The sequence below is a fragment of the Muntiacus reevesi genome, chromosome 5, assembly GCF_963930625.1.
Source record: "Muntiacus reevesi chromosome 5, mMunRee1.1, whole genome shotgun sequence".
Taxonomy (NCBI): Eukaryota; Metazoa; Chordata; class Mammalia; order Artiodactyla; family Cervidae; genus Muntiacus; species Muntiacus reevesi.
The window spans coordinates 76,036,082-76,157,702 of record NC_089253.1 but is presented as its reverse complement, the minus strand read 5'-3'; the positions used below and the strand labels follow the sequence as shown (position 1 = coordinate 76,157,702).

The window sequence follows — 121,621 nt, the reverse complement described above, 5'->3', positions numbered from 1 at the left end:
CCCATCTGAGTAACAGAAAGCCAAGCATAGGAGACCATGCTTCTTTCTCTTCAGTTTATCAGATAGTTAGCGGTGATAAAACCTGTGTCAGCATGCTCTTCCTTTCTGTGGAGTGTTTTCTTACATATACTATATTGCTTCCTACCACTACTGTGTATTTGAGCATGGTGCTTATTAAATATTTACATTTAAGTTCCCTGAAAGCCGGGATGGTATCTTATGACACTTTTAACCTACAGAAAGAATGGGAAGTGAGGGCTAGAAGGTAGTCACAGGCAAGAGAACACCTCAGAATGAGCTGTTGTCGCAGCCCCAGACTTACACAGGTGTTCTGGGTCAGACAAAGAACAGACATCATTCCAGAGGAAAGAAGAAAAACACATTTTCTCTGAGTTGAGTTACATTGAAGTGACGGTAGCGGCAGGTACAGCTTATGAACTGTGGTGTGTCGTGGTACATGGCTTTCTGCAGTAAATTTGAGGGCCATACAAACCCAAGTTAGGGTGTCAGATTTCAGAAACGGCCAAACCAGCTTCATAACAGAGTCTTTATCTTTTGTTTGGTGTCCTTAACTTTTGATGAAAATCCTTAGCAAAATCAACCTGAGGCCCCTCTCCTGGTTAGCTGGCCACTCAGTAATGCTCTTAGACTCCCTAGATCCTGAATATTCTGTATTCTTCACCATTTTTTATCAACACAGAGAAGGGCAATTACTTGCCCCCACCCCTCCCCCACCACAGTATCTGATTAAACAAGAGTATTTTTAGGTTGGAGTGATTGCTTAATGGGTTTTCTATAATCAACTGATTTCTTTCTTAAAGAGAGATTCTGATTCCATACTTTTCTGCTAAAAGAGGGAACTTGCCATGTTATGTTTCAGTATTCATTTTTATTTTCTTTCTTCACTTTACAAAAATTCAGGTTAGCAGCTAAAATGTGTGTAGTTAGTTTCAAATGTAAATCATACATACAGAAGCACAGAGTGCCTAGTGAGCCAAGGTACAGCCCTGGGCCTCTGCTGGGAGCTGCCCGCCCTCCTGCCTTTGCCTGGAAATGCCCTTGGACGGCAGCGGCTGCCGGAAACAGCATTTGGCTCACGTTTCAGTCCACGCTGTTCGGCACAGCGTGGCGCATCCCCGTGGTTTAAATGTTCTGAGCAGAAGCGCCACCCATTACTCCAGTGTGTTAACCAACAGGTTTTGCATTGGCAGTTCTCTCTTGCTGCCCTTTTTTGGAAGCTGAGAATAGCTCCTTGAACAACGCAGAGCACGCCTGTGAAGCTGCTATAGTGATGTGATGACTAGAGCTTCACACGGGTGAACCCCAAACCATTGTGCTTTTAGGGTCCCCTGAGTTAAGTCAGTGGCAGCTTGGCCCCTGACAAATGCAGAGTGTGTTCAGTGTTCACGCTGAAAGCCCTTTGACCTGCTGCAGACACCTTGTGTCTTCTCTCCGTGAGGATCTGAATATCAGGGGTAGGTTTATCTCTGACCTGTTGGGCTGGTTTTAATTACTCTCCTTGACACCCAACTACTTTAAGGATTTCATATTTCCAAAGTAGCATCACTTCCTCTTCAATTCCCCAAATACTGGGAGTTGTTTTTTAAAGGAATGATGTTTGAGGTTTTTCATACTGTGGCTCCCTGAGGGCTTATAGCTGGTTTTGTGGGGTCCAGAGCAGTGATGACCAGCATCCCGCCACCCCCCTCACTTCTGCCCCGTAAACTTTGCTTGAAAGATCGTCAGGCAGCTCCTATATGCATTTCTCTGGCTTTAGAGAGGAAGGCCAGGCCAGGATCTAGGTTATAAGCAGGTATATTTTTGGAGACTTATTTTGGAAAATAAAAAGATAATGGCCTACAAACGTTTTCCTCAGGTAAGAGGTTGCCGAGTGGTGGACAGTGCTGGTGATGGGGACACCTGGGCGTTAGCCCTATTCCACCATTGTGCCTTTCTGGGCAGGGGGTCTCACCTTGCAGCAATGGGCTCGTGCCCATAAGTCAACTGGTTTTACCACATGTCCCTTCACCCAGAAGTGGCCTCATTGAAGGTGGAATGGCTCCTAAAGTTGAGCCAGTGTGCCAAACAGGGTGAGGCTGCACCACAGGGCCTGTGAGATCTTGTTCCCCGATGAGATCAAACCCTCGCCCCCTGCATTAGAAGTGTAGTCTTAACCATTGGACTGCCAAGGAAGTTCCCCAGAATATGCTTTAGATCAGATACCAGCCCGTGGTCCTGAAGTAAGGGCGGGAGTGGGCATAGCTCCTGACTCTTGCCACGTGTGACTTCCCCTGGAGCTCTGCTGGTTTGGAAGTCCAAGGCCTGAGGGAGACATGCTTCCCTAGGGGCCACAACAATGGTTCCACACAGTTGGAAGATAAGGCTCTAAAAACCACCATCCCACAAGCAGAGAAAGGGGTTACTCTGCTGGCTGGTGTGACTGATTACCCAGTGGGAGATTGGGACACTGGACCTTGGAGGTGGAAGGACAGTCTGCAGCCCAGGGGCTTCTCAGCATCACCTTGTCCATGATGTAGTTGGGGGGCAGGGGGAGCTGCGGTCGGTGGAAGTCCATGACAGCCTGTGACAGTGGTGGGGCTGTTGGGGACCTGACCCTCAGGAACGACGCTTTGGGCACTAAACCAGTTCAAAAACATCAGCTAAGGTTCAGACTGAGGGCAGAATAAATAGGAAAGAAGAAGCTGTAGGTAACAACTGTGGTTTTATGACCCGAGTATAAACAACTGAAATAACCAGGTAGGGGGCTGTAGACAACTGGCCTAAGTGGCCTGAGCCTAGGATTTGAGATGATGGGTTAGAATGGCTATAAATGTAAAATTGTTTATAAAGTGTCTATAAATGTCAATATGGGGCTTCCCTGGTAGTTCAGCTGGTAAAGAATACACTTGCAATGCAGGAGACCCCAATTCAATTCCTGTGTCAAGAAGGTCCCCTGGAAAAGGGATAGGCTACCCACTTCTTGGGTAGTATTCTTGGGCTTCCCTGTGGCTCAGATGGTAAAAAATCCACCTGCAATGTGGGAGACCTGGGTTGGGAAGATTCCCTGGAGGAGGGCATGGCAACCCACTCTAGTATTCTTGCCTGGAGAATCCCCAGGGACAGAGGAGCCTGGTGGGCTACAGTCCACGGGGTCACAGAGAGTCAGACACGACTGAGCGACTAAGCACAGCACAGCCAGATGTCAGTATAGGTTACATATTTACCCCCAAGCTCCCCACCCCATACATAATTCAGTAGATCCTGAACTCGGATGCTGTTGCCTGAGAACTGGTGGTGGGTTCGGCTTGGGGGTCACAAGGTTCAGGGCCCAAAGGAGAGAACCCCTGACTTCCCAGGGTCATCTGAGTCCTTTCAATCAGGGCTTTTTCTCTTGACTGCAGAAAGATGAATCAGGGCTTTGCTGGTGGCTCAGTGGTAAAGAATCCACCCACCAATGCAGGAGACATGGGTTCAGTCCCTGGTCTGCGAAGATTCTACACGCCACAGGACAACTAAACCCATGAGCCACAGCTACTGAAGCTTGCACACCAAGAGCCCATGCTCCGCAACAAGAGAAGCCACCGCTATGAAAAGCCAGTGCACTGCAACTAGAGAGTAGCCCCTGCTCGCCCCTGCACAGGAGAACACCTGTGCACAGCAGCCAAGACCCAATGCAGCAATCAATAAATAAATTTTAAAAAGAGAATGTAAAAAAAAAAAAAAAAGGAAAAATATAGCCATTTTGAATGCCTGAAATCTGTTGGTACCAACCTCTGAATTGCTCTGAGAATGTGTGTGCTAATTCCTATAAAGTACTTGGCGTGGTTCCTGACCTTGATATGCCCTCAGTAAACCTCAGCCATTATCACTGAAATCCTAACAGATACCTTTGCCCAGGGTGTAAGTTGAAACAGGAAGCTCTAGTTTAAAAAAAAAAAAGAGAAACTGGGGCTTCCCTAGTGGTCCAGTGGTTAAAACCACCCTTCCACTATAGGGAGGCATGGGTTTGATTCCAGGTGGGGAAGTTTCTCATGTCATGAGGTACAACCAAAAAAAGAAGGAGAAACCAAGGAACAAGAGTAAGGAATAAATCCCATGCTTGTTGGGAGCCATTGGACAGTCAGGAGGAAGTGAAAGAAACGTGAAAGTGCTAGTCGCAAAGTCGCGTCTACCTCTTTGTGATCCCATGGGCTGTAACTCTCCAGGCTTCTCTGTCTATCGGATTCCCCAGGAAAGAAAGTGGAGTGGATTGCCATTCCCTTCTCCAGGGGATCTTCCCCACCCAGGCATCAGGAAGAAAAGCCCAAGGTCATAAGGGTGACCTTACGCCCACATTTTCAGTCTCCTGTGCAACCTCAGTGACGTTGGCCTCCCCTCAATGTGCCTTCGTTCTCCGTCGCTCCCTGTCACCCCCTTAACTAAAGGGACAGACGCGCCTACTAAAGGGACAGTGCTCCCCCCAGGCCCAGCCCTGCTTCCAGCCAGGCCTACTGGGGCTCAGAATAGCCCAGCTGCTGTCTCAGCAGATGGCCAGTCTAATTTTAGCCATGTGGTGCTCACCCAGAGACCAGGCTGGGCTGTTTAGATTTGAATAAGCCAGTGTGCGACTTTGGTTTGGAGCCAATAACAGAGCTTTGAGTTGTTGTGATCCGTGTCTGCTCGTGCTTTACAGGCATTCCAGAAATATAATTTTTGAAGTATTTGTTTCTCTAAACCAACAAGAGCCCAAACTGTAAAAAACCAGCAGGCAGTCAAGCCTGCGGTGTGGTGGGAACCAGCCAGGAGACTGAGTGAGGATGGAGGGACATGAGAAGCAGACGATGGCGCGGGCTCCTGCCATGTACCCCCAGCGACAGGCAGGTGGCCGGGCCTCAGTATCCGGGGCACACCTACCCCTCAATGTTGTCTTTGTCAAAACACAAGCAGAAAGCCTAAACTTCCCAGTTCATCTCCCGAACCACTTCTGGTTGATGGGCTGTATTTTGATGCTGTGGAAGGACTGTGATCAGGAAGAAATTAACCACAGATGTAAACAAGAATGGGCTTCCCAGGTGGCGCTAGTAAAGAACCCGCTTGCCAGTGCAGGAGACGTAAGAGACTTGGATTTGATCCCTGGATAAGGAAGGTCCTCTGCAGGAGGGCATGGCAACCCACTCCAATATTCTTGCCAGGAAAATCTAATGGACAGAGGAGTCTGGCGGGCTATAGTCCATGGCAGCACAAAGAGTCAGATGTGACAAGCAACTTAGCACGCACACACATACAGTCCCTGAAGGCAAGGTAGTGTGAAGTAGCAGATATGGAAACTGAGTCTTAGAGAGGTGAGACTGTCCAAGTTCCCACCACAGATTGGAATTGAGCAGGTTGAGAACCTGTGTTTTCCAGCATGATGTTTCTTACACATCATTTCCCATATATGAAGACTGCTTTGCCTACAAATTCTCTCAGAAAGTTAAGACAGCCACCTGATGTGAAGAGCCAACTTACATCAAGACCCTGATGAAAAGAAAGACCCTGATGCTGGGAAAGATGGAAGGCAGGAGGAGAAGGGGACAACAGAGGGTGAGATGATTAGATGGCATCACCGACTCAATGGACAGGAGTTTGAGCAAGTTCTGGGAGGTGGTGATGGACAGGGAAGCCTCATGTGCTGCAGTCCAGGGGGTCACAAAGAGTCGGGATATGACTGAGCGACTGAACAACAATAATAGTACCCTGAAAAGTGCAGTAGTGCAGGGCAACAGGTGGCATATAGGGAGTGGCATCCAGTGAACAGGCAAAAAGAGTTACTGACTGGAGGAGGGAGAGGAGATGGGAGCCAGTAGAGGAGAAGGATCATCAGCAATAGAAGACGGAGGGCAAGCTGCAATTTCACCCATGCCTGATGTTGATGGAACACTTGTTCACGTCCTTGAAATTTCAAAACTTGAAGGTTTGTGTGCAGGGGACTTACTGTATTTTTCACCCACCACACTTTTAAAATTGTTCAGTGAAGGAAATTTTCTGCTGACACTGGGAAAAAAAAACTCTGCAGGGAGGTCCTTGACTTCCCTTCTGTAACGGCAGACGGTCTTTTACACCCCATGGTGACTCTAAGATTCAACCATTTCAACTCAGCCCAATCCAAGATGACAATCAAATCTCCAGACCTGGTTTTAATGTTATCATTTCTCCCTCCTTTGGCTCCACTGGGCCGGCTTCAGGCTGGAGGCTGAGACGGAAAAGGGACACAATGGTTCTCTGTCAGGCCTTCCTCTTCCTGTCTGAGTTTCTGGCCCGTTTTAGGGTCCAGGAGAGGAGAAGGAAGGGAAGCAAAGGCTGGAGGCTGGGACAGGTTCCCCCTGCACAGGCACCTGGCTGATCTGTTTCTTGCAGGTTTGTAACACTGACTTTCTTAGCGTGCTTTTGTCAGCTCTCAGGGAGTGCCTCCTGGGCTCCTCGAGCCTGCAATGCAGGAGACAAAGGAGACACAGGTTCGATTCCTGGGTTGGGAAGATCCCCTGGAGAAGGAAACGAGAACCAGCTCCAGTATTCTTGCCTTGAAATAATCTGCCTGGGAGACAGATTCTAGTCCAGCATACCCCAGGCTGAGGGCTTCCAGACAAGCCTTCCAAGAAAGTCACCCACTTCCCCTTCCAGGGGGAGAAAGATGGGCTCTCAGCATAGCTTCTTATAAGATGCTCCCCCACTACATGCTGACTTCCTTTATATCCCTGACCCAATTGAGGGTTCTAAGATTCTTATAACTCTTTTCAGACTGTTTCCTGTTCATGTCAATTGTATTTCGGAGTCTCCATTAGAATTGCAGTCCTAATACCCTCTTGCACACTATTTACAACCCTGTAGGTAGACATTATTATCCTTACTCTCCTGATGGGAAATAGGCACAGTGAGGCTAAGTGACTTGTCCAAGGTCCTATAGCTAATGGACGACTGTTCTCAACATGCCTTTTTTTGCCTGTCATGCCATTCCTGTGTGCTTAGTCGTATCCAACTCTTTGCGGCCCTTTGGACTGTAGTCAGCCAGGCTTCTCTGTCCATGGAGTTTTCAAAGCAAGACTACTGGAGCTGGTTCCCATTTCCTTCTCCAGGGGATCTTCCCAACCCAGGAAATGAACCTGCGTCTCCTTTGTCTCCTGCATTGCAGGCAGATTATTTACTCACTGAGCCATCGTGGAAGCCCTGACAGCTACACAAATCCTGCTGAATGGATAGACCACATGACAGTCCCCTTCTCCTAACCCAAGGCCAGCAACTGATGATCAATATGTTCAATAATCTGTACAAGGAAATAAAAAAATGATTGCTCCCCCATGGAATGCTTTGGGGATGATGGAAAGGTTATATATCTTGTTTGTGAGGTCAAAGTCATTGACTTACACACTTTAAACAGGTGCACTATTAAGTTATACCTCTCTGAAGTTGATTTTGAAATACCAATCAATTAAATAATAATAATATCCTCTGATCCCTCAGTGATGAGGGACTAGAGCTGAGATGTCATTATGCAGACTTGGAGCTAGGGACCAACCTGGACTCTGCATGAAGAGCTAGTGGAAGTCATCAAGGGGAAGGGAGGTGCCCAGCAGAGTTCCAGAGAAGTCCCTCGGCTCCCACCTCAAAGGGAAGAGAAGACTTTAGCTCCTGACTTTCTACTTTCCTCTTCCTTCTGTTTCCTTCCTTTGGACTCCCAAGTCCTCTGCAGCTTTATCATTAAGGTTTCCCCTTTTCCTGAGCCAGACTAAGGGGACGGCTACTCTCCACCCCAGTGTGTGCAGCAAAGGGACCCCAGCGCAGGTTCTTGGGCCCAAAGTCCCTGTCTGAGTTCCCAACTGCCACGTTTCTGCTGGGGTGGCCCTCTCCTTCTGGGGACTGCATACTCATCCAGGTACCCTGACACCTGATGAGCTCACCTCACATCCCCACAGAGTGCCTACAGGGCCTCTCTGGGAAAAGGGCCGATGAACAGGGAAATGTATGAGGGCTGTCTGAGGCCAGACCCAGTCTGCTGTCTGCTGGTGTGGCTCCTGCTTGGAGGAGTGAGGCAGGGAGAAGCCATAGAAACTAACCAAGCGGGTTAGTCAAAGGGAGCATCTGAGCCCACTCTCTGCGTGAGGGGGACAAGAAGGACAGAGCCGCTGATGCCCGAAATGAAGAAAGCACTGGTTTGCCCAAATGAAGGAGGTTGGTGTGACTGTTCTGAACCCTTGTAGCTTGAACGGGAAGGGGCCTGGTGTGATGAGCCCACAGCCAAGGCCCAGGGCAGGAGAGCATGATCTCCAGATGCACTGTCTGGGCTTCAGTCCTGGCTTTACCAGTTGTGAGACCTTGGACAGGTTACTAAACCTCTCTTTGCCTCATATTCCTCATCTGTAGGTGAGGATCACAGCACACCTACTCATGGAGTTATTCTGAAGGCTTGGGACAATTTTTGTTTCTTTAGTTTCCATGAGTTAGAATGTGAAGTACTTAGATCAGTGCCTGATCAGTGTGATTTTGTGACCACAGCAGCAAGGACCACATGGCTTCAGAAAGTCGCTTGACAGTCAATACCAAGCTCTTCTTACCCACACCTAGCCCAAACACCCCTCCTCTTCTCAGCCACCTCTGTCAATTTTAAACACTTCAACTTGCTTAAAGACATGAAAGTCTTGCTGAAAGATCTTAAAACACACTTGTTTTTACATTTCACTTGCTTATCCCACTATCTACGTATATTCATCTCATTAAAGTTGAAATTAGATTTAAAATTTAGTTAGTTAACAAATTAAATTTTTTAAGTTATATTTTAAATATTTAAAAGTTATATTCATGAAGCAATTCAATAAGAAAAATTAAAAATATACCAGCATAGAAAAAACAAAAAAGATTGAGAAGAAACCCCAAAAATGTAAAAGTAGCAGTCTCTATGTGGTAGCCTTATAGGTACTTTTTATGTTCACGTTTTGCACATTTTCCCACAATAAGCCTTAACAATCAGAAAATAAAAATAATCAGCTTCCCCAGTGGTGCAGCAGTAAAGAATCTGCCTGCAATACAGGAGATCCAAGAGACATGGATTCAATTCCTGGGTCAGGAAGTTACCCTGGAGAAGGGTATGGCAACCCACCCCAGTATTCTTGCTTGGAGAATCCCATGGGCAGAGAAGCCTGGAAGACTACAGTCCATGGGGTTGCAGAGAGTTGGACATGACTGAAGCAACAAAGTATGCATGCATGCAATAAAAACAAATCTTTTTTAATATAGTTGGAAAGTCAATTTTCCTGTCACACTCTCATTATTTCTGCTCTTTACTACAGATAAGCACTGGTCTTTTTGTTTTTTAATTAATTCATTAATTTGGCTATTCCAGGTCTTACTTGGTGGCACTTTCATGGTACCCTGCAGAATCTTTTAGCTGTGGTATGTGGAATCTAGTTCCCTAACCAGGAATCAGACCCAGATACACTGCACAGAGTCTTAACCATTGGACCACCAGGGAAGTCCCCTTGAAGTCTTTTCTAAGATTTCCCCTTGAGAGATCCTGGGTGCCCTTAGCTGGAAACAGAAGGCACTGTGGCAGAGGGTCACAGGCATTAATGTTTGACTCTCTGGAGCCCCCCTCCAAAGCCACCTCTTCAGGCACCTTAGTTGGGGCTGTTTATCTCCAAGATGCTCCTGCCTTCAATTCCAGAACACAGGCCTGCAAGACTGCTACTGGCCTTGGTTTCTGAGAAAACTTTTTCCAGGCTTCACCTCTGGGTGGGTTATAACCACCCACTGGTAGAATCAAAGGGGCACTCATTTTTCTGCACTTCAAGGGACTGACCATCTTTTCTGACTGGGAAGTTGGGTTTTACCGAGGAAAAGGTCCACTTTGGTCAAGGTGGACTCCAAAGGGAGGGTGAGTTCTGCCGGCTGGTTAAGGATAAGGGAGTGAGGAACTATGGAGCGGAGGTAAAACAGTGGTAAAATTCTGGAACCTCAGGAACTTCTCCACATGGGTCTTGACTGTTAGCAGTCGCCTGCTCCCTAGTGATTAGCAGGAAAACTCTTGAAATGGAAACGGGTCAATGTGCTTGCCTTTGACAGCAGAAAGAAAGAGGGAAGCAGGGTGTTCTGGGCAGCCCTCCTCAGCAATCCAAAGAGTAGAAGGGTGAAGGGCGGGTCAAGGCCTCCTGCAGAGGGGAGAAAATTTCTGGGAGGATGGTCCTGATACAGGGGACTCTGGGCTGAGCATCGGGAAGTCCAGGGTGGAGCCCCCAACAAAATTCACCTTCACATTATAAATCCCACATCCTAAGTGAAGCTCAGGAAGCCTGATTTAAAACCCACGTAGAGACTTCCCTGGTAGTCCAGTAAGACTCTGCACTTCCACTGCAGGTGGACGCTGGTTCCATCTGTGGTTGGGGAGTTAAGATTCCATGTGCAGTGAGGCCCAGCCAAAAGAATAAAATAAAATAAAACCCAGATAAATATTAATAGTAACTTGTTGAATTTTTAGAGGTCAAAGATACTTCTTCATAGTATGTCATCTTTTAAGTTTGTCTATGATGTCTTCATTGTTTACTTATTCATTTAACCAACACTTAGCTATAGTATGTCTTATTTGCCTGGTTCTGTTCTAAGTCCTTCAGAAAAAGATCAATACATTGAAACTACTGTATTTTATCTTAAAACTAGAAAGTAATTAATTTAAAAATGTCACTCCGTATTTTTTTTGTAATTTTTAAGAGGAAAAAAAATAAATATTTTTTTGCCTGGCTTTTACACAAAATTCAAGGCCATAGGTGTTTTCAACTAGATTGACGGTGTCTCTTTGTAGTTGGCATTTCTCTATTTTAGGCATGAAACTGAGCCAACTTATCTATCAATCATCCTACAGATTTCAGGAAGTATATGAAACAGCGAGGACCTCCCCTTTAGGATGCTATGTGTCCAGTTCACCTTCCAGGCCCTGCTGTGCTTCGTAATGGATGGTGCCCCACCATTCAGTTGGGGAGCAGAGGTTGAGCCCCCATGACAGGGACACACAGAGGTTTAACTTCCTATGGACAAGAGATTAACAGGTATTATCTGATGCCTGAGGAGTGGGCTCCTTGTCCATTTTCCACGGCGCCTTCATGCCACAAACGATGTCCACTTCTATCCCAAGAAGCCTGTGAAGGGACACCCCCTCCCACAGAGGCTGTTTTGCAAGCTCCTCCCATTAAAAATCAGATCTCTGAGGAAATCACAGGGCCTGACCTGAGTCTGACTGTTCTTGTCACAGGCCCTGTTTGTTCCAAAGATGATCAAAGAAGCAGCAAGAAGCAAAGCTGGCAGCATTTCCAGGCCAGGAAAAACACCTGGACGCTGTTTTGAAAAGCCTTTGCTCCATTGATAATTTGCCCCAAGGTGCTCAGCTGAGATATTTCAAGGGCAGATTAACCAAGTGTATTAGAGCTTCTCCCCTTTCATCTATCAAAGCACTGGATTGAGAAAGTCATTTTATATCCAGAAAACTATATGCTTCTCTGTTCTGAAAGCAGAAAATAGTTACCAAAAAGTTATTTTGTAGAAAATCTTTTAAAAATCTAAGTAGAAAAAAAAATAATAAATAATAAAAATCTAAGTAGAAAAACATATCCTGTTCTAGTCCAAGGAACACTCTTGGAACCACTATCTTGGGTTGCTTTATTTAATGGAAAGCAAATAAATTTATGGGCTGACATTAAATAAGTCATCAGGAAATCAGTGAATGGATCTGAATGCATCACTTAACCTGCTGTTCTTCATTTTCTCTGATAGACAATGAGAGCTACCTTTACTTGCAAAATTAATAGTCCTAGTCCTAGTTGGTTTTTGTTTGTTTTTTAGTTTTTGGCCCAGTCTAGTAGCGTGTGGGATCTTAGTCCCCGGACCAGGGATCGAACTGGCACCTCCTGCAATGGAGGCAGAGTCCTAACCACTAAACCCTCAAGGAAGTTCTAGTCCTACTTGTTTTATCTCATGGTGAGGGAGGTCTTGAAATCCCAGCCAATCTTTCTCTTAAAATGTAGTCTCAACTCTCCAATCTGCAAATGATAGTGGCTCAGTACTTCTGTTTTGCTTTAGAATGAAATTGAGTGATGTTACATTTAGAATGAAATAGAATGTAAGACAGTAAATTAGAAGGACTTTGGATTAAAAACCCAGAAGGAGGTAAGAAAAAGCATAATGTAAAAACAGGAGCTTGAACTATAACAGGGGGTAGAATACTGACGGGTTTTTTTTTTCTTGTTTTTTTGTTTTGTCAGTTTTTACCTGTCCTTGCCGATTTCCTGATCATAAGTTGTTAGATTTTTCCTGTTGGAGCTCAAGGGAACCTGAGGGGTCCTTTAACTAAGGGATTCCATGAAGGGAATCTGTGAGCCCTCAAATTTGACAGGTTAAAATGTTGTTGTATGAGGGTGTATTGATTCTAAGATATGCCCACAAATTCTTTGATAATTCTCCCCTCCAACAGTGTGAGTTGATTCCTCTCCCCTTCCTCGTGGGCTTGCTCAGTGACGTGCTTCCAGAAACTCAGTCATAAAGGCGCTGCGTACAGGCCCTCCTTGTCGTCTCTCTCAGTTCACTTGGCGAAAGCCAGCCACCACATTGTGAGGACACCGGCAGCCCTCACCAGCCACATGAGTGAGCCACCTCAGAATGGCGTCCGCCCAACCCAGTCCGGCCTGTGGACCAGGGTTTCTCAGCTTCAGCACTCTTGACATTTGGGGCTGGTTCATTTTTTGTGTGTGTTGAGCTCTCTAGTGCACCTTGGGAGGTTTAGCAACATCTCTGACCTCCACTCCCTAGGTGCTGATAGCACACACAACACACTCTTGGTGATAATCACACATGTCTTCAGACATTGTCAAATGTCCCCTGAGGGGCAAAGTCACTCTCAGCTGACAGCCACGGCATTAGATGACTGCAGCCCTGGTCGACCTCTCAACTTTAACCTCGTGAACCAGAATCTCCCAGCTAAACTGCTTCTGAATCCCTGACCCACAAAAACTGTGAGATAATAAGCCACTAAGTTCTCAGGGATGATTTATTATGCAGCCATAAGTAATCAGTTCAGTGAGCATGTGAATTTTCAGAGGAAAACAAACGTCCTTCCCTTTCTTCAGGTTCCTGGGGGCACCTGACCCTAAAAAGTTTAAGAACCCTGGGTCTAGTCCAGCCTCCTAACCTATGTAAAAATCCTTTCTACGACATCCTTGAGTGTAGGTCACACATATACTACTTGAAAACTTCCAGTATTCCTACTTCACTCAGTTCATTTTTTTTTTTTAACAGTGACTTGTACTGAGCCAAAATCTACTACCTGAGCTCCTGCCTGTGTGGCTGGTGACCTGTGTATTTTCATTTGTCCTTCCCAGCTCCTCAATCCCTATCAATTTAGCTTTCCTCTGCCCTGTCTTCTTCATTTTTTTAAAGATCCCTGTTAACTAGTAAAATGTTTCTTGCTGCTCTGAAAATATCAGCTCCAAAAGATAATGAATATTCTGTGTAGCATTTGTGGAATAAGAATGCCAGGCAAGGGGCTTCTCTGGGGGCTCAGTGGTAAAGAATCCACCTACCAATCTTGATCGCTGCTTTGGGAAGACCCCATGTGCTGAGGAACAAATAAGCCCAGGCACCACAACTATTGAGCCTGGACTCTAGAGCCCAGGAGCCACAACTACCAAGCCCACGTGCCAGAACTACTGAAGCCCGCACACCCTAGAGCCCGTGCTCTGCAACAAGAGAAGCAACTGCAAGGAGAAACCCATGTACCACAACAAAGAGTAGCCCCGAGTCATCGCAACTAGAGAAAGCCGGCTTCCAGCAATGAAGACCCAATACAACCAAAAATAATAAACAAATGAAGAAAGAAGTAAGAATTCTCAATATATAAAGGACTCACTACATAAAGGCCACCAGACGCAGAGAGCCAACTCATTGGAAAAGACCCTGAGACTGGGAAAAATTGAAAGCAGGAGGAGAAGGGGGTGACAGAGGATGGGGTGGTTGGATGGTATCACCAACTCAACAGACACGAGTTTGAGCAAACTCCAGGAGATAGTGAAGGACAGGGAAGCCCGGCATGCTTCTGTTCATGGAGTCACAAAGAGTTGGACACAACTTAGTGACTGAACAACAACAATATAAAGGACTTTAAAAAGATATTCCTCACTGGAGGGAAAGCTCAGGAGTGGGAAGTGTGTGTGTGTGTGTGTGCTTGCATGTGTGTTTGCCCCAAGGGAATAGCAATATGTAAGGAACAAATGAAACAGAACAGGAAGGCAGAGGAAGATAGGGGAATAAGAAGTCAAGAGCTAAATATAGACAAAAACCCATATATATCGTTCAAGAGGAGATTATGTTTAGAAGAGGAATTAGAATGATACAAGAAGAAATTAAGAGGAGGTGCTGAATAACTTCAGGAATTTTAAAATGCTGATAATTAGTGGAGATGTAATATAGTTTTTGAACACAGAGACCCAGGGAAAAGACGAGAATTAAAGGAATAAGATAGTAGGAAAAAGGACCAGTCCTAGGACCAGGTGAGAGGAAGCAAATGCAAAATTACCTATTAGATACCCACTCTGTGTTTGCTCATGCAGGTGACACAATAAATCCATGAGCGGTTGCAGCCAAAGTACAAGATTTTCTCTCAAAAAAGCAAGGGAGAGCATTCTATCCTGCACATAAGATGCATACAATAAATATTGCTTGAATCAATTAGGAGCAATATTTGATCAAGAAGCAAATTGTCAGGTTAGGGTTATTGTGTCTTTGGAGTATAGGGAAAGGAAAATTAGCAGAGTGGCTAGAGTGATTCTGGAAGGGACCATGGAATATATGAACTGGGTCTTGAAGTTTATAGGTAATTTATTTGGGCATGGAAAAATGTGTAGATACTTATTGATATTGTGGTGGGTCATTAAATTCTCAGTCATAGATGCCTGGCAGTTGCTGTAGTCTAAATAAGTCCTATTATTATGATCCAGAAATAAGCATATTATCAATGCAGTAGAATTGAATGTGTGACTAATTGTTTTTAGCTTAAAAAGTAAGAAGGATTTCATTCAAACAGAAAAATGTATGAAAAAACTTGAGTGACTAATATAATCTTTGTGCCACTCTTTTCAATGTTAGCAGTTCTTACATTTTTTAATTAATAAACAGACACCACAAAGAAGCTTAACTGAAAGACAGTCTTTGTTAAACTTGGTGCTTGTGTCACTAAGAAATTGAAGCTGTCATAGTCACTCTGCAGTGAGGAGTGTAAGCTGCCTGACTGCTTCTTGCTAGCCATGTGATGATGAAAAGTTTTTTAAACTCTAGGAACATCAGTAAAATAAAGATAATAGTGTGCTTCTCTCAATAGATTGTGAGAATGAACTGAGGAAAATGTGGGTAGTGATGATTGATGACTGGTACATACTAAGTATTCTTAAATAAGAGCTACTAGTCATTACAGAGGACTTCCCTGATGGCTCAGACTGTAAGGAATCTGCCTTTGGTGCAGGAGACCTGGGTTTAATCCCTGGGTCAGGAAGATCCCCTGGAGAAGGGAATGGCTACCCTTATTATATAAAATTTTTATAAAATAAAAAATTATTATATAAATGCACAATAACAATTATCACAGGCATGAAAAACAGTCTAAGGCCTAAAATTAAGTGGGCCAGAAAAAAGATAAAAGTAATGACCAATAATTATGAAATAATCACCAAATAACCAAAGTTACCTACTATTGACATTTTGGTATATTTCCTTCCAGTCTTTTCTCTATGTAAACTGTTTTGGTTGTAACCATACTACATGTACAATTTTGCATCCTACTTTTCTTTAAAATTTACCACCTTCAAATCAATGATATATTTCTAAGTCTGTCCATGTACAGTGTTCTGAGCTCTTTGTTATGTATAATGTTTTTGAATTTGCAGAAAAGCTGTTTTTGAATTTGCAGAAAAACCTTCATTATTGGGGTCTCTGAAGTGTCAGTCTGCCTTGGGCAGTGATGCTCTTCACCCTCTTCTGTGATTCTTGAGGGCGGTGGGCACCGTCTGATTCACCTTTGTTCTCTCATGTCTAAGCAGTAAGTAGCTGACATCAGGGCAGGACTGAAGATACTCTGGCTGAATGAATGAATGAGTAAATGAGTTAACAGGGATGTAGGTTGCTTGAAGTTTATTTAAAGACTAAGGAGATCATTTTAAGGTCAACCAGCTTTATTTTGATTTGAATACTCTCTCATGCACATGTGGCAAAACAGGATCATGTCTAGATTATGACTCTTATTTTTTGCACAACCTTAGGTCTTTCCCCAAAAATGCACATTTGAGGTGCAATGCAGAAGTACACTAAAGATCCAAAAGGCTCAATGAACCTTAAGCAGGAAAAAACTCAAATAGACAACATGCCAAAGGACATTTTAATCAAATTGCTGAAAACAAGCGATAGAGATCTTAAAAGTAGAGAAGACCAAAGATATGTTACATATAGAGGACCGAACAGTTTTCATCAGAAACAATGCAAGCACTCGCCCCCAAAATGCCATCTTTAAAATGCTGAAAGAAAAAAAGTTACCAGTCTAATGAAATAAAGATATTTTCAGATAAGCAAAGGCTGAGAGGGTAATTTCCCTCAGAATTGCATTATTAAGAAATGCTTTTAAAACAGTTCCTCAGGTTGAAGGAAAATGATGTCAAATAGAAAATTCAGAGCAGCCCAAAGAAATTAAGAGTGGCTGAAATGATAAGTACATAGATAAATACCAAATAGTTTCAAAAAATCTTTAAAAGACAATTGATCACTTAAAGAAAAATAAAAATATATTTTGAGCTTTATAACATATATAAAAATAAAATATATTAAGACAATAGGCATAAAGTTTGTGAGGGGAAAGTGGAGGTATACTATTAAAAGTTATTGTATGTAAAATAGGATAACAGTATTTAAAAATATGTAGTTAAGTTTTACAGTATAAACTCTAGCATGAACACTAAAAAAAGAAATATTAGGGAGGTATAGCTAATAAGTCAACCAGTTCAGTTCAGTCACTCAGTTGTGTCTGACTCTGCAACCCCATGAACCACAGCATGCCAGGCCTCCCTGTCCATCACCAATCCCGGCGTCCACCCAAACCCATGTCTATCGAGTCGATGATGCAATCCAACCATCTCATCCTCTGTCGTTCCCTTCTCCTCCTGTCGTCAATCTTTCCCAGCATCAGGATCTTTTCCAATGAGTCAGCTCTTCTCATCAGGTGGCCAAAGTATTGGAGTTTCAGTTTCAGCATCAGTCCTTCCAATGAACACCTAGGACTGGTCTCCTTTAGGACGGACAGGTTGGATCTCCTTGCAGTCCAAGGGACTCTCAAGAGTCTTCTCCAACACCGCAGTTCAAAAGCATCAATTCTAGAATAAATGAATGGAAAAAATGCAAACACCAATCATAAGCAATCTAAACTAGTATCAGGCAAAGTAAATTCCAGAATAAGGAGTACTACCAGAGATTTTAAACATTTCTTCATGATGACAAAAAGGACAATCCATCAAGAAGATAAGAATCCTAAGTATGTGTATACTTAGTAAATGAAATTTGAAATAGAGGAAATAAAAAATGTAATGAGAAATAAATCCACAATGGCAGTTTCAAATTTCAACAATTCTCTCTGGGCAATCGATAGGTTAAGTAGGGAGAAAATCAATAGGTGCAGATTTGAACATTATCAATCAACTCGACCTAACTGTTATTTATAGAACATGCCACCTAATGATTGCAAAATACACATTCTTCTCAAGTGCAAATGTAACATTCACCAACATAGTCTATATTCTGGGCATAAAACAAGTCTCACATTTAAAAGGACTGAAACAGTGTAGGGTATGTTCTTTGACCACAAAAGAATCAGAGTGACAACAACAATAAATTTTAAAAAATGACAGTGTCTTCACCTTCCAGGGTAAATCTCATCCAATTAGATGTTCATGTGGGCTTTTCTCTCTCAGCTCAGTTCAAGAAAACTCACTAGTTTGAGGTATTTTCAAAGTTGAGACCACCAGGTAGAACTAACCATTCTATTTCTTTTGCCTGCTCTGTATTCGGTATGAATGTCTGTATATAAGTATGAATATATGCCATGCAATAAATACAGAGATTATGTCGATATTTTATGTACAGACACACATATGTAATTCTTATTTTGTAGTCAGTCTCATCTAATCCTTTCACTTTTGATAAAGGATCGACTCTAAAATCAAATTTTAAAAATACAATAAACTATAATGGAATATAATTTGCAAAAATACTGAGTCAGGATGCTGTACACCTAAAACTAACACAAAAGGAACTTGCCTGGTGGTCCAGTGGCTAAGGCTCCAAGCTCCCAATGCAGGCACCTTGGGTTCGATCCCTGGTCGGGGAACTCAATCCCACATGCTGCGACTAAAGATGCCACATACTGCAACTAAAAAAAAGATACTGCGTGCTGCAACTAAGATTCGAATAAAAAACAAACAAAGGAAAACTAACACAATATTGTAAATCAATGACACTTCTGTTAAAAAAAAAAAAAAAAGGCAAGAAATGGAAAGAGCCCTGGGAGCACTGCTAGGGCTCAACCTCTCTCCTCTCTCTGCACCTTGAGTCCACCACTTTCTTTTCTGTGGACTGGCTTTTTCTAGCCACAGGGCAGAAAACACAGACAAAGAAAAGGACACATTTGTGCCTTACCGTGTAACCATTTGGCAAGTGACTAAGTCCACTCTTTCAGACCCCATTCCCTACAATCCCTACAGAAGAGAATCACTGATTCAGTTTCCTATTCTTGAACCGATCACCGGTGGCAAAGTAAGAGAAAGCAAATCTCAGTTAGGAGTTACATTTGAGCCAATCAGCTGTGACCTGCAAGTCCTGGTGGAGACACATTTCAAGTCCCACTGTGTTTACTTGGTTCTTGCTGTCTGACTCCGCCCTGGGACCTTCTGCTGCAGCCAGAGCAAGGATATTTAGGACAGGATAGACATGTACTAACAGTGCCTGAAACAAATATTGACAATTCTGATGAGCAATGATTTCCATTTCTGGCAGTGATGTATATTCTTATCCATGAAAATGACTGCAAAATTAGACCTAGAATCAAAATAAATTGTGACTTGGATGAAAAGATTGCGAAAAGACTATTGCATCAAGGCTTAAGTGTCATCTTATTCAACACAGAAAATCAACTCCTGATACAGCAGAGATCAGATGCTAAAATTTCCTTTCCATTTTGTTTTACCAGCACTTGCAGTTATCCATTAAGTCATAAAGGATAACTTGAAGAAAATAATGCAGTTGAAATATGAAGGGCATGGGAAAAAAAAACTACGAAGGGCAGCACAGAGGCCTTTAAAAACTGACTTAGGGATTTCCATGGCACAGGTTTCCCCAGAAGATACTAACTTTTAAAATTTTATTTATTTTTTACTGCATCTGGTCTTAGTTGCAGCAGCAGGATCTTTTTCATTGCAGAATGTGGGTTTCTCTAGTTTGTGGCGCGTGGTCTTAGTAGTTGAAGCCTGTGGGCTTAGTTGCCCTGAGGCATGTGGGATCTTAGTTCCCAGACCAGGGGTCGAACCTGAGTCCCCTGCATCAGAACGCAGACTCTTAATGACTGGACCACTAGAGAAGTCCTTTTTTAAAATTTTATTGGAATATAGTTGATTTACAATGCTGGGCTAGTTTCTATTGTGCAGCAGAGTGACTCAGTTATACATATACATACATCCACTCTTTTTTAGATTCTTTTCCTGTATAGGCCACTATAAAGTACTGAGACGAGTTCCATGTACTATAGGTTCTTATTAGTTATCTGTTTACATATATTAGTGCGTATATGTCAAACCCAATCATCCAATTTATCCCTCCCCCACATCCTCTGGTAACCAGAAGTTTATTTTCTACATCTGTAACTGTATTTCTGTTTTATAAATAAGTTCACTTGTGTTTTTCTTTTTAGATTCTACATATAAGCAATATCCTATGGTATCTGTCTTTCTCTGTCTGACTTACTTCACTCAGTATGACAATCTTTAGGTCCATCCATGTTGATGCAAATGACATGATGTCATTTTTTAATGACTGAATAATATTCCACTGTGTATATGTACCACATCTTCTTTATCCATTCCTCTGTTGCTTGACATTTAGGTTGTTTCTACATCTTGTCTATTGTAAATCGTGCTGCAGTGAATATTGGTGTGCATTATTCTTTTGGATAGTGTTTTTCTCTGGATACACGCCCAGGAGTGGATTGCTGAGTCATATGGTAACTCTATTTTTAGTTTTTTAAGGAACCTCCGTAGCGAATACACCAGTTTACATTTCTACCAACAGTGTGGGAGGGTTCCCTTTTCTCCATACCCTCTCTAGCATTTACTGTGTTGATTTTCTTTGACAATGGCCATTCTGATCGGTGTGAGATGACCGCTCATTGTAGTTTTGATTTGCATTTCTGTAATAATTAGTGATGTTGAGCATCTGTTCATGTGCTTTTTGACCATTCATGTGTTTTCTTTGGTGATTTAAACATTTGAATATTTTGATACTCAAATTGATATTCAATTTGAACATTGGAATATCTATTTAGATCTTCCATCCATTTTTTAAATTGGATTGTTTGTTTTTTCGATATTGAGCTGCATGATCCATTGGTATGTTTTGGAGATTAACCCATTGTTGTTGTCGGTTGCTTCATTTGCAAATATGTTCTCCCATTCTGAGGGTTGAAAGACAATAATTTTTTAATGAGAATTCACTGCAATCTGATGACATTTGGGGTGAAATTAGGTGCATTTTGCTTGTGAGGAAGAACATATTAATAGCTTTGGATTCCAATGCCTGTGAGATTAAGAGCTATTGTTATGTGTCCAAGGGAGAACTAGAAGATTTCTGAGAAAAGTAGCCAATGGTGTAATCAAGATAACGTCAGGGTTTATTTATTTATTTATTTATTTAATGTCAGGGCTTAAAATGATCTCAGATTTTTCTTTTCACATGTTGAGGTAACTTTATTTGAATCAGTTCATTGAACTTTAGAAAACATGAACATGAAAGTTCATGAATGATTTTACAAGTACTGAAAAACTGGTTCATATTAACTGACGATGACCTCAGGCCTATGACTATCAAACTCAGATGTGTGTTCAGAAGTCCTTGAAACGTCTAGGTATCCGCTTTTCCTCAGTGTATTGTCACTTGAATAAACAGGCTCCTTTGAGGAATGACTAGGAATCATTAACCACATGGATCAAGGGTGCTTCCTCCTAGAGACTTGGCCAGCTCTTCCATCAGTGGGTCCCAGATCTATATGTAATTTGGCTCAGGGTTGGGAAATGAGCAAGGCATCAAGACTTTTTATTAGGGTGACTGCCCTCCTGTTCCTACTCTTCCAACCTTGTCTTGACTGTAGATATTAGGTAGTTGCTTTGTTGGCTACCCATCTATTTTGCCCCTAGAGACACCATATCTTATTAACTATTTCCACTTCCACATGTTTCTATGGGTCAACTCCCTTGGCTGTCCCTTTAACCATGCCATTTTTTGTGATAGAAGCATCCCCCACCCACACTGCTTTCCCATGATTAAACACTGCCATCTGGCCTCTGTTATTTAAAAAAAAATTCTTTTATATTTGGTTTTGGCTACATCAGGTCTTAGTTGTAGGCTCAGTAGTTGATCTGAGAGATGTGGGATCTTAGTTCTTCAACCACAGATCGAACCGATGTCCCTTACACTACAAAGCAGATTCTTAACCCCTGGACTACCAGGGAAGTCCCTAGCTGCTGTTATTTTCAATAGGCCCCACATCATTCCCAGCACTCTTAAGGAGCCCAGCCTGAGACTGCCTCTCCTGTGGTCACCCCTGGCCTGCAGAGGAGAGCCACTGCTGAATTTCTCCACACTAGCACATTCTGAATGACATGTCCTCTGGGCTTTCCCAAATAGCACACTTCTCTGCTGATTCTTCTGGCTTGTGTGAAGTATCCATTGCAGCAACGCACTTCTCTGAGTCCATTTATTCCTTCCTCTACAGTCTGCCAGGGCAACTCAGGAATTTCTACTTCATTCAGTGTAGACTGTTGCTTTCTCAAGGCTTCTTTGTGATATTGTAGTAACCCTTGAGACTTTTGTCAGGACATTAAATCCTACATCCCAAGAGAAGATCCCCAAGTCAATGAATCCTTCCTCATCCATTTTATATTTATTTTAAATAAAATAAATATTTTATTTATTTAAAAAGTTTATTTTAAATATTTTAATATTTTTATCTTTATTTTATTTTTTAAAATATATATTATATATATATAACCTTCAAAATCCAAGTTAGGGACTTCCCTAGTGGCCCCCCTGGACTAAGACTCCATGCTCCCAATGCAGAGGACCCAGGTTCAATCCCTGGTCAGGGAACTAGATCCCACATGCCGCAGCTAATGACCACACATGCCACCACTGGAAGATCCTGCATGCCACAATTAAGACCCAGTGCAGCCAAATGAGTCAATAATTTTTTAAAAGTCTAATTCAAAATCTCCTTGTTTCTACCAGTATGTGCTGGGTAATTCTGGAAACTCCATCTGGTATAATCTCTCTCCTTGTTTTTCAGTCTTAAGCTGGGATTTAACCTTGGTTATCAGTCTAGCAACCAAGAGAGGGTGATTGGGATGGGGGAACCCTGTTGTTTTGTCAGAGAGAAGATGCTTCAGTGTCTTCCTGAGTGGGAAGAGAACTAGTTCTAAAAGGAGGGCTGGATTCCTCTACACTCCCGAGGGTTCAGGAGAGTCTGCAGATCCAAATCCTCAGGGACATCCCCCTACAAGTCTCCATCCCAACTGTTAGTCACTCAGTTGTGTCCAACTCTCTTGCAATCCCATGGACTATAGCATGGCTCCTCTGTCCATGAAATTATCCAGGCAAGAATACAGAAGTGGTTAGCCATTCTCTTCTCCAGGGGATCTTCCAGACCCATGGATCGAACACTGGTCTCCCACATTGCAGGCACATTCTTTACCATCTGAGCTGCCAGAAGAAGCCCTGTCAAAGGACTCCAGGTTTTCTCACCTAGGACTCTAACTTAGACATGACATAACCTGCCCTGGCTGAACATTTAAATGTCTCTGGAGCTCAGTGACTCTAGCTATCAAATTCTACTCTTACTCTTTTGCTGTGTTTTCTCTTCATGGAAGCGATAAAGACCTCTTAATAAACTAGCCAAGAACCCTCTGGCTCTCCACTTAGCTTTTAGGTTGGATAACTTTTTTTCATTATTCCTGTGCAAGACATCAGTACAACTTAGTAATAACCAGCCAATCCACTGTCCTTGTAAGCACCATTTTTCCCTTTTCTGTCAATGCCTGAATCATTGCATCAGTGAAGGTGTGTTCCCCTCCCCTGGGATATTTTTCTAGGACAACACAAGTGAAATCTTCAGTTACCAATGTGCCAAGAATTAGGTCCCACATTCCAGCTGGGTTGGGATATTCCCTGCCAGCCAGGTGATGAGTTATCCAGTTCAAAGTCCACTGTAACACCTGCTTTTCCAGACTATTTCCTAATACACACAGTTCCAGTTCGGGTGCTCTGAGAAGCAGATGTCAGGAGGGAATCAGATATGCAGAAGATTTATTTGGGGAAACAGTTTTGAAAGATAAAGCAGAGAGGGAGCAAGAGGCTGTGGGGCTTCAGAGCAGACTGCAGGTCTGACACCTGTAAAAGGACATGAAATGAAGGAAAGAGCTTCTCATAGGAGGAGGCTCCAATTGTAGTGCAGCTCCAGGACCATCTTGGGCAGGCCAGTTGGGAGACTGTTAACTATGCTTTAATCACTTTCAATGTTTGATTGCTGGAAGGACTCACAGGACTCCAACAGTTTACATTCAAATTTTTTTTGTTTATGTGTTTTTAGACTTTATTTTTAAAGAGCAATTTTAGTAGCAAAATTGAACAGAAGGTACAGAGGTTTCTTATACACCCCCTGTCCCCCACACATGCACAGCCTCCCCATTTACACATCTCCCACCAGAGTGGTACATTTGTTACAACTCATGAAGCTACATGAACATACCATTATCTCTCAAAGTCCACAGTTTACAATAGTGTTCACTCTTGGCACAGGACAATTTTTCTATTTGTTTGTTTTTATTTTTTATTTTTTTTACTATTTGGCCATGCCCTGTAGCATGTGGGATCCTTGTTCCCTGACTAGGGATTGAACCCATGCCCCTTGCATTGAAGTGCAGAGTCTTAACCACTGGGCCACCAGTGGTTAAGGAATTCCCAGTCCCTGTTTGCTTTTTAACAAGCAAAGGATACAGTATGGCAACAGAAAAATTATGCAATGAAGGGGCTGGAGATCTCAGATACAGGCTTCTTTGTTCACCCACTGCTGGATCCCACAGGATGCATTTGTCTCCAGGTCTCAGACCACCGTTTGCTTGTGTACCAAGGAGTCCAAAATTGACTCATGGTGGAGATCACTTAGAGTGAGTTGACAGTGTAGGCATATTCTAGCTCCATGACCAGCTCGAATCATCGAAATCCCCAAGACTCCACCAAAGAAACAACTGTTAATCAATGCTGACAAGCTGGTATATCTTGCACCCCAAATACAGACCAGCAGTCACAAAGCATTATTTATTATGTTCCATAGTGTTGCAAGGGTCACCGTCATGTTGCAGGCAGCTAGATGAGTATGCAGCCAATCCAGACCATGCCATGCAGGAGCCCCAGAGCCAAGATTGCCCAATACAGGAGGCCCATATTGAGGACAAATGGCTCTGGCAGCTCTGCCATGCTCAGTTACTGGCTAGGAGCAGCAGCCCGAGGAGAACCTGGCATCAGCAGAAATGCTGAGCCGACCTTAGGGTGCAGCAGGGGGGTCTGTCAACCAACTACATTCCTCACAGCTGGAGATCTATGAGGCATCTACCACCATAGCTAACAAAATTCACTTCAGGAAAAGTTTTTCAAGCTCCCTCTGACTCTTGTGTGACCCATGTTTATTTCTCTAGTTTTTCCTTTTGACATATCTTTTAAAAATTAATTAATTAATTAATTAATTTGACTGTGCCAGGTTTTAGTTGTGGCATGTGGGATCTAGTTCCCCTAGCTAGCAAGGGTCAAACTCAGGCCCCCTGCATTGGGAATGAGGAGTCTTAGCCACTGGACTACCAAGGAAGTGCTCTCTTGCCATATCTTAAACTCTCCAGCCATCCTGAATTACTTAAATATCCTGGAATAAACGTCATTTACTTTCTCACCTCTGGGCCTCTGCTCATGACCCTCTGCCATTAATACTATTACTTTCTTCTTCCACTTCCTTCCCCTAACTTCTACTCATTCTTCAGGTCTCAGTTCAGGCATCATTTCCTTATGAAAACTTTCTAGCTCCCTGCCCATCTATGCTTCTATAGCATCCTGTCCTCAACCTCATGGTAGCACTCATCACACTACTGTAATAGGTGGAAGAATCTGTGTCTTCCACTAGTTCACACAATCTGTAAGGGTAGGCACTATGTCACATTGAATGTTACCTAATGCATGTCACACTAGGTGCTTAATAGATATTTGCTGATCAACTACTGGATAATTTCATCCTTTTGAACTGCTTAGAATCTGAGGGTTTAGAAATGAAAACAAAATCAATGATTATTCAACTCTTCATGTTTTCTTACATCCCATAGACATATACATGTCCTGAAGGGACAATCTTTTGGGGTTAGAATCCGTAAATCCACTTCATGAAGCCATCTTTCCGGCTTGGGCAGCACTGATGATATGGCACTCCTTATTGGCTAGTCTAGTCTCATGTGCCCCCTCATTGATGTTCCCCAACTCATTTAGAAAATTCTAGACAATGGTTGGGTATGTTCATTTCTATGGGGAGTACGTTTTTCTACTTTCCCTCCCAAGGGATAATCTAGTACAACCTTTTCCATAGTTTGTTATGAAAGATACTTGGTGAAAGAGGTTGCTCTTATTCCTTCAAGGAAGGAATCACTATCACTTATCACTTCAAGGAAGTGATGTTTTTCCTTAGGCTTGACTCCACTGTGTAATTTGAAAAACAAAGAGATCTTCACTTAAAAAACAAAAAACAAAAAAAACTGGGATATGCTACTAAAGTTTGCTAAGCATAATGTCTTTAGAAACAGTTTCTCAGAAATACAACTCCCAACATTTAGTTTCTTCTTGGCACAGTTAGTGAAACAGGACATAGGAAAGAGTGGCAGGAGATGGTATTTCTGTGCTGGGATATGGGCCAGGTGTTTTACATAAGGGATCTCATTTAATTCACAGTACAGCCTTAGGAAATAGGTTTAATGATCCCCTCCTCTGTTGTTGTTTTTAAACTAAATGATACTTTTACCTGGGTCTCAGGAAAAATTGGTATTGGATGACCCTCCTAAGGGTCATTCTAAAGAAATAGGATCTGTCAAGAATTCAATTTGCATCTTCCTGTAGTCACTTGGGTTGAACAGGAAAAGCAGCTTCTCTTTCCAGCATAGTTTGCAGAATAGGAAGTAGAATGTTTGGCATAAAAGACAGAGTGGACAGGAAAGCATTTTGATATGGGTCTTTTGTTTGCATCTATCATTTAAAATTGCCCAGCAGAGTGCAGTTGACTTTGCATCTTCATTGAGTGACTTAGAAAAGGATTCTACAAAAAGTGACTGTGAGGATTTGCCTGGTGGCTCAGATGGTAAAGCGTCTGCCTGAAATGCAGGAGACCTGGGTTCAATCCCTGAGTCAGGAAGATCCCCTGGAGAAGGATCCCACTCCAATACTCTTGCCTAGAAAATTCCACGGATGGAGGAGCCTGGTGGGCTACAGTTCATGGGGTCGCAAAGAGTCGGACACGACTGAGGGACTTCACTTTCTTTCTTTTCAGTGGTAAAGAATCTGCCTGCCAGTGCAGGGGATGCAGGTTTGATCCCTGGTCCAGAAAGATCCCACAGGCCTCGGAGCAACTAAGCCCAAACGTCACAACTACTGAGACAGGGCTCTAGAGTCCGTGAACCACAACTACTGAAGCCTGTGCTCTGCAACAAGAGGAGCCACCGCAATGACACCTGGGCACCAACAAGAGGAGCCTGGGTGCCACAGTGAAGAGTAACCCCAGCTGGTCACAACTAGAGAAAGCCTGCGTGCAGCAACGAAGACCCAGCACAGCCAGAAAGTGATAAATAAATAAACCTTATTTTTTTTAAGTGACGACCAAAGATTTTAGATTGAGACAAACCCCAAAGAGTCTGAAAATAAGATTTATGTAACAACTTTATTGAGAGATAATTCACATACCATGAAATTTATCTGTTTAAAACTTACAATTCAGTGGGTTGTAGTACATGCACAGAGGTGTGCAGCCATCACTGCAGTAAGTCAATTTTAGAACATTTACTTCATTCCAAAAAGAAGCGCTGCATCCTTGAGTAGTTATTCCCAATTCTCCCACCTCCAGTCCCTCCTCTGTCTCCTCAACTCCACCCTTGAACTGTGCTCTGCTTAGTCGCTCAGTTGTGTCTGGCTCTGCAACCCCGTGGACTGCAACTCTGTGGACTGCAGCCCGTCAGGCTTCGCTGTCCAAGGGGTTTCTCCAGGCAAGAATACTGGAGAGGGTTGCCATGCCCTCCTCCAGCGGATCTTCCCAACCCAGGGACTGAACCCAGGTCTCCCACATTTGCCAACTCCAGCCTTAGGTAACCATTAATCTACTTTCTCTCACTGTGGATTTGCCTATTCTGGACATTTCATATGAATGGAATCATACAATATGTGGTCTTTTGTGACTGGCTTTTTTCACTTAGCATGTTTTCAAGGTTCACCTACATTGTAGCATGCATTAGTACATTTCTTTCTATGGCTAGGTAGTATCCCATTATTAATATTACTATTATATACCACTTTTTTAAACAACCGGTTTTATCATGAAAGTAACAAAAATCTTACTGTAGAGAAATGATAAATACAGATATAAAGAGAATAAAAATCACCCATAATCCTACCACTAAGAGACAGCTACCATTGTATATCTTTTGTTTTAGATTTTAGTCTCTGCATTTGTATTTATAAATGAGATCACATTGTGTGTACTATTTGTACAATGTGTATTTTTAATAGTGGTAAAATATACATAATATAAAACTTAACCATATTAACTATTTTTAAGTGTACAGTTCAGTAGCATTAAGTACATTCATACACTGCACAAACATTACCACCATCCATCTCAGAACTTTATCTTTCCAAATTGAAGCTCCATAACCATTAAACAGTAACTCCCCATTTCCCCCTCTCCCAGTCCCTGGCAACCACCATTCTGCTTTCTGTTTCTATGAATCTGATTAACTCATGTAAAAGGAATCATACAATACTTTTTTGTGTGTGTGGCTGGCTTATTTTACTTAGCATGATATCTTCAAAGTTCACCTATATTGTGCATATGTTAGAATTTCCTTCCTTTTTGAGGCTGAGGAACAATATAATATCCCATTCTATGCATTTAACGTATTTTGTTTATCCATTCAATATTGATGGACACCTTGGTTACTTCCACCTCTTTACTATTGTGAATAATGCTTCTATGAACATAGGTCTACAAGTATTTCAAGACCTTGCTTTCAACACTCAGAAGTAGAATTACTAGAGGAACCACCATACTATTTTCCACAGTGGCTACACCAGTTTACATTCCTGGCATCAGTACACAAAGATTTCAATTCTTCCAGGACTTTGTCAACACTTGCTATTATCTGTCTTGTTGAGCATAGCCTCCCCAGTGAATGTGAAGTGGTATCTCATTGGTTTTTTTTTTTTTTTTTTTTGGTTGCACCAGGGTCTTAGTTGTGGCATGTGGGATCTAGTTCCCTGACCAGGGATTGAACCTGGGCTCCCTGCATTGGGAGCCTAGAGTCTTAGCCACTGGACCAACAGGGAAGTCCCTCATTGTAGTTTTGATTTATATTTCCCTGACTAATGATATTGAGCATCTTTTCAAGTGCTTATCGGCTTATATCTTCTTTGAATCCTTTGCCCATCTTTGAGTTGTGTTATCCTTTCATTATCAAGTTGTAAGATTTCTTTATATATTTTGAAGACAAGTTCCTTATTAGGCATGTGATTTACAAATATTTCTCCCATTCTGAGGGCTTTTTTTTTTTTTTTGCTTTCTTGATAGTGTCCTTTGAAGTACCTGTGCATGAGTGCCAAGTCACTTCAGTCGTGTCCGACTCTTTGTGACCCTATGGACTATAACCCGCCAGGCTCCTCTGTCCATGGATTCTCCAGGTAGGAATAGTGGAGTGGGTTGCTACGTGCTCCTCCAGGGGATCTTCCCAACCCAGTGATAGAACTCACTTCTCTTATGTCTCCTGTGTTGGCAGATTGGTTCTTTACCACAGTGGGGGAAGGAAAGTGTGGGATGAATTCAGTGAAACATATACATATGAAACATGAAACATATACATTACCATATTGTAAAACAGATAGCTAGTGGGAAGTTGCTGTGTAACACAAGGAGCTCAAACCAGTGTTCTGTGACAACCTAGAGGGGTGGGATGGAGTAGGGGGTGGAAGGGAGGTTCAAGAGGGCGGGGACATATGTATACTTATAGCTGATTCATATTGCCGTATGGCAGAAACCAACATCATAATCATCCTCCAATTAAAAATAAATTTTTAAATGTTTTAAATAAACAAGAAACAAACAATGACTCTTATATAAACATGTCATTTTAAATTGGAATACACAATTGGAGGAAATTTAACAACATCATGACGTATGTATTATCTTCACATCATAGAGGGAGAAACTGAAGCTCTGAGAGTGGGCTAGATTTCTAATTCTATTACCCAGTCAATGTTGTCCTTGAACAAGTCACCAGATTGTTGGAAGGATCAAGTAAGCAATGACTATAAACATCCTCATATTAATATCCAGTAAAGAATCTCATTGAAAATAATAAATAGTTCAGTTTCTTGTTTGTAGTCACAAAGCTAATAAGCAGTAGATCTGAGGCTGGGATACAGTTTCAGACTTCGGAGTGTGAGAAGACTCATTTAGGGTTCTTGTTTAAAATGCAGATTATCAGTGGAAATGGAGTACGTCAAGGCTGTATACTGTCACCCTGCTTATTTAACTTATATGCAGAGTACATCATGAGAAACACTGGGTTGGATGAAGCATAAGCTGGAATCAAGATTGCCAGGAGAAATATCAATAACCTCAGATATGCAGATGACACCACCCTTATGGCAGAAAGTGAAGAACTAAAGAGCCTCTTGATGAAAGTGAAAGAGGAGAGTGAAAAAGTTGGCTTAAAGCTCAACATTCAGAAAATTAAGATCATGACATCCAGCCCCATCACTTCATGGCAAATAGATGGGGAAACAGTGGAAATAGTGGCAGACTTTACTTTCTTGGGCTCCAAAATCACTGCAGATGGTGACTGCAGCCATGAAATTAAAAAATGCTTGCTCCTTGGACGAAAAGTGATGACCAACCTAGACAGCATATTAAAAAGCAGACATTACTTTGCCAACAAAAGTCCGTCTAGTCAAGGCTATGGTTTTTCCAGTAGTCATGTATAGATGTGAGAGCTGGACTGTAAAGAAAGCTGAGTGCCTAAGAATTGATGTTTTTGAACTGTGGTGTTGGAGAAGACTCTTGAGAGTCCCTTGGACTGCAAGGAGATCCAACCAGTCCATCCTAAAAGAGATCAGTCCCGGGTGTTCATTGGAGGGACTGATATTGAAGCTGAAACTCCAATACTTTGGTCACTTGATGTGAAGAGCTGACTCATTTGATGTTGGGAAAGAGAGAAGGCAGGAGGAAAAGCAGACAGAAGGTGAGATGGTTTGATGGCATCACCGACTCAATGGACATGAGTTTGGGTAAACTCTGGGAGTTGGTGATGGACAGGGAGGCCTGGTGTGCTGTGGTTCATGGGGCAACTGAACCGAACTGAACTGTTGTGTATATGTGTATGTGTGAAAACTGCCTTACAACCTCATTTGCCATAAGTTGTTTTTCATCTTTGTAGAAGATAGATCAGAATGTGATTAAAAGGCACAGAAGGGGTTAAGTTACCGATGAAAGGATTACTTGTAAAATTTAGTCACCCCTTTCCTTTTGCACCCTGCTTCACCTCCTCCTATCTCAGCAAGCGGCAGCACCCAGTTACCCAAGGCACAAAGTTGGCATCCAGTGATACTCTCTAAAGTAAGTAAAGTGGTGATGGCAATAGCTAACATTTGAGCCAAAATGTGTTCAGTAAGTATTATGAGGTCTTTATATTCATCAAGTCATTTATCCTCAAAACAACCCTGCTATTATGAGAAACTGAGGCACAGAGAATTAAGAAACAAACTTGCCTGAGATTATACAACTAGCAGCCAGAATCCCAGGCCTTGGGGCTCCTGAGTCCACCCTCTGAAGCTCTAGGGTGGTTGGTACTGATTATCTGCTCTCCTTTGCCTGCCTGCCCCAGCAAGCTTCCTCCTGACTGGTTTCCAGAACTCTCAAGTTGTCACACTGTTTCCCACATTTTTATTCTACAACACAAATGGAAACATGCCAGTTCTACACTTTAAAACCCCACCTATCCGTTGCTCCATTGCTCGCTCCAGTGCTCTTAGCAAGTTCAGCTCCTTAGCCCAGGCTGGCCTGTGTTCTGTGGTCTTCATCTCTACCACCTATCTCCGTCTACCACCTTTTAACTTTTTAGTTCCTGGAATTCACCCATGTTGTATTCACATTCCTTAACTATCTCCCTCCCCAGCCCCTCCCCCATATATCCCTGGAAAGAAAGGACTGGCGCTCAATAACATTGTTAGATGAATTGTTGAAAAGCAAGAGTGGTTTATTACTGCACAGTTAAAAAGTCTGAAATTGTGAAATCCTTCCCTGGGCTTCTTTCAAAATTGGATGAATTCTCATTCAGTGTTCTCATAACATTTCCATCAGGATACTTCATCATCTTGAAGTGTCACTGTCGAGTTTTGTCTGTATCCTCTCCAAGCCTCCACTTCCTGGTTCTGGAATTCTCTCCCAGCTCACTACATGATCTAGTGTAAATGGATCAAAGAGCTGAGCAAAACAGTTCTTCGGCTGCCGACCCAAGAGACTAACTTCACGACCTCTCAAGGTCTCACCTCCAAGCTCCACGCAATTGGAAGGAGTGGCCCTGGCTAGCGAGGGGCTATGGGCACCGCGAGTCCAAGGCAGACAAGCTGTGGGGCTGAGGCGGTCCGAGCCCTCCTCCCCTCCAGCTCTCTGGAGAAGGGAGGAGATGGGAACGCGAGAGAAACGTGGGCTTGGGGAGCCGTGAAAATTTTACTTCGAGTTAAACCCCCTAGGGGAAGACGGCCAAGAACCTGGGGCCTCTCCCCGTGCCAGGCCCACAGGTGATGCCTCCCTTCCCCGCTCCTTAACCGGCCCGGGCCTCCTCCCCACCTTCCCTCCTTTTCCCCACACGGAATAAACAGCCTGCAGTTCGCAGCTGCAGCGAGAGACGCGAAACGCGCGCCGGGAGCGAGCCCCGAAGGAGGAGGGCCGCGCGGGCCGAGAGCGGGCCCGGGCGGGACACAGCAGCTCGCGCCGCTCCCCCCGCGCTCCGGCGCCGGGCCCGGGCAGGGGCGGCGCGAGACGGGCCTGTCAGCGCGGCCTCCCTCCCCTCCCTCCGGCCCGGCCGGGGGCGGGGGTGGAGGGGCGAGACGCGGCCCCACTAGGCTGTATACCCTCCCCAGGCCGGAGCGGGCGGAGCCGGGCCCGCCTCAGCCGGCCGCGGCGGGAGGAACGCCGCGCTGCGCCGCGGGCAGCGAGCTCCGCATTCGAACCTCCCTCGCAAAGACAGTCTCCGCCCCACAATGCACCGCGGCGGGCAGCCTTTGAAAAAGCGGCGCGGCTCGTTCAAGATGGCGGAGCTCGACCAGTTGCCTGATGAGAGTGAGTAGCACCTCAAAGCACCCCCACTCTTCCCGCCTGCCGCTTGCCCCCGCGTTGCATCGGCCGGGACGGGCGGCCGTGCCCTCTGCCGAGCAAGTGGGCTGACTGCCAGCCCCGCCGTGGCCCCCTAGTCCTTCCACCTCGGTGTTGCCGCCGCGTCGCCGCCTTTGTTATGGTGTCTGTGTGTTGGTTTCTGGGGTGTGTGAGCGCCAGGGCCGGAAACCGAAAGCCCAGGGGTCCAGCCCGTGCGAGGCGGAGGCAGTGGCAGCTCCCCTGGCCCTGCTTGGGCCCCGGGCCGCGGTGGGGGAAGCGCGGCCCCCGGTCGCGGGGGCTGTCCTCGCCGCCTGCACCGTTCGCCTGGCGCGGAGAGACGCCTGACGGGGTTATGTAACTCGTTGTCCGGGGCCGAGAAGGTCTTGGGCTGGGGAGGGGGTGGTCACAGCCCTTCTTCTTGCCCGGCTCTCTGATCCTGTCCTGACACAGTTTCTGCCGCTGCGGGCACTTGTGATCATCACTGCCCTTCCTTCCCTCCTCCGGTGTGTCCACCCCTAGAAGCGTTTCCGTGTCAAAGGGCTGGCCCCTTCCCCTGGGACCACAGGTGGCTGTGGACCTTTCCTGAGGTAATACAGACGGGGTCCACAAGTGTTCAGGGAGCCCCCATCCGACAGACTTTCTTCTGTGCGTGTGTGTCTTAGGAATCCTGGGGGGACCTTTATGCAGGGATGTGACCATCACACCAGGCACATACAGCACTCTCCCGGACCCCCACCCTGTGCATTGCCTCCCTTAGCCGTGTTTATTCATCTGATATTCACTTGTGTTTAGTAAGTAAAAGCACTAATTTGTAGTTTAAGCACAATAGAACTTAATTTTGTGGTTTACAAGATTGTATGAAGTATACAGGATAAAGGCAGATATTTTAGTTAATCACAAAAGAGACCTGATTCACACTCACTATTCAGTTTATGTATCCATATTATTTATGAGAGTTTTAGTATAAAGAAAACAAAAGTGATTTAACCATCACTGTTAAAATCTGTCTGTGCAAGACCCTTAAAATGAGAGCTGAAAACAGCCAATTCTGTTTTCCTTGTTGGTCATATAATCTTAATGTGTTACAAAGTTGAAAGTTCAAGTTGCCAAACCGGCAAAAAGTTGTATTAAGAGAGTTTGTGTTTCAGATTTGCTCTAGACCAGTGCTGAATTCCAATGGAACTTTCTCAGTGATGGAGATTGTTCTGTTTTGCAACATCCAGGAGGGTAGCCACTGGCCATATTGGCTCTTGGAACTCTTCAGAAATGGCTACAGTGACTTTTAAATTTCATTTGATTTTTGTTAATTTAAGTCTGAATAATCACGTATGGCTGTTGACTACTGGACAAGGCACAACCATAGGCCACCAATGAATATTATTATTTCTTGTATGGAGGATATCTTTGTGATTTAGGATGCTCCTAAATAAAGGTGGGCCTCCACAATGCACTCATCATCTGGAAATCTTTGCTCTCTGTGATAATCTTTTATCACCTCTTGGAAGTCCCAGCCACTTGATAACTGTCATTTAGAATGACACACTAGGGTTCAAATTCCAGCTGCACTCTCAGACTATACAAGGTAGTCATGTATATTACTTTGTGATGTCTCTGGTACACTAGGGTGTGTGTGGCGTGCACCTTAACTTGTCCAGTATATGTCTTGTTTAGCTTGATCAGAGCTTGTTGAAAGCAGGGATTGCTTTATGTGGTTTGTCACACAGTGCCACAAGTCAGGTATATATGTATATATGCTTAATTTACATGGGGTTGAATGTAGGGTAAGAGGTTAATGGTTATTAATGGTCATTAATGGTTAATGAGTGGAGCAGAAGTGATTTCATTTTGATACTAGAAGTAGCAATATGTTTCTTTGCCAGATTTGGTCAAGGGGGCTAGTTGTAAGTTATCCAATAGTCTGTATAACATTATCAATGAAAAAGCTACTGTTTATTTAGTCTTAATTATGTATCAGGTGCTGTGCAAAGCATATTGGATACATTTGCTCATTTCATCCTCATTCCAGTTGAGGTAAGTACTCTTAATGAGGTAGTTGAGGCTATCTTCAGCCCAGAACTTTCCAGTGAGCCTCTGTGTTTAACAGTTCCTGCTCATTTCACACATCATCTTAGAGGCCCCTCAGACTTCATGGGTTCAAGATCTACCTCATCATCCTACCCCAGTACAGAGATACTTTCAGTGGTTCTGGTTAAATGAATGGCTCCACTGCAATCAGCTAAAACCTAGACTGAAGTTACCTTCCTTACTCCTCATATTTAAGCTTTTACTAAATCTTGTAACTTTTACCTTTTAAATATCTCTCAGTTTTACCTACTTTTTTTACTTTCATCCTCATCCAAGTTGTCACCATCTTTCTGCATTATTCACTTCAGTCTCCCATTAATCCTCCACCCCAACCCCCTCCCTCAGCCTACACACAGCCAGAGAGATCCTTTCGAAATGTATGTATGTCATCCTATTGCTGAAAACTCTACTGACTACAAGACCCTTTGTGGTCTGGCCATTCCCCATCTCTCTAGCACTATTTTGTACCACTCTCCCTCTCATCCTATCCCTTTGAGCTAAACTGGACCTTTTTCAATCCATATAATCACTTGGCTTTCTTTTTTGTAGGGCCTTTGCACATGCTATTCTGTCTACCTGGAAGGCTCTTCCTTCCCCTCACTTCCAGTTAACTTCTACTTTATCCTTTAGATCCCATTTAGGCTTCTGTCCTCCCTGATAAATAATTAAATGTTTTCATACCACTGTGTAATTTCTTAGTGGCAGCTGTCACAATTGTAACTTTACATTTGCTACCTTTGGTTAGAAGCCCTACCAGAGAAGGTGCCATTTCTGTTTTTCTTCATGTTTGCAGTTTCATGCTTGACAGCTGGTTTCTTTCTCTGCTCTTTTTTCATACCACCCTTCTCCTGCCAATGAGTCCCCAAGCTTAATATTGCCCCCTACCCTTCCTTCGTATTCCAAGTGATCTACCTCAGGGCTTTTTTACTTGCTGTTTCTACCACCCTGACTTGTTGCTTTCACCTCCTGTTCGCTCATGACTAGTGTTTTTCATGAGTTACCTTCTCAGAGAAGCCTTCCCTAACTACCATATATAAAGTTAGCTACTCGCCACACTGCGATCCCCTACTTATTTCCTTTACAGCCAGCTACCACCATTGTTGTCCTCATTTTATGTTCTTGTTTAATGTATGCCTCCTTCTGCTACACTGTAAGCTTCCCTGAGAACAGAGGCTTTGCCTGTCTTTTCCTTCAGTTAACCCTAGTCCCTAGGGCAGATATTCAGTGAATATATGTTGAATGAATGAACATACCCAGGAAAAGCAGGATTCTAACTTAAGTGAATTCACCTGCCTGTAAAATATTATAACCTAATTCTTTTTTTTTGATCAAAATAATACTATCAATAAACATGGTCTGAAAATTAGTTTTGTGCTATGTACATTTTTCTGTAAGCAGTTTTACATATACCAACTCATTTAATCTCCCATTTTACGAAAGAAGAGTAAGTAGCACAGAGAGGTTAAGTAACTTGCTTTAGATAACACAAAGTAGCAGAGCCAAGATTCAAACACAGGTAGTCTTCATCTGTGTTCTTAACCTCTATGCTCTACTATCTCTCAAGAAAGAAAGAAGGTTAAAGGTAGTAGGTCAGAATCTGCAAGATGCACTCTCTGCCTTCATGGAGCAAAAATGATATCCTTACAGCTCACATCTCTTCTTTCAGATCTCTGCTCAAATATTACCTTTCAGAGAAGCTAATCATGAGCACCTTTTATAGAAATAGTCTTCCCTCCACCAGCTCCCACCCATGTTGCTTTATTTTTTTCCCCAGTGGTGCTTATCTTCCCTTGATATGTGTATATGTGTTTATTTCCCCTTGGTAGGATGTAAATTCCCAGGGGAGCATCAGGAGCAGGGACTTCCTCTGTTTTGCATGCTGTCAGTGTCCCCAGTGCCTACAGCAGGGGCCAGGATGCAGTCATACTCTCTGAATGAGTGAATGGTTACTGCTTTTTCTCAGATGAACCTTGTTTTTCTTGGTAACTTTGTGAATATGTGTTGCTTCCCAGTTGTGTTGTGTTGTTTGATCCTTCTTAGCAAGACATCATGGCCTCTCTCCCCCACCTTACCCCTTACAGCTTTACTGCCTTTGGTCGTTAAACTTGTTTGCCACGCAGAAGCTGGTTAAGGTGCCCTGTTAGCCATTCTCCACATCTAGGCAAGAGAATAGGGGCAAAGCAAGAGTGGCTTTGATATTGGTGGGTTGTCTGTTCTACAAGCCTCTCGTACTGCCTCGACAAGAAGTCAGTTGAGGTTTGGATACCTGAGATACATAAAAATGTTTCATAGGCAGAACCATGATACTTTATCTGTTACTTCACATTTAAAGTCTGCTGTCCATTTGTATGAGTTATAAATAAATCATTGCTGCTTCTGTCTAATTTTTGTACTGAGTTCATGTTTTTCTATCTTCTACTTTATCCCCTGAGATCATAATTTATTTATTTATTTATTTTTGTGTTTTGTGTAATGTCATAATGGACCGGCTCCTTTTAGATGTTAACAGACATTTATAACAAATCACTTAGAAATCTGCCTTTTCTCAATATAAGTAAATGGCTAACCTTTCAAATAACATCACTACTGCCTGGTCTTACATTATATATTTTTTAAGCATAAATGGATGTCACAGTAATTGAGGTGAAAAATAGTTGGTTCTAAAATAAAATAAATTTTAAAATGAGGAATGATAAGAAATAATAATTTGACTATAGTAAAAGAAAAGGTGTTCTAAACAGTTTTTTATTTTTATTTTTTTTTAAACAGTTTTTTAAATTTAAAAAGGGTGATTTTGCTCAGTAATAATTCTGTGAATAATTTCTATTTTGGACCACAGAAAGGTTTTTTCCCTCCCTGTTATTTCTTTTATTGAGATATAATTAACATGTAACATTGTATTAGTTTTAGGTATGAGTATAATGATTTGATATTTGTATGTATTGTAAAACAATTGCCACAGTAAGTTTAGTTAACACCCATCACCACACAGATAACAATTTTTTTCTTGTGATGAAGACTTTTAAGATCTACTCTTTTAGCAATTTTCAGAAATATAATACAGTATTGTTAACTTTAGTTACCATGCTGTATATTACATTCCCAGGACTTACTTATCTTATAACTGGAAGTTTGTATCTTTTGACCCCCTTCACCTATTTTGCCTATCCTCCACCCCTGCCTCTGACAACCACCAATTTGTTCTCTGTATCTCTCAGTTTGGTAGGGTTTTTTTTTGTTGTTGTTGTTGTTTATTTATTTATTAAAAAAAATTTTTTTTCCATTTATTTTTATTAGTTGGAGGCTAATTACTTTACAATATTGTAGTGGTTTTTGCTATACATTGACATGAATCAGCCATGGATTTACATGTGTTCCCCATCCTGATCCCCCCTCCCTGTTGTTGTTTAAATTAAAAAATTTTTATTACTATTTTTTGGCCATCTGGGTGGATTATGGGATCTTAGTTCCCTGACCAGGGATTGAACCCCAGCCCTCAGCAGTCAAAGTACAGAGTTCTAACCACTGGACCGCCAGAGAAGTCCCTTTTTTATTTTTTCTAGATGTCCCATATAAGTGAGAGAGATCATACTTTATTATTTTTCAAATGACTTTATCTTCTTTGCAGTATACATATCCAACTCTGAGATTTTCAATTTAGTGCTCTCCCTCTCTCATAAAAGCTTCTTTGCCTATCAGTTCTCTTACAACTCCTCACCCAAATATCCTATATCCTTTATTTACACTAGAACCTGTAGTCCAGTGTTTCTCAATATGGGCTTGAGAGTTACCTAGAACAGAATTCCCTGGAGGCCTTTATTAATCCTTCAGTTCTACATGTAGGAGGAGCTTCCTACATGTTCGGGTTATTCTGCTATACACTGTTTTAAATAGTGAATCCCTCCAGCTTTGTGCTAGTCCTTCTTGGCTTCTTTGAATGCCCGAGTCAGACTTGTATCTTTTAAGTGTACATACTTGCATTCTAGACTTCCATTCTAGACTGCTATGACAGTCCCTGGATCATTTCCATTTTCTCTTTGCTAAAACTCTATTACACTTTTGATCTTTGTCTCAATAAATGTCAGTTCCCTTTCTCTTTTCCTTCTCCGGAACCAGCACACTTTTGGTTGAGGATCCAAAATTGCTTCTGTCCCTACTCTTCCTCTTTACTCTCTTTCTATGTTTTTCTGTCTTACAAAGTTCACCAGTTCTCATAGTTTCAAACAAAACTCCCAAATGTCTCCAGTTCTTCCATATGTTGTCTGAGTTCTGGTCAATAGCTTGAACTATTAGTTATTTATAATTGCACATTCAACTATGACTTCAACATTGCTAAAACTAAGTGGATCACCAAGTTCGTTTTCTCTCACTCTGATTATAAAGTAATACTGATTTGTTTTCATTGCAGGCTCTTCAGCAAAAGCACTTGTCAGTTTAAAAGGTAAGAATCAGAGCTTGATTCTTTAGATATGGCATAAACTAGGAATTCAATTCATTAAATTAATTTGGTTATAGTATTTGTCTTTTCTTTCTAAGCTATGATTCACTATAGCTTTTAAATACTGGTTTTCACTGATGATAATTTTAAATCATATGGGAATTTGGCCCTTGGTTTTCTCCCTCTAGAATTATTGATTAAAGTACTTTGTAACTAATCATTCTGAATAGTTTTTACTGGATTTAAATAATGTATTAACAACTGGGCTAAGCTGTATTTTGAGGGCTTCCCAGGTGGCTCAGTGGTTGTTTATTTTTAAAGAATTTTGTGAGCTAAGTAATAATGTAAGTCTCTTGAAATAAAACAGTGATAGTGTTATTTTGAGAAAAAATTAGACTTGTTCCTTGGTCTTGCTATTTCTTTGTATGAGTAGATTAGACCAGTCCTTTTAATATAGTTTTGAAATTTTATCTCTTGAGCAAGATTCTACTGGTCAGTACATTTGGAACCAATCTAAATCTTTTCATAGGCTCATTAGTACTTTTAGTTTTTAAAGCTACTGTGTTGTACGTTGGATGCGTGATGTACCAGATCAAGTCCATCTGGCTTGAGAACACTTATCTTCCAGGATTACCCTCATTTGTCTAGAAGGATCAACCCCATCTGATCTCTTTTGTACTTATTACAATATATGTCAGAAAAACAACTCCACTATTTTTTTCTTCAAATATTAAAGCCATGTCTCTTTTTAAATATATATAAGGAATATAAAATTTTTATAGGAAAATTAGAAAATGCTATCAGATAATTAAAAGGAAATAGAAACAACTATCCTGTGTATATTCATCTCAATTTTCTCTCTCTCCAAATAAACATATTTTGAAAATTAAACTCACCTTCTTTAATTTCACAATTTTCATGTTTAATATGTTTAATCAGTTGATAAGATTTTTTTCTGGTTGACTACAACTCTGAAGACGTTTCACAGAATTAAGGGAAAAAAATACCACATATGTAGTTTTTGGATATTAAGGGTTTTACACATTGAAGCAGAAGATGTTTAGAAATATGCTGTAAGTTCAAAGTTAAAACTTTTCTCATTTTTCCTTGCCTGCTTTCAGTCAGACTCTACTGAGACAGTTCTTGGCAAATTAGAATAGGAATTATTGAAAACCAAAATGAAATAAGCCACACATGTTTTAATATGAAAATGTAATAGTTTTAAGTAGAATTGGCTTGTCAAATTATTTAGAAAGTTTGACGAGAAAATACAGAAGAGATTTTTTCATTTGTAACAAATTATTATGGGCAGTATATTTTTTCTGTATTGGTAAATATTTCAGATATATTGCTATTATTAAAAGGCCATATTTATAGTATAAAGCCTTTGAACTAAACTTAAATAATCATAAGTAATAATTATTTATTACAGAGGGAAGCTTATCTAACACATGGAATGAAAAGTACAGTTCTTTACAAAAAACACCTGTTTGGAAAGGCAGGAATACAGGCTCTGCTGTGGAAATGGTAAGGAATTAGTTTTTCTTACTCTTTAGAATATGATAGCTAAATTGTCTGTATTATTATCATTTACACATTCTTATAGCACTATAAAACTTTTTCTAAGGCTTTTCCCCATTTCCAACCACTTGTGTCTTTAAGTGTCATTGAACAGTATTTGGTCATATCTAGATAAATAATCTGTGATATCTCTTCATCATTAAGCATTTATAAGTAATTGTTGCTTTAAATAGGCAAACCAAAAAAACTCCTCAACAACCCAAAAATCTTACTTTTAATAGATTTTTAATGATTTAGTAGATTTTTTTAAAATAAAAAAATTGTGTGTGATTCTGGACCCTACAAAAAGATTTCTAGATAAGTGGTGAGATATTGAAATCTTGTGGAGGTCAAGGGTAAATGCATTTAAGTTGGGAAGTAGAGATGAGCACATGATTGGGATAACTAACAATTTTGGGGGCCTTTCCTCCTTCCCTAGCCCCAGGGAATTTTAGGGGTCAGTCAGAGCTGGGTCAGACAGTAGCTGTCTCAGTAGCCTGGGCAGTTGGCCGTACTCTTATCAGTCCTGTTGTCATCATTTTCTTCTTCCTCTCTGCCCAGGGTCAGGGGAGGAAAGCAGGGTAGAGGGGACTTCCTATTAGGGCTATGCGTTCTTAAGGCTCTCAGTGGGTTTAATTTCAAGGGTCCATACCTTAGTGTCATTTCAGTTGGATGCGTCCCATATCTTGAATGTTGAGAGAAGGATTTGTAAAGGGTGTGGGTGTTATGGGGATATTATTTCTGGTGTTCTCTCTTAATAAAGGCTCTGAACCTAGGGTGGACTGTAAGTTTTTTCATATTACAGATTCTTATGTGTGTAATGTATTTTGGATACTTAAAAGTTTTTAGTTCGTATGTACTTGTCAAGCGTCTGTTATTATCTCGTATTTTTATTAAATGGAAATTTGTCAACAATTTTTCATAGCAGATCTAATATAATATTATATACCTTTAGATTTACTCTCTAAAGTGAGTAAATGTACTCTCAAAGTCTAGTTGATTTGTCCCAATCCAGTCCTACACAGCAGATACATCCAGTGAAACACCAGTTGGTTGGTATTAATCCAAGCACCAACATAATGAGAACTGGAATTTCTGGAACTTAATTTTCAAGACTACCAGCATACTATATGAAGACTTGGGTTCTAGGTTTTTTTTTTGTTTGTTTGTTTGTTTTTTATTTAATTTTGGCTGCATTGTGTCTTAGTTGCAGAGCACGGGCTCAGTTATTGCAGCCTGCAGCCTTAGTTGCCCGTTGGCATGTGGGATCTTGGTTCCCTGACCAGGGATTGAACCTGTGTCCCCTGCATTGCAAGGCAGATTGTTAACCACTGGACCACCAAGGAAGTTCTCTTGGGTTCTAGTTTTAATTATCAGCTGGGTGTTTCATTTTTAAACAAATTGCATAAATATGTATATTTCTACTTTATAAAATCTAAGATTATTTGTATGCTTTGTGTTTTCCGTTCTTCATTCTTCAGTACTGATGATAATTCAACTAGCAGTATTTTCCAAGTGTAGAATTGTGCTTTGGAACAAAAATTAGATATGTTTGGTCTTTTCATTAAATAAAAAATTTCTATCATAGCCTTTCAGAAATTCAAAACGAAGTCGGCTCTTTTCTGATGAAGATGACAGACAAATAAATACAAGGTCACCTAAAAGAAACCAGAGGGTAGCAATGGTTCCACAGGTATGTGTGTGCTAAAATTTTGTTTCATTGAAAGGAAATGAGCAATCACTCAGCATAATAAAGTTTGTATTTATCATTCTATCACATTTTGAGTGACAAGTTCTTTTCTTTAAATCATTACTTCAGCTCAGCTCTGTTTCAGTTACCTGAAAGGGGGCATTATTTTATTGATGAACTTTAAACCAGAGTAGAAAGCCAATCCTCAGTCTTACAAATGCACACTCTTTTTTTTTGAGGGGCAGGGGGCTCTACCCCACCACTTGCAGGATCTTAGTTCCCTGACCGAGGATCTAACCTGTGCCCCCTGCAGTGGAAGTGCAGAATCCTAAGCACTGGACCGCCAGGGAAGTCCCGTCCGTGTACACTCCTTTTAAGCATGGAGATAGTGGACATTAAACAAATGAATTTGGCAAATTGGGATCAACTTGGCATTTTGCATAGAATTCAGAGGGGAAAAATCATTTTACTTTATCACTAAGGGAAGTATGTTGAAGACTTTCTTTATCCAGAAGAGGAAAATGTATAGTGAAAAATCGTATTTCCTTTTTCATTTTTGACATCTTTTTTTTTTTAAAGTGATAGTAGACATATAAGAGTTAAAGGAATGAATGAAAATTAGAAAAGGAAATATTAACTTTAAAAATAATTTTCTTCTGTGAAACTTAAAATTTTTGATAAAGTTATTCCCTACTTTCATTTTTTTTCAAAAGTGTTTTAAGATTTTCTAGTAGGATATATTATAGTAAAGATAATTTTCTTAACCAAAGATATGGCATCAAATAAATTAGAAGTATTACCAGCAATACGCCCTACCAAAAAAGATCCAAAGAGTTTTTACATACCTTTATGGTCATTTCAAATAGTAAAATATATTGTTCTCTATAAAATGAACAAAAATTATGAATTTTTTTTTTAACATCAAGGACAAGTGTGCATAAGCATCTAAATTTCAACTTAAAAATTTAAACAATTGAAGCTAATACACAACATGCATAGCCTGGCTCAGTAGATGTTGGTACAGGTTGAATGAACTTTTCAGGAGCTATCATTTTGGGGAAAAAAGATAATATTTCTTTATCATCTAGAGAATTCCATATAAACAGCAGGGGCAATAATCAGTGGCCTTGAGAATAAAATAGTGTAGTTCAACTTCTTTTCCACCCTGCTGTATAGTACTTATTAGTATTATTATGGACATTGCTGTGGTTTTTAACCTTTGTAATACATCAAAATTCCTGCTGCTTTTTACCTTGTTAAGAGTTATTTTTATTTTTTATCAAAACTATGCACTATGTATAGTTTTGAAATAAAAGGCTTATAACAACAACAAAAAAAAATAGTCAACAACTTTTTTTGTGTTGACTTTGATTTTTATTTATTTAAAAAATTTTTGGCCACACCATGTGGCATGTGGGATCTTAGCTCTCTGACCAGGGATTAAATCCATGCACTTGCATTGGAAGCTCAGCATCTTAGCTTACTGTGATCTTGGGTGGCCTCGGCCTGCAGAAGCTTGAAGTGAGGCTTTGGTTTTCTAGCCAGAGATTGAAGCTGGGTAGCACTGGTGAGAGCACTGAATACTGACTACTAGACCAGTGGTTAGTGACAAGGGCCTTGGCCATTCAGCTTTGCAGAAAAAATTCCAACAAAGATGGAAAATAGTGAAGCAAGTAAAGTATTTATTAGAAGGATTTAAAAAGTACAGTGGATAGACACAGGGGAAGACTCAGAGAGAGAATCATCCCCTCACAGCAGTTTGAATCACTTACCTGGGGCTTTTCTTCCTGTCTTCTTCTGGCCAGTCATTTTGATTTGCCTGGTTCAGAGTCCATATCTGGTATATTATAGGATTCTCCCCAGTGTGCATATGTATCTCTCAGCCAAGATGGATTCTACCAAAGAGACATATGGGTAGAGTATCAGTTAGCACCACTCTGCTTTTGACCTCCAAGGAGCCTTTCTGCACATATGTGGTCAGGGAGATCTCCTGACTTCGAGAATGAGAAATATGTGGTCTGGGCAGGGTCCAGTCTCCTCTCTTAATTGTTCTGCTATTCTTGTCTTGGAGTTTCTGTCCACAGGGGATGAATCTCCTATCGCTTTACCCTGGGTGGGAGCCTGATCTACCTCCTGCCTCAACTGGACTGCCAGGAAAGTCCCCTGTGTTGACCTTGGAAGAGCTGTATTATTAGGATAATTTGGATATTTTAATTCTACTTAGATTTTTTTTAATTTCCAAACATATGGACTTAAAAAAATTTTTTTTTTAATCACTCTTCAGCTATTTATTAGGAAAAATTTCAAACATACAGAGAACTCTGGTCTTTGTGACTATGAAACCATCCTCCCCCAAGTCTATCCAAAGCCCTCCTCCCCAGGCACATTTCATTCCTTCTGGGACTGTTTTACAAAGACCTTTCAACTTCTGAGCAATATAGAACGAATATAACATAGGACAGATATGATATGAGACTTATTCAAATATGTGAAAAAATTTTATATCCTCTGAGTTTTCTCTTTTCTAGTCTTACATGTCTAGTTCTTTCAGTCTTCATTTATATGATATGTCTTATTTTCTTACCCTCCTAATCACAGCCTCTAATCTGTTGTATTCTTTTTGTTTAAAGAGCACCACTCAGAGCTGAAAGATTACTAAAATCCAGTTTTTACTGAGTCCTTAGTATGTTCCAGATCCTGTTCTAAGCACTTCTTATGTAATACTTTGATTTAATCTTCAAATTCCCCATGAGTTAGGTTACTTATTTCACATTTTTCAGATGAGAAAGCAGACACAGAGAAGTTATCTTGTTCAAGATCATAAAGCTGGGAAGTGAAAGCTGATACTGAATGGCAGACAGCCTGTCTTCAGAGCCTTTCTTTTTTTGTTGTAGCTTTATTGAGATGTAATTAAGAAAGCAGACAATTCAGTATGCTTTAAATATATGCATAGACGTGTGCAACAGTTACCACAGCCAATTTAAGACATTTTGATCATCTCAAAAAAAGAAAAAGTAGTAGTAGTCACTCCATTTTCCATTTATTGAATAAACCCTTAGAAGTGTAATTGCTGCAAGGGTCTTTACACTTAAACTTTGGAAGACACTACCTAATAGTCTATTTATAAAAGTTGTAATAACTTGTATTTCCACTAACAAATTGACTGTATTTCTTCATACTCAACAGAGGGATCTTCAATACAGTTTTATGTCCAATGAGCCACCAATACCCTGTTTTAAAATCTGGGTCAATAACTCAATAGAAATAAGAATAGCACTCTTTCTGATAGTAATATTTTATAATAATTTGGTTATTATTTATGCTAAATGACTCATATAATTTTTTTTTTTGTACATTAAAAAAAGTCAACTTTCTAAGTACCACGTGGTATCCTGAATTGGATTCTGCGCCAGAAAAAGGACATTAACGGAAAAAGTGAAAAAATCCAAATAAAGTTTGTGGTTTAGTTAATAGTATACCAGTGTTAATTTCTTAGTTTTGACAAACCATGGTTATATAAGATGTTAACATTAGGAAAAGCTGGATGAAGGGCATATGGGAACTCTGTACTGTCTTTGCAACTTTTCTATAAATCTACAGTCTTTCCAAAATAAACTTTTATATTTAGAAATAGTTAATTTTAACCTTCATCTACCCTTCAGATCTGCTTCCCTCTTCCATTGGTAACCAACCACTTTTAGGCCTCTTTAATACTTCTAAACCTTTCTATATGTATTCATAGAAAATATATAGTGTTGTTTTGTGTATGTAGTTTAAAAATTACATTTGTAGTAGTATTTTCATGATATTGTATCAGTCATCATTCTGTAATTTATTTTTTCACTCAAAAGTCTGTTTTTTTGTTTTTGTTTTGTCTTGTGGCTTATGGAGATCTTAGTTCCCTGACCAGGGATTGAAGGTAGGCCCCCTGCAGTGGAATCAAAAGTTTGTTTTTGAGATCTGGCCATGCTGACTGATTTAGTTAGACAGGCTTCGATGTTTCATTTCTTTTTGCTGTTTTGTAGTATTCAACCTTATACCATAATTTATTTATAAATTCTCTATTTATGGGCATTCAAGTGGTTTCTGAGTTTTCACTGTTATACACAATGCTGTGGTGAACATCCCAAGCATGTTTGTATAAATTTGCAAGTGTTTTCTAGGACAGATGCCTAAAATGTGGAATTGCTGATCACAGGATATGCACATTTAAAGTTTTTAAAGTAGTGCCAGATTATTCTCCAAAGAAATTGTACTGGCTTATACTTTCAGCCAATAATATATTACAGTACCTATTTTGTCTAACGCTCGTCAATCCAGTGTATAACCAAACAGCTAGATTTTTGCTAATCTCATAACAGCATCTCATTTGTTTTTAGTTAGTATGTCATCTATGAGTGATGGTGAGATACTTTTCATATACATTTATAAACTTTCTTTCCTTTGTTCTAAACTTTCTCCTATTTTTTTATTTTTATTTTTAATTTTATTTATTTTTTTCTGTGTTGGGTCTTTGTTGCTGCACATTGGCTTTCTCTTGTTGCAGCAAGTAGGGCCTACTCCTTGTTGTAGTATGTGGGCTTCTCATTGCAGTGGCTTCTGTTGTTGCAGAATACAGGCTCTAGAGTGTGGACTCAGTAGTTGTAGCTCATGGGCTTAGTTGCTCCACGACATTTGGAATCTTCCTGGACCAGGGATCAAACCTGTGTCTCCTACATTGGCAGGTGGATTCTTACCGCTATAACACCAAGGAAGTCTTTCTCCCATTTTTAAAAATTAAATTGTTGGTCATTTCTGATTAATTTGTAAGAACTTTGTATATATTAAGTATATTAGTCCTTTGGCTATTTATATTATAATTTTTTTCAGAGTTTGTATAGTAGTTTGTCTTTTGCTTTATTTCTGTGTTTTTTCACCATACAGGACTGAAAAAGATTCTATAGGTCAAATATACCTGTTTCCTTTTAATGAGTTTTTGATTGTATAATCAGAAAAACCTTCCCTAGTCTAAAATGTATAGTTTTAGAGTTCTCTATTTCTTATTTCATTTTTTTAAAAACATGTTTAAATCTTCAACTTTCTGAAATTTATTTTGGAGTAAGGAATGAGGTAAGACTGCAACCAGATTTTTTTCCCAGAGGACTGTTTAGTTGTCCTGGTAACATTTACTGAATAATCCATCTTTTTTACATTGGTTTATAATGCTACTGCATGACAAGCTAAATTCTGTATATATTTGGGTTTATTTCTAGACTTCCTGTCTCTTAATATCTAGTATATCTCTATGTGCTAGTATCAAATTGTTTTAATGTGACTTTATATTATGTTTTGGAGAAGGAAATGGCAACCCACTCCAGTATTCTTGCCTGGAGAATCCCGTGGACAGGGAAGCCTGGTGGGCTGCTGTCCATGGGGTCGCACAGAGTTGGATACGACTGAAGCAACTTAGCATATATTATATTTTAGCCTCTGACATAACCTTACTTATTCTTTTTGAAGATTTTCCTGAGTATTCTTTCACATTTATTTTTCCATATGAACTTTAGAATCAACTTGACTAGGAAAAAGTCTGTTGGGATTTTCATTGATATTGCAGTAATATTATAAATTAATTTGGGGAATATGACATGTAACATTGGGATTACCCTTCCAAGAACTGGTTGTAGTTCCACTTATTCAAGCCTTCTTGCCCCTTTTTTTGTTGTCGTTTAGTTGCTAGGTTATGTTCGACTCCATGTACTGCAGCATACCAGGCTTCCCTGTCCTTTGCTATCTCCCAGAGTTTGCTCAAACTCATGTCCGTTGAATCAGTGATGCCATCCAACCATCTCATCCGCTGTTGCCCCTTTCACCTTTTCCTGCCTTCAGTCTTTCCCAGCATCAGGGTCTTTTCCAAGGAGTCAGTTCTTCATATCAGGTGGCCAAAGTATTGGAGTTTTCAGCTTTTAGCATCAGTTCTTCCAATGAATATTCAGTACTGATTTTCTTTCAGATTGACTGGTTTGATCTCCTTGCAGTCCAAGGGATTCTCAAGCGTCTTCTCCAACACCACAATTCAAAAGCATCAATTCTTCGGCACTCAGCTTTCTTTATGGTCCAACTTTCACATCCATACATGACTCCTGCAAAAACCATAGTTTTGACTAGACGGACCTTTGTTGGCACAGTAACATCTCTGCTTTTTAATACACTGTCTAGGTTGGTCATAGTTTTTCTTCCAAGGAGCAAGCGTCTTTTAATTTCATGGCTGCAGTCACCATCCACAGTGATTTTGGAGCTTTAGAAAATAAAATCTGCCACTGTTTCCATTTTTTCCCCATCTGTTTGCCATGAAGTGATGGAACTGGATGCCATGATCTTAGTTTTTTGAATGTTTGGTTTTTAAACCAGCTTTTTCTACTCTCCTCATCTTCATCAAGAGGCTCTTTAGTTTCTCTTCACCTTCTGCCATTAGGTTGGTGTCATCTGCTTATATGAGGTTGTTGATATTTCTCCAGGCAGTCTTGATTCCAGACTTTAAGTTTCTTTTCCATGCCAATCTTGCACATTTCTTAAGTGTACTCCTAGGTGTTTAATGCTTTGTTCTCACCATTGTTGCTGTAATAAACAATATGCTTCTTGTTTTATTGTCTAATCTGTTTTCATTTATATAGAGAGACGATAATATCTTTTAAAAATAGAGAATTTTGGATAACAGCTTTGTTTTCTCCCGCTTTATTAAATTTTTATTCTTAATAAGTTCTTAAAGTTGATTTTTTTGAGTTTTCTGGGGAAGTCATGTCACCTGCAAATTTACAGTTTTATTCCTTTTCTACAATTGGCTAATTCTACCATCAAAACAATGTCAAAATAGTATAATCAACATCTTTATCATATTCCTCACTTTAATGAGAAATGTTCAGAATTTTAATGTCTAATATGGCCCTGACTTTTGGATTGGATTGGGGAGAAATGTGTTAATTTATTTATTTTTGACTGTGCTAGATCTTCCTTGATGCATGGGCTTTTCTTTCGTTGTGGAGAGCAGGGGCTGCTCTCGTTGCCGTGCACAAGCTTCTCATTGCAGTAACTTTTGTTGTGGAGCACAGGCTCCAGAGCACACGAGCATCAGTAATTGTGGCCTGTGAGCTCAGTAGTTGCGATTCGTGGGCTCTGGAGCACAGGCTCAGTGGTTGTGGCACGTGGGTTTATTTGCTCTGTGGCATGGATCTTCCCAGATCAGGGATCGAACTCATGTCTCCTGAATTGAAGGTGGATTCTTTACCACTGAGCCACCAGGGAAGCCCGAGAAATGTGTTTTGAAGGTTAAGAAAGTATTCATCTATTTTTATTTTCTTGGTCAATTTAACTAAAGGCTTGTTAATTTTGTTGATTTTTTTCTTCAATTTTTTATTTTATTGATTTTTCTTCTATTGGTTTTCTGTGTTTTATTTCTATTATTTTTGCTCTGATTTTTATTATTTTCTTCCTCTAGTTGCTTTGAGTTTTCTTTGTTCTTTTTTTTCTCATTTCTTAAGGTGGAAGGATAAATCATATTTGAAACTTTTCTTTTTTTTCTAATACAAGCATTTACCCAATGAATTAAATTTTTCTTTCAAGTACTGCTTTAGCTATATCACTTAGCTTTTGGGATATTGTGTTTTTTTAGTCATTTTGTCTATTTTTATTCCATTAAGAGTTTTTTTTAGTAGGTATTGGATTTTATCAAGTGTTTTAGCATCAGTGGACGTGATCATATGATTTTCATTATTTCATTTATTAATAATAGCACATTATACTAATAGTTTTCTAATACTGGCTCTTTCTTGTATTCTTGACAGGAATTTCACGTGGTTGTGTGGTATTTTTTTGATGTTCTGATGATGTTTTTAAGCTTTTTTAAAAATGAAATATAATTAATATATTACCTTTAGGTATACAATGTAATGATTTCACTATTTGTATATATTGTGAAATGATCATCACAGTAAGTCTAGTTAACATCCATCCCCATAGTTAAAATTTTTTTTTTCTTGTGATGAGAACTTTAAAAATTTATTGTTTTAGCAACTTTCAGATATATAGTATGATATAGTCCCCATGCTGTACATTACATACCCATAACTTACTTATTTTATAAGTGAAAGTTTGTATCCTTTGACCATTTTTTATCTATTTCATCTGTTCCCCTATCCTGCCTCTGGCAACCACCGGTCTGTTCTCTGTATCTGTTTTTTGTTGAGTTTGAGTTTTTTGAGGGGAGAGGAGTGATTTTTTTTTTTTTAAGTTACACATATAAGTAAAAGTATATGGTGTTTATCTTTCTCTGACTTATTTCACTTAGCATGGTGTCCTCAAGCCCTATCCATGTTGTCACAAATGGCAAAATTTTCCTTCTTTTTAACGACTGAATAATATTCCATTTGCATACATACCACATTTTCTTTACTTGTTCATTTGTCAGTGTATGCAGCAGTTGCTTCCATGTCTTGGCTATTGTAAATAATTCTACAGTGTACTAGGGAGTGCATGTATCTTTTGGAGATAGTGAGTTCATTTCCTTTGGATAAACACCCAGAATTAGAATTGCTGGATTATACGGTACATCTATTTTTAATTTTTTGAGCAACCTCCGTACTGTTTTGCCTTCTCGCCACACCAATTTACATTTCCACCAGCAGTTTACAAGGGTTCTCTTTTTTCCACGTGCTCTCCAACACTTGTTATTTCTTTAATTTTGGAAATGGTCATTCTTCCAGATGTCAAGTAATATCTTACTGTGGCATTTCCTTGATAGTGATGTGGAGCACCTTTTCACGTACCCGTTTGCCATTTGTGTGTCATCTTTGGAAAAATGTCTGTTCAACTCCTCTGCCCATTTTTAAATCAGGTTGTCTTTTTGTCTGGACTTGTATGAGTTCCTTCTATTTTTTGGGTATTAACCTCTTGTCAGACATATGATTTGGAAATATTTTCTCCCATTCTGTAGCCTGCCTTTTCATTTTGTTGATTGTTTCTTTTGTAGTGCAGGAGCTTTTTAGTTTGGTGTAGTCCCACTTGTTGATTGTTGCTTCTGTTGTCTTTGCTTTTGGTGTCATCTCCAAAAAAAATTATCACCAAGACCAATGTCAAGGAGATTTTCCCCCATATTTTCTTCTAGGAATTTTATAGTGTCAGGTCTTACATTTACATATAAGGCTTTAATCTGTTTGAGTTTATTTTTGTGATGTAAGACAGGTAGCCAGTTTTATTCTTTGGCTTGTGAAAACCATTTCCAACACCATTTACCAAAGAGACTACTTTTCCCCAATTGAGTATTCTTGGTTTCCTTGTCAAATATCAATTGACTATATTTGCGTGCATTTATTTCTGGGCTCAGTTCTGTTCCATTGGCCTAACCTATCTGTTTTTATGCTAGTTCTATCACATTTTGATTACTATAGATTTGTAATATAGTATATAATCTATATTATTAGATTAGGGAGTGTGATGCCTCTGGCTTTGTCCTTTTTTCTCAAGATTACTTTGGCTACTCAGGGGTTTTTTTGTGGTTTCATAACAGTTTTTGGATTGCTTGTTCTGTTTCTGTGAAAAATGCCATTGAAATTTTACTAGAGATTGCATTGAATCTGTAGATTGCTTTGGGTATTATGCACATTTTAACAATATTCTCCCATGAATACAAAACATCTTTCCCAGCATTTTTAAAATTCATATAAATTAGTGGTATTTTCTGCATGTTCTTTCTCTTAATCTCACAATTGTATCAGAATCCTTACTGGTCTTTTCTAGCCCAAGAACTGCAGAAATAGTTTTTGTAAGTACCTTTTTTCTACATACCTAAATTGAAATTGTGCTGTAGTGTAAGCATGGTGGGAGCAAATATTTCACCCTCCTTGTCAAAATTTGTTATGAAACTGGAGACTTTAACTTTGTAAGATAATCAAAATGTGTATTTGTTAAATAATGGCAAATTTATTTTGTATATTGTTGAATCTTTTTGAGTACTTAACCATAATCTTTACCTTTTTACAAATGTAGTCAGTGTTATGGATGTTCACTTTTACTTAATGGGACTGTAATTAATCTCTTTTTTTATTGTATAGAAATTTACAGCAACAATGTCAACACCAGATAAGAAGGCCTCACAGAAGATTGGTTTTCGATTACGTAATTTACTCAAGCTTCCCAAAGCACATAAATGGTGCATATATGAGTGGTTCTACTCAAATATAGATAAGTATGTATCACGGCTCATATCATGAATATCATTTGAATCAGAAGTTTAAGGTTTTCACATGTTAAAAGCCTCAACATTTTCTAGAGGTCTATTTTGATTCTGTTTTTTTCCTGAATTTCTTTTCCTATTCCTCATTCTAGTTTGATCTATTTCCTTTTTTCATGCTTTTCTTGCTTCCTCTCTTTTGGAGAAGTTGTTATAAGTTTTTGTGAAAAATCAAATGAAAATATAATTTCTATATTATAATTTGCAAAGACTAGGCAGTGGAGATACCCTGAAACCAAAGCACCATTATTTGCAGTGAATGGGACTTGTTTTATAAATCTTAAGATTTTAAATGCTAGTGTGGTAGTGGAGAAACAGTTATGAATGGTAAAAGTGATTAAGGAAGATTTTTAAGAGTCTCTCTATTTAGGGGATGATATTCATGCACTTTTTAGTTATATGTAAGTGTTTAAGTAGAACACAGTGAGAGATTTCAGTGAAATTCAATTATTTACCAACAGAATTCGTTGAGGAAAGATTCTGATTTCTCATCCACTGCAGTCTAATCGGATCTAGCCCATGCTTGTCAGCGGTGCTTGCTTTGCTGGCTGCTTACCTTTATTTCCTCTCTCTGTTGTTACCAGTTGCCTACTCTGAACCTTGTTAATCTCATGAACACTTCATATTTAAGCCCAAGACATTCATGTGTCATGACTAAGTTCCTTGCTTCCCAAACTCATCAATATAATTGTCTTATTTTTGTCCACAAATTTTTTCATTATCTTAATTAAGAGAGCTCTCAGGGTGTCCTAGTATAATCTGTGTTCTGCCTTTCCTCAGAACTAATTTGACTCTTTATAGAGTCCCTTCCTTTCCTAAAACTAATTTAATATCAAAGAGAACTCCTTGGTGATGGTATTTATTATCTTTGGGACAAAGATACTTTGTAGCTTATATTCTTTATCCTCACCAGATACAGTGATAGTGCTAAAATAACTTCCCAAAGGTTAGACTCCTATAGGAGATTTAATGAAAATCAGTGTCTCCTGGAATCTCAAGCACAGACAGTACCTCTGGAATAACTTTTACACATTATTTGTTTTATAAATGTAAATTATTTAGTTTAATTTTAACACTTGGAATTTGTGCCCATTTTGTATATATTTTGGGTAGAAGTGAAAGTTTGATGTCTTGGGATTGATTGATGTTCAAAATTGGAATGCAAGTTTTGAATTTTATATCTCAAGCTGTATATTAACTCAAAATACCATTTCTCTTTTACAGACCGCTTTTTGAAGGTGACAATGACTTCTGTGTGTGTCTAAAGGAATCTTTTCCTAATTTGAAAACGAGAAAATTAACAAGAGTGGAATGGGGGAAAATCAGGAGACTTATGGGGAAACCACGGAGGTAAAAATAATGTTTTGTTTAAAAGACTAATACCAAAACATGACTTTCCAGAATAATTAGTTATATGTTAAATATATTCTATTGACCAGCATTAATATAGGTGCTTTTTATACTTAGGCAACTTGTAATTAAATACACAATTTCATTTTTCTTCAGATCATAGGCTTTGAACGTAATTTTTTTATATTATCTATGCCTCACTAAGAGAAACCCAAGTTAGATGGTAGGCGCTGAGAGAGGGCATCAGAGGGCAGACAGACTGAAATCACAATCACAGAAAACTTAGCCTAGCTAATCTGATCACATGGACCACAGTCTTGTCTAACTAAATGAAACTAAGCCATGCTGTGTGGGGCCACCCAAGATGGTCAGGTCGTGGTGGAGAGGTCTGACAGAATGTGGTCCACTGGAGAAGGGAATGGGAAACCACTTCAGTATTCTTGCCTTGAGAACCCCATGTTCTGAACAGTATGAAAAGGCAAAAAGATAGGACACTAAAAGATGAACTTCCCAGGTCGGTAGGTGCCCAGTATGCTACTGGAGATCAGTGGAGAAATAACTCCAGAAAAAATGAAGGGATGAAGCCAAAGAAAAACCAACACCCAGTTGTGGATGTGACTGGTGATAGAAGCAAGGTCCGGTGCTGTAAAGAGCAGTATTGCACAGGAACCTGGAATATTCGATCCATGAATCAAGGCAAATTGGAAGTGGTCAGACAGGAGATGGCAAGAGTGAACGTTGACATTCTAGGAATGCAAACTAAAACAGACTGGAATAGGGGAATTTAACTCAGATGACCATTATATCTACTACTGTGGGCAGGAATCCCTTAGAAGAAAGGGAGTAGTCATCATGGTCAACAAAAGAGTGAAATGCAGTACTTGGATGCAGTCTCAAAAACGACAGAATGATCTCTCTTCGTTTCCAAGGCAAACCATTCAATATCACGGTAATCCAAATATATGTCCCGACCAATAACACTGAAAAAGCTGAGGTTGAATGGTTCTATGAAGACCTACAAGACCTTTTAGAACTAACACCCAAAAAAGATGTCCTTTTCATTATAGGGGACTGGAATGCAAAAGTAGGAAGTCAAGAAACACCTGGAGTAACAGGCAGATTTGGCCTTGGAGTACAGAATGAAGCAGGGCAAAGGCTAATAGAGTTTTGCCAAGAGAATGCACTGGTCATAGCAAACACCCTCTTCCAACAACACAAGAGAAGACTCTACACATGGACATCACCAGATGGCCAACATGGAAATCAGATTGTTTATATTCTTTGCAGCCAAAGATGGAGAAGCTCTATACAGTCAGCAAAAACAAGACCAGGAGCTGACTGTGGCTCAGATCATGAACTCCTTATTGCAAAATTCAGACTTATATTGAAGAAAGTGGGGAAAACCACTAGACCATTCAGGTATGACCTAAATCAAATCCCTTTGATTATACAGTGGAAGTGACAAATAGATTTAAGGGACTAGATCTGATAGACAGAGTGCCTGATGAACTTTGGACGGAGGTTCATGACACTGTACAGGAGACAAGGATCAAGACCATCCCCAAGAAAAAGAAATGCAAAACAGCAAAATGGCTGTCTGAGAAGGCCTTACAAATAGCTGTGAAAAGAAGAGAAGTGAAAAGCAAAGGAGAAAGGGAAAGATATACCCATTTGAATATAGAGTTCCAAAGAATAGCAAGGAGAGATAAGAAAGGCTTCCTCAGTGATCAGTGCAAAGAAAGAGAGGAAAACAATAGAATGGGAAAGACTAGAGATCTTTTCAAGAAAATTAGAGATACCAAGGGAACATTTCATGCAAAGATAGGCTCAATAAGGACAGAAATGGTATGGATCTAACAGAAGCAGAAGATATTAAGAAGAGGTGGCAAGAATATACAGAAGAACTGTACAAAAAAGATCTTCGTGACCCAGATAATCATGATGATGTGATTACTCACCTAGAGCCAGACATCCTGGAATGTGAAGTCAAGTGGGCCTTAGGAAGCATCACTACAAACACAGCTAGTGGAGGTGATGGAATTCCAGTTGAGCTATTTCAAATCCTAAAAGATGATGCTATGAAAGTGCTGCACTCAATATGCCAGCAAATTTGGAAAACTCAGCAGTGGTCACAGAACTGGAAAAAGTCAGTTTTATTCCAGTCCCAAAGAAGGACAATGCCAAAGAATGCTCAAACTACCGCACAGTTGCGGTAGCAACTCATACGCTAGCAAAGTACTGCTCAAAATTCTCCAAGCCAGGCTTCAACAGTACATGAACTGTGAACTTCCAGATGTTCAAGCTGGTTTTAGAAAAGGCAGAGGAACCAGAGATCAAATTGCCAGCATTTGCTGGATCATCAAAAAAGCAAGTGAGTTCCAGAAAAGCATCTATTTCTGCTTTATTGATTGTGCCAAAGCCTTTGACTGTGTGGATCACAATAATCTGTGGAAAATTCTGAAAGAGATGGGAATACCAGACCATCTGACCTGCCTCTTGAGAAACCTGTATGCAGGTGAAGAACTAACAGTTAGAACTGGACATGGAACAACAGACTGGTTCCAGATAGGAAAAGGAGTACGTCAAGGCTGTATATTGTCACCCTGCTTATTTAACTTATATGCAGAGTACATCATGAGAAACACTGGTCTGGAAGAAGCACAGTCTGGACTCAAGATTGCTGGGAGAAATATCAATAACCTCAGATACACAGGTGATACCACCCTTATGGCAGAAAGTGAAGAAGAACTAAAGAGCCCCTTGATGAAAGTGAAAGAGGAGAGTGAAAAGGTTGGCTTAAAGCTCAACATTCAGAAAACTAAGATCATGGCATCTGGTCCCATCACTTCATGGCAAATAGATGGGGAAACAGTGGAAGCAGTGGCCGACTTTATTTTTCTGGGCTTCAAAGTCACTGCAGATGGTGATTGCAGCCATGAAATTAAAAGACGCTTACTCCTTGGAAGGAAAGTTATGACCAACCTAGACAGCATATTAAAAAGCAGAGACATTGCTTTGCCAACAAAGGTCCCTCTAGTCAAAGCTATGGTTTTTCCAGTAGTCATGTATGGATGTGAGGGTTGGGCTATAAAGAAAGCTGAGCACTGAAGAATTGATGCTTTTGAACTGTGGTGTTGGAGAAGACTCTTGAGAGTCCCTTGGACTGCAAGGAGATCCAACCAGTCCATCCTAAAGGAGATCAGTCCTGGGTGTTCATTGGAAGGACTGATGCTGAAGCTGAAACTCCAATACTTTGGCCACCTCATGAAAAGAGCTGACTCATTTGAAAAGACCCTGATGCTGGGAAAGATTGAGGGCAGGAGGAGAAGGGGACGACAGAGGATGAGATGGCTGGATGGCATCACAGACTCAATGGACATGAGTTTGGGTAATCTCCGTGAGTTGGTGAGGGATAGAGAGGCCAGCATGCTATGGTTCATGGGGTCGCAAAGAGTTGGACATGACTGAGTGACTGAACTGAAACTGATGCCCCACTATGTTCCAGAAAATATTTAAGGATGCCCTCACAAGCATTTAATGAAGCTGTGAGATTATACATACATTATTATTACCTTTTTAAAAACTCTTATCACTTCAAGATAATAAGTGATCCACTTGTTATCCTTTCCACAAATGCATGTTTTACTTTATGTAAAAATGAATCAAGTGAATATATCCAATATGTTACTTCTTGAGAATTACTTTTCAAATTACCTTTCATGTGAAACTACCTTTCCTTTTTCTAGTATTATCATGCTTTCTTAATATATCAGAAAATCTTACATAACTTTTGAGTGAAATTTTGTAATATACTATATATCATTAGTTCTCATGTTTGATCTGTCAGCCTAGTAAAAGCATGTTTAAGAGTTTTTCATTTTAAATGGTAGGAAAATTTAGGGGAGACTTAAAATATAAAGTGACTTGAACAAATAGACCTGGAATTTAGTTTACATGATTTCTATAGATAATAATGAAATTCAAGGAGAACTTTTCATTGAACTGGTTTATTTTTATTTTATCCCTTGTATTAAAAGGTGTCACTGCTCCTGTTGTTTTAAGTATTCCCCTCATTTATAAGAACAAATTAAAATGTGATGTGTATTGCGTTTCACACAGGTAATTTATGGTCTTTGGTAATTACTTTAGGCCATTTGAGGGCTTTTTACTGTAACTTTACATGTTTGAGTAAATTGAGCCACACTGTTTCTAATTATTGTCAGAGGGAAGTATTACTCACTATTTTATTGTTTAGTTATAATTCTGCAGTTTGATTGTCATTATTTCTCTTGTTAGTTTATCCTCTATTAATAGGGTTACCATAACATTGTTGAATCTTAGAGTTCTTTACTTCATCAAGATAGATTAACAGTTTAAATGAAGTCTTTATTATCAGCAAAAGTTTGTAGTTTTTCTTTTTTTGAGGAAGCTGATGTACACTACAAATTATTGATATAATACACTTTTTCAAATATCCTTAAAAAAAAGAATCCAAGAAAGAGCTTAGCAGAAAATGTGCAGAATATTCAGCATTCTAAATCAGTCCAGTGAAAATATCAGTAGGCCTTTTAAAAAAAAAAAAACTAGACCAACTCATTCTAAATTTCACATAAAGAGAAGAAATCAAGCAGGAAGAGCCAGGAAAATTCTGAAGAAACAAAGTAACGAGGGGAGATTATGTAGTATCATACATATGTTGTAGTATGTATTACCAGATATTAGCACTGATATAACATGATCATAATCAAAATGATGTACTCAAAATGATGTCATAGTGTACTTGAATAAAAAGATGAATTAAAAAGGAGAGAAAGTCCATGAAATTAACACAGCACTGTAAATCAGCTATACTCCAGTAAGGTTAGAATATCTTTATTGAATCAAAGATGTCCACAGAATTTTAATACATAATAACACTGACTGCATCTCAGGCATAGAGGGGAGAAGGAGATTATTGTTCAGTGGATATTGAGACCACTCTGAAGCAATCTAAGAAAACACAAGTTGATTTTATACCTCAGACCTTACACCAGAAAAGAGTTGAAAGGATCAAAGATTCAGATTTTTAAAATGAAACAGTAAAACTACTAGAGGAACCTGTAGGAGAGTTTTGCTTAATCTTGAATTGGGGAAGATCTTTTTAATAGTCCCCAGAGCTAGGAATCATAAAAGAAAATATTGATAAATTTGATTTTGTTTAAAAAAAAAAAAAGCATTTTGCATTGCTCACCCCCAAAAAAACCCATAAAGTCAAAAGACAATGACAGAAATATTTATAATTCTTACCACAAAGGATCAATTTCTAAATACTTGAAGAACTACAAATCGGTTCAGTTCAGTCGCTCAGTCGTGTCTGACTCTGCCACCCCTGGACTGCAGCACACCAGGCCTCTCTGTCCATCACCAACTCCCGGAGTTTACTCAAACTCATGTCGATTGAATCGGTGATGCCATCCAACCATCTCATCCTCTGTCGTCCCCTTCTCCTCCCGCCCTCAATCTTTACGAATCAGTAAAAAATATCAAATAACCTGTAATAAAAATGTCTGTTTATACAAACAGTACCTAAGAAAGGAGAAAGAAGTAGCTCTTCTAAACAGGTGAAAGAGTTCAATTTTACTTATAATGAGAAATACAAAATCAAAGTATGCCAAGATACTGTTTTTTAGCTATCAGAACAATAGAGTTCCTAAAGTTTGAGTATACTGGGTTGGCAATGGCGTGGTGAAAAAGCCACTGTTGGTGGTGAGAGAATAAATTTATGTAACCTCTGTGGAGGGCAGTTTGGTAATACCTGTCAAATTTACGAATTCCCATACTCTTTGACCTAGTACTTCTATGAGTACTTATACATGAATAAAATGACATGTACAGTGCTATTTGTAGAAGCAAAAGATTTTAAAAAGCCAAAGTGTTCATAAATAGAGGAATGATTAATTAAAGTAGGATACCTCAACATCGGAGAACACTGAAATCATTTAATTTAAAATCAGAGAAAGTTTCTTATGTACTGCTAAGATACTTTAAGAAAGCAGAATATACAACAGAGCATATTGTAGCTATTTGAGAAAAATAGGAAGGAAGCATAAGCATTTCTTGCATGTATATTTCTAAAGTATAATATCAGTAAAGGGCATGTACAAAATTTATTGTCATCATCTGGAAGACACTAGGAAACCAAGGGATAAGAATATTAGAGTTTTCTTTTTTAATCTCATTTAGTTATTTTGGGCTATGCTGGATCTTCATCGCTACACAAGCCTTCTCTGGTTGCAGTGAGTGAGGGCTCTTCCTTGCAGTTTGTAGGCTTCTCGGTTGCAGTGGCTTCTCTTGCTGAGGGCACGGGCTCTGGAGTGCAGGCTCACTAGCTGCAGCGCATGGGCCTAGATTCTCTGTGGCACGTGGTGTCTTCCCGGACCAGAGATCAAACCAGTGTCCCCTGCATTGCAAAGTAGACACTTGACCACTTGACCACAAGGGAAGCCCTAGAGTTTGCAGTGCCTTTTGAACCTTTTAAATTAGAAGCCTATGAATGTATTTACTATACAAAAATGCTATTTGAATAAAATTCGATTGCCAAAAGTGTGTATTATATCCAGAATGTATGAAGAACTCTGAAAATTCAGTTATAAAACTCAAACAGGGGAATTCCCTGGTGGTCCGCTGGTTAGGGATCCACGTTTTTCACTGCAGAAGGGCACATGTTTGATCCCTGGTTGGGGAACTAAGATTCTGTATGCCGCGTGGCGCAGCTCAAAAATAAAAAGAATCAAACATCCCATTTAACAAATTGGTAAAAAAAAATTTGAATAGATAATTCATCAGTGATATAGAGGTATCATATAAACCAATGAGAGGATATTAAACATAATTAATCTTTAGGAAAATGCAAATTAAAACCAGTGTTAAAAACTTACACGACTAAGCATGCCAAGTGTTGGTGAATCTGTGGGAAAACTTTAACTCTTATATACTGCTGATGGGAGTATAAAATGGTATAACCAGTTTGAAAAAACTGGCAGTTTCTGCCCCCTCCCTCTTTTTATGACTTATTTTTTTAAGAGCAGTTTTAGATTTGCAACAAAATTGAGAGGAAGATACAGAGATTTTCCATTTATTGCCCCTCCCCGCACATACGTAGCCTCTCATTGTTAGTATCCTCTATCAGAGTGGTACATTTGTGACAGTTGATGAACCTGCACCAACACATGATAATCATCCAAAGTCCATAGTTTACATTAGAGTTCACTCTTGGTGGTGTGCATTCTATGGGTTTTGACAAATGGTGACATAGCCACCATTATAATATCAGTATTTCACAGAGTATTTTCACTGCCCTAAAAATCCTCCAAGTTCTACCAGTTCATCAATTGCTGGTAACCATGGATCTTTTCATTGTCTTCATACCCTTACATTTTCTGGAATGTCATATATTGGGATCACACAAAGTGTAACCTTTTCGGATTGGCTTCATTTACTTGGTAGGATGCATTTCAGGTTCCTCCATGTCTTTTCATGGTTTTAGAGCTCATTCTTCTTTTCTTTTTTTTTTTTAAATTTTAATTTTGTCTTGGAGTATAACCAACTAACAATGTTGTGATAGTTTCAGATGAACAGCGAGGGGACCCAGCCATGTATATACATATATCCATTCTCCCCCAAATTCTCCTCCCATCCAGGCTGATTGATATCTTCATATGTTCATTATCTTGACTGTAGTGATAGTTTTATGGATATATATTCTATGGCATGAAAGCTATGTTTAAATACCTTTGGTTCATCCTGGAATTTGAAAATAGAAATAAGATGGGCCCTAAAAATAAGAGTACATTTAATATTCATATTTAAAGACAGAAGATGTGATTAAAAGTTTACACAGTGGCAAGTCTCATCTTAATTCCTATATTGATATGCTCACTAGGTCACAGGGAAAATTATCATGTTCTTTTGAATAGAATATTGAAATTTTGTTCTTAAGAGAGGACCTGGGATCCAGATGCAGTTTTGTCAGAGGATGGTGAACAATAGATCCTTCCGCTTTGTAGGAAGAAGCAATCTGCTTATGTATCTTTCAATCTTGCAAGGTCCTGTTTTTAAAACAACATAAAGGTAATTTACTGTGAGGAGAAAATTATTTTTAAGAACCCGTTTTTAAATACAGCACTCAATGAAAGAAATAAAGGGATTAGTGATATGGATGGTGTGACTTGAAGTTTTTATATAGGACAGTTATCACTTTATATGATTTTTATAATTTATTCTAGATGTTCTTCTGCATTTTTTGAGGAAGAAAGATCAGCATTAAAACAGAAACGGCAGAAAATAAGGCTCTTACAACAAAGGAAAGTTGCAGATGTTTCACAATTCAAAGATCTCCCAGATGAGATTCCTTTGCCCTTGGTTATTGGAACCAAAGTTACTGGTAGGTAAAGATAAGCTTATTACTATTTTGACTTGTGGTTTTTCACCAAGATAACTTTTAGTAGACAAATGGACTTTACATTTAGAAAGCTTAAACTATATTTCTGTAGCAATATTCTGTAGAGGTTACTGATGGTCGTCTGTGAAGTCTGTTTTTTAAAGTAGGTGGATAAAAGTGTATATCTTCAAAACAGTGTCTTCCACAAGTAAACTGCCACAAAGATGAAACTTAAAGTTAAGTGTAATGTTTAAATTTTTAAAATTTTGTTTTTGCTTCTATATTATATTGATTTTCTTTTCTGACCAGTCTTAACCTGGTTAATTCACAAACACTGTTGTTCTTGTGATCTTTGGGTTTAGAAATACTCCATTTCTAATGACTAAATGACTAAACTACCTACTGAATAGTTTGCTCAAAATTTTGTAAAGATGTAAATTCTGTCAATTTGTAGGTAGTGATTCTATATGACCACTTCAGTTACAACATTGAGGGAAAGTGCCACTAAAATCTCAAATTTAGGTTAATTCTTAATAATTTAGTAATCTAAAATTACAACTTTTGTAATACAAGCAGCAGCAAGATGTTCAGTGAGTAGATAGAGTTAAAGTTTGAAAAATCATTGGATTAATCAGAGAGTATTTTCTGGAGGAAAGGGATCCTTGTTACATGTTTATATCATTTTTTCCTGGTTATAAGAGTGGTATCTTTTTTCATTATATGGTAGAAATGGGTAGTGAAGAGGAAAAGTAGACAACAGGGAAAAGGCTGTATCATGCATGTGAAATGCAATTGGAAAAGAGAAGAATGCATGTAGTCATAACCCACCATGTACAGAAGTTATAGGCGATATATATGATCTCTCCCTTAACAAAATTAGTCTGGGAGTGAGGATGGAGATAGAGTGAGGAAGAGATAGCTTTCCTGAAAGCATGTGTCAGTTCTAAAAATCCCATATGAATAAGTACATATACAAAGTCTGCAATGTAACTGCTCATCAGAGAAGTGCTGACATGAACAGAGTGACTCATAGATCCAGTTAGGAAATCTGTAAAAGTTAATTGCTCCAGAATTTTAAGGACTGGTGGTATTATTTAATAAGAACTGAAAGTTTTACAGAGGATCAATAAGTAGGTATTTTTTTACAATGCAGAATAGGCAGACTAGATGTATCAAGATATGCAAGAAGTTTGTAGGAATCAACTACTAGAGCTTTTGAAACTTTCTGTTTGGTCTAGAGGATGTGTCAGCATATGATAAAAAATTACTAAACCTATGAAGAAATAGAAAAACAGGTTCTATAGTTAAGACCAAAAGCAAACAAGAGAATTAGATGCTAGGGTGACTCAGATATTGGAATTAGTTTCAAAATATATGTTATAAAACGTGTTCAAGAACTTAAATGTAAATGTGGTCATAATTAATGGAAATATCACAGTAGATAAATGGTAATTATATAAAACAAATAGAACATTAAAAGTATAAATGGTCTTAAAAGCATATTGAAAACAACAAAAAGAGTCAATGAACTTCAGAATAAATCAGTATAAATGATTCATTGTGAAAACATGGAGGAAAAAAGTGGAAAAAACATTCATAGAGCCTCAGAGACCTGTGGGACAATATTAAGCAAATAATAAACATATAACTAGTGTTCTTTAAAAAAGAGAGGCACAGTGGCATGTAAAAAGACAAAAGATTTGATTTTTTTTCTTCCAGTTTTATTGAGATATAACTGACATAGAGTACTATAGCGTCCCAGGTGGCACAGTTGGTAAAGAATCCGCCTGCCAGTGCAGGAGACACAAGAGATGTGGGCTCGATCCCTGGGTCAGGACGATCCCCTGGAGGAGGAAATGGCAACCTACTCTAGTATTCTTGCCTGGAAAATTCCATGGACAGAGAAACCTGGTGGCCTACAGTCCATGGGGTCTCAAAGAGTTGGACACAACTGAGCATGTGTACATGCACACATGTGTACACACGCACAGACAAACACACACGAGTCAAGTGTAGGTCATAAAGATTTAACTTACACCCACAACATTTCCTGGCCTCAGAGAAGTGACCTTTTGTAAGAACTCCTGTGCTTCCCAGCAGCTCACTTCCCTCTGGTCACCAGAGCTGTATTCTCTAGGGGTGCCCCCTATGTGGGCTGCCTGGATCCTTCTGTTGTGGTGGACTATTTATGGGCAGTCTGGTAGGTGTGGCTGACCCTCCTTCTGGTTGGTTGCTAGGCTTTGCCTTGTGGAGGGCTTCTGTCTGTGGGTTAGGTCATCAGGTGGCTGGTTGCGGAAAGGGGTGGGGAGTCCTGGGACTGATGCTGGCCCACTGGTGGGTGGAGCTGGGTTTGGGGTAGGTGGTTGCAGATCTAGATCTGGGGTCCCAGATCTAGTGCTGGTGGGTGGGCCAGTTCCTGGCATGGCTGTCTGGGCGTGGGGGTGTGGTCTGGATATCCCAAAGTTTGTGTCAACAGAACTGGATCTTGGGGCTACTGGTTGAGGGGTCCAGAGCGTCTAGTAGCAGCTATCAGCCTGCTGTTGGCAGACCAGAGCCTCTGGTATTCCCTGGGCTAGTGCCCCACCACTGGTGGATGGGGGCATTTCCACCAGGCGCAGCTAGCTGAGGGGCTAAAGGTGTCCCAGAGCTGGTATTAGCCTGCTGGTGGCTAGCACCAGGACTCAGTGTGTCTTGGGGCTGGTGCTGCCCTGCTGGTGTGTGGGCTGCACCCTGAAATAGCAGGCCCTCGGGCTGTGGTGGTCCTGGGGCTGGTGTCCACCAAGTGGAGGATGAGACAGGGCATCAGATCCCCTAGCTGGTGCCCACCCCTTGATAGGTGGAGCCGGGTCCTGGATTCTCCATCTGCAGGACAGGGATACTGGAGCTGGTGTCCTCCTACTGATGGGTGAGGCTCGGTCCTGGGGCTAGTGCCAGCTCACTGGTGGGCGGAGCCAGTCCCAAAGTCCCTGGCTACAGGGCCCTAGGGGTGCGTTGGTGTCAGTGGTCGGTCCTGGGCCCTCTGGTGGAGAAGGCCAGGTCCTGAAGCGGCTATGGGCTCAGAGACTCCCTGCTGGCCAGCTGGTGGGCGGAGCTGTGTTCCCGCCCAGCTAGCTGCTTGGCCTGAGGTGTCCCAGCACTGGTGTGGACAGGCTGGTGGGCGGGGCCTTAGAGGGAGGATTGCAAAATGGCGCTTGCCAGCACCAGTGTCATGGTTGAACAAGCTTCCAGAAATGCCTGCCACAAGTGTCTTTTCCCCCTGGATGAGCTCCACTTGGCTCCTGCCTCGCAGGGAGGCTCTCCGAGATCAGCAGGTGGGTCTAACCAAGGCTCCTCTTGGATTACTGCTCTTGCACTGCGTCCCAGAACGTCTGAGGTTTTGTGTGCACCTTTTAAGAATGGAGTTTATTTCCCACAGCCCTCTGGCTCTCCTGAATGTACGCCCTGCTGGCCTTCAAGGGCAGACGTTGTGGGGTTTGTTTTCCCGGTGCAGGGCTTCCAGTTTGGAGAGCCACAACTGGAAGTTTGTGGAGTTCAGATCCCTTGCTCCTTGGGAAGAACTTCTACAGTTGTGATTACCCTCCCCTGTGTGGGTCACCCTTGTGGAGGTATAGTTCTTGGCTGTACTGCACCCCTGTCCCTCCTTCTTGTCTGGTTATGGTTCCTTTATGTCTTTAGTTGTAGAAGATCTTTGCTTGTCTTCTGCTCTTTCTCATCAATATTTTCTCTGTAATAGTTATAATTCTGGTGTGCCACTGGAAAGAGGTGAGCTGTAGATTTTCCTACTCCGCCATTTTGGCCACTTTACTCAAATTTAATTAAAAAAAAAAAAAAGTACAGGTCTTTAATACTCTGGGCTTTCCGGGTCACTCAGTGGTAAAGAATCCGCCTGCCAGTACAGGAGATGCAAGAGGTCAATCCCTAGGTTGGGAAGATTGCCTGGAAAAGGGAATGGCAACCCGATCCAGTATTTTTGGCTGAAAAAATACTGTAGCCCATCAGTCTCTCCCGTACATGGGATCACACAGTCGGGCATGACTGAGTGACACACACATACCACACCTTAGTACTCTAAACCCCAAGTCATACAACCCACATGTATATACAACCCCATAATTGGGGCAAATCTTGAAAGCAATCTTAGGAAAACAATATATATGAGGAACAGTGATACAGATAGCTGCTGACTTCTCATGGGAAAAGAACCCTAGATGTTACGTCAAATGAAAATTTCAGGTTGAGGGGAAATGATACTAAATGGAACCTTGACTATACAGTAAGAACACCAGAAATGGTAAATGTATGCATAAAATGTAAGTGTTGTGTTTCAAGTTTCTTAAATTTGTTGTGAGGGCATGCAGTATTAATTATTAGTAGAGTGTAATAAGTGAAGAGTGGATATTGTAAGCCTTAGAATATTAAGCTTCAAAAACCTTAGTGTACATCAGATTAGCTGGAGAGCTTTATAAAGGACAGATTGCTGGCCCCTGCCCTAGAGTTTCTGATTCAGAGAGTCAGGGGTAGAGCCTGAGAATTTGCATTTTAAGAAGTTTCCAAGTGTCAGGTGTTGACACTGCTGGAGTGGGCTGTACTTTGAGAATTGGTAAAGGAATTTCTTTTTTTTTTTTAATTTAATTTTTATTGAGGTAACTTTGGTTTATAACATAAGTTTCATGTGTATATTTTTTCTTCTTACAGTGTAGCATGCTCACCACAAAAAAATGTAATTCTTATCTCTCACCAAATAGGTGACCCCGTTTATCTGTTTTACCCCCACCCCCCCCATCCCACTCCTTCCCCGCTGGTAACGACTACTCTGTTTTATGGCTGAATGGTATTCCATTTATGGTAGTCACTATTCTTTTTCTTTTTTTTTTTTTTTACAGTGGAGCTGTATTTAGTATGTATGTGTGTCTGTGTGTGTAGCATATCTTTTTCCATTCATTCATTGATAGTCACTTAGGTTATTTCCATATCTTGGCTGTTCTAAGTAAAACTGTGATGAGCATAGAGGTGCATATATCTTTTTGAATTAGTATTTTTGTATTCTTTGGATAAATACACAAGTGGGATAGATATCGATAGATCATGTGATAGTTCTAATCTTAATTTGGAGGGGACTGTTTCTTCATAATGACTGCAGCTGTTTACATTCTCACCAACAGTGTATGAGGGTTTCCTTTTCTCCACTTCCTTGCCAACCCTGTTATTTCTTGCCTTTTTGATAATAGTCATTCTAACATATGCGAGGTGATATCTTGTTGTGGTTTTTTTTTTTAATTGAAGTACAGTTAATAAACAATTTTGTGAATACAGTTCCCTGTGCTATACAGTAAGTCCTTGTTGCTTGTCTATTTTATGTATAGTGGTTTGTTAATTCCGTACCCCTAATTTACACCTCCCTCTCACCTCCCTCTCCCCTTTGGTAGCTATAAGTTTTTTATGTTTGTGAATCTGTTTCTGTTTGGTATATAAATTCATTTGTATTATTTTTTAGATTCCATATACAAGTGATGTCATATAATTTGTCTGACTTACTTCACTTACTTTTATTCTCTAGTCCATCCATGTTGTTGGAAATGTTTCATTCTTTTTTATGGTTGAGTAATATCCCATTGTGTGTGTGTGTGTGTGTATGATATATATATATATACATATATATATATATATATATGTTCATATCTTCTTAAACCAGTCATCTATTGCTGGGCATTTGAGTTGCTTCTGTCTTGGCTATTGCAAATAATACTGCTATTTGCAATGCTGATAAACACTGGGGTGCGTGTATCTTTTCAGATTAGAGTTTTTCTCATTCCTGGATAAATACCCAGGAGTAGGATTGATGGATCATATGATAACTCTATTTTTTGTTTTTTAAGGAACTTACAGACTGTTTTCCATAGTGGCTACACCAATTTACATTCCCACCAATAGTGTATGAGGGTTCCCTTTTCTCCACACCCCCTCCAATATTTTTTTTTCCCAATATTTTTTATTTGTAGACTTTTTAATGATGACCATTCTGACTAGTGTGATGTGGTGCTTCATTCCAGTTTTGATTTGTACTTCTTTAATAATTAACAATTTTGAGCATCTTTTCATGTGCCTTTTGGCCATCTGGGTGTCTTTGTTGGAGAAATGTCTATTTAGATCTTCTGCCCACTTCATGATTAGGTTGTTTGGTGGCTTTCTGTGGTTTTTTTTAATTGCATCATGGTTTTGATTTGCATTTCCCTAACAATTAGTGATGAATATCTTTTCATGTGCCTGTGGCCATCTATATGTCTTCCTTGGAAAAATGTCTATTCAGCTCTTCTGCCCATTTTTTAATTGGGTTGTTTGTCTTTTTGTTGTTGAGTTCTTTATATATTTGAGATATTAGCCAATTAATGTATATATGAGTTGCAGATATTTTCTCCCATTTGGTATGTTGTCTTTTCATTTTGTTGATGGTTTCCTTTGCTGTGCAGAAACTTTTTAGCTTGATATGATCCCATGTATTCAATTTTGCTTTTGTTTCCCTTGCCTGAGGAGACATATCCAGAAAGATATTGCTGAGATCAATGTCAAAGAGCATGCTACATGTGTTTTCTTCTAGGAGTTTTATTGTTTGAGGTCTCTCATTCAAGTCTTTAATCCATTTTGAGTTGATTTTTCTGTATGATGTGACATAGAGGTTTAGTTTCATCTTTTGCATCTGGCTGTCCAAGTTGAAGGAATTACTTTTTAAAGTGTTGAGAGATATACCTAAAAAGCCAATAAAGAAATTAAATTAACATACTAACAAATTCTCAGTTAAGTGAAAAGATGACAGGAAAGAAAGGACAGAGAAGTAGAAAATAAATAGCAAGATGGTAAACTTAAATCTCACCCTTTTAAAATTATATTAAATCTCAATGAACTGAATACTATACTTAAAAAGTAGAGATTATCAAACTGAATTTATTATTTTTTTTAAAAAAGTCACACTCAACTACAGTTGACCATGAACAGCATCGATCTGACATGTTTGAATTGTGCAAATCCATTTATTTGTGGATTTTTTTTTTCAATAAACATTGACAGTTTTGGGGGAGATTTGACAGTGTGAAAAAACTTGCAGATGAATTGCTTAACCTCGAAATATTGAAAAAAATTTTAAAACTTAATATGTCATGAATGCAGAAGATATATATGGACATAGTCTATTTTATCATTTGCTTACCACAAAATACAGCAGTAAAATTTATCAAAATTTACTCCCATAAACATAATCTATACATTTACCGTTGAGAGAAATGGAAGCAAACATAAAGATGCTGTATTAAACTGTAACTTCTCAAAATTAACTGTAGTGCACACTGCACTACTGTAAAAATTCCATAACAACCTTCTCTTGCTATTGCAGTGAGCCCAGGTGTTGAAAGTATCTGCTTAAAATGCTGTGTGATAGTAATCATCTCCATGTGATCAGTTTGTCGGCAGCAAAATACATGTGATTGCCTTAAAAAGTGATTTCTTACAGTTTTCAGATATTTTTCCATTATGTTTAGTGCAACATCATAGACTATGAATAATTTCATAGGGCCCATAAAAGTGCCACAGTGATACTCGAGTTGCTCCCAAGAAGCAGAGAAAGGTTTTGACACTACAAGAAAAAGTTGAATTGCTTGATACGTATTGTAGATTGAGGTCTTCAGCTGTCATTGCCCACTATTTCAAGAAAAATGAATCCACATAAGGACCAGTGTTTTTTAAAAAAAAAAAAAAAAGGAAGTTTGTGAAGCTATAGCTTCAGCTATGCCAGCAGGCATGAATACCGTGCATTTTTTGAAATATCTTTTTATCTCATAATGAAAATGTAGCTCTTATGTGAGTGCAGGATCGATATAAGGAAGACAGACCTATGGACTCTGATAAGACAACAAAGCAAAAGGGATTGCAGGATCTAAAGCTGAAGAATTCAGTGCCAGCAAAAGATGGTTTGATAATTTTAAAAAGAGGTTTGGTTTAATAAATACCAAGATGATAGGAGAAGCAGCTTCTGCCAACCAAGAGGCAACAGACAGGTTCCAAATGCCCTTAAGGAAATCATGGAAGAGAAAGGATATCTGCATGAACAAGTTTTTAATGTCAACAAGTGTCCTATTCTGGGTTTAAAAAAAAATGCCTTATTAGTAAGGAAGACAAGCAAGCACTGGGATTTAAAGCAGAAAGAGATAGGCTAACAGCTGCAGATACAGTTGGGTTTATGATCAAGACTGCCCTTTTATATCGGAGAAGGCAATGGTACCCCACTCTAGTACTCTTGCCTGGAAAATCCCATGGACAGAGGAGCCTGGTGGGCTGCAGTCCATGGGGTCGCGAAGAGTCGGCCATGACTGAGCGACTTCACTTTCACTTTTCACTTTCACACATTGGAGAAGGAAATGGCAACCCACTCCAGTGTTCTTGCCTGGAGAATCCCAGGGATGGGGGAGCCTGTTGGGCTGCTGTCTATGGGGCCACACAGAGTCCAACACGACTGAAGCGACTTAGCAGCAGTAGCAGCAGCAGCCCTTGTGTATAAAACTGCTAACCTCGGAGCCTTGAAGGGGAAAAATAAACATGAGCTGCCAGTCTTTTGGTTGTACAGCAAGGAGTCCTGGATGACAAAACCCCTTTTTCTGGATTGGTTCCATTGATGCTTTGTCCCTGAAGTCAGGAGGTACCTTGCCAGTAAGGAACTGCCTTTTAAAGTTCTTTTGATATTGAACAATGCCCCTGGCTACCCAGAACCCCATGAGTTCAGCCCTGAAGGCACTGAACACAGATACAACATCTGTAATTCAGCCTCTAGCCTTAAGGACCTTTAAGGCTTGTTACACATGGTACTCTATGGAAAGGATTGTCAACGCTGTGGAAGAGAATGCAAATAGAGAAAACTTGGCGAAAATCTGGAAGGATTATATCATTGAAGATGTCATTGCTGTTATAGAAAAAGTCCAATAGAGCCAGTCAAGGAAATCATGACAGAGATTGTAGCTGTATGGGGTGAGGGGGGGGGGGAAGGTTGGGGGTGAAGGGGTTTGAGATGCAGATATTTTCAAGAACTAATAGATACCACACCAGAGGAATTAATAGCACAACTTGATGGAGATGATTGCTTCCGAATTAGTGCCACAAAAATAAGGCAGAAGACATAGAAGATGCAGAGCCAAGAAATAGATCACCATCAGACAATCATGCGTCATCAGGGAAATGCACACTGAACAGTGAAATACCATTATAGACCTACTAGAGTGGCCAAAATCAAGAACTTGACAGCCCCAAACATTAGTGAGAATGTGGAGCAACAGGTGAGAGTCCAAGACGGTACAGCCACTTTGGAAACCTGTTTGGCAGTTTTTTACAAAGTTAAATATATTCTTACCACATAATCCAGCAGTCACACTTCTTGTTGTTTACCCAAATGAGTTCAAAACTTATTTTTGCACAATAAAGTGCACATGGATGTTTACAGCAGCTTTATTTGTAATTGTCAAAATTGGAAGAACCACTGTGTCCTTCATGAGATGAATAAACTGGTACATCCACACATGGAATATTATTTGAAACTGAAGTGAAGTGAGCAGGAATTCCCTGGCAGTCCAGTGGTTAAGACTGCGCTTCCACTGCAGGGGGTGCAGGTTTGATCCCTGATTGGTAACTAAGATCCCACATGCTGCACAGCCAAAAAAGAATAGATAAAATAGCAATAAAAATTAAAAAATAATTATACAAATAAATGACTGATCAACTAGATATCTATATGGAAATGAGCCTTGACCTTTCCTCATGCTGTACAAAAAGCTTAATTTAAAATGGACCAAAGGACTAAATGTAAAAGCTATAACTATAAAACTTCAGTAAGTAGACACAGGAAAATATCTTGTGATCTGTAAGTAGGCAGAAATTTCTTGGATCTGACAAAAAAGTAATTATCAAAAAAATAAAGGTGATTTTTACATTAGGCTTAAATTTAAAACTTCTGCCCACTAAAAGCCAACACCAAGAAAACAAATAGGCAAGCCATATACTAGGAAAAAATATTTCCAAATCTTATATCTGAAAAGGGACTACATCTAGAAAACATAAATAACTCATTTAGTGATAAATATAAATAATTCAGTTAAAAAATTAGACGTGTAGAGGCTTCCCAGAGGAAGATATATGAATGGTCAATAAGCACATGAAACAGCACTCAGCATCAATTAATCGCCATGGAAGTGCAAATTAAAAGCATAATGAAATACCACTACACACACCAGAATGGCTAAAATTGAAACTCCTGATAACATCAAATGTTGACAAAGATGTGGATCTACCGTAATTCATTGTTGATAGGATGGTGTACCACTTTGGAGAAAAGCATGACAATTTTTTAAATTAATTTATTTTAATTGGAGGCTAATTACTTTATAATATTGTAGTGGTTTTTGTCATACATTGAAATGAATCAGCCATGGGTGTACATGTGTTCCCCATCCTGAACCCCATTCCCACCTCCCTCCCCATCCCATCCCTCTGGGTCATCCCAGTGCACCAGCCCTGAACACCCTGTCTCATGCATCAAACTTGGACTGGTGATCTATTTCACACATGGTAATATACATGTTTCACTGCTATTCTCTCAAATCATCCCACCCTCGTCTTCTTCCACAGAGTCCAAAAGTTCTTTACATCTGTGTCTCTTTTGCTGTCTCACATATAGGGTCATCGTTACTCTTTCTAAATTCCATGTATATCATTAATACACTGTATGGTGTTTTTCTTTCTGACTTACTTCACTCTGTATAATAGGCTCCAATTTCATCCACCTCATTAGAACTGATTCAAATGCGTTCAATAGCTGAGTAATATTCTATTGTGTATATGTACCACAGTTTTCTTATCCATTCGTCTACCGATGGACATCTAGGTAAAAGCATGACAATTTTTAATAAAATTAGATTTATGCCTGCCCTATGACCTACCAGTTCTGCTGCACAGTATTTAAGTAAGAGAAATGAAAAGTGCTATTCGCAGAAGGCTATGTACAAGAATATTCATAGCATCTTTGTTCCAATTTTATAGCCAAAACCCGATTCACGCCAACAGTAGGCAAATGGATAAACATAACATGGAATTGTCTCGCAGTGAAATATAAATTGACAATAAAAAGAAACTACTGACGTTTAGATTAACTTCGGACAGTATGCTAAGTGAAAGAAGCTGAAAACTAAAAAATGTGTATTATATGGTTCAATTTATATGAAGTTGTAGAACAGACAAAATTAGTTTATGGTAGAAAAGTATTGTCAGAAAAGTGGTCGCTTCTGAAGAAAGGATTGCCTGGGAATGGGCATCTTTCTGGGATAAGAGTATTTCATGACATCATAAGGATGGATGGTTTCATTTGTCAAAACTTATAGAATTATATGCTTACGTTTTCATTTTACCTAGAGAGAAATGTTACCTGGAGAGAAAAAGTATATAATCAAGCAAAATTTCACACTCCTTATTGGGAAGAAAATTCTTAGTAAAGAAGAAGTAGTAGACAGATTTTTCCTCAAAAACAGCAACAAAAGGAATTTTTAAAGTAACTGATTTGAGATTGTGCAGTAAGTGAAAAAGCAACCGGTAAAAAGTGACTGTATATGATTCTTAGATACACAGTTAAGAACACAAGAATTTTGACAAACACCAAAATGATGGAAAATTTGAATAGTGGAGAAGTTTTGGGGAAATGTCTAGACATCGTACTTTAGCCACATTGTATTAATTTAAGAAGTTCATCAGTTGTCCTTTGCTCTGAGTTGTTCTAGAACTCTATGTAGTCAGAGAAGTCAGGGTTTAAGAAGAGATTTTTTAAATGATTGACTTGTTGAGAAATTTAAAGAATTGGAACTGTCCTAAAAGTAATGTAGGTTATCTAAGTCTCTTTTTGTTGCATTGTGTATTTGAGCCTATAAACAGTCAGAGGAGTAGAGTGGCCGTGTAATTATCGCCCACATGAGCGTCTTCCGAGAGTAGGGGAGGAGGTGCTGTTAATAACTGAGGTAGGGTAACAAGTGTAAGTGGACACTGTCTAGTATGATTTATGGATTAGTAGGATTTACTCTGCCTGATGTTTTTGAAATTTCTTAATTGTAAAGTATTCTCAAAACCTTAGGGTAGAGGAAGTGCTGATAACAACAGCAATATTTTTCTCGTACTTTCCTGACCAGGAGTGCTTTTCACCCCTACGTTACCATGTGTAATATACTAACTTACATTGCTGCTTTTGCTTCTGTTGTTTTAGATTTGCTTTGTCGGCACCAGTAATCTAGCACAGAAATGGCTGTTAATGAGAGGGCTGCCTTAGAGATGAGGATGTTTAAATATTTTAAAAATCTTTGAACCAGTTAAGTAAAACTGGTTAGAATTTAGTCATCCCTCGAACTGATAGATACTCCTATAATAATAGGGGAACTTGATTTAAAATATAGGTCTGTGGTAGAGGGACATAATGACATCCACATAAAAAATTATGGAAATGTCTTCTTTTTGTTGGTTTATAAAAGCAATACATTCTCAAAGCAAACAAAACAAAAATACCACAGAAGTGTAGAAAGAGAGTTTTCTCTAAGGTTTATAAATCTCCTTCTAAAGTTTGGTGTATCTAAGTATACAGTATATATCAGAACATAAGATGGTCCTCCGTCCAGAATATATTTGAGTTCTTACACTATTCATGTTATAAGTATTCTCTCGGTTTATTTTATATAACGAAGTCTGCTTGATGAAGACTCAGTAATTTCTAATTTCTTTTTGTTTTGGCTGGAGAAAGTACTCTGTATAGTTTTACTTCTTTTAACGTTGTTGAGACTTGTTTCGTGGCCTGTCATTTGGTCTGCCTTGCAGAATGTCCCATGTGTATTTCAAAGGACTGTGTATTTTGCTGTTGGGTTGATCATTCCATATATGTTAGGTCGAATTGATTGATAGTGTTATTCATATCTTCCATATTCTTACTGATTTTCTGTTTTATCGTTATATTAGTTACTGAGTGAATATTAAAATCTCTAACTATAACTTTATTTTATCAGATTTTGCTTCAGGTATTTTGGTGCTTTGTTAAGGTGCATATTTATTTATATTTGTCGTATTTTCCTGATACATTGACTCTATTGTCACTATGAAATGTTCCTCTTTGTTTCTGGTGTTATCACTTACCTTTGCTGTTGTTCAGTGGCTGAGTCACGTCTGACTCTTTGTGTGTGTGTGTGTCCGACTCTTTTGCAACTCCGTGGACTGTAGCCCGCTCAGCTCTTCTGTCCCTGGGATTTTTAAGGCAAGAATAATGGAGTGGGTTGCTATTTTCTTCTCCAGGGGATCTTCCCGACCCAGGAATCAAACCCACATCTCCAGCATTGCAAGCAGATTCTTTACCACTGAGCCACGAGGGAAGCTCATGCCTTATCTTCATTTTTTATTATATAGCCATTCCAGTATTCTGTTGTTACTGTGGTAAATGTTTTTCCATTCTTTCACTTTTAACCTGTTTGTATCTGTGAATCTGAAGTGTGTCTCACACATACCCCAGTGTTCATCGCAGCACTGTTTAAAACACAATAGCTAGGACATGGAAGCAACCTAAATGTCCATCGGCAGACGAATGGATAAGAAAGTTGTGGTTCATATACACAATGGAATATTCCTCAGCTGTTAAAAAGAATGCATTTGAGTCAGTTCTAATGAGGTGGATGAAACTGGAGCCTATTATATAGAGTGAATTAAGTCAGAAAGAAAAACAGCAGTACAGTATATTAGTGCATATATATATATGGAATTTAGAAAGATGGTAAGGACAACTCTACGTGAGACAGCAAAAGAGACACAGGTATAAAGAACAGACTTTTGGATTCTGTGGGAGAAGGCGAGGGTGGGATGATTTGAGAGAATAGCACTGAAACATGTATATTACCATATGTGAAACACACGACCAGTCCAGCTCGATGCATGAAACAGGGCTCTCAAAGCTGGTGCACTGGGACAACCCAGAGGGATGGGATGGGGGATGGAGGTGGGAGGGGGTGTTCAGGGCAGGGGGGGACACATGTATACCCGTGACTGATTCATGTCATTGTATGGCAAAAGCCATCACAATATTGTAAAGTAATTAGCCTCCAATTAAAATTGATTAATTAAAAATTTTAAAAACAATAAAATAAAGTGTGTCTCAGACACATGTAGAAGCATATAGACAGCATATAGTTGAGTCTTGCTCTCTTTAAGCCAGTCTGTAAACCTCTGCCTTTTTAAAAATTTGAGAAATTTTTATCTAATTGTATTTTTTATTGAGGTATAATTGACATCTACCACTAGTTTCAGGTGTACAATATAATGATTCAGTATTTGTGTATATTATGAAATGATCACAATAATTCTAGCTAATAATGATTACCATACCTAGTTTCAAAAAAGTTACAACTTTTAAAAGATTTACTTTTTTAACAACTTTCAGGTTTATAATTCAGTATTAATTATAGTCACCATGTTTTACATTTTGTACATGGCTTTTTGTATGTTTACAATTTTAAAAAATTTTATGGAAATGTAGTTGATTTACAGTGTGTTGGTTTCAGGTGTATAGCAGAATGATTCAGTTATATATGTGTGCTTGTATGGATGTGTCCTTTTGTGTATATATATATTCTTTTTTAGATTCTTTTCCATTATAACTTATTACCAAATATTGAGTATAGTTCTCCCTGCTATACAGTAGGTCCTTGTTGGTTATCTATTTTATATAGACTTAACTTATTTTATACTCCTTCCCTGTGGTGGCTCAGACAGTAAAGAATCTGCTTGCAATGCAGGAGACCTGAGTTCGACCCCTGAGTGGGGGAAAATCCCCTGGAGAGGGGAATAGCAACCCACTCCAGTATTCTTGCCTGGGAAATCCAGTTATTTTATAATTGAAAGTTTGTAACTATTGACCCCCTTCACCCTCTGCTTTTTAATCAGTGATTAGTCTGTTCACAGTTAATGTAGTAGTTGATATGGTTGAATTTATGCTAAAAAACCTCTTGATGAAAGTGAAAGAGGAGAGTGAAAAAGTTGGCTTAAAGCTCAACATTCAGAAAACTAAGATCATGGCATCTGGTCCCATCACTTCATGGCAAATAGATGGGGAAACAGTGGAAGCAGTGTCAGACTTTATTTTTGGGGGCTCCAAAATCATTGCAGATGGTGATTGCAGCCATGAAATTAAAAGACGCTTACTCCTTGGAAGGAAAGTTATGACCAACCTAGACAGCATATTAAAAAGCAGAGACATTACATTGCCAACAAAGGTCCATCTAGTCAAGGCTGTGGTTTCTCCATTGGTCATGTATGGATGTGAGAGTTGGACTGTGAAGAAAGCTGAGAACTGAAAAATTGATGCTTTTGAACTGTGATGTTGGAGAAGACTCTTGAGAGTCCTTGGACTGCAAGGAGATCCAACCAGTCCATCCTAAAGGAGATCAGTCCTGAGTGTTTATTGGAAGGACTGATGCTGAAGCTGAAACGCCAATACTTTGGCCACCTCATGAAAAGAGCTGACTCATTTGAAAAGACCCTGATGCTGGGAAAGACTGAGGGCAGGAGGAGAAGGGGACGACAGAGGATGAGATGGCTGGATGGCATCTCTGACTCGATGGTCATGAGTTTGAGTAAACTCCAGGAGTTGGTGATGGACAGGGAGGCCTGGCGTGCTGCGATTCATGGGGTCACAAAGAGTCGGACACGACTGAGCGACTGAACTGATCTGATGCCTATCATGCTGTTTGTTACAGTGTGTCTCCTGTCCTTCATGCTCCTTTGTGCCTCCTTTACTGCCTTCCTTTGTGTTAAGTACTGTTTGGTATACAAATTTTACTTAGCATAGTTATATAGTTAGGATTTGTGTATTAGTGTACAAATTTAGACAATTTTAATTTCTCTGTTGTTATTTTTAGATGGGGTGTGTGTGTGTGTGTGTGTGTGTGTGTGTGTGTGTGTGTGTGTGTGTGTTGCTCTGGGAAATACAATATGAAGGTTTTTTTTTCCAGTATGAAGTTTGAACATATCACAATCTAATTAATACTGAATTAATTCTGATAAAATATAGCAAATTTACTCCACTATAGCTCCATTTTCTCCCACTTCCTTATTATTGTCATCATCAAATGTGTTAGATTTATATCTGTGATCATCTGAGAATACAGTATTGCAATTATTTCTTTAAATAATCTTACTTTTTAAAAATGAAATGATGGAAATAGAAAAAGTGTTGTATTTTGTATACACTGTTTTTTATATGCACCCACAAATTTACCATTTCTGGCATTTTTCTTTTTTTGCTGTGGATTTTAGCTACAGTCTGGTATTATTTCCTTTTATCACAAAGGATGTGTTTTAGTATTTATTCCTAAACAAAACAACAGATTCTGTTTTGTTTATCTGAAAATGTTTCCATTTCTCCTGCATTTGTGAAAAATAAGCTTCACAGGATATAGAATTCTTGACTGACAGTTTTTTCTTGTTAGCACCCTATTGCCTTCTGACTTTCATCGTTTCTGATGAGAAGTGAGAAATGTATCTGCTCATTGTGCTGCTATTCTCCTACATGTGATGACTCATTTTTCTCTTGAAGCTTTCAGTATTCTTTCTTTGTCCTTGGATTTTGAAAATTTCACTGTGTTGTGTCTAGATTTGATGCTCTTTATATTTATCCTATTTGAGGTTTATTGAGTTTCATTGATTAGTAGGATTTAATTTTAAAATTAAATATGGGAGATTTTTGGCCACAGTTTCTTCCAGTTTCTTTTTCTGTTACTTTCTCTCCTTCCCTTTCCATCTCTCATTACAAATATGCTGGTACACTTGATATCTTTCTCCAGCTCTCTGAGGCTGTCTTCATTTACTTCAGTCTTTTGTTCTCTGTGTTCTTCTGATTGGATAATCTCTATCTTGATCTCTCTTTAATAGAGTAGAATCCAAGCTTATTACAATATATTATCTAAAATGTTCCCTGATGCTTTTCTTCATATCGTCTTTTTAACTCTAGAGTTTCTGTTTGGTTCTTTTGTACAGTTTCTGTGAGATTCCTATTAAGTCATTGTCTTTAATTCTCTGAACATATTTTTAAAACCTACTTTTGAAGACTCTGCTAATATATCATCTCTTTCAGTTTCTACCTACTATACTTTTATTCTGGGTAAGAATCACACTTTTTTACTTTATTACATGTCTGGTAATTTTTGGTTGAAAACTAGATATTTTAGATAATGTATTATAGCAAGTCTGTTTTCTATTTGTGTGTGTGTGTGTGTGTGTGTGTGTGTGTGTGTGTGTGTGTGTGTGTGAATTGTTGTATTTCCTTTAGTAACTTGCCCTGGGAGCTCAGACAGTAAAGAATCTGCCTGCAATCCAGGATATCCTGGGTTCAATCCCTGAGTCGGGAAGATCCCCTGGAGAAGGGATGGCAACCCATTCCAGTATTGTTACCTGGAGAATTCCATGGACACACATGGAGTCACAGAGTCAGACATGACTGAGCAACTGACACTTTGTGCAACCACTAATATCTTTGCGCAGTTTTTGTTTGCCCTTTTATTTATTTTTAATAAATAAAGTCATGCAGACTTGGTGGTCAGCAAGTGACTTAGGCAGAGGTTTTACTCAAACCTCTTAATCCAGAAAGGCCTCAGACTAGTCTGTGTGTAGCTGGGTAACACATACAAAGCTGATGTCAGTTTCCAGGTCATCCTTTAGTTTTTGCTCTTTACCAGACTCTCTTGGGTCTTTCCCACCAAATCACATAGTTTTCCACTTAGGCAAAAATTTATGGAGAGTTTATTTCAGTCTTTTTATGGCTTTCTAGTTTACAGGAGCTCCCTCTTAAATTCCTGCCTCTTCTGCCACTCACCTCAGACAGGACTGCATCTTAGGCTTCCAGAGTTGTAGGGTTTTCTTATTCTTTCCTCATTGAGTTCACCACTCTTAGCTAACACAGTCACAGGTTTTTACTCACTGGTCCACAACCAGTCTGCCCCTCTGGCAACAAACAGCACTGTTTCCATGACCAACCACACAGTAGAAAAACTCTCCACCAGTCAAGCTATTGGTGATGGTGGAATGTGAATAGCCTCTTGCAAAAAGGCCACTGAGTTCACCTATCCTTACCTGAAGTTCTAGCAATTTTCTAACAGTGCTCATTTCTTAATTGTTTTCTACATTTAGTCTATTTCCAATACCTTGAAATAGTAGTCTTTGACAGTCTTGTACAGGTTTATACAAGTCTTTTTGCAGAGAAGAATCATCAACCTCTTCATATTGCCATAACTAGAAATTCTAATTCTCTGTTTATTCAACTTTATTGCTCCTATCTTCTATATTCCTGTTTAATTTTCCCTTAATTGGTCAGTCAAAGACTAAAAATGATATTTTAGTCTTCTGCACTTGAGTTTTTAATCAGTTGATCCTTTTAAATAGCTTTGCATTGAACATTTGTGTTCTATTAAAATGATATCATTTTTATGTGTATAAAAATAGACATGAACAGACATGTCCATGAAATAGACATGGACAGAGGAGCCTGGCAGGCTACAGTTCAAGAGTTGGATACAACTAAGCGACTAAGCACAGCACACTGCAAAATGTGTCATTTTGCCTAGTTTAATGTCTTAAATGTTCTTATTTTTTCATTCATCCTTGTTGTTTCCTTGGATTTTCTTCATATTACTTCAAACTGTGAATTTAAGTAATAGTGGCACAAGAATTCATCTATGTGAGGGATCCCCAAGACCACACCCAGGTTTGGTTTGGTGATTCACTAGAAAGACTCAAGTGTGTGTACAAGTGTGCCCAATCGCTCAGTTGTACCTGACTCTTTGCAACCCCATGGACTGTAGCCCACCAGGCTCCTTTGTCCATGGGATTTTCCAGGCAAGAATACTGAGTTGGGTTGCCCTTTCTTCCTCCAGGGCATCTTCGTAACCCAGATATCAAACCTGCGTCTCCCACATCTCCTGTATTGGCAGGTGAATTCTTTACCACCGAGCCACCAGGGAAGCCCCAGAAAAACTCAAGAGTACTTGGCAAATAGTTGTGTTCGTGGCCATGGCTTATCACAGAAAAGGATACGAAGCAAAATAAGCAGAGGGAAAAGTCAGTTCAGTTCAGTGGCTCAGTTGTGTCTGACTCTTTGCAACCCCATGGACTGTAGCACTCCAGGCCTCCCTGTCCATCACCAACTCCTGGAGTTTACTCAAACTCATGTCCATTGAGTTGGTGATGCCATCTAACCATCTCATCCTCTGTCGTCCCCTTCTCCTCCTGCCCTCAATCTTTCCCAGCATTAGAGTCTTTTCAAATGAGTCAGTTCTTTGCATCAGATGGCCAAAGTATTGGTGTTTCAGCTTCAACATCTACCTTCCAGTGAATATTCAGAACTGATATCCTTTAGGGTGGACTGGTTGGATCTCCTTGCAGTCCAAGGGACTCTCAAGAGTCTTCTCCAACACCATAGCTCAAAAGCATCAATTCTTCGGTGCTCAGCTTTCTTTATAGTCCAACTCTCACATTCATACATGACCACTGGAAAAACCATAGCTTTGACTAGACAGACCTTTGTTGGCAAAGAAATGTCTCTGCTTTTTAATATGCTGTCTAGATTGGTTGTAACTTTTCTTCCAAAGAGCAAGTGTCCTTTACTTTCATGGCTGCAATCACCATCTGCAGTGATTTTGGAGCCCAAAAATATAAAGTCTGTCACTGTTTCCACTGTTTCCCCATCTATTTGCCATGAAGTGATGGGACCGGATGTCATGATCTAGGTTTTCTGAATGTTGAGGTTTAAGCCAACTTTTTCACTCTCCTCTTTCACTTTCATCAAGAGGCTCTTTAGTTCTTCACTTTCTGCCATAAGGGTGGTGTCATCTGCATATCTGAGGTTATTGATACTTCTCCCAGCAATCTTGATTCCAGCTTGTGCTTCATCCAGCCCAACATTTCTCATGATGTACTCTGCATATAAGTTAAATAAGCAGGGTGACAATATGCAGCCTTGACGTACTCCTTTCCCTATTTGGAACCAATCTGTTGTTCTGTGTCCAGTTCTAACTATTGCTTCCTGACCTGCATACAGATTTCTCAAGAGGCAGGTCAGGTAGTCTGGTATTCCCATCTCTTTAAGAATTTTCCAAAGTTTGTGGTGGTTCATATAGTCAAAGGCGTTGGCATAGTCAATAAAGCAGAAGTAGATGTTTTTCTGGCGCTCTCTTGCTTTTTCAGTGAATCAAGGGAAAAGTACAAGGGGCCAAAGTCCAGAGGAAAACAGGTGTAAGCTTCTAAGAGTCCCCTCCCTGTGGTGTCACACAAGACTTGGAGTATTCCTTCAGCAGCAAGTTGTAACCACACTTAAGAAATGTTCTCTACCAGGGAAACTCATTACTCAGTGCCCAAGTTTTCTATAGGGGACTGGTTACGTAGGCACCTTTTGCCTGGCATGTGCAAGAATTGGAAATCTGGTAACCACATTGTTTGCACAAACAGTCTGGGCACACTCTCAAAGTTCAGGCTCCCAGAAGCCAACCTTGTAGGTGACCCTTTCTAAGGATAGCAGTTTGAAGCCTAGTAAATCTTTTCTGCATAGCATCCTTGTCTTTTTTTCATTTGAATTATTCCTAGTGCTTCATTTATGAGTATAATGACCAAGTTTCTTTTGTTGACTTTTTTAAAAAGTATTTTCCCCCTAGTTTGGTAGATATATGGTTTCATTCACTTACCAAATTAAGGATCACCATTTATAGTTTTGTTGTTTGTGTCAAAAGTTTTTAAATTATTCTTCTAAACCTAAATACCTTTTTTGGAAACTTTAATAGACAGCAGTACTGTACTTTCTCCACTTTGAAGTACATGCTTGAAGCAGTTCTGTATGTGGTAGTTTTTTGTATCCTAAATACCATAATGCCTTTTTGTTTCTTTTTTCAGCACGATTACGTGGTGTTCATGATGGTCTCTTCACTGGACAAATAGATGCTGTGGATACTCTTAATGCTACTTATAGAGTAACATTTGATAGGGCAGGGCTTGGAACTCATACTATCCCTGACTATGAAGTTCTTGTGAGTATTTATTTCACAGTACATATTTGGTTTATGCGTATAAAATATGTCTTATAGAGTGTTCTTAGTGGTTGTGTGTATGATAGAATCAAATTTCAAGTCACAAAGGAATAGATGTTTAGGGGGTTCCCAGCCCTGCCTCCTGGACTCCTGGAGCAGAACTCTAATTTTCTTCTACATTTTCCAGAGTCTAGCATCCCTCTGCCTTCCCCACATCAAATTATAGTGTGACACAACTGATCACTCTTGACTAAATAGCTATACAACACTTGCACCTGGGGAATAGCTACACAACACTTGGGTTTCAGCTGTTTTTATAAAACAACTGAAACAAGTTGTTTCAGTTTACAAAAACAAGTTGTTTTGTAAAACAACTTTGAAGGTTGAAGTAACATCTTGTAATTTGAAATATAAATTTTTTATATGTTCCTATTTTATCCTCAGAATATAGGAGTTGGATGTTAATAACCTCTACTTTTCATAAGGTGAAACTGAGACATAAGTACATTAGGTAATTTATTCAAGGCTTTCAAGATGGATTCTTGCCAGGTTGAGTCTTGAATCCAGATCTTTTGAACCTCTGATATAGTGCATTAAACTTTGAACCATTATTTCATGATCATGCTTAATTTAGCAATGTAATGAAAATTATATACTTTCCTAACTAGTTAAAATATAAAGAATAAATATAACTCTCTGATAGTTTTTTTAATGAGTAATAAACTTTTTGAAAAAAAAATTGTTTGCCTCTAAGTATTATGGAAACTTAACTCTTTGCATTAATCCCCCTGCCTCTTCCTTCCTTTGTTATAAACTTGCTTTTCAAGGATTGTGAACTTACAATTAAAAATCAAAATTTCTTTATCTCCTTAGTATAAAAATAGAAGACTCTTTTTCTGCTCCATACTTTTAAAAAAGCTGTGACTCTGCTTATTGTAAGAATTTCCTTATCAAACGTACTTTAGAGAGGAGTAGGAGAGAAAGATAATTTGGACTAAATATAGAGCAAGGTATATCAATCTTATTTTTTCATTAAAGGATGAAATTTTTAAACCTCCCATTTTAAAAAGGAAAAATTACTCTTCTGTTGCATTAATGTAATTTCCTTTATGAATCACCAAAACATTTCTCCCTGGCCAGCCTTTAATTACAGTGGGTAATACTCAGATAGTCTTTAACACAGAGACAGCCAAGGGTGGCCATAGATCACTTTCCTTTCTTTCATAGATCACTTTCTTCTGTTTTGTGGATTCAGTATCTTAGTAGCCAAGTAGTATTCATATTCTGATTTAAGTTTTAGCTGTTTGATCTTTGTAGTTAATATATTTTATGATAAATCATAATAAACTAGTGTGCATTTAATGCTAAAATAGAATTTTTGTAAAACTAAAATGATAGTAAAGTTCTTCAAGTTTTGGGGCCTGGTCTCTTTTCCCAAAGAGTAATGAGCCTCATGAGACAATGCCAATTGCTGCCTTTGGACAAAAACAGCGGCCTTCTCGATTTTTTATGACTCCACCACGGTTACATTATACTCCTCCTCTCCAATCACCGATTACAGTAAGTAATGTTTTTTAAATATCACCAGTAATTTAAATGATCATTATGAATGTAAACTATGTTCTTACGAAACATACATTGATTGTAGTAACTTTAGGTGGTGCCCACATTATTTTGAGTTGTCAGATATTAAATAAAAAGCTAATAAAGTAAATAAAATAGTTACTTCAGCTTGGAAATATTTTCCTTTTTATAGGATTTTTAATACAATATTAATTATAATAGAATTTGTTCTTTATTTAAAAATTTTATGAGAGTTCCTACTGTGTAGCACAAAGAACTGTATTCAGTATCCTATGATAAACCATAATGAAATAGAATATTTTAAAAATGTAACATGTGTAGGAATGAATCACTTTGCTGTATAATAGAAGTTAGGACAGTATTATAAATCAACTATACTTCAATAAAATAAAGTTTTAAAAAATTTAAATACTTCATTTTGAAAGGTCAGTGGTTAAATGTTTCCCTTTTATTCCCACAGGATAATGATCCCTTATTAGGACAGTCACCTTGGAGAAGTAAAATTTCTGGCTCTGACACTGAAACGTTAGGTGGTTTTCCAGTAGAATTCCTTATCCAAGTGGTAAGAATTGCTCTGAATATTTTGCTCATTTGTTAAAAAAAAATTCAATATCTTTTGTGTTATTAAATTTGAAAATTTTTCTAGGACCAAATATTTTTACACTTTTTAAATCATTGTGTTTTAAGAACTCTGTTATTTCCAACAAAGCTTGAAAATAAGTTATAACAGCCAAAAAAGACTTAGAGGTCTATTTTTGTTGGGCTTTTCTTGGATTGGGTTCTTATTATTTTACTATGTTAAGGACTCTAGTATAAGTGTTCTAGCATACACTCTATGAAATGAATATTCTAGCTGTTAATAAATTGTATAAATATGAAGGTTTTTATTTAGTAACCTCAGTAATCCTGCCATTATCAGTCACCTCAAAACTTAAGGTATGTTGGCCAACTCTGGTTAGCAGGAACTTTAGTTTTTTTTCTGAGACTACAAATAGCTATTCATTTGCTAAGTACTTAATGATGAGACACAAAGAAATCTAAAGCTAAAGTGAAAATAGCACTTATTATATAGAACAGTTTTCTTGAATAACCTGACTCTTAATATAATGAGCTGTTTGTTTTGAAAATTAGGTTGAATAAATTATTTAGTTTGAATCATAGTCTAATGATGTTTGATTTGTTTCTTTTCCTTTCCTTTTCTTTTTTGAAAATAAATCTGTTTGGCTTGGGATAGATAAAGTCTATATAAATAAAAATGTTTATAACATAAACCATTAAAATATTCAGTGTTACCTTTACAATTAATGTTATTTGAGGAAATGGCTTATCATTTGTATGTATATGTATAGCATTTCTTATTCCTTAGTTATATGTTGTTAATTATCCTTGGAATACAGAATTACACCTTTTGACTTTCAAAGGTAGATATTTTTATATGAAAATTTTTAAATATGAAAAGAGCCAAGGCTTATCATTTCACAACTAGGACACTTGTTTTTTAAAGACATTCTTTCTTTTATTAAATAGCAGAAGTAAAAGCAAAGCTGATAGGTCATATTTGGGCAAGGGGTAGAGGGAGATGGGGAAGGAGGGTGAAGAGGAAGAGGAGTGGAGAGCAAGAGATCCACCAGCAGAGGGAGTCAGAAGCCAAATACTAATACACTACTACTAAAGGATTGATGTTTTTATTGCTGCTTAAATGTTTTGATTGCAGTGCTTAATTTTAACTTCAAAATCTATGTGTCATGCCTAGTTGAAACACTGCTTTCATTATTTTAAGCTTTCTAGCAGGTAAAAATAAAAGCCCTTTTATGTACTGGTCGTTTGTAATATCTAAAGTTTTATGAAACTCAGGTTTGCTCTTGTTGAGGTGTAAGGTACGTTTTTGTCTTTTTCTGTTACTAATTTTTTCTTATGACAAAATAAACATCATTTTTTGCTAGTTTTATAATTCATAGTTCACAATGAATTTTTTTTCTCGGAGTTAGGGATTTTGAGGAATCTAAAAAGACTGACCCTTTCTAAGAGAGGACTAAGTTTTGAAAAGAATGAGAAGGAAACAGCATGATTTTCTATCAAAAACTAACAAGAAACAGAACTGAAAGAGAAACCAAAAATGGGAGAAAGATGTTGCCTTCATCCATCTTTTACTGTTTCTTACTCAATAGAATCTCACAGATTTCCATAAAACCCAACAACTCAAGACAGGAGACCAGTCCAGAGCTCTGGACCTACTAATAAGGGTCAGTGTCAACAAGTATGTAACATATCTTACCAGGCCTTCCCTCTACCTGTATCAACTTAGGTCAGTTGTTTGTTTTATTTTTTAATTATCAAAAATTTAGTACATATAAAAGCAGACAGAGTTGTATAATGTATCTCTCTGAGCCCATTATCTAGCTATAGCAGTTATCAAAAACTCCTGGCCATTTCTATTTCATATATACCCCTACCCTCTTTCTCTCTTTTGAGAAATTAAACATCATATCATTTATCTGTAAATACTTTGTAATGTATCTTTAAGTGGTAAGGGCCCTTTTTTTTAAAGACACATGACTGTAATATTATTATTACATCTAAAAAGTTAATAAAAGCATGTCTTAATATCATCACATATCCAGTCAGCATTCTAGTTGTCTAGTTGGCTCTTAAATATTGGCTCTTCTTTTTTCCCATTAACCTCTTTGTTGCATAAACTGTATTATTTGTCCATAGAGTCTCCCACTGTTTGGATTTTGCTGACTGAATCTTTGTAATAATATGAGTATACTCTTCTGTCTTTGTACTTCATGTAAATTGCTCATTGAATATAAAGGTTTGATTCAGTTTGGGTTTTTTATTTGATTGATATAGTTGTTTTTATATGACTACTTTTATGCATACTTTTGTATTCTGCTAGGATGTGTGGTAATAGTGCTCAGCCATGTGCGACTCTTTGTGACCCCATGGACTATAGCCCACCAGGCTCCTCTGTCCATGGAACTTCCCAGGCAGGAATACTGGAGTGGGTTGTCATTTCCTACTCCAGGGGATCTTCCCGAAGCAGAAATCAAGCACACATCTCTTGTGTCTCCTGCATTGGCAGGTGGTTTCTTTACCACTAGCTGCACCTGGAAAGCCCTGATAGGATACCCCTATTTTTTTTTTTAATCTTTTTTAATATAATGTTAGCTGCTACAAATTATCAATGCCTTGATCCATTCATTCATTAGGATTGCAAAATGGTGCCATTCTTGTTCTTTGTTTATTAGCTGAAATCGTTCTGAGAGGAAAAACTCCCCCAAGTCTATTATTTGGTTACCTAATGGCATAGTTTGTATAGGAAAGACAGAATAAATGGTTGATTTTTTTACTTTGTTTTCCAGTTGATGAGTTTGGTTACTAATGTTCTCCAACAGTGGTTAATTTTGTTTAAGTATCAGCCTGAATGCATGAATTTTAATATATTTGTGCTTCAATTAATTATATTTGTTATTCTGATTGGTCCACACGTTGTTCCAGTGAAAGCTTATTCGGGTTGACTTCTTATTCGTTTTGATGTACCTTCTTACAGTAGATTTTAAAATATCTTCCTCTCAGCCAGTCAGATTTCTAAAATAGTGTCCGTGCTATATTTATATTGAAACACATCTGCTAAAATATCTTAGTGGAAACCTACAAGTTTGATGTCTACCTGGTATATTTAAGTGCCTCTCTTTATTCCAAAACATCTCTTTTTCATTGTCTGTAGACCAGACTATCAAAAATTCTCATGATTAAAAAGGAACATATCAAGAAATTAAGGGAAATGAACACAGAAGCAGAAAAACTGGTAAGGATATTTTTTTGTTTACTTGTCTCATTTTCAGATAATGGGGGCTTCTATATTTAAGGGTGGAATATATTTTATGAAAAAACCTAGAGATAACTGTTATATTAAAATCCTGATTTACTCTCACTGTGTTTTATTAAACTGAACACATGCTCAATTAGCAATACAGTACTATTCATTACCCTAGACCTCCTTTATGTCATTGAATAGGATTAATGGATATATATTAGATTCTTAGACAGTTTGTATGAGTGTAGAATTCCTAGCATTGTTGCTTCTGACTAAGGAAATCATATTAGCAGAGGTTATTCAAAGTGGTTCAGAATAAATAAATCAGGAAATATGTAGGCTGGTATCTTCAGGTTATCTTGACAATACTTATATCCTATTTTATCAATCTAATGAGTACAAAATATAAGAGTTAATTTAATTCATAGGAGATAATTATCAGAATTTTTTAAGATGTAGAAAATATTCACTAAGAAAGTTTTTTAATCATACTGAAAGTCATAGTTATGATTTTATAGGATGGTGAATCGTTTTTTTCTCAAATACCATCTCCAACTGATTAGAAATGGTTGCTAGAAAGTATGAAAGAAAAGGAGAGCTCAGTGACTAGACTTGGAGGCAAAGGGCTTTAGCTAATTACCGGAGTCTGTCATGAGTACAAGAATAGGGAGTTGTCATTACATTAATCACCTCTTGCATGGAATGGTGTGAGGGGTAGGTGTGAATAAGCAGCTGGACAAGTAGATACAGAACTGAATGAGGAACAGTCTTCTTGTAGGTGTTTTTTTTAACCTGAACATGACTTTGAATTATCCAATTCAAGCCCATCATTTTTATGGAATTGAGAACTGAAGACCAAAGATGTCAAGGGATTTTGACCTAAGATTTTGCTGCTATTTAGTAGTACAGATACCAGAACAGGCTTCTTGGTCCCAGTTTAACTCATGTGGGCATGTTATAAAATCAGTGCTGTCAGATACGCAGACTATCAAAGATCGAAAAAAATTAGCCATAACATATTGCTATTGTATATCCTAAACATAATAATATTAATGTGCTTGCTTCTTTGCTACTGGACTCTAATTCTTATCTTGGTTTCCATTAGTTCTACTTCTGCCCTTTATACTATGGTTTTTCAATGTTCCCCGACTGCATTTTCTCTGATCATCTTATCATCTTTTCCATCTTGAAAAAAGTGTTAAGTTCCTCAGTTGTGTCCGACTGTTTGTGGCCCCATGAACTGTAGCTCACCAGGCTCCTCTGTCCGTAGAATTCTCCGGGCAAGAATACTGGAGTGGGTTGCCATTCCCTTCTCCAGAAGATCTTACCAACCCAGGAATCGAACCTGGGTCTCCTGCATTACAGGAAGATCCTTTACCGTCTGAGCCACTAGGGAAACCATTTCATCTTCATTCATAATCAAATGATTTTACTTTCACACCACTAGCTAGGACTTTTCCCTGTAGCTGGGTTTCACACCTTAAAGTATTAGATTTGACTCAGCCAAATTAATGTTACTTACTTTAAAATAAAGGCCTATTTTGATATCGGCTTGGCTTCTTGGCGTGTGGGAACTCTGCAGAAATCTGATTTTCTTGATAGACTTTATAATTTTATTTATGATTAGAAATAATTTCCATTATAAAAATTCAAATATTGTGAAACTAGTATATGGTATAAATATGTTTTTATGCTTAGCATATGGATTTCTTCTTCCATGCATTTACTTTCATATTTTGTTTTGTTTTTTGAAGTACAGTTGATTTATCGTATTGTCTTAGTTTCAGGTATACAGCATACTGATTTAGTGCTTTTGTCAGATTATATTCCATGATAGGTTGTAAGATACTGGGTATAATTCCAAGTGTTATTAAGTATATTCTTGTTGCTTATCTACTTTGTATGTAGTAGTTTATATCTGTTAATCAATCCCATACCCCTAATTTATCCCTCCCTATTTTCCTCTCTCCTTTGTAACCACTGGTTTGTTTTCTGTATCTGTGAGTCTCTTTCTTTCTGTATACACATTCATTTGCATTGCTTTTTAGATTCCACATATAAGTGATATCATATAAGTGATATCATGCAATATTTTCCTTCCTCTGTCTGACTTATTTCACTAAGCATAATATTCTCTAGGTCTGTCCACATTGCTGCTAATGGTTTTATTTCATTCTTTTTTATGACTAAGTAATACTTCATTTGTGTGTGTGTGTGTGTGTGTGTGCATGCGCACGTGCACGTATGTGCATGCGTGTGTGCCGTGTCTTCATAAACCAATATGTTGCTAGCCACTTGGGTTGTTTCCATTGTCTTGGCTATTTTAAATTGTGCTGCTATGAATATTGGGATGCATGTATCCTTTTGAATCAGTGTTTTCATTTTTTCTGGATATATACTCAGAAGTGAAATTGCTGGATCCTATATACGGTAGTTCTATTTTTAGCTTTTTGAGGAACCTCCATATTGCTTTTGGTACTGACTATACCAGTTTACATTCCCAGCCATGTACAAGGGTTCCCTTTTCTCCACACCCTGACATTTGTTTTCTATAGACTTTTGATTATAGCCATTTAGACTGGTATGATGTGATACCTAATTGTGGTTTTCGTTTGCATTTCACTAATAATTGGTGATGTTGAGCATCTTTTCGTGTGCCTTTTAGCCATCTGCATGTCCTTTTTGGAGAAGTGTCTATTCAAGTTTTTTGCCCATTTTTGGATTGAATTGTTTGTTTGGTTTATTAGAGTTCTATGAGCTGTTTATGTGTTTTGGATATGAACCCCCTTGTCAGCCTCAACATTTGCAAATATTTCCTCCCATTTCACAGTTTTTTTCTTTTGTTGATAGTTTCCTTAGCTATGCAGAAGTTTTAAGTTTAATTAGGCCCCATTTGTTTATTTTTGCTTTTATTTATTTTGCCTTAGGAGACTGATCCAAGAAAATATTGCTACCAGTTTCTGTCAAAGAGTATTCTGCCTCTGTCCTAAGAATGTTATGGTTTCGGGGCTTACATTTAGGTCTTTAAACCATTTTGAAGGGGTTTTTGATTTGGTTTGGTTTGTTTTTTTGTATAGAAAGTGGCAGGGTCAAATGTATGAGCATTTTAAAGATTTAATTGTACTCGTAACTTAAGATGGTAGGCTGGGTAAGATGGTAGGCTGGACATGTGTTTTCTTCTTGTCCCTTAAAATTTCCACATAAAATAAATACGAAAAAAAAGTAAATAGAATATATGGAAACAGATTGTTTAACAATGTACGAAAGGATTTTTTTTTTCCTGATGTGTTGGATGAAATTAAAACCTTGGCTGAAAGAGGCTGTATGTTGGAACCCTGAAGAGACTCCAGGCCAAGAGTTGCAAATATGATAGAGGAATGCAGAAGTGAGATGCTATACTTTAAAAGGAATTGATTTAATGTCTGTTTCCACATTCCTGATATTCATCCGAGTGACAGAATGTAAATGTGGCTTTTACCCAAGTTAAAGTAGAGAAAGAAACTGACACTGCTCTAAAGAATATGAACATACTGCTTGGGAAAAGTTAATGTGCTTCTGCTTAATGGTAGGCTAGATAATTTGGATTAGTCTTCCTAATCCAAATAGTTAAGAATAGCTATTTCCTCTGGAATAAAATGTAAAAACAAGCCAAAGTCACTGGAGCATTAATAAGATATTTAAGAATTTTAGGGATAGGATCTAGGAAAAGAATTAAACTCAGAAGGAGGATTCTGGTAGATAGGATTCCTTTTTCCTTAGGGGCTTATGCAAATTTCAGGAAAGGTGGCTGAAAACCAAGTGAAGTTCTCAAAGGGCTTACAGGAGTGGGGAGGACAAAAATTAGAGTCCAGAGAACCAGCAGGGGCTGAGAGAAATTGGCAAATTCCTTCCATATTCTGGATTGGAAACCAAAAAGGCTACGTTGGCCCAGCTTCAGATTATTTTATCTCTGAAATTGAACTAAATTGATTATGGAGTTTCCCAGGCGGCGCTAGTGGTAAAGAGCCGTAAGAGATGCGTGCTCCATCCCTGGGTTGGGAAGATCCTCTGGAGGAGGGCATGGCAACCCACTCCAGTATTCTTGCCCAGAGAATCCCATGGACAGAGGAGACTGGCGGGCTACTGTCCACTAGGTCTCAAAGAGTCAGATACAACTAAAGTGACTTAACACACACAGGCCCCAAGCAGCCATCCAGAAGTAAGTAGTCCTCTTAGAGGAATATGATATCATACTAGACCTGAAATTATTTCTACAGTTATTAACATACAGTGTCTAATACTCAATTTTAAATCCCAGAAACAGTAGGAGACATGATAACACTAACGAAAAACACAAGAAAATATGAACAGAGGGCAGATTAAAGAGAATGTTATTTTTAGACATATATTTTGAATACTTATTTTGTTTAACAAGATGAGACAAAACAGAATTTTAGAAGAGAACTAGATAAAACAACTAAAATGATCTAATGAAAACTCAGGAAATAAACTATAGTAATCAAAATTAAGAATTCAATTGGTAGATATAACACAGCAAATTAGGAACAGCTGAAGAGATAGCTAGTGCTTGAGAACAGATCAGAATAAAATATCCAGAATTAAGCATGGAAAGATGGATAGAAAGTACAGAAGAGAGGAATAAGATAAATAAGGGATATAGTGAGGAGTCTAACATGTCTAATAGGGTAGCAAAAGGAGAAGAGAAAGAAAAATGAGACAAAAGGAGAATTTCTGAGAGATAACTGAGAATTTTTCAGAACTCTCAAAATTCAATAGGCTACAAATTCAAGACCCCCATAAATCATAAGGTAGATAAAAAGATAATGACTCCAAAACACATCATAGTAAAACTGCTGAAAGCTAAACACAAAGTGGGAGGTATTTAAAGTACCCAGAATAGGATGGAGATGGGAAGTACTTTCAAAAAAGTAACAGTTTGTTTAACAGCTGACTTCTCCACAGAAACACAGAGGACATAAGAGAATGGAATGACATCTTTATAGGGCTGAAACAAAATTACTGCCAACCTAGATTTTATATCCAGTGAAAATTTCATAAGGGTAAAGTTAATACAAGGACATTTGCAGGCAAGTTATAGAATTCGTTACCAGAATACCTATACTAAAGGAAATAATACAGGTTTTGTTCAAGCCGCGGAGGGGGGGAACAGGACTTGTTTAAGACACTTAAAGTTTTAAAAAGGAATGAAAAACAACAAAAAGAATGACTATGTACGTTAGTCTAAGTGTCACCGTATAAAATAATAAAATTGTATTTTGTGGCATTTAAAATATAAAGGTTTAAAAATACAGTCTGACATTTGTTTGTTGGTTAGGGTAAGGAGTGTGTATTCCACATAGATTTTGAAAAATGAAGAATGTACAGTTTATTCTCTGCTGCTGATGCTAAGTCACTTTAGTCGTGTCTGACTCAGTGCGACCGCATAGATGGCAGCCCACCAGGCTCCCCTGTCCCTTGGATTCTCCAGTTAAGAACACTGGAGTGGGTTGCCATTTCCTTCTCCAATGCATGAAAGTGAAAAGTGAAAGTGAGGTCGCTCAGACTCTTAGCGACCCCATGGGCTGCAGCCTACCAGGCTCCTCCATCCATGGGATTTTCCAGGCGAGAGTACTGGAGTGGGGTGCCATTGCCTTCTCTGTTACTCTCTAAGGCACCTATTAAAATAATGGTAAAATATTAATAACTACCAAGCTTATCAGGGGGAGCTACATGAGGGAATGGAGCAATTAAGTGTTCATTCAGTCCAGGAGAAGGCAACAAAGGAAAGAAAAAAATGACACCAAACAAGTGGGACACAGAAGGAAAATAGTAAGATGGTAGATTTAAATCTAAACATATTGATAAATATCATTGAGTATAAGTGAACTAAATTTCTTGATTAAAAAACAAAGATTGCCAGACTGGATGAAAAATAAAACCCAGTTCCTACCATATGATTCAGCAGTTCTACTCCTGGGTATATATTTGAAGAAAACAGAAACACTAATTCAAAAAGATACATGCATTTCAATGTTCATTGCAGCGTTATTTACAGTAGCCAAGATATGGAAGCAACCTAAGTGTCCATCAGCAGATGAGTGGATAAAGAAGATGTAGTCTGTATATATGTGTGTATGCGTATATATACACATGCATGCATACATGCACACATATACACACACAGTGGAATATTACTCATCCATAAAAACAGAAATGCTGCTGTTTACAATAACATGGATCAACCTAGAGGGTATTATGCTTAGTGAAAGAAGTCAAACAGAGAAAGATGAATACTACTCTGTGTTATTACTTAAATGTGGAATCTAGAAAATAAACATGGATATAACAAAACAGAAACAGACTCACAGATAAAAAGAACTCTTGGTTACCAGTGGGAAAAGGGTAGGGGAGATGGGCAAGACAGAGGTAGGGGATTGAGAGTTAGTGTATAAAACAAATAAGCAACAAAGATACTACACAAAGAAATTATTTGTACTACACAAGGAAATTTAGCCATTATTTTATAATTTTAAATGAAGTATAATCTATAAAAAAATATTGAATCACTGTGTTGTGTACTTGAAACTAATATATTAGTTTAAATAGTTGTAAATCAGCTACAACTTTAAAAAAAAATCCAACTGTATGATTCTTTTTTTTTTTCCCAACTGTATGATTCTTGAAAGAGACACATTTAATATAAAAGAATCCAGGATAAAATTGTTAATGTATAAAAAGATAAACAATATAATTATTTATTTTTTTATGGCTTTGCTAGGTCTTTGTTGCTATGCGGGCTATTCTCTAGTTGTGGTGCACAGATTTCTCATTGCAGTGGCTTCTTGTTGCAGAGCAGGGCCCTAGGGTGGATGGGCTCAGTAGCTGTGGCACATGGGCCTAGTTGCCCAGTGGCATGTGGGATCATCCCAGATTAGGGATCAAATCCATGTATCCTGCATTAGCAGGTGGATTCTTTACCATTGAGCCAGCAGGGAAACCCCAGCAATACAAATTTTAAAATAACAACAGAAAAGCATGTAACTGTATTAGTATCTGATAATGAAATGTAAGGCAACAGATATTACTGGTATTACTGGATATAGAGAGTTATGCTTTCTAATGAAGAAAAGTTTAATTCACCGTATCTTACTTGGATGTAAAGAGGTGTGATTCTTAATGATGAAAGGTATAATTTCAAAATAATAACTTGAAATTTTTATGTACTTAATAACATAGCATCCAAATATATAAAGCAAAAATTGGCAAAACTCAAAGGAAAAATACAAATCCACTGTTGAAGCAACACAGTTTTCATAGCCCTCTTAGTAACCAATAAAACAAGTAGTCAAAAATCAATTAGAGGGCTTCCCTGATGGCTCAGTGGTAAAGGAACCACCTGCCACTGCAGGAGACAGGGGTTCAATCCCTAGTCCAGGAAGATCCCACATGCCGCAGAGCAACTAAGCCTGTGCCCCCCAGCCACTGAGCCTGTTCTCTGGAGCCCAGGAGCTGCAACTACTGAAGCCTGCCTGCGTGCCCTAGAGCCTGTGTTCTGTAACAAGAGAAGCCCATGCACTGCAGTTCTCTTTTACCACTAGAGAAAAAGCCTGTGTAGCAGTGAAGACCCAGAGCGGTCAAAACTAAATTAATTAATTAATTAATTGTTTTAAAAAATCAGAATATATACTTGAAAAACAGTTAACAAATGATTTCATTAGCATATGGAGACAGTTACACCTGTCAACTGTAGGATACCTACTATTTTCAAGCCTGCGTGGAATATTTACAAAAGTTAATTATACTCTGGTCTTAGATTTCAACAAATTGCAAAATGATTAAAACTCTCCAAAGTAAGTTCTCTGACCACAGTATACAGATAAACTTAGACATTAATAACTAAAGGATCAGTTCTGTTGCTCAGTCGTGGCTGACTCTTTGCGACCCTATGGACTGCAGCACACCAGGCTTCCCTGTCCATCACCAACTCCCAGAGCTTGCTCAGGCTCCTATCCATCGAGTTGGTGATGCCATCCAATCATCTCGTCTTCTGTCGTCCCCTTCTCCTCCTGCCTTCAGTCTTTCCCAGCATCAGGGTCTTTTCTAATGAGTCAGTTCTTAACTAAAAGATACCAAGAATAAAACTCATGCTTGAAAATTAAAGAATATAATGCTAAATAAACCATAGACCAAAGAATGAGTTGTCAGAGAATAGAAAATGTTTTTAATTTAGTAGTATTTAAAATTATATACATCAAAATGTTGTTATGCAGCCATGCCTATTTTAGAATAAAAGACATGTTTAAACTGAAGATGGACTGAAAAAAATTAGTAAGTTGCATCTATCTCAGTAAGTTAGAATGAGAACAACAGATTAAATCCAGAGAGAAAAGTAATGAAAACAAATCTAAAATAGAGATGATCAACAGAGTAAAAGTTTTGCCCTTTGAAAGACCTAATAAAATTGATAACCCTGAAAATGTTAATCAGGAAAGATACAAATTACTGCTGTTAAGAAAGAGGGTGGTCCAGTGGTGGGGAGTCATCCTGCCAAGGCAGGAGGCACGAGTTCTGTCCCTGGCCTGTGCGCCACAACTACAAAGCCTGCAGTCTAGAGCCTGAGAGCAGCGCAGTGAGAAGCCCAGGAACCACAACACAGAGTAGCCCCAGCTCGGAAAAGCCCACAGGCAGCAGTTAAGGGCCAGCGCAGCCATAAAAAGAAAGAAAGAGGGAACGTCGCTATAAAACCTCCAGACATGAAAAAGATCTTGAGAGGATACTGTGGGATTGAGTTTTGTGTGCTTCAGATTCATAAATTGGTGCCCTAAGCCACAGTGTAACTGTATTTAGAGAGAGGGCCTTTAAGGAGATAATTTAGGTTAAATGAGGCAACAGGGTTGGGGCCCAAATCAGTAAGACTGGTGTCCTTACAAGAAGAGGAAGAGACCCCAAGGGATCTCTCCATGTATGCACAGAAGAAGGCCATCTGAGGATACAATGAGAAGGCAGCTATCTGCAAGCCAGATAAAGTTCTAAAGTTCTGTTCAGAAACCATCCCTGACAGCACCTTGATCTTGAACTTACAACCTTCATAACTACAAAAAAAATTTATTGCTATTTTTTAAGCCACCCAGTCACGGTATCCTGTTTTAGCATCCTGAGCGGACTAATACAGTTTATTAACAGCTTCCTGTAAATATGTTTGGAAATTGAAACTTCCAACTTGAAGGAGGCAAGTTCTTAGAAAAATACTTGTCAACACTGATATGGAAAGAAAGTCTGAATAGTCCCATCACTGCCTTATAAATGAACCTATAATGTAAAACTTGACCACAAAGAACCTACACCACCAGATGAATTCTTCCATACCAGTGAATTCAACTAAATATTTACCATTACCATCACCTTGCAAAAACTTTTTTTAGAGAATAGGAGAAAAACTAGGAACAGTTTCCAATTCCTTTTTGTAATTCTTGAATAAATTGATATTAAAACCTAACAAAGATATTACAAAAGAGAGTAACTACTAGCCAATCTCATTTATGAATATAGGTGAAAGAATCCTAAGCAAAGTATTAACAAATGAGGATATTTAAAAGGTACATCATGCCAGCCACTAGATTTATTCCAGAAATGCAAGGATAGTTTAACATTCAGAAATAAGTAAGTGGAATCTCGACCACTGAAGATGATGATAGTCTCCACGGACAGATTATGAAAATAGAATATAAAACATGGAAGTTAAAATGACCTAAATATCCAGAAGCTCCTTCATTAGGTAGATTTACAAGAAAATATGAAGAGTATTTCTAATGGGGTGGCAGATTCACAGAACATACTAATGTTAAGCAAAATGTCAGAATTCATATTAGCTTTAAAACATTATTTCAGATTCTTTTCCTGTTTAAGTTGTTGTATAATATTGAGCAGAGTTCACTGTGCCATATAGTAGGTCCTTATTGGTTATCTATTTTAATTATAGCAGTGTATACATGTCAATCCAAAAAAATAGATGCATGTATATGTATAACTGAACCACTTTCCTGCACACAGGAAACTATCACAACCAACTGTATATACTGTTAACCAGCTGTACTCCAATATAAGATAAAAGGGTAAAAGATAAAAAAGAACTAGGAAATCTAATGCTGTCCAAAGAAAATATGAAACTTCCACAGGCATTTATATAAGAAATAGCAGTTGATTTTAGGGGATATCTAGCTTACTGTTTTGGTTATTACAGTGCAAAAAACTCAAACATTTAATAAAGTTATTCCAGCTGGTAAACATAACATGTTAATTTGTTGGTAATAAAATATTTAAAGCATGTATACTCATGATGTTTTCAGACAACAGGAGGACAATGTGCCACTCTTTTTCTTTTCTCATATCAAGGAGTGTCATTTAAACATAAACCTGGAATTCAGTTTTATAGGGTAAGATCAAAGTATGAAGTATCAGACTGCTTTAGAATTAAACCTGGAATTCAGTTTTATAGGGTAAGATCAAAGTATGAAGTATCAGACTGCTTTATAATAAAACTGTTCCCCAAAGAAGAAAAAGCATAAATCTCATGCTTGCCTGGCGAAAGAGTTGAAATTTAGATTGTTCAGTGTAGCAGGTAAAATGAATGCTATTGCAAATCCTGTTGATTTTTGAAGAGTTGCTAACTGCTAGTAGTATAAAAAGTATTTTCAAGGTTATTTGATCCTTGTACTCATTAAAAACAAATGGTGGAGAGGGATGGATTTCTATTCACAGTAGCTCCTGTGTATAACATGTAACATGCATGGTAATTGTTTGGTCTTAACCTTTGTTTAATACATTTTGGAGAAGGAAATGGCAACCCACTCCAGTATTCTTGCCTGGAGAATCCCATGGACAGAGGAGCTTGGTAGGCCACAGTCCACAGGGTTGCAAAGAGTTGGACACGACTGAGTGACTTCACTTTCACTTTCACCCTTAAATTTAAGTGGAATCATCAAAAAGGAAATAGTATAGTATATGATGGCTCAGATGGTAAGGAATCCACCTGCAATGCAGGAGACCCAGGTTTGATCCCTGGGTCGGAAAGATCCCCTGGAGAAGGCAACCCACTCCAGTTTTCTTGCCTGGAGAATCCCATGGACAGAGGAGCCTGGTGGGCTATAATCCCAGGGGTCGCAAAGAATCGGACATGACTGAGCGACTAACACTTCATATGTGATTTGAGATTAGTTTTAAAAAGTAAATAATACGTGAGAATTATCTTCAGAGACTGTACCATTTCTATTATATTGATATAAGTATAGTGCCTTATAGAGGTAGTAAAAATCAAATTATATCCATTAGTCGTAACATACCTATTATTTATTCTGTTTCGTATATCACTTGTGAATTGAAATTTTGTAGAATATTTTAGGGACAAATACAAATTATTCAGTTAGTTTAATTCCTCCTTTACAGAAGGAAGAATCCTAGGTATTATAAGGAGATTTTATTTTTAATATATCCAGAAATGTTATTTTTTTAAAACCTTCAGAGGTATAACAGTTCTTTCATTTTTATGGATTACAGATTTTCTTGGTATGCATTTTTTCCCAATTTTCTGTGATACATCAGGTTAGTGACATTGAACTAATTTAATGTTTATGTTAAACCCAAATGATTTTCTCACCGAGTGGTTTTATGGAGAAAAGGAAAGATATACCCATTTGAATGCAGAGTTCCAAAGAATACCAAAGAGAGATAAGAAAGCCTTCCTCAGCAATCAGTGCAAAGAAAGAGAGGAAGACAATAGAATGGGAAAGACTAGAGATCTCTTCAAGGAAATTAGAGATACCAAGGGAACATTTCATTCAAGGATGGGCACAATAAAGGACAGAAATGATATGGACCTAACAGAAGCACAAGATACTAAGAAGAGGTGGCAAGAATACACAGAAGAGCTATACAAAAAAGATCTTCATGACCCAGATAAGCACGATGGTGTAATCACTCACCTAGAGCCAGACATCCTGGAATGCAAAGTCAAGTGGGCCTTAGGAAGCATCACTGCAAACAAAACTAGTGGAGGTGATGGAATTCCAGTTGAGCTCTTTCAAACCCTAAAAGATGATGCTGTGAAAATGTTGCACTCAATATGCCAACAAATTTGGAAAATTCAGCAGTGGCCACAGGACTGGAAAAGGTCAGTTTTCATTCCAGTCCCAAAGAAGGGCAATGCCAAAGAATGTTCAAACTACTGCACAATTGCACTCATCTCACACGCTAGTAGAGTAATGCTTAAAATTCTCCAAGCCAACAACTGTTGAATTCTACAATTCAATTCTACAATTCAACAGTACTTGAACCGTCAACTTCCAGATGTTCAAGTTAAATATAGAAAACGCAGAGGAACCAGAGATCAAATTGCCAACATCCATTGGATCATAGAAAAAGCAAGAGAATTCCAGAAAAACATCTACTTCTGCTTTATTGACTATGCCAAAGCCTTTGACTATGTAGGTCACAACAAAATGTGGAAAATTCTTAAAGAGATGGAAATACCAGACCACCTTACCCACCTCCTGAGAAATCTGTATGCAGGTCAAGAAGCAACAGTTAGAACCAGACGAGGAACAACAGAGTGCTTCCAAGTTGGGAAAGGAGTACGTCAGGGCTGTATATTGTCACCCTACCTATTTAACTTCTGTGCAGAGTACATCATGTGAAATATTGGGCTGGATGAAGCACAAGCTGGAATCAAGATTGTGGGGAGAAGTTATCAATAACCTCAGATACGCAGATGACACCACCCTTACGGCAGAAAGTGAAGAAGAACTAAAGAGCCTCTTGATGAAAGTGAAAGAGGAGAGTGAAAAAGTTGGCTTAAAAGTCAACATTCAGAAAACAAAAATCATGGCATCCAGTCCCATCACTCCATGGCAAATAGATGGAGAAACAATGGAAGCAGTGACAGATTTTTTTTTTTCTTGGGCTCCAAAATCACTGTAGATTTTGCGATGATTTCCACTCCTTGGAAGAAAAGCTATGATCAACCTAGACAGCTTATTAAAAAGCAGAGATATTTCTTTGCCAACAAAGGTCTGTCTAGTCAAAGCTATGGTTTTTCCAGTTGTCATGTATGGATGTGAGAGTTGGACTATAAAGAAAGCTGAGTGCCAGAGAATTGATGCTTTTGAACTGTGGTGTTGGAGAAGACTCTTGAGTCCCTTGGACTGCAAGGAGATCCAACCAGTCCATCCTAAAGGAGATCAGCCCTGAGTATTCATTGGAAGGACTGATGCTGAAGCTGAAACTCCAATACTTTGGCCATCTGATGTGAAGAATTGACTCATACGAAGAGAAAGACCCTGATGCTGGGAAAGATTGAAGGCAGGAGAAGGTGATGACAGAGAATGAAATGTTTGAGTGGCATCACCAACTCGACAGACATGAGTTTGAGCAAGCTCCGGGAGTTGGTGATGGACACAGAAGCCTGGCATGCTGCAGTCCGTGGGGTCGCAAAGAGTTGGATATGACTGAGCGACTGAACTGATCCCTACCCAGTCTCTGCTCTAATAAATGTGTAATTTTATTTAATCAGTATAACTTAATTTTGAAGCTGAGAGCTAATTTCTATTCTGTTTTTACCAAAATGACCTGAGTAGTTCACTATATTGCACTTCAAAAGACTGGACATATTACTTTGCCCAAAGTATATATATTTTTTCTTTTTAACTTTTTATTTTATATTGGAGTATAGTTGATTAACAGTGTTGGGAGAGTTCCAGATATATAGCAAAGTGATTTAACTATACATATACATGTGTCTATTTTTTTCAAATTCTTTTCTCATTTAGATTGTTACATCATATTGAGCAGAGTCCCCTCTGGTATACAGTAGGCCCTTGTTAGTTATGCATTTTTAATATAGCAGTGTGTATATGTCAGTCCCAAACTCCCTAACTATCCCTTCCCCTCACCCTTCTCCTCTGGTAACCGTAAGTTCTATTCTCTTAACTCTGTGAGTCTTTCTGTTTTGTAAATCAGTTCATTTGTATCATTTCTTTTTAGATTCCTCATATAAGCTATATCATACAATATTTCTGTTTCTCTGTATGATCATCTCTGGGTCCATCCATGTTGCTGCAAATGGCATTATTTTGTTCTTTTTAATGGCTGAGTAATATTCCATTGTAAATATATACCATATTTTCTTTCTCCATTCTTCTGTCCATTGCTGTTTAGGTTGCTTTCATGTCTTAGCTGTGGTGAACAGTGCCGCACCAAATACTGGGGTGCAAGTATTCTTTCAGACCATGTTTTTCTCTGAATATATGTATATGCACAGGAGTAGGATTGTAGGATTATATGGTTTAGTTTCGTTTTTTAAGGAACCTCCATACTGTTCTTCATACTGGCTGTACCAATTTACATTCCTACCAGCAGTGTAGGAGTGTTCCCAAGTTCTCTCCACACCCTCTCCAGCATTTATTATTTTTGGATTTTTTTATGGAGACACGAAAATTTGTTTCTTGATGGAATTTATTAAAAATGGGAACATTGGTCTGATAAAGTCTCCTTTAATTTTGGAATACGTAAGTGTTTATCTCACTCTTACTTTACCCAGCAAAAGCAAACTAAAGGCACACTTGTCAAAATATGAAATTAAATGTTCAAACTTTCAATTTGCAAAGCAAAGGGAGGAAAATTACTTTAAAATACTTTAGTCGCTTTTATGATACAATGAGGAAAAAGTTTTCAGTCATACATCTGAGGAATTTTTGTCAAGTTCTTTTACATTTAAAATTTTGAACTATCTTTTCTTGACCTGATTGTATAGTATGTCAGTATAGTCAGTGAAGATTTGTCCAAGCTTATTAACTTCAATATATCTTTTCTATTTTGGACTATCAAAACATTTTTTAAATACATATACAGAGCATCCACATACAAATTAATTAGTGTATGGAACTTATTAAAATAGATTTGGATTGCCTCAACATTATATAAAAGTAGATATTACACTAGCAATCTCAGTCTTTGATCATTGCTTTTCCACTTTGGAAATTTGTCTTGTCATACATGGACATTAATAATAATTCAGGAGTAGGAAAGGGGATTTATCCTAGACAGTTCTGTTTTAACCACTTTTAAAACTGTATTAGTGGCTTTGGAAAACTCTGGATACTGTTTTCTCTGTACTCCTTCCCTCTCTCCATCACCACTACGAAGGTGGTTCTTTTCCAAATATGTTCTCAGAATTGTCTTATCATGATTGTTAGTCCTCTTTTTATTTTCAAAATTGTGACTCTCTGCAGAAATCTGCTTACTAATTTGAAAGTAGAATACATTAAAAAAAAAAAGTAATAAGAGTCCATTTTGTGTGCTGCACTCAACCCGTATGTGACAGCCTAGAAGCACATTAGTTGATTATATAGGAGGGATAGGAAACCATGATCAAGTATAATAACTTATTTAAAGGGGCAGATTTTTAAAATAACAACCTTATTGAGATATTATTCACATACCATACAATTCACCCATTTAAGTGGACAATTTTGTAGTGTTTAGTTTACGGTTCAGTTCACAGATTGTACAGGCATCATCAGAGTTGATTTTAGAACATTTCATTATCCCAAAAAGAAACCCTATATATTTAGCAGCTACTCCTCATTTCCCCCAAATCAGTTTTCACCCCAAACGCAGGCAACCAGTAATCTAATTTCTCTCCAACTGTTCTGGACATTTAATGTAAATGGAATCTTGTGATATGTAATCATTTGTAACTTTATTCTTTCAAGTAGTATAATGTTTTGAAGGTTCATCCATGTTGTAACATGTATCAGTACTTCTTATTGCCAAATAATATTCCATTGTATGGACATATCACGTTTTACTTGTCCATTCATCAGTTGAGGGACATTTGAGTTGTTTCCACTCTGGCTATTTTGAGTAAGACGACTATGAACGTTCATGTATGGATTTTTGTGTAGATGTATATTTTCATTTCTATGAGTATGTATCTAAAAGTAAAATTGCTGAGTCATGTCAACCCTCTCCTTAATCTTTTGTGTAACTGCCAGGCTATTTTCCAAAAAGACAGGCGTGATGCAGTTTTCCTTTTTATCTGTTTTATAAAGTAGCCAAGCTTGTAAAAGTGTGTGTTATTCACCTTTAAATGAACTATAAAACTGCCTTAGATACTTGTTTAAAAGACTAACAGGCAAGACTCTTAAAGCTAATCACTTACTAATTTAAAAAAAAATTTTTTTTAAGTGTAATTTGCAGTGTAAGAAAATAAAGAAGGGGATTTCCCTGGTTGCCTAGTGGTTAGGATTCCAGATTTCCACTGCTGTAACCCATGTTCAATCCCTGGTCAGGGAACAGAGACCCCGCAAGCTGTGCAGCATGGCCCCCCAAAAAAGTAAAGAACACACAAGATCATCTCAATGGATGCATAAAAACCATCTTACAAAATTAAACATCTCTTCATGGTGGAAAAGCAAACATTCTTATCAGACTAGGAATAGAATGAACATTCTTTAACCTAATAGAGTATTTACCAAGAAAACTTATAGCACGTATCATACTTACTAATGAAGTGTTAAAAACTTTCTCTTTAAGACTGGAAATAAGATAAGGGAGCCTACAATCACAGCTTTTATTCAATAGTACACTAGAGGGCCTACCCAATGTAATAAAACAAAAAAATGAAGTAAGAGCTATAAAGATTGGAAAGGAAAAAATAAAACCCTTTTATTCACAGATGATGTGGCTGTGTACCTAGAAAATGTAAAAGAATATGCAATTATTAGAATTAATATGTGAGTTTAGCAAAGTTGTAAGATTCAAGGTCAGTTTTTTTAAGCAGTTTTTCTATATATCAGCAATAAGCAGTTAAAAATGAAATTTCAAAAAATACCATTTAAAACTGCATACCTTGATATAAATATAAGATATATTAAACTTCTATGTAGAAAACTATTAAATATTGAGTGAAATTAAAGAAGTCCTAAATAAAAAGAGATACTCATGATTTCAAACACTATTTTTTGAATGGGGTCATTTTCACCAAATTTATCCATAAATTGAATGAAATCTCAAGTGAATTTTGTGTGTATGTGTGTGAGCGCATGTATGCATAAATGCATTCAAACTGACAAGCTGATTCTAAAATGTATGTGGAACTGCAATAAAGTAGGATGATTTACTCTTGTATATCAAGACTTCTTACAAAGCTGGAGTTTCTGAAGACTGTGTGCTACTGGCCCAACATAGACAAATAGACCATGCAGCAGAATAGAGAGCCCAGGAATAGATTTGCATGTTTGCACACTCTTGATCTATGAAAAGGTGGTCCTGCATAGCAGTGGGAAAGAAAGGTCTTTGAAATAATGGTGCTGGATTAACTGGATATCCATGTGGGGAGGGAGATAAATCTCATAACATAGTCAGATGACTGGCATTTTAGATCTAAATGTGAAAGGCAAAACTATAAAGCTTCTAGAGGTGATTAGGAGAGTAATTTTAAGATCTTGAGGTAAGAATTTTTTTTAATGAAATAAATGTGACTAGACAGTTCATAGGGGAAAAAAATACAAATGACTCTTATATATGTGAAAAGGGATATGTGTGTGTGTGTGTGTGTGTGTGTGTGTGTGTTCAGTAGCTTAGTCGTGTCTGATTCTTTGTGAACCTGTAGACTGTAACCTGCCAGGCTCCTCTGTCCATGGGATTTCCCAGGTGAGAATACTGGAGTGGGTTGCCATTTCCTTCTCCAGGGAATCTTCCCAACCCAGGGATCAAACCAACATCTCTTACATCTCCAGTATTGACAGGCAGATTCTTTACCATTGGCACCACCTGAGAAGCTCCATGTGAAAAGGTGGTCAAAGAAACAGTTAAAAAAGATCCTACTTTTTAGTGAAATTGGCAAAAATTAAAAGTTGTAACAAAACATTACAGTGATACTGAGCCTGCATGTTCTAGAGCCCAGCCTCCAAAATGAGAGAAGCCACAGAGCACCACACAGCCAAAAAATTTTTTTTAATTATTGGTAAAGCTATGGGGAAATAAGCATTCTTAAAAATGGATTAGTACATCTTCTATGAAGGGCATTTTGTCAGTATCTATTGAAATTTAAAATGCACAATGCACAAGCCCTTTGATTTAGTGGTTGCACTTCTAGGAACTTCTGCAGAGAGATTTCCTTTATTTTTCCCCCCAAATAAATAGCCATAGTCTAAATTTAATAATAGTTTATCTTTCCCCACCGATTTGAAAGGGCAACTTTATTGTATACTAAATTCCCATGTATGAATAAATACACAAGCATACATATATATATATATAGGAATTACCATATATTAAAGACTGCCCACTGTTCTATTCCTTTGGAAGATTTGTTACCCATGCCAGTTCCACAATTTAGTCTGTCATCTACCAGTATCAGGTCCCTATTTGTCCTTTTTCAAAATGGTTTTGGTCATTCTTGTACATTTATTATTCTACTTTCTGTGTTAGTACTTAATTCTTTGACTATTTTAAAACATAAGGGAATTATTTGTCTTCGTTTAGGATATTCAGAAAGAAGTGCTGAAGACTTTGAGGGCAGTTTCAAAAGAGGGGTCTCCAGCAGTATTTGAGAAGTTGGAGATACAAGCAGATGATAATTTTGAAGAGGATGATATCTGTTTCATTTTAGGATTCTTTTCAAAAATTATTCATTTGTTATTTCACTGTAGATAAAGTCCTTGTATGTCTTTATTTAAATAACTCATGAATATGTTGAACACAAAAATTGAGGATCAACACTTTTGATACCCTCACCCTCTAATAATTTTGACTATTTCTGAGTCTGCCACAATACACGCTTACACTCAAGAAAAATTTGACCAAATGCTTAAACTCAACACCGTGTCCCCAGTCCAGCCCAACAGGGTAATGGAGTTAAATTAACCATGTTCTGTTTATCCTTGCATAGGAAATACCAATTTTTTTGATAATACAGTGGACTTAACTCCACAAAAACTAAAGCTTAGGAACAGGAATTCAGGAAGCACCAGTGGATATACTGGGTGTGACTCTGGGCTGATAAAAGAACTTGTGTGTGTGTGCTCAGTGTTAGTAACTTTTTGCAGCCCCGTCAACTATAGCCCACCAGGCTCCTCTGTCCATGGGATTTTCCAGGCAAGAATACTGGAGCAGGTTGCCATTTCCTACTCTAGGAGATCTTCCCAACCCAGGGATTGAACCCACATCTCTTATATCTCCTGCATTGGCAGGCAGATTCCTTATTACTGCACCACCTGGGAAGCCCACTATAGAACTTACCTTTCCAACCAATGATGTATGTTCTCACTTATATATGGAATCTAAAAAAAACAAGAAACAAGAAACCAAGCTCTTAAGTACAGAGAGCAGATGGTTGATTGCCAGAGCTTGGTGGAGGAGTGGGGTGGGTAGGGTGAAATAGGTAAAGGGGATCAAAAGGGACAAGCTTACAATTATAAAATAACTGTCATAGGGATGTAATGTGCAGTATGGTGGCTATGGTTAATAATACTGTACTGCATATTTGAAAGTTGCTAAGTAAATCTTAAAAGTTCTCATTCCTAGGAAAAAAATTATGTATGATGACAGATGCTAACTAGACTTGTAGTGATCGTTTTGCAATTTATACAAATATAGAATCATTGTGTTGTACACCTGAAACTAATAGAATGTTGTGTGTCAGTTTACCTCAAGTTAAAAACTAATTATGAAATAAATAATCTTTAAGTGACTTATCCCTTCCCTTGTCTCCCTGTGACATTGTTTTCCTTCCTCCTCTTTCACTGCATCAGATCCCATGGTGGAGGAATTCTGATGCAGTCTACCTTCAGATCCTGCATACTTACCACTTATTGACTGTGGTACATGGACCTCAGATTCCTCCATATGTAATGTGGGGATCATTATAGTACCCTTCTTGGGATGGTTGTAAGGATTCTGTGAGATTCTCTTAAAAACTTAGAACAGTACCCAGTACATTATTAATAGTGTGTGCTGTTGAGCAAAACATTTAACTTTCCCGGGCCTCAGTTTTCTCATCTATAAAATGACAAGGCTGAACAAGATGATTGCCAGGTTTCTGTTAGCTCAAACAGTTAAGACACTGTGATTGGTTACTAGTGTAAGTAGTTTATCCCTACCAGTCCAGGCACACTTTTCTTTCTTAACTGTACTTGTTTCCCCAGTGTACAATGATCTGCTTTCTTGGAAATCCTGTGAAAAAAAAAAAGTATGGTTCAATTTGGCGTGACTAAAGCAGTCTCATTGCAGCATTTGTAGCTGGAGTGGAATGGATAGTGTAATTTATTGGAGGTGTTATGAAGAGAGGAAAGGAAATGGAATCAAAGTCCATTTACACTTACTGGTAGGAAGCAGATACAAAATGATGGCAATGGTGATAACAGTTAATACTTAATGAATATTTTCTATGTGGAAGGCAATATGCTACCATATATTATTTCATTTAATCTTTGCCATAATCTCATTAGATAGAAGTTCTTTTATCCCCAGTTTGCAGATGAGAAAACAGGCACAGAGGAATTAAGGAACTTGCTTAAAGTAACATAGCTAGTCTGTAATAGTGTTGAGTTTGAATATGTAATCTGATTCTAGCGCCCATACTCTTATCCATTATGCTATACTGAATTGAGTCCAAATGGAGAAGCAATTAAATAACTAGAACACTTCAAATGAATATATATAATTTTTTGCCAACTTTTTATTTTTGAAAATGATAAAGTTATTAAAAAGTTGAAAGATTTCTATAAGAAACATACATAGATTCAACAGTTTTGCTTCATTTAATCTGTCTTGCACACACACACACACACACACACACACTCACACACTCTCTCTCTCTCTCTCTGTACAATCTCCATTTTTAAAAAAGTAAATGACAGACATCATGACACTCCTAAGAACAAAGACAATCACCTAAATAACAATAATACCATTATCACATGTAAGTAGTATAACATTGAGCATAGTCTGTTTTAATAACCTGTTTGTCTATTTTGAATAAGTCCAATGTCCTATTAGATCGTTGAAATTGCATTGTTAAAAAAACCTTATCAAAATCTGACTTTTTTTCCTTCTCAGAAATCATATTCCATGCCCATTGGCATTGAATTTCAAAGGAGATATGCAACGATTGTTTTAGAGCTTGAACAACTGAACAAGGACCTAAACAAAGTTTTGCATAAAGTTCAACAGTACTGCTATGAGGTAGGTAGTTTGTGTGAAGTTCCCTTGAGGGGACTGTGACCACCTGTCTTACTTGAAACTGATACTGTTACCACCCCATTTTAGAAAACCCAAACTAAGCCAAGATCTTTTAGCAGAACCATATTTTATATATATTTTTTTCCTTACAGCATCAACATTGAAGACTTCATTAGGAAATGAGTCTATCACATATGACCTTGTGTCATATGTGCTTTATACACAGTGACCTGTCAATTCTGTTGGTTTTTTTGTTTGAATTACAAATGATTATAGCTCTCTAAAAATTTAGAAACATCCAGAAAATAATTACTCTTAATTCTACTACCATAAAAACTGTATTTTTGTTTATTTCCTACTGTTTGGGTTTTTTTACCGTACATCCTTTTTCTCACAAAGTTATGATCATGCTGTGTATACAGTTTTGTTTACTCCTTTTTAAACTTTACATTTGGGAATTCCCTGGTGGTCCAATGGTTAGGACTCGGTGTTTTCACTGCCAAGGGCCTATGTTCAATGTCTGCTTGGGGAACTAAAATCCCACAGGCTGTGAGGCACAGTCAAAAAAAAAAAAAGAAAATTTTAAAATAAACTTTACATTAGAACTATGGATTCTTGAACTGCAGTCACATACATTATAGGATTATTTGTAAATTATCATTATCGTTATGCACATATGTATGAAGGTGTTTCACCAGTTTCACCTAAAATTTGAGTTTCTTACAAAGTAAGAATGAAATGATTGTGATGAGTTTAGTATGCTCCAGTATTTGCATTCTTAGAGGTTGTATATTTCCAGTAAGATCACTTTTTTTTTTGAAGTAGAGTTTTTTGAATTAGCGTTCCAAAAGTATCTTTTTGAATTAGAGTTTTCATCTTTTCCATGAGTGGGATTACTAGATCATAATGGTAACTCTGTTTTTAGTTTTTAAGGAACCTCCATACTGTTTTCCATACTGACTGTGCCAATTTACCTTCCTACCATCAGTGTAGGAGGAGGGTTCCTTTTCTCCATACCCTCTCCAGCATTTACTATCAGTAGACTAGTTGATTTACAGTGTTTGAAATGGATGCAAAGTAATTCAGAGACATATATTCTTTTCCACTTTCTTTTCCATTACAGATTATTACTGAATACAGTTCCCTATACTATACAGTAGGACCTTGTTTTATATATGGTAGTGTGTATCTGTTAATCCAAAATTCCTAATTTATCCTTCCCCACCCCTTTTCTACTATGTCCTCTTTTCTATGTCTGAGGGTCCATTTTGGTTTTGTAAAAAATTTTATTTGTATCACTCTTTGATCCTTCCTTTGGTACCATGTTTTTAAATTCTACAAATAAATGTTATCATAATGATATTTGCCTTGCTCTGTCTGACTTACTTCACTTAGTATGATAATCTCTAGGTCCATCCATGTCTCTATAAATGGCATTATTTCATTCTTGAGTTTATTTTTTATATGGTATTAGAGAATGTTCTATTTCATTATTTTACATATAGCTGTCCAGTTTTCCCAGCACCATTTATTGAAGAGACTACTACCTTTTTTCCATTGTATATTTGTATATTTGTGCCTCTTTGCTGTAGATTGACCATAAGTGCACAGGTTTAGGACTTCCCTGGTGGCTCAGACGGTAAAGAATCCACCTGCAATGTGAGAGGTTCTATCCCTGGGTTGGGAAGACCCCCTGGAGAAATGAACTGTGATTACCTTTAACAGTTCTGTGTATATTTTGCTCATTCCTTTAGCCATCCATTATTATTTTTATTTTCCTGATAATTGTCATTTACCTACATAGCAATATATGTTGTCCTAGCAAATAGAGTTCTCCCCCTGGACTAGCAACCATCCACAAGAGGTACAAACCAAGCAGTCCAAGATGACATGTAACAAAACATGCAGAAGTGGATATCTTTTTGTATCTCATTGTGTACACAAGGTCATATGTGATAGACTCATTTCCTAATGGAGTAAATTTAATTTAATTTTCACAAAGCTCTTATGGAAGTACAATATTGATTTTAAAATAAGAACAAGCAATTCCACTTCTGTGTATATATCAAAGATATATGAATATGTATTTACCAAAAGATAGAGACTAGAACATACATAGCATCACTGTTCATTATAGCCAAAAATTAGAAATTACCCAAATACCCATTAATACTAAAATGAATCAGTAAATTATCATATAATATACAATGGAATTCTTAGCAATAAGAATGAATGTGTGAACATATTTGTTCATATAGAACATGCAAATATTGAACAGATAAAGTCAGACACAAAGGAATATATAATGCATAATTTCATATTATGTAAAGCTCAAAAGCCAGCAAAAACTAATATATATAATAAATAATATATAGCTCTGTATTGTGTTATATATATAAAAGTCAGGATGGTGGCTACCCTTGGAGTATCATATATTTATGTATACCTCAGTTTAGAAAAATGTTAAGTGTTAGAAGACAAGATTATTCATTGCAGTGTTACTGACAGTCACAAAATATTAGAAGTAACCTAAATGCCCATACATAGGGAATTGGCTGAATAACTTATGGCACATCCCACAGTGGAGCGGTGTGCTGCTATAAGAACGATCGAGGAAGCTCTCTGTGCTAATGGAGGCACATAGTTTCCTTAACCGAGTGATCAAAGATAACATAAGCAGTAGTGGGACAGATATATGCCTCCTAGCCACAATGAACTGAGAACAACATCATTTTTGTGGTGTTCCCGCCAAAGACCTATTACCTTAGTCTAATCAAGAGGAAACAGACAAACCCACATTGAGGGATATTATGCAAAATACTTGGCTGATAATCTTCAAAGCTATCAAGGTTATGAAGGACTGAGGAACTGTTCCAGAGTAAAGGAGTCTAGAGAGACAGGACAACCAGATGTATTCAAAGGGAAAAATAGCTAGGTATTGGGACAGTTGATGAAATCTGAATATACACTGTTAGAAAATGGTATTATGTCTGTGCTAAACTTCCTGATTGTGATCAGATCATTGTTCTGTGGTTATTAAGTATTTAGAAGTAAAGAGGCAGAGTGCTTGCAACTTATTCTCAAATAGTTAAGAGAAAAAAAGTTATATACAGACAAAGATCAAATGTTAAGTCAAATACAGTAAACGATAAGCAGTTAGTGAATCTGGGTAAAAGGTTGTCAAGAAATTTTTGTTCTATTCTTTTTTTAGAAGTATCTCAAAATTAAAAGTTACCCAAAATATAAAACAAATCAAAAGATAAATACTGTTAGAGGGGAAAAAATTTCTAAGGTAAGAGTGAGATTGTTTTTGTTATACAAATGCTACTTTTATAAAAATCCTAATCTGAAAACGGCACAAACACCCAGAAATTATCATGGCCTTATGAATGTATAGCTTATGTTTTAATCATCTATATTTAGCTTGCTCCAGACCAAGGGCTCCAGCCTGCAGATCAGCCGACAGACATGAGACGAAGGTGTGAGGAAGAAGCACAGGAAATAGTTCGGCATGCAAATTCCTCAACAGGACAGCCTTGTGTTGAAAATGAAAATCTGACGGACTTAATCTCCAGGCTTACAGCTATTTTATTACAAATTAAGGTAAATTTTGGAGAACCTTTTGGAGAAAATATTAAGAATACTTTCTTCATTTTGACACCTAAACAAACTGTGCTAATTTGGTGCTAAAAAATTAAACTGTATATTAAAGCAGAGTTTTTGTCTGTATTCGAAGTACAATTAAATTTTGAAATTTTTTTTTCTTTAGTGTCTAGCAGAAGGAGGAGACCTGAATTCCTTTGAATTTAAATCACTTACAGATTCACTAAATGATATCAAGAGTACAATAGATGCTTCTAATATCAGGTAATTCATTAGATGTACTCTATTTTTATATGAAATTCATAGTGATTTCCAGTATAAACTTTAAGAATTGTACATATTTATGAAGTAGCCATGATTTTTATCCTTTAAGTAAGTTGTAAATGAGCTTTCATGTTATGTGCAGTCTATTGACAGAATTTTCAGATGGATTTTTTTATATAAAGGAATCAAAAGACATATAATATTTAGGCTTGGGTTTGGCATAGAGGTTTAACTTTGAAGTAAGTCTTCCCCAAAGAGATTTGTCCATCCATCCTCTCTTTCCAGCACTCCCATGGCTTCTTTGCTTCTTTCAAGCGTACCTTTTCAGTTACTGCTGAAATAGAATTATAGCTAATGTAAAGGGAAGATACATTACTTAACATGGGGTTGTTATCCTAGCTATTCCCTAACTGAAATTCAGCTTTTTTTTTTTTAAAAAAACTGTTTTTCTTAATTTTGTGAGATAAAGTAGTTAACCATGTTTCTTCTTTCTTTAGTTGCTTTCAGAATAATGTAGAAATTCATGTTGCACATATTCAGAGCGGCCTGAGCCAGATGGGAAACTTACATGCCTTTGCAGCAAATAACACCAACAGAGACTGAATAGAAGATTTAATTATCCCAACTGCATAGGACATTGTTTTTGTGAAGTTCTCTTCCTTTATATAGGCTTCCAACACCAAATAACCTATCTGCTGGAAAACAAGGAAAATTTAAATCTCCAAATAAGGCATTTTAATATACTCTACTGCTTCTTAAACCAGCATTGCTGACCAGCGTTATATTTATTTTTCTTTTATTACTCAGCTGCAGTAGCACTGCTTATATTATATATGTTTATTAGCAAGTATTTTTAAACTGAAAATGTCTGAACATAATATAATTTCATGGAAGAATATGTTGACCATTTTTTTAATGTGCATGAATTCAACTCAACCCAGGCAGACAACTACTGCAGTGGAGAACATGAAGAAACATGGTCTTTTGTGCATTATGCATGGCAATGTGGAAATTCCATCTAGAAAATTACAACTCCAGTTCATTTAGTTGATCACCACTTCAGTCTTCAAAAGATAACATCATGAGATATGGGAAGTTCTCATTTTTAGGAAGCCACTGGAATATAGGTGGGAAATACGGACTTTACAAGTATATATGGTATATACTTGCAATGTGACATGGTTCTATAGATCATTTTATAATAATAAATATTTTAATTTATCATAATTTATAAAAGAAACCTTTGTTGTTTGTCTGTTGAAAGAAAATGAAGGAGCAGGAAAGAAACATTACTGCAAGATGCTAAATTTCAGCAAATGGATTTGGCATGTCTCTTCCCATCAATTCAGGGCAAAAAGTGCTATTGTTATGGGATTTATTTTCAAAAGACTGATAACACACTATTTTCATATTTTTTTGTTTATTTGCACAATTTTTGAACCAGATTACTGGTTAAAATCCAACAGTTACACAATTTTTAAAGCAAAAAAGTTTTATAAGGAAAACAAATATAATAGCCAGTGCTAGAAAATGGAGAAAAATGGTTTGTATTTGGTTGTGGGCTTTTTTGGTTTTCGGTTTTTTAAGGAAAACCCTGCCTAAGATGTTAATCTTGTAAAAAGTGTGTATTTGGAATTTTCTCTGTTTTAATATAGAATATTATAAAGTCAAAATATAATAAATTGTTTTCAGATTTGGAGTTTAAGATATAGCTGTAGAAGTGGCTTTGATTCTTTTAGATGTCTCATAAAATGAGACTTTTTATATGTTAATGTATAATAAAACTGAAACAAGATTATTTTCCATTTGAAATTTTTGTATAGTTTAAAAATGCTTCCATATTCTTTGTTGGTATTGTGCCACTGCAGAACTTTAGTGCAGAGTTTATATTTAGCTAAACTGTTACGTTTAATTAAGAAATGCATAAATCTTTTATTCTTAATATTTGTAATTCTAAATAAATTGATCTATGAAAATTAAATGATCTTCATTTTCATTTAATTAATACAAGTTGATAAATATTTCTTCTTCTTTTTAAAATGTTTTTTAAATTTGTCTTTTCCACTAAACTATATTTTTAGGAGGAACAGTACAAATTTATTAATGTCATTTTGAATTAAAATACCATTAGAATTTTTTTTCCCATGGCTAAGTAATCACTATGGAAAACACTGTGAGCATGTAAGTTACTTGGCTTACTATAGATCTAGAGAAAGGTTGATTTTTAATATATTCTGCCTAGACTTAGGTAAGCATTTTTTATGTTTTTTCTTCTACATTTCTTAAGGCTGACTTGTCACACTTAAATTATACCTAGTTTTGCACTTATGTAATTAAGCATCATCTATATCTTTCAGTGCCATCATGTGTTGATGACAAGAACTGTGCCTAAGAATATATTTGAATTTTATTTTTGTTTAAGGAAGAAGAAATGTATATAATTCAAAGTAGTCATTTGGGATTGGCTGTGCATTAATTTAAATGATGCTGCCACTGCTTAACCCCTTTATGGAGCCCTAAAGAAAACTATCAGAGCCAGATTGAGCAAGCAAGCAAGTACATCATGCTTTAGGTAGATTTGGTTCTGAATTTCTGTTAGTTCCAAAAATCAGATTCACTTGCTACCATTGAGAATCTACAAACAAACTTGCCTGTTAAATTTTTTTCCTTGAATTCAAGCCCTTTCTCCATCTTCAGTATCACCAGTACTGTCAGCCCAGTGCCCTCATCCCTATCCTGGAACACACCAATCAGTTCCTAACTTGTCTCCCAGCATCCGCTCAGCTCTCCTCAGAAGCAGCCGAAGCGATGCTCTTAAAATGAATAACTGGCCAGGTTATCCCCAACTAAAGTCTAATGTCTCTCAGGACAAATTCAGAACTCTTCTGCAAGACCTACACAGCCATGCCTGATCTGGCCTCCCCTGTGGTTTCTCCATCCTGCTCCTTAAGCCTCAGGGCCTTTGCACACGCAGAGCCCTCTGTGTTCCCTCCTCCTTTACTTTGGTAACTCCTGATGGTCCTGCAGATTTCACCTTCAGCATCACTGTCTGAAGGTGTCTTCAGACAGGAACATCATCTTTGACCACAGGGTTTCCTCTCCAGGCCCTCACATGCCTCCTCCTTCCAGCACTTGTCACATTTTCAATTTTGTATTTCTTCTGTCACCATCCTGGCCTCTTGGGTCCATTAGGTGGGGAACTGTTGCTGGTTTTGCTCATCATTTTATTTCCAGGCCCTGCTAAAATGCCTTTCATAGCCATCAAATATTTGTGGAATAAATGAACAAGGAAGAGTTTCAAAGGAGTTCTAAGCAACATTTGTGTCCCTGAAATAAAAGTAGGGTCCTTCATGATGACTGCTTTGAAAGATGAGACATACTCACTTGGATGTACAAATACTGATTTGTACATAGGTTTAAAAGAGTTGCCTTTAAACCTATCACATTATCATTAGTCCTAACTAAAAGGTCAGGCCAGTATAACAGGTGTTATATGGTGGTGAATAAATGGTGGACTGAGTCCTAGATTTGAGTCCTGGCCATCATTTATTAGCTATGTGACTGTCAACCACTACTTAAATTTTGTAATCTTTAAAATAACAACAGTCCCTACCTTACATGTCAGTTGTAAGGATTAAATCTATAATGCCTGTAATATAATGCCTGTAACAATTAGGGTCTCTTAAGACTGAACTGAAGAGTTTCAGAGCAGTACAAACCACTCTTAAAGGATCGTATATTAAAAATTGTGACAGTACTTAAACATTTATAGATTTTTTAACTGTTCACTGGAGAAAAGAGAACATAATATAAATGCAATAATGAAATTAATAAGCTAATTACAAGATTTCCTTTAAATGTGATCCTTAATGGACTGTTAAGTTTAAATGATATGCCTCTCAGTTGTGAATGTGTTTATATTATCTCATTTGGCCTTGTCACAAGTCTAAATGCAAAGGAAGCTGTGATTGTGAGACCTGGCCAGCCCCATAGTAGGCCCCAAGCATGATGTATAATACAAAGCAAGCACTGAAAATAAGACCTAATGTTTATCATTTTTGGTTTCAGACAGTTTTCAAGGGCTTAGAAGTCATCTGCTACTAAAGCCTGAACTATATATCCTGGTTGCTTGTAATAGTGGATTTGCTTCTCTGAAAAGTACAGGCCACTCAACAGCTCTATGGAAATCAGGATAGCAGGCATGTATAATCTCTGAGGTCTTCAGCATAGCTCAGTCTCCTGGTAATCACCAAGACCTGAGTCCTGTGGCATTCTCTGATATCCAGTTCTGGGGAATTTCCTGGTGGGCCCTCACTTTCACTGCCAAGGGCCCAAGTTTGATCCCTGGTTTGGTAACTAATATCCCACAAGCCATGCCAAGGCATGTGTGCTGAGTCACTTCAGTTGTGTCTGACTCTTTGCAACCCAATGAACTCTAAGCCCACCATGCTCCTCTGTCCATGGGGATTCTCCAGCAATAATACTGGTGTGGGTTGCCATGCCCTCCTCCAGTGAATCTTCCCGACCCAGGAATCTAACCCACGTCTCTGGTCTCCTGCACTGCCACCTGGGAAGCCCCATGCCAAGACATATCCAAATAAAAAAAATACTCCATTAAAAAAAAAGAAACACCTGAGTCCTAGCCCAGCCCTGGTTTCTCATGAGCTGCCTCCAAAGCACAATTTACAAAAAATCCTCACCTGTGATTACCTCATATACAAAAAGTTTCCTTTTGCCTTTAGAAGTTTAAAAACCCTCAAAATAACAAGACAATAATTTATCTCACAATAACTTGAAAACAATAATTTGCATACACCCTTATCATATAAATTGGGAACAAAAAATCTCCTGGAACCAAAAGATTCATGTTACTAAACTTTGAACAAGCTGGACAGATTTTTAACCAAGTTAAACTTAGTACAGTGGCCTCCGGATATAACAATGACTGGCTTTAGAAACTACATTTGCAGAAACTTTGTAGAAATGTTTTTCATGGCCACAAAATATGTGCTGAGTAGTTATGGAGTGAAGTGCTATACTAAGAGCTGTTTAAAGAACAGAACTCATTTAAATAGAATTAACAATGAAACATTTGTGGAAAACATTTAATAATAATAAACTAAAGTTGCACAGAAGTACAGTTAACAAGTGCTAAGGGTAATACTGCAGTGACTGAAGTAACAGGTACAAAATCAGGATTAGAAAAAGTTATAGCCTTCAGCAAGAGGGAGGTCTAGAGTGTTTTGAAAGAGAGAGGTTATACATTTGCTTCCAAAACTGAAAGAAATGGCTTTGAGACAAAGACATATATTGTGGATGGGTGAAATTAAGATGTGCCTAACTGTCCTATAGGCTCTCAATGTCAGTTACCTAGAAGGGTAACCAAAAGGTCTTTACAATTTGGCAGCAACTGAAAGCTACAGGTTTTAGAGAGTAGTTTTTTTTTTAAGTTGAGAAAATAGAGGCAGGGGTCTCTTGAATAATCTGGATGCAGAATCACTGGAACTATGAAGGAGTGTAAAGGTGTGAGGCCCAATTTTAAGAGGAGTAAATCTTGATGGTAGGAGGTTTGAAAGAGCTGGGTTAACATAAGTTTAAGGTTATTAGCCTTTGGGGGAGCCATATGAAGACAGCAGCTGTCAAGGACAAGGGGAAACAGAGTCACACTGAGGAGTTCTTGTGAAGATGATGAGTTCTGAGAAACTAATTCGGAAAAATTACAACAGGGCTGGTAAGAAGGAACAGATAAGGGGACCAAAATGAATGTGCATATTTGGAGATGTGTTGGTAAAAATAAATGCCAGAACTCCTAGGTGGTGTGTACTATGAAGAAAGAACAGGCCATGGGCAACAGGGGAGGAGGCTTCACAGGTGAGAGATGACTCAAGACCATTATCAAGGTTAACACGGATGAGTCCTTAACATGGAAGCCAGAAAGGACAGTATTCCGATGTGCATCCCCCTGACTGTCAGTCATGGTTCCTCTGAGCTCACCCTGAATCCTCCCAGACTCAAGAGTGACCAAAGGCAGAGAAGATGTGTTCCTCCCATGAGTCCAGCTTTGAACCAATGTCTTCAGAGAGAGGAGAACAGGTTTCAAAATTCTGACCCTGGGAATTAGGGTCAGAGATGCCTCCTCCAACCCTGTTGGGATCGGGCAGGCAGTTCACATCTACCTCCAGAGGCGGCTGGGGCTTCAAATACTTTGCTTCAGTTTCACAAGCAGAGTGGTGGAGGAACAGCTCTGGCCTGGCTGAGGGTTGAAAGGGTTTCCCGCTCTGACGACGTGACTTGGCCCGCCTGTTCTGGAACCACACCTGGAAGAGGGAAGAGAGAAACTGCTTTTGGTTGGAGTCCTTGTGCTACTCTTACCTTCATAGTTCACTGTAAGTTCCAGTACCTGGCTCCCTGCTCTGGAACCTTATGGTTTTCACAAAACACTTCACAAAATAAGAGTACCTGGCTTTCTCAACCTCATCATTACCAGGTGCAAAACTGCAGTAATGCCTAGTGCTTTATATAGGGACATCTGCAATGAAAAAATGAGGCCACAGCAACAGCAGCACTTAGAATTTTAGGGGGGGAAAATGCTACTATGCCTTAAAAGAATCTGGAGAATCAATTTTCAAAAATGTGCTCCCTTGTCAAATTACTTAAGGAGGCATTTTTCTCAGTGGACTTCATTCACTTAGGTGAATAAAATTTTTGCTCACTATTTCCCCACAAATACCAGATGACCTGTCCTGTTTAGGAAGCTTCTGTGCCAGCTGTTGAAACTGACAGATGCATTTCACCAAAGATGCATAAAAACAAGCTCACTCTCTCCCAGTGTGAAAATCAGGGCTCCTTAGAACTGCTCTTAGATACAGACCACGGTGCTATAGATCAGGCAAAAAAGGCAGGCTTCTTATGACCACCAAGCTCCAGGATTCTGGTCTAAATTACTTTAGGCAATAAACACACCTTGCACTAAACTTTTCAAACCGTGACAAGAAACTCCATATGCTTCAGGCTTTACCCCCCAAGACACATCCTTTCCAACCCACATTCCAAATTCAACACCTGCCAAGGAAGTGGCCTAGGGACCCAGGGGGGCACCTTGGTGAGCCAGCAGGGGAAACACCAATTGCACCTCATCTGCCCCTTCTTGCTGGGTAAAGAAAAAAGTGTGAAAATAATCCCTATTACCTTCCTGC

General features: G+C 38.3%; 2 protein-coding genes across 3 annotated transcripts in view; one reads left to right on the top strand and one right to left on the bottom strand.

Annotated features, from left to right (window-relative positions):
- The first annotated feature begins 32,783 nt into the window (after positions 1-32,783).
- LIN9 (lin-9 DREAM MuvB core complex component) lies at positions 32,784-116,406 on the top strand. Of its 2 annotated transcripts, XM_065936750.1 has the most exons (16): positions 32,784-32,968; positions 39,495-39,527; positions 40,957-41,051; positions 42,673-42,777; positions 52,860-52,993; positions 54,263-54,388; positions 62,653-62,810; positions 83,784-83,917; positions 85,358-85,477; positions 85,962-86,063; positions 87,670-87,744; positions 89,232-89,312; positions 110,436-110,561; positions 113,982-114,161; positions 114,328-114,425; positions 114,923-116,406. In XM_065936750.1, exons 1-16 carry the CDS (start codon positions 32,890-32,892, stop codon positions 115,026-115,028), a joined length of 1,752 nt encoding a protein of 583 aa, XP_065792822.1. In that variant the 5' UTR covers positions 32,784-32,889; the 3' UTR covers positions 115,029-116,406. The 2 variants fall into 2 exon arrangements, with proteins under 2 accessions (XP_065792822.1, XP_065792823.1); XM_065936751.1 differs by lacking the exon at positions 87,670-87,744 and having other exon boundaries at positions 32,789-32,968.
- Positions 116,407-120,436: 4,030 nt separating this feature from the next.
- Positions 120,437-121,621, bottom strand: part of MIXL1 (Mix paired-like homeobox) — a 1,837-nt gene continuing 652 nt past the window's right edge. Inside the window, exon 2 of the mRNA XM_065937127.1 lies at positions 120,437-120,742. Coding sequence (XP_065793199.1) covers positions 120,437-120,742 — 306 coding nt within the window. The remainder of the gene's footprint in view (positions 120,743-121,621) is intronic.

Bases quoted from the DNA above. Each gene is read 5' to 3' on its own strand.
- LIN9 (XM_065936750.1), top strand. From the start codon at position 32,890: ATGCACCGCGGCGGGCAGCCTTTGAAAAAGCGGCGCGGCTCGTTCAAG. The intron at 62,811-83,783 runs GTAGGTAAAGAT...TTCTTTTTTCAG, and splicing joins TATTGGAACCAAAGTTACTG to CACGATTACGTGGTGTTCAT. The intron at 110,562-113,981 runs GTAGGTAGTTTG...ATCTATATTTAG, and splicing joins TTCAACAGTACTGCTATGAG to CTTGCTCCAGACCAAGGGCT.